This window comes from Melanerpes formicivorus, unplaced genomic scaffold, assembly GCF_026170545.1.
Source record: "Melanerpes formicivorus ecotype bairdi unplaced genomic scaffold, bMelFor1.0.p_v2 SCAF_10, whole genome shotgun sequence".
NCBI lineage: Eukaryota > Metazoa > Chordata > Aves > Piciformes > Picidae > Melanerpes > Melanerpes formicivorus.
Window position 1 is genome coordinate 21,678,414 of NW_027142362.1, and position 136,285 is coordinate 21,814,698.

The following is a 136,285-nucleotide window of genomic DNA, read 5'->3' on the forward strand; positions in this document are numbered from 1 at the left end:
ACCCCTTGCTTGCACCACCTCCAGCTGCATTCAACAGCCTGGGCCCAGGCAGCCTCTCCCTGCATGCCCCCTTCCCCCAGTGGCACAAGAGAGGGGAAAGGGCTTTGCAGGAGCTTCTGCTTCCTCCTTGGGTTTTCTCTTCTGTTGGCTCTTTTGTTTGGTTTTCCTCTTTGTTTTCCTCTTTGTTCCATTTCAGTATGACTCTGGGGGGGGGGGGAGGGGTTGTTTGTTTAAACACACAAACTTCCCTTTCTCCTGGAAGGCCAAAAAATGCTCTCCAGAACTTCACATCCTTAAGGCGTCACGAGTTTACTAGGTCAGGATCCACACGTGGGCAGCTTATTTGACAGACCTCCTCCTCTTCATCATCATCATCATCTTCCTCCTCCTGCCTCTCTCTTCTCTCCAGAGCCTCGTGGCTGGCTGGGCTCTAGGTGGAGTGCAGGGGGATGACGAATTTGCAGCCAAAAGGGGAGTGGTAGTTGATGCCCACCTCTTGAAAGACCTTCTGGGGGATGCCAATGTCACAGAGGTACAGGCGCCCTGCTCTCTCGCCCAGGGGCAGGGGCAGGCCCAAGGCCAGCGACCACTTGGCCTCGATGCCCTGCTCCAGCTCGTTGATGGGAGGGTCTATGCTGAGGACAGGTGCCCTGTTCTGGTTGGCCCAGTCCACCACTGCTTTGTACCACGGCTGATCCCTCAGGAAGGCATTCTCGTGACAATCCAGGCAGTTGATCACCAGGTCCACGGGGGTGTCGGGCAGATCTGAAAGGCAGGGACACCACTGAGTGCTCAGCACCAGGCTGAAGGCTTGGTGCCTCCCCCTCTCCTTGCAGGGCCTCACTGGATCCAGCCTGCCCTCACCTGCTGCTAACTGCTGCCAAAGACACCCACACTGACTTCTAAAAGCTCTCCAGAGCTCTGGAGAGTGTTCATAGAATCACTGAACTGTCAGGGCTGGAAGGGAGCTCAAGGCTCAGCCAGCCCCAACCCCCCTGCCATGGGCAGGGACACCTCACACCACAGCAGGTTGCTCACAGCCACAGCCAGCCTGGCTGCAAACACCTCCAGGCAGGAGGCTTCCACCACCTCCCTGGGCAACCTGTGCCAGGCTCTCACCACCCTCCTGGGGAACAACTTCTTCCTCACATCCAATCTGAATCTCCCCACTTCTAGTGCTGCTCCATCCCCCCCAGTCCTATCCCTCCCTGACACCCTCAAAAGTCCCTCCCCACTCTTCTTGGAGCCCCCTGCAGATCCTGGAAGGCCACAAGGTGGTCTCCTCAGAGCCTTCTCTTCTGTCCTTGATAGGAAATCTTTTCTCATCTTCTAGAAGAGAGGAGCAGCTCAGCCAGCACAGGGCAAGCCCCTCACCACCCCACAAACCAACCTATTTCCCAACCTTGTTTCTCCCAGGCAGCTGAAAGAAGCCAGGGTGGGAAACACTGCTGGTGAGCCACCAAAGGGCAGCCAGCTCTCAGAGGAGATGGAGCCCCAGCCTGTGCTGGGCCACACCAAGAGATGTGAATGGGGACAGCTGCTGGGACTGGTCCAGCAAAGCTGTCTGCCTGGGTGGAAGCAGCAGCTGGCTGCCCATCGAGTGGCAGCTCTGATGTGCTGGCCAAGGCAGGGCCTTGTCCCCAGAGAAGGGCTGCTCTGTCTCCCGGCCAGACGGCAGCTCTTCCGCATCCCTCCAGCCAGGAAACAGCTGCACGGCACAACCCCTGCGCGGCGCAGCCCCTCCCGGCCGCTGCCGTCCCTCCGGCCTGCGGAGCCGCCACTAGGTGGTGCCAGCAGACCGGGCAGGCAGCAGGGAGAACAGAGGCTCGAAGAATGGAAGGGACCTGAAAGCTCATCCAGTTCCAACCCCCTGCCACGGGCAGGGACACCTCCCACCAGCCCAATTTGCTCGAGGCCTTACCCAACCTGGCCTTGAACACCTCCAGGCAGGGGGCAGCCACAGCCTCCCCGGGCAACCTGTGCCAGTGCCTCCCCAGCCTCACTGGGAAGAATTTCTTCATCTTCAGTCTCAATCTGCCCTCTTCCAGCTCAAAGCTGCTGCCCTTCATCCTATCACTACAAGCCCTGATCAGAAGTCCCTTCCTAGCTTTCTTGCAGCCTCCTTCAGTTACTGGGAGGCTGCTCTGAGGTCTCCCTGGAGCCTTTCCCTTCTCCAGCCTGAACAGCTCCAGCTCCCCCAGCCTGCCCCCAGCGAGGAGGTTCTCCAGCCCTGTGGTCATCTTGGTGGCCTGCTCAGGACCTGCTCCAGCAGCTCGACTTCCCTCCAGCACACACCTGCTAAACATTGGATTTTTCTAACCCTTTTTGAATACTGCTTCTCACTCTGCTCTTACCACTGCCAAGATGATCCAAGACTCTGCCACATTCTGAACTCCAGTGGAGGAGAGGAAAAAAGAGAGACACCGAAACCAGCAGCAGAGCACAGGGCTGCGGCGAGGAGCGGCTCTGCCCCTCGGGGCCTTACCTTTGACACTGGACACCTGCTGGCCTTGTGTCTTGCTGAAGAGGTTCAGCTCGTTGGTGATGGACTCCAGCATCTTGACAAAGTTGGGGAGGAAGAGGATGACCTGGACGTCGTGGTTGGAGAGGTGCCGCCCGCAGCTGATGCCCTGCGCCCCCTTCACGTGGGGGCCGCACAGCAGGGCGACCGTGGGCCGCTGGTGCACGTTCTTGGGGTTCAGCCTGAAAGAAACACAGCAGCAGGGGGCTGCTGATCAACTCCCAGAACCTCTCCCCCCTTCTTCCTGCCAGAGGAAAGACAGCAGCCAGATGCAAGCTGCCAGGTGCTCTGCAAGCCTTCCGCTGCCTCTGCCGCGGGCAGCCACATCCTCCGCAGCGCTGCCCCTCCTCAGCTGCTCTGCTCCCGGCTGCCCTGCAAGCCCTCCTCACACCTGCAGCAGGGAGCATGAGGTTTAGGAGCCCTCACTCCCAGGAGGGCATTGAGGGGCTGGAGTGGGCCCAGAGGAGGGCAACCAAGCTGGGGAAGGGTCTGGAGAACAGGGTTGGGGAGGAGCAGCTGAGGGAGCTGGGGGTGTTCAGCCCGAAGAAAAGGAGGCTGAGGGAGACCTCACTGCTCTCTGCAGCTCCCTGAGAGGAGGCTGGAGCCAGGTGGGGGTTGGTCCCTTCTAAGGTGATAGAACAAGAGGCAATGGCCTGAAATTGTGCCATGGGAGGTTGAGGTTGGAGATTAGGAAAAGTTTCCTCACTGCAGGAGTGGTCAGGGATTGGCACAGGCAGCCCAGGGAGGTGGTGGAGGCACCGTCCCTGGAGGTGTGCCAGAGACCTGTGGCCATGGCACGTGAGGACATGGTTTAGTGGCCAGGGTGGGGTTGGGTCAGTGGCTGGACTCCACCTTGGTGGTCTTTTCCAAGCAAAAGAATTCAGCAAGGTCCCAATCTGTCTTGGTTCATCACCAAGCAAGCCCAGCTCTGCTGCAGCATCACTTTCCAGAGGCTTTCTTCTCTCTGCCCCTCTGACTTGAGCAGAGAGCTAACTACACCAACTTGAAGCATGGGGTGAGTGACCCCTGTCAGCACAGCTGCAGCTCAGAAAGGAAGGGGAGACCAAATCCTTTCTACTGCCTAAGCCTCATCAGCTGCAAAATAAATACCAGGGACAGACAGCAGGGTTGAGTGCACCCTCAGTCAGCACATCTGCAGGTGGCACCAAGCTGTGTGGTGCAGTTGATGTGCCTGAGGGACAGGATCCCTCCAGAGGGATCTGGACCAGCTCAAGAACTGGGTCTGTGTGAACCTCAGGAGGCTCAGCAATGCCAAGTGCAAGGTGGTGCACATGGGGCAGGGTAACCCCTGGCATCAGCACAGGCTGGAAAGCAGCCCTGAGGAGGACTTGGGGGTGCTAGGGGATGAAAAACGACATGAGCTGGCACTAAGCACTGCCAGCCCAGCCCCAGCCACGTCCTGGGCTGATTCCGGGCAGCAGGGGCAGCAGGGGCAGCAGGGGCAGCAGGGGCAGCAGGGGCAGCAGGGGCAGCAGGGGCAGCAGGGGCAGCAGGGGCAGCAGGGGCAGCAGGGGCAGCAGGGGCAGCAGGGGCAGCAGGGGCAGCAGGGGCAGCAGGGGCAGCAGGGGCAGCAGGGGCAGCAGGGGCAGCAGGGGCAGCAGGGGCAGCAGGGGCAGCAGGGGCAGCAGGGGCAGCAGGGGCAGCAGGGGCAGCAGGGGCAGCTCTGCTGAGGCCTCCCTGCAGCGCTGGGGCCAGCTCTGGAGTCCACAACACAGACAGAGACCTGTTGGAGCAGGGCCAGAGGAGGCCACAGCAGTGAGGAGAAAAATCTGGGAGACAGAAGCCAAAGAGCAGCCCTCAGTGAGTCACTGATCCAGGACAGGACCTGCAGCCAGCCCCTTCCTAGAGAGGGGACCAAAGCAGCCTGGCTGGGGAGCCCTGCTCCAAGCCCTCCTCCTGCTTCAGCAAGCCTGAGCCTCCCACTTGTGCTCAGGCTCCTTTGGAGTCTGGCTGACAGAGGAGCTGGGGCAGAGCTTTACCTGTTGGGTCCCCCAAGGAGGCTGAGGGCCATCTGGCTGGCACACACTCCTGTCATCTCCAGCCTCCTCTCCAGAGTCAGCCCATGCTTCTCTGCCACCGACAGCAGCTTCTTGTGGAGCTCGTAGGACACGCTCGGGACAACCAGCCCGGAGTCTGGGGGCAGAGAGAGGGGAGGGAGAACCAGCTGTGAGCAGAAGACCTCTCCAGAGGCTGGCCTGGGCTTAGATGACAGCACTTGGACAGAATGGCAGGGAGGTGGTTTAGTAGCTGTCAAGCTGTTTGCTTAACACAGTAACCCAACTGCCTTCTGAGAGCATCAATGGAAGCCAACCTCCTGCATCACAGGAACCTTCCTCTGAGGGAAGCAGAGGCAGCTGAAGACAGCTGCTGGCCTTCAAAGAACAGGTGGCCACCAAAATCCAGCAGGCAGCTTCAGAAACACAGGCACTGAGAAGGCCTTTTCCACTCCACTCAGCACTGCTGGGGCCACACCTTGAGTCCTGGGGTCAGTTTTGGCCTCCTTGCTCCAAGAAGGACATTGAGAGGGTGAAGCAGGGCCACAGAAGGGCAACAAGTTGGGGAAGGGTCTGGAGAACAGGGCTGGGGAGGAGCAGCTGAGGGAGCTGGGGGTGTTCAGCCTGGAGGAGGCTGAGAGGAGACTTCACTGCTCTCTACAACTCCCTGAAAGGAGGCTGGAGCCAGGTGGGGGTCGGTCTCTTCTCTGAAGGAAGAAGTGACAGGATGGGAGGAAATGGCCTCAAGTAGCAGCAGGGGAGGTTTAGGTTGGACATTAGAAGAAACTTCTTCACTTGAAAGGGTTCTCAAACACTGGCAGAGGCTGCCCAGGGAGGTGATTGCATCCCCATCCCTGGAGGTGTTTCAGAGAGGCAGAGATGTGGTGCTGGGGGACCTGGCTTAGCAGCAGCCTTGGCAGAGTCAGAGAATGGTTGGACTTGACCTTCAAGGTCTTTTCCAGCTGAAGCAATTCTGTGACCAAACTCCCTCTTGACCACCTCCAGGCCACCAGTGCTTTGACTCCCACCCCTTCCCAAAGGCATTTCACTGCTCCTAATCACTGTGAAAAGCAGAAGGGCAGCTGTGACTTCATTCCCCACAGCTGGGACACACTGACCAGCCCAAACCTACAGCCCCCCACCCCCACTTCTCCCAACCAAGCAACCAGCCAAGCTGTCCCCCAAGCTGAGCTGTGGCCTGCCAGAAGAGCTGGCCTCTGCCACAGAAGCTGAGCCATGACACTCTGAAGCAGCAGGGCTATGAGGTGGCTGAAAGAATAAAGAAACAGGCTGTAGGGGGGGGAAAAAAAGACAGAAACCCCTTGTCAGACATTGCTGCCAGCCTGCTCTGCCAGCCAGGAAACACTCCAGCAGGAGGATGGAGGGAAAACAAACAAAGAGAGGCTTTGTGAAGTGGTGAGAACAGTGCCCTGCAGCTGGCAGCCACACCATCCTTCCCCCTGGCTTCAGCAGCAGCCTTGCCTGCCACCAGCAGGTAAGGGAAACACTGCACTGGGGGATTCTGCAGCTTTTCCTCCTCCAAGCAGGCTGAGCTGGCACTGTCCTGGTAGAAACAGACCTGGCACTAACATCTGTGAGCTCTGCTGGCAATAAACACAGAGGAAGAGGACAGACGAAGAGGACAGACCAGACCAGGTTGGAAGAGACTTCGAGATCATTGCATCCAACCTATCACCCAACACCATCTAATCAACTCCAGCAAGGCACCAAGCAACCCATCCAGGCTCCTCCTAAACACCTCCAGTGATGGTGACTCCACCACCTCCCTGGGCAGCACAGCCCAATGGGCAATCTCTCTTTCTGTGAAGAACTTCTTCCTAACATCCAGCCTAAACTTCCCTGGTGCAGCTTGAGACTGTGTCCTCTTGTTCTGGTGCTGCTTGCCTGGGAGAAGAGACCAACCCCCACCTGGCTACAGCCTCCCTTCAGCTTCAGAGCAATAAGGTCTCCCCTGAGCCTCCTCTTCTCCAGGCTAAGCAACCCCAACTCCCTCAGCCTCTCCTCACAGGGCTGTGCTCCAGACCCCTCCCCAGCTTTGTTGCCCTTCTCTGGACATCTTCCAGCAGCTCAACCTCCTTCCTAAACTGAGGGGCCCAGAACTGGACACAGGATTCAAGGTGTGGCCTAACCAGTGCAGTGTACAGGGGCAGAATGACCTCCCTGCTCCTGCTGGCCACACTGTTCCTGATGCAGGCCAGGATGCCCTTGGCCCTCTTGGCCCCCTGGGCACACTGCAGGCTCATGCTGAGGGAGCCACAGCAGTTTCTTGGTGCTGTGTGGAGTAGAGAAGTACAAGGGAAGGAGAAACCTTGGTGGGGAGAGAAGTGCCAAATGCCAGTGAGGGGAGAACCCTGAGCATCTTCAGCCACCTAAATCAGCCTCCTCATTCCAACTGCTCTCTGCACACAGAGGAAGGCAGCTGGAGGTGCTCTCTGCAGCTCCCTGAAAGGAGGCTGGGGCCAAGGGGAGGGTCAGTCTCTTCTCCCTAGGGACAGGCTCAGCCCTGGTGAGACCCCACCTGGAGTACTGTGTCCAGTTCTGGAGCCCCTATGACAAGAGGGATCTGGAGGTGCTGGAAGGTGTCCAGAGCAGGGCCACAAGGATGATCAGAGGGCTGGAGCTGCTCTGCTGTGAGGACAGACTGAAGGAGTTGGGGCTCTTCAGTCTGGAGAAGAGAAGGATCCCAGGTGACCTCATTGTGGCCTTCCAGTATCTGAAGGGGGCTACAGGAAGGCTGGGGAGGGACTGCTCAGGATCTCAGGGAGTGATAGGACTAGGGGGAATGGAATGAAGCTGGAGGTGGGGAGGAAGTTCTTCCCCATGAGAGTGGTGAAGCCCTGGCATGGGTTGTCCAGGGAGGTGGTTGAGGCCCTGTCCCTGGAGGTGTTTAAGCCCAGGCTGGCTGAAGTTCTGGCCAGCCTGATCTAGTGTGGGGTGTCCCTGCCCATGGCAGGGGGGTTGGAGCTAGATGATCCTTGTGGTCCCTTCCAACCCTGACTGATACTATGATACAAGAGGAAATGGCCTCAAGTTGCAGCAGGGGAGGTTTGGGTTGGATGCTGGGGAAAATGTCTTCACCAAAAGAGTGGCCAAGCCCTGGGAGAGGCTGCCCAAGGAGGCAGTGGAGTCACCATCCCTGAAGGGTTTCCAAAGCAGGGTAGAGGGTGGTGCTGAGGGCTGTGCTTTAGCAAGAGCCTTGGCAGTGCTGAGTTAACAGTTGGACTCAATGACCTTAAAGGTCTTTGCCAGCCTAAACAACTCTACCATTCCCCAAAGCAGCTCTGATAGCTGAGCCCCTTTGCTCCACAGCTGAGAATCTGCCCCTGGGAGAGCTCTTCTTCCCCCAAAACATTCTCCTGCAAGGCCTGGCTGCCCTTAACTGCCTTGCAGCTAAGGAGCAGCAGAGCTGAATTCCCTCCCAGCATGGGATGGCCACAGAGCTGGAGCACAGCTGCCAGCAAGGGAAGCTCCCAGCAGCTTCTGTCCCCAGCATTCCCAAGCCCTGCCCTCAGCTGAACAAGCAGTCCCAGCACAGCCAGGCTGAGCAAGGCCCCTGAATTTACTCCTCCAGGCAGAGGAGGTGCAGAGGAGTCTGTTCCCACGACTCTAAAAGGTGCAGGACTCCCACCAGCTGCCCTGCCTCTGAACTGGGGCAGAAGAGCAGCCACCTGGGTGCTCAGACTGCCTGTGCTGACTGGAAAGAGTGGTGGGAAGATGACACAGCCCAGAGGAAATGCTCTGCAGCAACAGGAGCTCAGAGGGGAACCACCACAGCGTGCACATCCACTGGGAGAGGAAACCAAACAGCTCCTCATGGGCTTGGGCCCTTCTGCAGGGCAGAAGCACACAGCAAGGAGCAGCTGTGGCAAGCAGGGGCCACCTGCCACTGAGCACAGCAGCACCTCTTGCAGTGGTGAGGAGTCACTGCCACCCTTCCCCAGGGTGGCCCAGTCCCAAAGCAGTGAAGTCAAGCAAGTTTTGTCACAGAGCCACACAATGCCTGGGGTTGGAAGGGACCCACAAAGGTCATCTTGTCCAACCCAACCCCTGGTGGCCAGCAGGGGCATCTTTAACATCTTTGGGCTTGGACTCAATCTCCAGAGGTCCCTTCTAACCCCTAACATCCTGTGATAGAGCAGGTTGCTCAGGGCCCCATCAAGCCTGGCCTTGAATCATAGAGCTGTCAGGGCTGGAAGGGAGCTCAAGGCTCAGCCAGTCCCAACCCCCTGCCATGGGCAGGGACACCTCACACCACAGCAGGTTGCTCACAGCCACCTCCAGCCTGGCTGCAAACACCTCCAGGCAGGAGGCTTCCACCACCTCCCTGGGCAACCTGTGCCAGGCTCTCACCACCCTCCTGGGCAACAACTTCTTCCTCACATCCAAGCTGAATCTCCCCACTTCTAGTGCTGCTCCATCCCCCCAGCCCTATCTCTCCCTGACACCCTCCAAAGTCCCTCCCCAGCTTGCTTGGAGCCCCCTGCAGATCCTGGAAGGCCACCAGAAGGTCTCCTCAGAGCCTTCTCTTCTCCAGACTGAACAGCCCTAACTCCCTCAGCCTGTCCTCACAGCAGAGCAGCTCCAGCCCTCTGCTCATCCTCAGGGCCCTTCTCTGGGCACCCTCCAGCCCCTCCAGATGATGTCTGCAGGGAAGGGGTCACCACCACCACCTCTCTCTTTTCTTCATCTGGAGGTTTTTCCAAGGCAAAAGGGAAGAAAATGCGTGGGAAGAGAAGCAGCTGAACCCTTCTGGCCTTCCCTTCTGACCTCCCCAGCTATTGATCCAGCCCCAGAGGGCCCAAGCATGCCCCAAGCACCTGGCCTCGCATGCTAAGCGCCAATTACACTCCCTCAGCTCACGGTCCCTCATCACAGGCAGCACAGAGGCAAGCAGGCACCTTATCAGAGTCCCTTCAGACTCCTGATAGCAGCTGCTGAGGGTTGGGAGTCAGAAGGACTCAGAGGCCTAAGGCTGTGGCAGCAGGCAGGCACCTGCCCAGGCTCCCAGCCCTGCCTCCCCAGTCACGCAAGCCTGCGCTCCCGCCCGGCCCTGCTCCTGTTGTTCAAGCTTGAGGGAGGACCTGGAATGAGTGACCCGAGGTCAGGAGCTCTCCCAAACGCTTTGCTGGGACTCAGCCTCTGCCAAGCTGAAGCAGGGGGGCTCCCAAGCTGGACTTTGGGGCCTTCTGCCTGCAAATTCCCTGCTTACCTTTCTGCTGAAGCCCCCTCCCAGACTAGCACAGAATCGTCTCAGCTGGAAAAGGCCTTCAAGGCCACCAAGGCTGAGCCCTCAGCACCACAGCTCTGCAACCCCTCCAGGGATGGGGATGCAGCCACCTCCCTGGGCAGCCTTACCCAGGCCTTAACCACTCTGGCAGGGAAAAAAAAAGTTTCCCTAATGTCCAACCTAAACCTGCCCAGGTGCAACCTGAAGCTCTTTCCTCTCATCCTGTTATTTCTTACCTGGCTCCAACCTCCCTCCAGGGAGTTGTAGAGAGCGATGAGGTCTCCCCCCCCACCCTCCTTTCCCCCAGGCTAAGCAACTCCAGTTCCCTCAGCTGCTCTCCCCCAGCTTTGCTGCCCTTCTCTGGGCCCACTCCAGTACCTCAATGTTCTTCCTGGAGCCAAGGGCCCAAGACTGAGCCCAACACAGCTGAGCACAACAGGGCAGGCACTTGCAGGGAGCCAGGAGGCCTCTTGTACTCCAGATTAAACAACCCACAGCATCACAGAATCACCAAGGCTGGAAGAGACCTCAAAGATCACCAAGTCCAACCTGTCACCACAGACCTCATGACTAAACCACAGCACCAAGTGCCACATCCAATCCCCTCTTGAACATCTCCAGGGATGGGGACTCCACCACCTCCCTGGGCAGCACATCTCTCAGTGAAGAACTTTCTCCTCACCTCCAGCCTAACCTTCCCCTGGCACAGCTTGAGACTGTGTCCTCTTGTTCTGGTGCTGGTTGCTAGAGAGAAGAGACCAACCCCCACCTGGCTACAACCTCCCTTCAGGTAGTTGTAGAGGGCAATGAGGTCTTTTCCAACCTTGTTGATTCTATGATTCTATGTCTGATGCCACCCCTGAGCCTCCTCTTCTCCAGGCTAAACAACCTCAGCCTCTCCTCACAGGGCTGTGCTCAAGGCCTCTCCCCAGCCTTGTTGCCCTTCTCTGGACACCTTCAAGTCTCTCAATGTCCTTCCTAAGCTGAGGGGCCCAGAACTGGACACAGGATTCAAGGTGTGGCCTAACCAGTGCTGAGCACAGGGCACAATGACTTCCCTGCTCCTGCTCCAGTCCCCTCAGCACCAGGCACCTACCCAATTGAGCACAACTCCTACCAGCACCTTCCCCACAAGCACTGAGACCTTTCCCCAGCAAGTCAGCCCCCAGGTAACCAGCATGGAGACAGCAGCTCGGTGCCCAGGGGGTTAACAGAAAGGGGGTTACTGGGAGGCAGGAGCTGAACTTTCATTGAGCATGCCAAGGCTTACACTTTGTCCTAATTGCTGCCTCTGAAGGGCAGGCTGAGATGCCAGGAGAACTTCCCTTCTTCACACTCACTCACGCAAGGCCCAACCAGTCAGACCTGCTTATCACCACCAGGCTGGGGGAGTTAAACAAACTCTGGCAGCAAGTGCTGGAGCAGGGGAGGTGCAAACCCCAGGAACAATGAGAGTGCTGCAGCAGAACTGAGTCCCTGCCAGCCCTAATTATGTTTGGGTTGGACACTGCAGCTTTTATTGTTCAGTAATGAAGGCAATAAAATTAATTAGCCCAGGCCTTTGAATATTAAATAAATGTATTTTACAGCTGCTTGGAACAACAACAACAACAAAGGCAGAGAGAGAGAGAGCCCTTGAATAGGCTTGTGACACGCAGGGGGGTGCTGCTGCAGCCTGGTGTGTTTGAGGCACTCTGTCCTGGGCACTACAGCTGGGCCCAAGGTCACTCCTCCAGCTTCATTATGCACTGGCAGATAGGGGCTGGTAGGGTTCAAGCACCCTGTGCCAGCAGGAGTGCTGAGCTAGCCCTCAACAAGTGAAGAAGAGAAGAGTTTTCCTGCAGGGGGACACTGCTGTCAGAAGCCCAAATGCCTCCTGTGCTTGCAGCTGCAGGGGAAGAAAAGTGAAGCTGGCTACTGGAGTAGCTCAGGCTCAGCCTCGCTCTTCCTCCTGCAGCTCTCCAGCAGTGAGGTCTCTGCCCTCAGCCTCCTCCTCTCCAGGCTAAACAACCCCAGCTCCCTCTGCAGGAGTGTGGCTGAGAGAAGCAGCTTCTCCATAACCACTTCCAGTTCTGGGCCCCTCAGTTTAGGAAGGAGGTTGACTTGCTTGGAGAAGGGCAACAAAGTTGGTGAGGGGTTTGGAACACAGCCCTGTGAGGAGAGGCTGAGGGAGCTGGGGTTGCTTAGCCTGGAGAGGAGGAGACTCAGGGGTGACCTTATTGCTCTCTACAACCACCTGAAGGGGGGTTGTAGACAGGCAGAGGTTGGTCTCTTCTCCCAGGCACCCAGCACCAGAACAAGAGGACACAGTCTCAGGCTGTGCCAGGGGAGGTTCAGGCTGGAGGTCAGGAGGAAGTTTTACACAGAGAGAGTGATTGCCCATTGGAATGGGCTGCCTGGGGAGGTGGTGGAATCACCATCACTGGAGGTGTTCAGGAGGAGACTTGATGGGGTGCTTGGTGCCATGGATTAGTTGATTAGGTGGTGTTGGATGATAGGTTGGACTCGATGATCTTGACGGTCTCTTCCAACCTGGTTTATTCTATTCTATTCTATTTAGCCCTTTCCCTCAATCACTTCCTCAAGAACCACAGAATGGTTTGGAAGAGACCTCTGAGGATCATCCAGTCCAAGCCTCCCTGCAGCCAGCAGGGGCAGCCTCACCTAGATCAGGCTACCCAGAGCCCTGGCAAGTCTCACTTTGAGTATCTCCAGGGATGGGGCCTCAGCCACCTCCCTGGGCAGCCTGTTCCACCACCCTCATGGGGCAGAATTTGTTATAGTAGTATCATAGTATCAGCCAGAGTTGGAAGGGACCACAAGGATCATCCAGTTCCAACCCCCCTGCCATGGGCAGGGACACCCCACACTAGATCAGCCGTCCCAGAGCCTCAGCCAGCCTGGGCTTAAACACCTCCAGGGACAGGGCCCCAACCACCTCCCTGCACAACCCATTCCAGGGCTTCACCACTCTCATGGGGAAGAACTTCCTCCTCACCTCCAGCCTGAATTTCCCTACCTCCAGCTTCATTCCATTCCCCCTAGTCCTATCACTCCCTGAGATCCTGAGCAGTCCCTCCCCAGCCTTCCTGTAGGCCCCCTTCAGATCCTGGAAGGCCACAATGAGGCCACCTCAGAGCCTTCTCTTCTCCAGACTGAACAGCCCCAACTCCCTCAGTCTGTCCTCACAGGAGAGCTGCTCCAGCCCTCTGCTTGTTCCTAATATCCAATCCAAATCTCTTCTGCTCTAGGTTGAAGCCACTGCCCCTCGTCCTGTCCCTGCAGGCCTTTGCTAACAGCCTCTCTCCATCCTGGCAGGTTGCTGTTAGGTCTCCTTGGAGCCTTCTCTTCTCCAGGCTGCACACCCCCAGCTCCCTCAGCCTGCCCTCCATAGCAGAGGTGCTCCAGCCCCCTGATCATTTAACCCCCAGGCAAGCTGCAGGAGCAGAGGAGATGGAACCAGCCTGAAAGCTGTTCAGGAGTTAAGATCCTCAGCGTTCCTTCAGCAAGGAATTCCAGCTCCCACAGCCACCTCATGAGCTCAGACTCTAAGCCTTGTCCCCTCCAGGCTGCTGGGACACTACCTGCTGGCTTTGGCTGGTTGCAAACCTGGAGCCAGCTGCTTGCAGACTCAGCAAAACCCCACAAACAGGAAGGATTTCCCTTCCCTCCCCACCTCTCTCCACCACCTTAAGGGCTGGATTTTGGGGGGAGGGTTCCTCATCATTAGTCTTTTAATGAAGGCAAATTCTCTGCCAGTTCTGGCTGACCTTCCCCTCTCAGCTTCTCCCAGCACAATTCCCTCCAGCTGAGAAAAAAAACAAACCCACCACAAGCCCAACAAACCCTACCCCCCTAACCCCTCATCCCAGGGACAAAAGAGACTCTGCCCCAGGACTGCTTTGTTTTCTCCTGGGGTTGGATCAAGTGAACTTCATTTGCACCCGACTCAGAGATCCCAGGAACCCTTCACACACTCAGCACAGACAATCACTGCCAGGCAGCCAGCCACAGCCTGAAGAGCTAAAAGCTACAGAGGGTAGAAAAGTCAGTCAAGGACATGGCACAGCAGAAAAAAACCAAGTCAAAGCCGCACTGTGGGCATCACCCTCCCAGGGCAGGCTCAGGGGAGTCTGGCAGTCAGAGGCCAGCACATGAACTCTGCCTGCTGCATCCCTTCACTCCCAGGTGCCACATTTGCCCCTTGGGATGGGCTGCCCAGGGAGGTGGTGGAATCACCATCACTGGAGGTGTTCAGGAAGAGACTGGATGGGGTGCTTGGTGCCTTGGGTTAGTTGATTAGATGGGGTTGGGTGATAGGTTGGACTTGATGATCTCAAACGTTTCTTCCAACCCTGCTTATTCCCTTCTCTTCCCTTCTCCTCTCCTTCCCTTTCTCCTTACCCCAAGAGGGGGGTGGGAAAGGCTTCTTGAAGGGACAAGCTTGAAGGGTTTTTTCAGGAGGAATCACAGAATGTTAGGGGCTGGAAGGGACCTTGAGAGCTCATCCAGTCCAACCCTCCTGCCAGAGCAGGAGCACCGAGAGCAGATCACCCAGGAAAGGAAGAGAGAGGCATGTGTGAGGCACTGAACAGGCTGCTCAGGGAAGTGGTGGAGTCAAGAAATGTGTGGATGTGGCCCTTGGGGTCATGGAGGTTGCTGGGTAGAAGGATGGACTTGATCTCAGAGGGCTTTTCCAACCTTAGGGACTCTAAGGCATCTGGACACTTATTCTGAGAGTAGGAGCACAGCCCTGCTTTCAGGCTTGAATTTCTGGAGCTTGAAAGGTCCCAGCAGGGACACCAAGATGCAAAGTCCCCCCTTTTCCACCTGAACAGCATCAACTAGGAGAGTGCCTGCTTTGGACAACATCTTAGCAGCACATCAGGGCATACAGCCCTCCCTTACTCATCTCCTCCTCCTTACTCATCTTGGTGTGCTCATAATCCACCACTGCTCAACAAGGCAGGAATGGGCTAGAGGCATCTGCACTCCCTGTGCCACATGGGGATTGCAATTGGTGGCCACAGTGCAGGCCAGGCAGAGTTTAATCCAGTGTAATCATCAGGAACTGGAAGCTATGGCATGCATGTGGTATGTGCTAGCGTGATTAGGGAAGGCTAAGAGGGAAGGAGGGATGAAGAGTGAAAAGGAACCACCTGGACAGCCTGGAATGCTTGGGATTACAGGATGCAGAGTCACTGAATGCTGACCTGAGACACTCCACCTACTGCCAATTCCTCTGAGCTCCAACAGACCCCCAGGAGGTTGGCTCTGCTGAAAGATCTGAATCCAAACCACAGAGCTGCTCAAGCACAGGTCACTGCGCTGCCAGCAACAGCAGCAGGAGAGAGCCACGTGGAAATTGTCTAGCTGGCCAGCTCTGGAAGCAGCAGACAGCTCACACAAGGATCAGCAACCCCAGGGAGGTGTGGGGGTGGCATTTCCCCTCTCAAGCATCATGCAGCAGTAAGTAAAGAGACAGATGGAGAGCAGCTAACCCAAAAGAGTGAAGAGCAGCTCCTTGGGGGGCCTTGGGGCTGAACTGAGTTCAGCCATGCCTGAGGACAGGAAGGCTCTGCAGAGGCTTCTGGGCAGGCTGATCAGTGGGCCAAGGCCAAGGGGATGAGGCTCAACAAGGCCAAATGCTGGCCCCTGCATGTGGGTCACAACAAGCCAAGGAGCACTCCAGGCTTGGGGAAGAGTGGCTGGGAACTGCCCTGCAGTAAAAGGACCTGGGGGTGCTGGTTGACAGCCAGCTGAAGATGAGGCACTTGTGGGCCCAGGTGGCCAAGAAGGCCAACTGCAACTTGGCCTGGATCAGCAATAGTGTGGCCAGCAGGAACAGGAAAGGGATTGTCCCTCTTCATTCAGCAACGGTGAGGCCACATCTTGGGGTCAGCTTTGGACCCTGCACACCAAGGAGGGCATTGAGGGGCTGGGGTGGGTCCAGAGGAGGGCAACAAAGCTGGGGAAGGGGCTAGAGAACAGGGCTGGGGAGGAGCAGCTGAGGGAACTGGGGGTGTTTAGTTTGGAGAAAAAGAGGCTGAGGGGAGCCCCTCTGGCTCTCCACAACTCCCTGAAAGGAGGCTGGGGCCAGGTGGGGCTTGGTCTCCTCTCCCTAGTAACAAGTGACAGGACATGAAGAAATGGCCTCAAGTTGCACCAGGGCAGGTTTAGGTTGGACATGTGGAAAGGTTTTTTCCCCCCTAAAGGGTTGTCACACCCTAAAGCAGGCTGCCCAGGGCAGCAGTGGAGTTCCTGAACCTGGAGGGACTTCAAAGCCATGTAGATATGGTGCTGAGGCACATGGTTTAGTGCCAGGTTAATGGTTGGGGCTGATCACCTCACAGGTCCTTTCCAGCCTACAGGGCTCTTGGATCCAAGCCCTGGTAAGCTCCTGCAGGTTCAGGTTTTCATTGCTGTTTGGAGCTAATCTTCATTCCCTGCAAGACTTCTAAACCCCCTGGCTAGGACACTCCTACCTGACAGCATCCTGCTGGACTGAAGTGTTGGTCAAGCTCTGCCTTGCACACACCAGCTGTTGTTCACCAAACTGAAAGCCCTGCAGATGAATCTTTTGCAGAAGAGGCACCAGCAGCTTGCTGGTTTAACCACTGCACAAGCCTGGCTCTTTCCTAGCTCCATGGCAATGTGGCACAACAGAGCAAGGCAGGGTTCACAGGCTCTCTCCTCTCCCACAGCCATGAGAGCTGGGTGTTAGCTCACTGCCAACCACCAGCACCACTTTGTTTGCTGCTGGTAGAGCAGAGAGAGTCAGGACTGCATCAGCCAGGTCTGTTCTAACCTCTGAGATGAGTCTAGGCTAAAGAAAGATGAAAGAGTACTGATGGCTCTTCTAACTGGGAAGTGCTTCTGCAGGCAGCTCTTAGGAGGCCAGAGAAAAGCCTGCAGAGGGAAATCAGAAGAAGAAGGGAAGGGAAAAAAGAATCCTGCCACAGATAAATCCAGACTCAGGGGGTTGAGGGCTACCAGGACTTACTTGATTCCAGCTCTTGGAGCTGCTCCAGCTCAGCATCTTTCTTCCAGCCACTAACCAAAGCCAGCAGGATTATTTTCCAAGGGACAGCCCATCACTCCCCCAAGCACACTGAGCATCTCTGTCCCTCAGCCTGGCTACAGAGAGCTCCAGACCCAAGGCCAGAACCAGCAGGCAAGTCACAGCAGTTTCCAAAAGCAGAAGCAAACTTCAGCAGCAAACACAAAGGAAGTCACTCTGTGGGAGAAACCTCTAGAGGAGCACTTGGGACACTTTCACCATGGCTCAGGGGACTGTGAACGTGCCCTGCTCAGCTCCATGCCTGGGAGGGAGCTGCAGTTGCCAATGCCCTGCCCCTTGTGTGACACCACAGCTTTTCTGCAGAATTCCACAGGGGACACTAATCACCCAACAGCAGCTAATGAGGCCACCAAGACCCTGCAGCTACAGAGGGGAGTGGCTTAGCAGCCTCCCTGGGTGGGCTTTGCCAAGAGCAAAACAAGGCAGCAGCAAGGCCCTTTTGCTGGGCTGCTCCTTCAGCCCTCTGCAAACAGGCAGCAGGCAGCTTCCAGAGGGCAGGATGGAGGAGTTTAGCAACAGGAGTGGCTGAGGGAACTGGAGATGGTTGGAGAAAAGGGAGCTGAGGGAGACCTCCTGGCTCTCTACAGCTCCCTGAAAGGTGGCTGGAGTGAGGTGGGGGATGGTCTCTTCTCCCTAGTAGCAAGTGATAGGATTAGAGGAAACAGCCTCAAGTTGCACTGGGGGAGGTTTAGCTTGGAAGTGAGGAACAATTTCTGCCCTGGAAGAGTGGTCAAGGACTGGAACAGGCTGACCAGGGCAGTAGTGGAGTCCCTGGAGGGATTTAAAAGCCATGGAGATGTGGTGCTAAGGGACATGGTTTAGTGGTGGCATTGGCAGTGCTGGGTTAGCAGTTGGACTCAATGACCTTGGAGGCCTGTTCCAACCCTGAGGATTCTGTGATTACAGAATCAGAGTAGCTTAGGCTGCAAGGGACCTTCAAGATTAGCCTCTTTAACCTCCCTGCCACGAGCAGAGATGTCTCTCTCACCTAGACTCAGCTCCTCAAGGCCTCATCCAGCCTGGCCTGGAACACTTCCAGGGATGAGGCATCCACAACCTCCCAGGGCAACCTGTTCCAGTGTCTCACCACCCTCACTGGAAAGAATTTCTCCCTAATCTCCTGTCTCCATCTCCCCTCTTCCAGCTCAAAGCCATGGCCCTTCATCCTGTCACTACAAGCCCTTGCCAAAAGTCCCTCCCCAGCTCTTCTGTAGGCCCCTCTGGTACTGGAAGGCTGCTCTAAGATCTCCTTGGAACCTTCTCTTCTCCAGGCTGAACAGCCCAATCAAGCCACCGCAGGCTTGTCACGCTCCTGAAATCAAAGCAAGGAGTCAAATGGCTCCTGCTCAGTTTCCATTCCTGTTATCCCACAATCAGCTTTGTTCCCTACCACAAAAACACTTCCTTTGTTCCCCTGGCCAAGTATTTTTTAATCTCAGAAACACAGCAGATAAAGCTTGCTTGGAGCCACAAGGCCCAGATCCAAGCTCCCCAAAGCTGGTGAAGGGCTTGGAGAACAGGTCTGGTTAGGAGCAGCTGGGATTGGGTAGTCTGGAGGAGACTGAGGGGAGACCTCACTGCTCTCTACAGCTCTCTGAAAGGAGGCTGGAGTGAGGTGGGGGTTGGCCTCTTCTCCCTACTACCAGCTGACAGAACGAGAGGAGATGGCCTGAAATTGTGCCAGGAAGGTTTAGAGCAGGTAGAAGGAAAAATGTCTGTGCTGTAAGAGCGCTCAGGCACTGGAACAGACTGCCCAGGGAGGTGCTGGAGTCACTGTGCCTGGGGACAGGGTTTAGTGGCCATGGTGGTGTTAGGTCAACAGTTGGACTCAATGATCCTAGAGGGCTTGTCCAACTAAACCAATCCTGAAGGCACAGCCTCATTTGCAGCAGGTGAAGCTGACAGCCACCCCTTGAGGAAAGCAATCCACCACAGGCCCCCCCAGGACAGCAGCAGAGCCTGCACCCCTGTGGCTAGGGGAGGAGGCAGTGGCACACTGCCATGGGCTCCATCCCTCTTGAATGCAAGATGGGGCAGTGCTTGTGAGAGCTTTGCCCTCCCTGGAGGGGGGATTTCCCCTGGAAAACTCAGTGAGTCTGTGCCACTCCCCCTCCCTGACCAGCAAGCCTATAGAAAGGAAGACACTGCAGCCATTAGCTCTCTTTTTGGCTCCTGCCTTGCCTGGATGAGAGCTACTGCTGCTGGCTTCCTGCTTCTCTGCCTCCTGGTCAGGCCTGGTCCTCCCCCTGCTACATACACACCTGGTGGACTGGGTTTGTACACTTTTATCTTGCCCCCATCCATCCTTGGAATCAACAATAAGGTTGGAAAAGACCTCAAAGATCATCAAGTGCAACCTGTCACCACAGACCTCATGACTACTTAACTATGGCACTAAGTGCCACATCCAATCCCCTCTTGAACACCTCCAGGGGTGGGGACTCCACCACCTCCCTGGGCAGCACATCCCAATGGCTAACAACTCTCTCTGGGAAGAACTTTCTCCTCACCTCCAGCCTAAACTTCCCCTGGCACAGCTTGAGACTGTGTCCTCTTGTTCTGGTGCTGGTTGCCTGGGAGAAGAGACCAACCCCCACCTGGCTACAACCTCCCTTCAGGTAGTTGTAGAGAGCAAGAAGGTCTCCCCTGAGCCTCCTCTTCTCCAGGCTAAGCAACCCCAGCTCCCTCAGCCTCTCCTCACAGGGCTGTGCTCAAGGCCTCTCCCCAGCCTTGTTGCCCTTCTCTGGACACCTTCAAGTCTCTCAATGTCCTTCCTAAACTGAGGGGCCCAGAACTGGACACAGGACTCAAGGTGTGGCCTAACCAATGCAGTGTACAGGGGCACAATGACCTCCCTGCTCCTGCTGGCCACACTCTTCCTGATGCAGGCCAGGATGCCCTTGGCCTTCTTGGCCACCTGGGCACACTGCTGGCTCATGTTCAGACAGCTGTCAATCAGTACCCTTGCTCCTTATCCCTTGTGAACCCTTCCTGTTACTGTTATATATATATATATTTATATATATATAGTTTAAAGAAAACTTTCACCTCTCTAGTTCCAGACCGACTCCAAATTACTCCTTGGTGGATTTACCTCCTCCCTCTTCTCCCCCTCTCCTTTCCCCCCTTCCCTCTTCTCCCCCTCTCCTTTCCCCCCTTCCCTTTTCTCCCCCTCTCCTTTCCCCCCTTCCCTTTTCTCCCCCTCTCCTTTCCCTCCTTCCCTTTTCTCCCCCTCTCCTTTCCCCCCTTCCACAGACCTCATGACTAGACCACGGCACCAGGTGGCACATCCACTGGGCAAGAGGAGGGCGGGATTCTCAGCCTCGCCGCTCCGCCCCGGCCGAGGCTGCCAGCGGCACACGTACCCGTGCAGAACTCCTTGTTGGCGTTGTGGGGCACGACGATCCTCCTGTAGACGATGGGCTCCGACTCCAGGATGTTCTCATCGTGCCGGTAGCGAGCCGGCTTCTCGCTGGGCGTGCCCCTGGAGCGGGTGCCGCTCCTCCTCTCGTAGGTCTCGATCTCCTCAAAGACAGCTGCCTTGTCGAAGAGCGCCAGGTTGCCTTCGAAGTCGAAGTCGGTGTCGGGGATCTCGTCGATGTCGTCCCCGAAGCACTCGTCGTCCTTGCTCTTCATCTGCCCGTTCTTCAAGCCGCTCTTCTTGGGGGTCACTTGGTTGGGGTGGCGGCTGCTGGAGGACCCTGAACAAGACAGCAAAGCCAGCTGAAGGCCTGGGCAAAGCCAGCCCCGCTCACCCGCTCAGCAGCTCCTGCCCGCGGCCCGCCGTGGCACCAACGCCACTCGCGCGCCCAAGGGGCTGCGGAACTCACCCCGGTGTTAGCATCATAGTATCAGTCAGGGTTGGAAGGGACCACAAGGATCAGCCAGTTCCAACCCCCCTGTCATGGGCAGGGACACCCCACACTAAATCAGCCTGGCCACAGCCTCAGCCAGCCTGGGCTTAAACACCTCCAGGGACAGGGCCTCAACCACCTCCCTGGACAACCCATTCCAGGGCTTCACCACTCTCATGGGGAAGAACTTCCTCCTCACCTCCAGCCTCAATCTCCCCACCTCCAGCTTCATTCCATTCCCCCTAGTCCTATCACTCCCTGAGAGCCTGAGCAGTCCCTCCCCAGCCTTCCTGCAGCCCCCTTCAGATCCTGGTTCGGTTAGTCGTGCCAAGGTAAGCTGACAGAGAACAGGAGGAGAGCAGCAGGGAAGGGACTTCCAGGGACTTTCCACCAGCACCAAGGTTAGAAAAACAAGCCTGACCAGAGCAGCAGTGTCTCCCTGCATGTTTCACAGACTCATTTAGGTTTGAAAAGTTTCATAGTTTCATAGTTTCACTCAGGGTTGGAAGGGACCACAAGGACCATCTAGTTCCAACCCCCCTGCCACGGGCAGGGACACCCCACACTAGATCAGGCTGGACAGAGCCTCAGCCAGCCTGCTCTTAAACACCCCCAGGGACAGGGCCTCGACCACCTCCCTGGACAACCCATTCCAGGGTTTCACCACTCTCATGGGGAAGAACCTCCTCCTCACATCCAGCCTGAATCTCCCCACCTCCAGATTCATTCCATTCCCCCTAGTCCTATCACTACCTGAGAGCCTGAGCAGTCCCTCCCCAGCCTTCCTGTAGCCCCCTTCAGATACTGGAAGGCCACAATGAGGTCACCTCGGAGCCTTCTCTTCTGCAGACTGAACAGCCCCAACTCCTTCAGTCTGTCCTCATAGGAGAGGTGCTCCAGCCCTCTGATCATCCTCCTGGCCCTTCTCTGGACACCTTCCAGCACCTCCACATCCCTCTTGTCATAGGGGCTCCAGAACTGGACACAGAACTCCAGGTGGGGTCTCACCAGGGCTGAGTAGAGGGGGAGGATCACCTCCCTCGACCTGCTGGCCACACTTCTCCTGATGCAGCCCAGGATCTGATTGGCTTTGCGGGCTGCAAGTGCACATTGAGAGCTCATGTTGAGCTTTTTGTCCACCAGCACCCCCAAGTCTCTCTCCTCAGGGCTGCTTTCCAACCAGTCTCTGCCCAGCCTGTATTTGTGCCTGGGATTGCCTCGACCCAGATGCAGGACCCTGCCCTTGCTCTTATTGAACTTCATGAGGTTGGCTTGTGTCCTTTCAGATGATCAGGTTCAAGAGGTAGCCGAGCCCTGCCAGGTCGCCACTACAGCGTGTCCCTTAGCACCACGTCTACACAGCTGCTGAATGCCTCCAGGGATGGGATCTCCACCAATGCCCTGGGCAGCCTGGGCCTTGGCAACCCTTCTGAAGAAGAAATAGCTCCTCATGTCTGACCTAAAACCTCCTCTGACACAACCTGAGGCTACTTCCTCCTGACATTTCAGGAGTGGATGATGCCTAGAGGTGCCTTCCAAACCCCACCACGCTGGGGACTTTGCCAAGAACCCACTGAATGCCAGCTCACAGAATTCCTGGTGACAAAGTGGGGTTTGGAAGAGAGGAAAGGAGACATTTCCAGTAGGCCAGCTGTGAGCAGTCATTTGCATGCAGAGCATTGGGAGATAGGGAAGGCTTGTTACTGACACACACACAGCTTCCTGCTGTAAGTCAAGGGCTCCCAAACCAAAGCTAACAGATAAACAACTCCAAAGGTACACAGAACTTGGCAGGGAGCAGCCAACTGCCATACCAACAAGGGGATCACATCCAGCACCGTGCTGCCAGCTGCACAGGGAATGAAAACCACAACCAACACAACAGCCAAGTTCACAGAATGGTTTGGGGTGGAAGGGACCTTAAAGACCACCTAGTTCCACCCCCTCTGCCATGGGCAGGGACACTTCCTACTAGAGCAGCTTGCTCAAGGCCCCATCCAACCAGGCTTTCACAGTCTCACAGTATCACCAAGGGTGGAAGAGACCTCGAGGATCATCGAGTCCAACCTATCAACACAGACCTCAGGACTAGACCATGGCACCAAGTGCCACATCCAATCTCCTCTTGAACACCTCCAGGGATGGGGACTCCACCACCTCCCTGGGCAGCACATCTCAATGATGAATGACTCTCTCAGTGAGGAACTTTCTCCTTACCTCGTGTCTAAACCTCCCCTGGCACAGCTTGAGACTGTGTCCTCTAGTCCTGGTGCTGCTTGCCTGGCAGAAGAGACCAACCTCTTCCTGGCTACAACCTCCTTTCAGGAAGTTGTAGAGGGCAATGAGGTCTCCCCTGAGCCTCCTCTTCTCCAGGCTAAGCAACCCCAGCTCCCTCAGCCTCTCCTCACAGGGCTGTGCTCAAGGCCTCTCCCCAGCCTTGTTGCCCTTCTCTGGACACCTTCAAGTCTCTCAATGTCCTTCCTAAACTGAGGGGCCCAGAACTTGACACAGGATTTAAGGTGTGGCCTAACCAATGCAGAGCACAGCACACAATGACTTCCCTGCTCCTGCTGGCCACACTCTTCCTGATGCAGGCCAGGATGCCCTTGGCCTTCTTGGCCACCTGGGCACACTGCTGGCTCATGTTCAGGCAGCTGTCAATCAGTACCCCCAGCTCCCTCTCTGTTTGGCAGCTCTCAGCCACTCTGACCCCAGCCTGAAGCTCTGCATGGGGTTGTTGTGGCCAAAGTGCAGCCCCTGGCACTTGGACTTGTTGAATGCCATCCTGTTGGCCTCTGCCCATCTGTCCAGCCTGGCAAGGTCCCTCTGCAGAGCCCTTCTGCCCTCTAACTGACCAACATCTGCTCCCAGCTTGGTGTCAGCTGCAAACTTGCTGATGACTGACTCAATCCCCTCATTCAGATCATCAATGAAGATGTTAAAGAGCACAGGTCCCAGCACTGATCCCTGGGGCACACCACTGGTGCCTGGCCACCAGCTGGCTGTGGCACCATTCACCACCACTCTCTGGGCTCAGCCTCCAGCCAGTTCCTAACCCAGCTCAGAGTGCTGCTGTCCCAGCCAGGGGCTGACAGCTTGGCCAGGAGTTTGCTGTGGGGGATGGTGGCAAAGGCCTTGCTGCAGTCCAGGCAGACTACATCCACAGCCTGCCCCACGTCCACCAGGCAGTCACCTGATCATAGAAGGAGATCAGGTTGGAGAGGCAGGACCTGCCCTTCCTAAATCCATTCAACACTTCTAGGCTTGAAGTCTCCACAGAGTTTCTGGGTAACCTGTTCCAGCACCTCACCACCCTCATGGGGAAGAACTTCTTGCTAGTATCTCATCTAAACCCAGCTCCCTCGAGTCTGAGCTCTCCCAACACTCACAAACCCCTGCTTCAAGCAATGGCCAAGGGCCTCTCAGAGGTGAGATGAATAAGCCAGAGCCTAGAGCAAACACACCAGTGAAACCAGCCTGCTTCTCCTGTCAGCCTCAAGTGTTACAGCAACTCTGTTCTTTTACACAACAACTTTTTCTTACACTCCCTGCCAACAAGTCCTTCCCCAAACAACTCTGCACCACCCTCAGCTGACCTGAAAAGCAAACCATGGAGGATAGCTGCACCACCACGCAGAGGGGCCAGGGCACACAGGCAGCTGATGTGAGCAGCCTGTAAATGCTGATGGAACAAAAAAACAACCCCAAAGCTGCACCAGAAAAGCTGTGAGAACAATGGCTGGAAAGCTCCCCAGGCTCCTCTGCAGACACCATGAATGGGAGCCAAGACTGTACCTCATCAAAACGAGCTGTGCCTGCATTGTGGTGAGCAGCTCCCTAATCCACACCAGTGGGTGCCAGCTCCCAAAAGCTGCTGACCCACACACTCAGCTGGCTTCCCACAGACTGCCTGACCACCCCCTCCATGAAGCTGCACAGGACAGGGCCAGAGGTTTCCAGAGAACTCTGAGCAAAGCCAGGTGGTGTTCCTCTTGCCATCTGGAGAGGCAAGACGACTAGGAGCTGATTCTGTTTAGGTGAAAGAGGAGAAGAGCCTAAAAGAGAGGGCAAGGAGAGGGAGGGGGAAGTTCAGGGAGAGAAGAGCCTAGAAGTAGGTAAAGGAAGGGAAAACTCAGGGAGAGGAGGAGCCTAAAAGGTAGGTAAAGGAAGGGAAAACTTGGAGAGGAGGAGAGCCTAAAAAGTGGATAAAGGAAGGGAAAACTCAGGGGGAGGAGGAGAGCCTAAAAAGTGGATAAAGGAAGGGAAAACTCAGGGGGAGGAGGAGAGCCTAAAAAGTGGATAAAGGAAGGGAAAACTGAGGGAGAGAAGAGCCCAAAAGGTGAGTAAAGGAAGGGAAAAGTTAGGGAGAGGAGAAGAGCCTCAAAAGTGGATAAAGGAAGGGAAAACTTGGGGAGAGGTGAAGAGTCTAAAAAGAAGGGAAGGGGAGGGAAGTGAAAACTCAGTCTCATCTCAGATTCTTCTGCCCACCAGAAGTGCCCACTGCCCTCCTGGGCATAGGTGTGCCACACCAGACCAAACCATCCCCTAAAAGCTGCCATTCCCATGGCCTGACCCAAGCAGCTATAGCATGCCAGAGCTTCCAGCCCAGCTCCCTTCAGCTGGCAGCTTCCAGCCCCTCTGCCCTGCATGCGGTGGCATGAAGCTCCCCAAGGAGAGCAGCACATGGCTCCACCAGCAAGCTGGCAGCTTGATGCCACCCAGACTGGCACCTCCCTCAGAAGATAAACAATGCTTCCCAAGCTTTTCTTGTTTATTAGGAGGGGGGAAAAAACCCCAACAAACAAAACCCATTTCACATAGAGCACACAAGCAACTGTAAAGCCCCTAGCAAGCTGGCTGCCTTCCTGTGAGATCCCTGGCATGAAGGAGCTTGGTGCCAGCACAGCACACAAGCCATTGTTGTGAAACCTGCCTTGGCATTTGTTGTTTACTGATTCCTGTCACACAAGGACTCTGAAGAGGGAGCTCTGCCCCTGGCTTAGCACGCTAAAGGGCACCAGGAGGTCAGCTTCCAGCTGTGCTAAACCTTGCATGACTTAAGCTCCAGATGACACCTCAGCCAGTTCTTCCCCAGCTGCCTGTAACCACCATCTCCACAGAGCCAGGACCTCCTCCACCCCCACCTCCCAAGACACACACCATCTGCCCAGATGTTCAAACAGACCCATTTGAGAGGGTAAGAGTTCACCTCACCTCAGTTACTCTAAAATGAGCCCAAGCTAACATTAAGCTACACCTAGCACTTTGCTCAACTTGGTTAGAAGTCTGTAAAAGAAAACCTGACCTGCTGTTGTGCTGATGCAAAACCAAGAAGGTTCTCTACTGAGGCCATATCTGGAGTCCTGTGCCTAGTTCTGGGCTCTCCAGTTCAAGAGGGGCAGGGAACTGCTGGAGAGAGTGCAGGGGAGGCTACAAAGATGCTGAGGGACCTGGAGCATCTCTGTGAGGAGGAAAGGCTGAGGCATGGGGCTGCTGAGACTGAAGGAGAGCAGCCCCAGAGGGGATCTGAGCAATGCTCAGCAAGAGCTAAAGGGTGGGAGGCAAGAGGATGGGGCCAGAGTCTTCTCAGTGGTGCCCAGGGACAGGACAAGAAACTGGAACCCAGGAGGTTCCATCTGAACATGAGGAAAAAATTCTTTGGTGTGAGGGTGCTGGAGGCCTGGAGCAGGCTGCCCAGAGAGGTTGTGGAGTCTCCTTCTCTGGAGAGATTCCAAACCTGCCTGTGATGCTGAGCAAGCTGCTGTGAGTGAGCCTGCTTTGTGAGTGGGGGTTGGACTGGATGATCTCCAGAGGTCCCTTCCAACCCCCAGCATGCTGGAATCCCATCCCAGTCATAGAAAAACGCTGACTATATCCTAACATTTCAATAACTTCATGGTGAAGGTCTGGAAAAGGAGCCTCAGCCAGGGGGCTTTGAGACAAAAAGATGCCCAGCTGTGGCACAGCATGAGAACTGGCTGAAGGGTTTTGTGAAGAGGGATAATAAACCCATGGGATCCTTGGCTTTGAGACCTACTGATGGTATCTGTACATCACCCTCATTAGAGCCCTGAATTTGTGTCTTTGACAACACAGCACAGCATTTGTGGTGCTGCAATGGGTTATGGCTCAACAGGCTCTGAACAGGAAAGCTTTAGAGTATTGCAGGTTGTTTCCAGTTCCTTTCAGAGGGAAAAGGGAGGCTGCCAAGTGGGCAGGCTTCAAACAGGGAAGGAGGAAACCATCCTAACCAGAGTTAGTCATCTCTCTACAGTTTCTCACACTGGATGGTGAAGCAGTCTCACAGTATCGCCAAGGTTGGAAGAGACCTCAAGGATCATTGAGTCCAACCTGGCACCACAGACCTCATGACTAAACCATGGCACCAAGTGCCACATCCAATCCCCTCCTGAACACCTCCAGGGGTGGGGACTCCACCACCTCCCTGGGCAGCACATCCCAATGATCAATGACCCTCTCAGTGAAGAACTTTCTCCTCACCTCCAGCCTAAACTTTCCCTGGCACAGCTTGAGACTGTGTCCTCTTGTTCTGCTGCTGCTTGCCTGGGAGAAGGGACCAACCCCCACCTGGCTACAACCTCCCTTCAGTAGTTGTAGAGGGCAATGAGGTCTCCCCTGAGCCTCCTCTTCTCCAGGCTAAACAACCTCAGCCTCTCCTCACAGGGCTGTGCTCAAGGCCTCTCCCCAGCCTTGTTGCCCTTCTCTGGACACCTTCAAGTCTCTCAATGTCCTTCCTAAACTGAGGGGCCCAGAAGTGGACACAGGACTCAAGGTGTGGCCTAACCAATGCAGAGTCCAGGGGCACAATGACTTCCCTGCTCCTGCTGGCCACACTGTTCCTGATGCAGGCCAGGATGCCCTTGGCCTTCTTGGCCACCAGGGCACACTGCTGGCTCATGTTCAGGCAGCTGTTGATCAGTACCCCCAGGTCCCTCTCTGTTTGGGAGCTCTCAGCCACTCTGACCCACAGATATCTCCACAGGGGAGATATTCCCTGTCACACCCTACCTAAACCTGAAGAGGTGTCAGCCATGCTTCTCTCAGAGCTCCTATGGTAAAGAACACACCAGCATGCTGCTCTTTGCACCCTCAAGATGATGAGATTCCATCCCCAGCTCATCACAACAGATTTAAAGATGGGTGTCAGCTATCTGCCCTTGTAATACTGTGAGGCACAGCATGTTAAGTCTTCCTTCTCCCCATTTAGCTTCCTCTTCTCCAGACCTTCAGGAGGCAATGTGAGTGGAAGAGTGAGCAAACAAGTTTCCAGCACTGTGTGTCCAGCTGAGGTAGAAATGCACTGAGAGCTTGCTACAGGCTTTCACACATCTCCTGGAAAAACATGGGGGTTGTTGCCTTCCTCTACTCTAAATCTTCAAATTCCAAGAGTACTGGCTTCACTGAAAGCAATAAATCACAGAATCACTGAGCTTGGGAAAGGCTTTTAAGACCATCAAGCCCAGCTATCAACACTGCCACGGCCGTTGCTAAACCGCAGCCGACAGCACCACACCTACACAGCTATTAACACCCTCCAGGGATGGTGACTCCACCACTGCCCTGGGCAGCCCCTCCCAGGCCTTGAAAACCCTTTCACTGACAAAATTGTTCCTCCTGTCCCACCTTTAATTGCCCTGGTGTGAGTTGAGGCCATTTCCTCTTGGCCTGTACTTGTTACCAGGGAGAGGAGACCAACCTCTACCTCACCCCAACCTCCTTTCAGGAAGCTGTAGAAAGCCATGAGGTCTCCCTTCAGCCTCCAGGCTAAACAACCCCAGTTCCCTCAGCTGTTCCTCACCACATCTGTCCTCCAGACCCTCCACCAGCTTCATTGACCTTTTCTCCACCATCTGAATGACCTTCTTGTACTTAGAAGGGCAGTGAGAGAAGGGCAACAAGGCTAGGGAGAGGCCTTGAGCGAAAGCCCTGTGAGGAGAGGCTGAGGGAGCTGGGATTGTTTAGCCTGGAGAAGAGGAGGCTCAGGGGAGACCTCATTGCCCTCTACAACTACCTGAAGGGAGGTTGTAGCCAGGTGGGGGTTGGTCTCTTCTCCCACGCAGGCAACCAGCCCCAGAACAAGAAGACACAGTCTCAAACAGTGCCAGGGGAAGTTTAGGCTTGAGGAAAGGAGAAAGTTCTTCACAGAGAGAGTTGTTGTCCATTGGGAATGTGCTGCCCAGGGAGGTGGTGGAGTCCCCATCCCAAGAGGGGATTGGATGTGGCACTTGGTGCCATGGCTTAGTTAGTCACGAGGTCTGTGGTGACAGGTTGGACTTGATGATCTTTGAGGTCTCTTCCAACCTTATTGATTCTATGATTCCATTCTAGAAACATCATGGCTGAAGGAGGCCAGGAGCAGGCTGGAGGGGGGAGGCAGCTACTCACAGGAGTTGTGCCTGCGGCGGAAGCCTTTGGACTGGCTCAGCGTTTCCACGTGTCGATCCATGTAGCTCTTGGAGCACTGCTGCTGTGGAGAGATGATGATGTCCTGGTTCTTCATGTCTGTCCTCCTGGGGATGCTCTGTGGGGCACTGCTGGAGATGGGCTTCTTTAACACCTTCCCAGTGCCATTGTGACTGGGACCCACTTGGCACCCAACGCCGGGGATGCCGGTTTCCGCCTGCTGCAGCTCCCCGCATTGCCTGCTGTCCCCAGGCCCTGGGATCTCCAAGATTTTCAGCTCAGTGATGTCACCTGCCCTAAAAAAAAAATGAAAACAAGGAAAAGAAACCCAGAAATTCAGGAATTAAGCATTCAAGGTACCTTTGCAAGAAACAACCCCTCAAGAGATCATCGAGTCCAATCCCCCCTGCCAAAAGCATGAATGTCAGAGAAAAACCCTGCAGGTTACCCCAAGGCATGGGGAAGGACACAGGGAAGGACACACCAGACCTTCAAGATCATTGCACCCAACCTATCATCCAATACCCACTACACACCTAATCAACTAACCCATGGCACCAAGCACCCTATCAAGTCTCCTCTTGAACACCTCCAATGATGGTGACTCCACCACCTCCCTGTGCAGCACATCCCAACGGCCACTCTCTCTCGGTGTAGAATTTCCCCCTAACATCCAGTCTGAACCTCCCCTGGCACAGCTTGAGACTGTGTCCTCTTGTTCTGGTGCTGCTTGCTTGGAAGAAGAGACCAACCCCCACCTGGCTACAACCTCCCTTCAGGGAGTTGTAGAGAGCAATAAGGTCACCCCTGAGTCTCCTCCTCTCCAGGCTAAGCAGCCCCAGCTCCCTCAGCCTCTCCTCACAGGGCTGTGCTCCAAACCCCTCCTCAGCTTTGTTGCCCTTCTCTGGACATGCTCCAGCAAGTCAACATCTCTCCTAAACTGAGGGGCCCAGAACTAGACACAGGACTCAAGGTGTGGCCTAACCAGTGCAGTGTACAGGGGCAGAATGACCTCCCTGCTCCTGCTGGCCACACTCTTCCTGATGCAGGCCAGGATGCCATTGGCCCTCCTGGCTGCCTGAGCACACTGCAGGCTCATGTTCAGCCTACCATCAACCAGCACCCCCAGGTCCCTCTCTGCCTGGCTGCTCTCAGCCACTCTGACCCCAGCCTGTAGCACTGCCTGGGGTTGCTGTGGCCAATGTGCAGAACCTGGCACTTGGATGTGTTCAATCTCCTGCCCTTGGACTCTGCCCATCTGTCCAGCCTGTCGAGGTCCCTCTTCAGAGCCTCTCTACCCTCCAGCAGATCAACTCCTGCCCCCAGCTTGGTGTCAGCTGCAAATTCACTGATGCTGGACTCAATGCCCTCATCCAGATCATCAATGAAGATGTTAAAGAGCATGGGATGTTCAGAATTAGGTCAGCAAAATTCTCCACGCAAGGTTAATAAGAGAAGTTGTACAGACTCCTGGTGTGCACTAGCAAAGAAAATGAACACTGCCAATACCTAATTTTGCTATCTCACATACAAGGTTGTTCTAAATAGAGAAAGCTAAGAGCCCTTGGGAAGGACAAGAGCTTCACTGAGTTCAAACATTAAGGACTGCATTCTCCTCAGCCAGTTTTTCTAGCACTTTGCATCATAAATCATGGTTTATAAACTTGAAAGTATTCAACACAGGTCTAACTCTGCTCCCATTGAAGTGATCCATACAGGTCTGTTGTCATTATAATTGGAGGTGCCCAGAGAAGGGCAACAAGGCTGGGGAGAGGCCTTGAGCACAGCCCTGTGAGGAGAGGCTGAGGGAGCTGGGGTTGCTTAGCCTGGAGAAGAGGAAGCTCAGGGGAGACCTTCTTGCTCTCCACAACTACCTGAAGGGGGGCCATAGCCAGGAGGGGGTTGGTCTCCTCTCTCAAGCAACCAGCACCAGAACAAGAGGACACAGTCTCAAGCTGTGCCAGGGAAAGTTTAGGCTTGAAGTGAGGAGGAAGTTCTTCCCAGAGGGAGTTGATAGCCATTGGGATGTGCTGCCCAGGGAGGTGGTGGAGTCCCCATCCCTGGAGGTGTTCAAGAGGGGATTGGATGTGGCACTTGGTGCCACGGTGTAGCCATGAGGTCTGTGTGACAGGCTGGACTCGATGATCTTTGAGGTCTCTTCCACCCTTGGTGATCCTGTGATTACTGGCAAGAGAGACAGAGAAGAGACAAGTGCCTTTGAAACTGTCACCTGTATACAATAACAGAAAAGCCCCACAACCCTATCTTAAGGTAAAGCTTCATAAACAAGCAGTAACCTGGGAAATGTCAGACTTAAGCCTCTGGATCCATAAGGGGCAACCCAGCCCTTCGTGCATATGTACTGTGCTGGAGCCTAGCTACACACCTTACACCATAGTATCATAGTATCAGGCAGGGTTGGAAGGGACCACAAGGATCATCCAGTTCCAACCCCCCTGCCATGGGCAGGGACACCCCACACTAGATCAGCCTGGCCAGAGCCTCAGCCAGCCTGGGCTTAAACACCTCCAGGGACAGGGCCCCAACCACCTCCCTGCACAACCCATTCCAGGGCTTCACCACTCTCATGGGGAAGAACTTCCTCCTCACCTCCAGCCTCAAACTCCCCACCTCCAGCTTCATTCCATTCCCCCTAGTCCTATCACTACTTGACATCCTGAGAAGTCCCTCCCCAGCCTCCTGTAGCCCCCTTCAGATCCTGGAAGGACACAATGAGGTCACCTGGGAGCCTTCTCTTCTCCAGACTGAACAGCCCCAACTCCTTCAGTCTGTCCTCACAGGAGAGGAGCTCCAGCCCTCTGCTCATCCTCATGGCCCTTCTCTGGACACCTTCCAGCACATCCTTTTAGTCAGCTCATATCACACCAAGCTGCTGGTGCTCACACATAGCAAGGCCTCTCCAGTGTTTCATCTGGTCCTCACCACTGTGTCTGTGGACTTCCTTGGAGTGCAGAGTCCTAACATGCTTTAGAGGCAAAGTTAGCCATTTCTATTCTATGATTCTAAGAAGAATGGGCAACACTGGGCAGTGGGGGGGGGGGGGGGGGGATAAAGGTGGGAAAGAGGGAGGGGGGAAATGGGGATTTTAATACTGGGACACACTCAGGATATTTGAGGCATCAAATGAGTTCACTGAAATAAGCCTTCCAAATAACAACTTGAGTCTTTCTGCACTGCACCTGGGTTTTGCTTGACAGGTTCTGCTCCCAGCTTGCAAAGAGGAACCAGCCAAGCAGAAAATGGGAACAGCAGCCCCAGACCTCTGCAGGAATCTGTGTTAATTCACCAGTTTCTAGATAGTATCATTAACCCCAGCCCTTGAGGCTCTTCTTCCTTTGAATCCACTTCTACAGCAAGCTACCCTTGGATTAGTGCAGTTCATGCTCAGACAAGGATGCTGCTTCCTCAGAAAAGGGAGAAAGAGAACAAAAACAGTGGCCCAGGGCAGGAGCCAAGCTGAAACAAAGAAGTGGTTACAAAGGCCTCTGTTGGCACTGACTGCAAGAAGTGCAGCAGGAGTTAGCATCTTCTGGTGTGAACTTCAGCAGTGTTTGTCCAGCTGAGAGAGAAGAGCACTGACAGCTTGCTACAGGCTTTCACACATCTCCTGGAAGAATATGGTCATTGTTTTTCCCTACTCTGGATTCTTTGCAGCTTGGAATCTGAAGAGTCATTTTCATTAGAAATAGAAGAGTCATTAAGGTTGGAAAAGGCCTTTAAGATCATCAGGTCAAGTGTATTGCCAAGTGTATTGCTAAACCATGTCCCTCAACACCACATGTAAAAGTCTCTTAAATCTTTTCAGGCATGGTGATCCCTCCACTTCCCTGGAGAACCTGTTCCAGTGCTTGACAAACCTTCAGGGCAGAAATTCTTCCCTGTGTCCAACCCAAACCTACCCTGGTGCAACTTGAGGGTATTTTCTCTTGTCACTAAGGAGACCAACCCCCACCTCACCCCAGCCTCCTTTCAGGGAGCTGTAGAGAGCAATGAGCTCTCCCCTCAGCCTCCTTTTCTCCAGGCTGAACAGTTCCCTCAGCTGCTCCTCACCAGCCCTGCTCTCCAGACCCTTTCCCAGCTTGCTTGCCCTTCTCTGGGTATGCTCCAGCCCCTCGACGTCCTTCTTGGAGTGAGGGCCCCAAAACTGAACCCCTTGTTTGAGGTGTGGTGACTCAGAGTCAGAATCACCATAACACAGCAGGTAAGAGGAAAACACCCAGTGACAAGTGACCATTTTCTGTTCTTTAAGCACAGAGTTAGCAGGGGCTGGAGGAAAAGGCCTCCTGAGAGCTGCCCTACTGCTGAGCAGACGCAGCTGTTTGCTTTAAAACTCTGTCCTGTCTACAGTGAGGAAAGAACAGGGCAAGAGAGAGGGGTAAGGGAGTTAGAGGTCTTTTCCAACCTTGATGAATCTCTGATTAAGTGATATTAAAACTAAGATTATCAAGTCCAACCACCAGCCCAACACCACCACGGCCACTAAACCATGTCCCCAGGTGCCATGGCCACGTGTTTCTTCCAGGGATGGTGAGACCCCACCTGGAGTACTGCCTCCAGTTCTGGAGCCCCTATTCCAAGAGGGATCTGGAGGTGCTGGAAGGTGTCCAGAGAAGGGCCAGGAGGATGAGCAGAGGGCTGGAGCTCCTCTCCTGTGAGGACAGACTGAAGGAGTTGGGGCTGTTCAGTCTGCAGAAGAGAAGGCTCTGAGGTGACCTCATTGTGGCCTTCCAGGATCTGAAGGGGGCCTGCAGGAAGGTTGGGGAGGGACTGCTCAGGATCTCAGGTAGTGATAGGACTAGGGGGAATGGAATGAAGCTGGAGGTGGGGAGATTCAGGCTGGAGGTGAGGAGGAAGTTCTTCCCCATGAGAGTGGTGAAGCCCTGGAATGGGTTGTGCAGGGAGGTGGTTGAGGCCCTGTCCCTGGAGGTGTTTAAGGCCAGGCTGGCTGAGGCTCAGGCCAGGCTGCTCTAGTGTGGGGTGTCCCTGCCCATGGCAGGGGGGTTGGAACTGGCTGATCCTTGTGGTCCCTTCCAACCCTGACTGATACTATGATACTATGACTCCAGCAGCTCCCTGGGCAGCCTGTTCCAATGCCTGACCACCCTTGCAGGGGAGAAATTTTTCCTAAGACCTGATCTAAACCTTCCTGGCACAACTTCAGGCCATTTCTTCTCATTCTATCACCTGGTACTTCAGAGAAGAGACCAACCCCCAGCCTCACTCCAGCCTCCTTTCAGGGAGTTGTAGAGGGCAACAAGGTCTCCTCTCAATCTCTTCCCCAGACTAAGCCACCCCAGTTTCCTCAGCTGCTTCTCACCAGACCTATTCTCCAGACCCTTCACCTAATGGTACCAGGGCACTAATTTTAATTGATCTACCACTCTGCTTTCCCTCTTTTAACTACATGCTGGGGGCCAGGCTTTAACACAAGTCCCCTTCAGCTACCCAAAAACCTACCCAGAGAATGTAGACACAGAGTACACAGATCCTGAGGTACATACACACAACCCCACCCACAAGCAAGCTCCAAGTGTGAGCGACAGCACTTGTAACACAAGAAGTGCAGAGCCAGGAGACAAGTCTCCTGCACACAAACCAGCAGCAGAAACATGAGAGGCACTTTCTCATCCAAGGACACTGGGGAGCAGCAGGGAGATTTAAGGCAAAGAGCTCATTTGAGGGGGGAGGGGGAAGGGGGGAATCCAGAGCAAAGCACCACAGGCCTTGCATGGCAAGAGGCAGGAGAGCAGGAAAAAAGCAGATACTAACCTGAAGGTGACTTCTGGCACGAGGCACTTGACCCCATTGTGGAAGGGCCTTGTCAGGGAGATGGTCTGGCTGACCTGATCCACAGCAGACACTCGTCCCTGGTAGACTCCCAAGCTCTCCCCACAGTTAATTGAGACGATGCTCCCCAGCCAGTCCGTAGCCATGCTGCTGGCACACAGGCCTGCCTGTGACAAGGGGCACAAAGTGACAACATCAGTAAATGTGCAGCTGACACCAAGCTGGGGGCAGGAGTTGATCTGCTGGAGGGTAGAGAGGCTCTGCAGAGGGACCTGGACAGCCTGGACAGATGGGCAAAGTCCAAGGGCAGGAGATTGAACACATCCAAGTGCCAGGTGCTGCACATTGGCCACAGCAACCCCAGGCAGTGCTACAGGCTGGGGTCAGAGTGGCTGAGAGCTCCCAAACAGAGAGGGACCTGGGGGTGCTGGTTGATGGTAGGCTGAACATGAGCCTGCAGTGTGCCCAGGCAGCCAGGAGGGCCAATGGCATCCTGGCCTGCATCAGGAAGAGTGTGGCCAGCAGGAGCAGGGAGGTCATTCTGCCCCTGTACACTGCACTGGTTAGGCCACACCTTGAGTCCTGTGTCCAGTTCTGGGCCCCTCAGTTTAGGAAGGAGGTTGACTTGCAGGAACGAGTCCAGAGAAGGGCAACGAAGTTGGTGAAGGGCTTGGAACACAGCCCTGTGAGGAGAGGCTGAGGGAGCTGGGGCTGCTTAGCCTGGAGAAGAAGAGGCTCAGGGGTGACCTTATTGCTCTCTACAACTCCCTGAAGGGAGGCTGTAGCCAGGCAGAGGTTGGTCTCTTCTCCCAGGCAGCCAGCACCAGAACAAGAGGACACAGTCTCAGTCTGTGCCAGGGGAGGTTCAGGCTGGAGGTCAGGAGGAAGTTTTACACAGAGAGAGTGATTGCCCATTGGGATGTGCTGCCCAGGGAGGTGGTGGAGTCACCATCACTGGAGGTGTTCAAGGAAGAGACTTGACAGGGTGCTTGGTGCCATGGGTTAGTTGATTAGGTGCTGTTGGATGATAGGTTGAACATGATGATCTTGAAGGTCTCTTCCAACCTGGTTTATTCTATTCTAACCTGAATCACCATCCCCCAGCCCAGGAACCTGGCTCCCATCCAGGCTCTGATACCTCAGGCTCCCTCTTCTTTGTGGGGTGGAGAGAATGTCCTCCCCCTCCCCAAGCAGCAGGGAAATCCCTGGATGGGGCTTTGCCTATATGGCTGGCTGTGATACAGCATGGTGAGAGTTAGAAAGCACCTCTGGAGATCATCCAGTCCAGCCCCCTGCTAAAGCAGAGTCCCCCACAGCAGCTTGCTCAGCAGCACAAAGCCCGGGGGGGTTGGAATCTCTCCAGAGAAGACTCCACAACCTCCCTGGGCAGCCTGCTCCAGGCCTCCAGCACCTCACACCAAACAAGTTTCTCCTCCTCTTCAGATGGAGCCTCCTGGGTTCCAGTTTGTGCCCATTGCTCCTGGGCACCACTGACAAGAGTCTGGCCCCATCCTCTTGCCTCCCACCCTTCAGCTCTTGCTGAGCATTGCTCAGATCCCCTCTGGGGCTGCTTTCCTCCAGGCTCAAGAGCCCCAGAGCTCTCAGCCTTTCCTCCTCACAGGGATGCTCCTGGCCCCTCTGAAGCCTGGACTCTCTCCAGTAGTTCCCTGTCCCTCTTGAACTCAGAGGTCCAGAACTGGACACAACACTCCAGAGGTGGCCTCACTAGGGCAGGAGAACCTCCCTTGACCTGCTGGCCACACTCTTCTTCACACACCCCAGGAGACCATTGGCCTTCCTGGCCACAAGGCCACACTGCTGGCTCATGGAGACTTTGCTGTCCCCCAGCACTCCCAGATCCTTCTCCAAAGAGCTGCTTTCCAGCAGGCCAACCCCTCACCTGTCCTGGTGCAACCAGCATTTGCATCATGAAAGAAGCAACCTTCTAACTGAAGACTAACAGCTTCCAACAGCAATACTTAGCCCTTTCTGCAGACATCCTCCTGCCACTTCAAAGGAGAAGGCTGTGTGTAGGATTTGGGTGTGCAAATCCTGGGGCAGAACAGCTTTTGGGGACACTCAGCAGGGAGGAGATTGATCTCTCAGTACATAAATGAAACTTCTATGGGAAGACACAGATAACTGAGGGGGAAAAAACCAACTCAAGAGTCCAGAACAAAAGGCCTCATGCTCTCCAGAGCCAGAAGTGTTACTGCTACAATTAGACAGATGACAAAAGGAAGTCACACTCCTTTCCAGCATCAAGTTCTACCAGAAGAGGAGGGGGAAAACCACACTTTGTTTAGTTTGATGTTCAGTGCCACGTAATTCCCTTCATTCTGGAGCTTGACTGAACTTGTATCAAGCCACTTTGAAGCAGCTAAGCATGCCTTTTGATCTGGGATTTCTTCCTGCAGCCAAAGAAGACAAGGAGATGACAGGCTGGCTGGCATCACAGCAGCACCCACAAGCTGACAAGCTCATAAATGAAGATCACTGCCCTACAGATTTGCCTTTCCTGTTGTCACCAACAGCAAGAAGGGAAAGGCTTGATCTTTACTGTCAGGAACACAAAGATGGGAAGCACAGGAGATAATCCAGGAAGATTAACACCAAAATATAAACCACACTTCTGGGCTAGTCATTTTAATTCTCTTCAAGCCCTTCCTGTCCTGAGCTGCTTGGGAAAAGGCACAAAGAAAGAGTAATCACACAAAAAATATATGGATGTAACTAGGATGCTGCCAGAGAAACCTCATTTCCCCCAGCTTGCAGGGGCTGAAGAGAGAGGGGTGCTTCAAAGGGAAGCAAATTGGTCACTGAGCTGTAAATTCATCAGGCCCAGCCTCCTCTCTTTCCTGTTTCTGTGTATTTACATTAGCCTATGATAACAATGTCTGGATTCCAAGATGAGGACGGATAAAGGGCACTACCAGAACACAGATAACACATCTCAAAGCATCTGCAGTACAACTGAAATTCCCTTCTCCTTCCTGCCTTTTCTGTCCCCACCCCCAATCTCCTCTTTAAAAGAAGGGAAAAACATTCAGCACACATCACCAGCCTGCAAGGACCCTCTTCAAGGAGAAGAGCCTCCTTTCACCACCAGAAAAAATAACTCAATGCTTATGAGCACACAAACTAAACCGAGGGAAACTTATCCTGTCAGAGGATCTCATTCCACTGCCTTGTGTGCAAACCAGCCAGAAGAGGGAATGAACTACACGCGCAGTGACTGATTTATCTTATCACACGTGAGAGACACACATGATAAACACGTTTGTTTGTTTATATACCCCCTGGAAAGCCAAACCTCCTCCAACAACCTGCCTTGGGTTTGTCTGACACCTATCCCCCCCCCCAAATCTCCTGCTTGAAGTGTGTAGCACCGATATGCCTGACACTCTTGCAAGTTCTCAAAGGAAGTCGAGCCCCGGAGCTTACTCAAAGATAAAAACAGCCTTTGTAACAGTAACTTAGCATAGGACGAGCAAGCTCGGCACAGCAGGCACTGCGGCTCGAGAAGAGAGATGCTGCTACACACGTTCTTCCAAGCCAAAAGGTGGGTTATCCCCAAAGGAAAGCAGCCACCAAGCCTGCACCTGAGCTGGGACGGGATATGTGCCCCGAGAAGAGCTTCGTTCCCCGGGCTGGACCAGGGTGGGCTGATCCCCAGGGTTAAACACAGCCCCCCCTCAGCAAAACACAGCCATGCATCGGCGGGGACCCCACGAAGAGGCGGCCTGCCCCAGCTTAGAGCCCCAGGAAGGGCAGGCGCTCAGCCCAGCCTCCGCAGCCCCTCCCCAGCCGCCCCCTCAGCCTCCCCACCACGGCCCAAGGCAGGGCCTAGCGCCACGGCCGCGCCTCACGGCGGGGCCAAACAAGGCCCATTCCGCTGAGGAGGCCCCCGGCTCTTCCCGGCCCGCTCCCGCCGACCCCTCGGCCGGAGGGGACGGGGAAATGTTGGAGGAGGGCTCGCCCCCGCCTCACCTGCCCCCACCGCTGGCTCCCCGCCTCAGCCGCGGCCTCTCCGCCTTCAGCGACGCTGGGCGCTGCCGTCACTTCCTGCCCCGCCCGCGGGCGCCGCTCTGGCCGCCGCGGCGCCACCATAGAGACCGAGCGGCGGCTCCGCGCACGCGCCCTACCGAGCGGCGCCGCGGCCGGGGTCTCCGTGCGCCGGGGCGGAGTGGGGTCGCTGTGTCGGAGCGGGGCTGCGATGTCCGAATGAGGCTTCTCCGCAGCCGGCGTCACGGAGCCCTGCCTTGAGTGTTCCCCGGGGTCTGCCAGCACCTCTCTGGCCTCTGCCACGCCTGTGTGACCCGCGTCGCTCCCGTACCAGCTCTCGGCGCTGTGACACGGCAGCCACAGCTGACTTCCCGGTTGCCATCCCGCAGGATCCCAGCATGGTGGGGGTTGGAAGGGACCTCTGGGCATCATCCAGTCCAACCTCCCTCCCCACAAAGCGGGCGCACCCAGCGCAAGTTGCCCAGAATCACGATGTCCAGGTGGGGTTGGAAGCTCTCCACAGAAGGAGACTCCACAACCACTCCGGGCAGCCTGCTCCAGGGCTCCAGCACCCTCGCACCAAACAAGTTTCTCCTCCTGCTCAGGTGGAACCTCCTGGGTTCCAATTTGTGCCAGTTGCCACTTGTCCTGTCACTAGGCACCACTGAGAAGCATCTAGCTGCATCCTCCCGATGCTTGCCCTTTAGGTATTTACAAGCATTCATCTCCCCTCTGTCGTTGTCACACTTTGTGACAGCTTTGTGGTCTCTGTCACGTTCACACCACCTTCAGCACACCTCCACTGCCTCTTTCATCCGTCACTCCTTCACCACTGTCTCATGTCCCCCATCCATTGCCTCCACCCCACCCTCATCACCTCCAGCAGACCTGTTGCACACATCCTCCGCTGCCACTGCCAAGCGTTCTCATCAACTTCTGTTACACTTGCACCCCCTCTGTGACCTTCATCACACCTCCATCCCAGCTCAGTAGCTTTTGCTATACCCCCATGGCCTCCGTCACCTCTATCATCATTCCATCACTTCCATCACTCCTCCCTCACCTCTCCATCATCTCCATCACCTCCATCCCCCTCCCATCAACCCTCTATCACTTCCATCATACTTCCATCACCTCCATCTCCCTTATGTCACCTCCATCCCCCTTTCATCAGCCCTCTGTTACTTCCATCACTCTTCCATCACCTCCATCCCCCTCCCATCAATTGCATCACCCTTTCATCACCCTTCTATCACTTCCATCACTCTTTCATCACCTCCATCCCCCTTCCAGCACCTCCATCCCCCTTCCTTCACCTCTCCATCACTTCCATCTCCCTTCCGTCACCTCAATCTCATGTCACTTCCATCCCTCTTCCATCACCCCTCTATCAATTCCATCCCCCTTCCATCACCTCCATCCCCCTTCCATCACCCCTCTATCACTTCCATCACTCTTCCATCACCTCTATCTCCCTTCCATCACCTCCATCACCCTTCCATCACATCCATCGCCCTTCACCCCTCTGTCACCTCCATCCCCCTTCCCTCACCCCTCTGTCACTCCCATCACTCTATCTCCTTTGCATCACCTCCATCACCCTTCCATCACCCCTCTATTACTTCCATCACTCTTCCATCACTTCCATGACCCTTCCATTCCCTGGCACCCTCCTCCGACTCACCAGCAGAGGCATGGCCACATTCCTCTCCCGCTTTCTCCTCGGCTCCCTGGCACCCAGCTTTCCCCTCTCAGCAGCCAGAGGCTGTTCTGTTCATTGCTTGGAGGAAGGAGCTGGTGGGCTGCTGGCCTGACCTTCCCGAGCTGAGCCGCAGGCTGCGCTGGGGGGCACTGATTAAAAAAAAGCTCAGTAGGAGAGCAGTTGGGAGCAATAACACAAAGGTGAGCAAGGTCCTGGTGGGAGGAAGGCTCCTCTTCCCCAGGTGGGGACAGTCACAGATTAAAAATAACCCACATGGCACTGACAGAAAAGCCACTGAGTTATTCAGCTTTGTGTGCAGGGGATGGATGGAGGCAAAGCACAGAACCACCACAGTGTTCAGGCTGGGAAAGACCTTTAAGATCATTCATCCCAACCATGAACCCAGCACTGCCCAGCTCACCACTAAACCTCAGCACCACATCTCATAGCATCACAGAATCAGTAAGGTTGGAAAAGACCTCAAGGGTCATCGAGTCCAACCTGTCACCCAGCACCTCCTGACTACTAAACCATGGCTCCAAGTGCCACGTCCAATCCCCTCTTGAACACCTCCAGGGATGGGGACTCCACCACCTCCCTGGGCAGCCCATTCCAACAGCTAACAACTCTCTCTGTGAAGAACTTTCTCCTCACCTCAATGGCTTTTAAATCACTCCAGGGATGGTGACTCCACTGCTGCCCTGGGCAGCCTGTTCCAGGCCTTGACAAACCTTTCAGGGAAGAAATTCTTCCATATGTCCAATCTAAACCTGCCCTGGTGCAACTTGAAGGCATTTTCCCTTGTCCTGATCCCATGTTACTAGGGAGAAGAGACCAACCCCCCCACCTGGCTCCAACCTCCTTGCAAAAAGGTCTCCCTGCAGCCTCCTGCTCTCCAGTCTGAACACTCCCAGTTCTCTCAGCTGCCCCTCCCCAGCCCTGTTCTCCAGACCCTTCTCCACCTTCCTTGCCCTTCTCTGGACATGCTTCAGCCCCTCAATGTCCTTCTTGGAGTGAGAGGCATGGAACTCAACTCAGTATTCAAGGTGTGGCCTCACCTATGCAGAGTCCAGAACAATCACTTCCCTGCTCCTGCTGGCCACAGTATTCCTGATCCAGGCCAGGATGCTGTTGGCTTTCTTGGCCACCTGGGCACACTTCAGCTGGCTGTCAACCAGCCCCTCCCAGGTCCTTTTCTGCTGGGCAGTTCCCAGCCACTCTCCTCCAAGCCTGGAGAGTTAGCAGGGTTGTTATGATACAAGTGCAGGACCCAGCACTAGGCTTTGTTGAACCTTGTCCCATTAGCCTTGGCCCCTCAACTCAGCCTATCCAGATCCCTCTGCAGAGCCTTTCTACCCTCAAGCAGGTCAACACTTCCCCCTAACTTGATCTCATCTGCAAACTCACTGAGGGTGTCTTGATCCCCTCATCCTTATCCTTGGTAAAGATAAAGACAACTGGGCCCAGCACCAAGGCCTGGAGGACACCACTTGTGACTGGCCACCAACTCAACCTTCCCTGTGTGGTGCAAGAGCATCTCCCTCCATGAAGCACCCCATGGCAGGCATGTGAGGGGAGCAGGGCTGTCAGCAGCAGAATGGATTTTGCCAGCATTCCTGATATCACATCCCAGGTGCCTGATCTAGTTAAAGATGTCCCTGCTGACTTGCAGGGGGTTGGACAAGATGACCTTCAAGAGTCCCTTCCAACATGATGCATTCTGTGATTCTGTGGTTTGAGGACTCAGCATTTGTGCCTGTGGAAGCAGCAGCAATTTCTAGCCCCCTGAGCTGGAAACCCTGGGGGAGTGCTCCCTGCAGGGATCATAGAAAGTCAATTGTTTCAGTTGTAAAAAAACCTCTAAGATCATCAAGTCCAGCTGCCAAGCCAGCATCACCATGGCCATTAAACCATGTCCCCAAGTGCCATCTCCATAGGTTGCTTGAACAGCTCCAGGGAAGGTGACTCCAGCACTCCCCTGAGCAGCCTGTGCCAGTCCCTGACCACTCTTGCAGCACAGAATTTTTTCCTAATCTCCACCCCTGGTGCAACTTGAGGCCTTTTTCTCTTGTCCTTATCACCTGAGACTAGGGAGAAGAAACCAACCCCTACCTCACTCCAACCTCCTTCCAGGGAGCAATGAGGTCTCCCCTCAGCCTCCTTTTCTCCAGGCTGAACAACCACAATTTCCTCAGCTGCTCTTCACCAGCCCTGTTCTCCAGACCCTTCCCCAGCTTCCTCACCCTTCACAGATGCACAGAGCCCAACTTTCCTCACACTTCCTTATTATCAGCATGGCAATTTGATGTTTATTGGCCTTTGTTTGTTTGTTTTTTGGGGGGAAAGTTATGCAAATCTTCACAAACAATCATCCTCTGAGGTTGAGATGCATGGCCCAGGTGATACCCCAAAGCATCCCTCTGGAGATTTCCTCCCTGAGCATCCCCAAAGGATGTTTTCAAGCTCTTGATTCTTTGGTTGGTTGGTTGGTTTTAGTCAGGGATAGAAGGGCTAGTCCTGAGACTTGGACAGACTGAGAGCTGGGCAAAGAGGAACTTAATGAGGTTCAACAAGGAGAAGTGCAAAGTCCTGCATCTGGGAAGGAAGAATAAACTGCAGCAGGACAGGCTGGGAGGGGATCTGCTGGAGAGCAGCCCTGTGGAGAAGGACCTGGGAGTCCTGGTGGACAACAAGTTCTGCATGGGACAGCAATGTGCCCTGGGGGCCAAGAAGGGCAATGGGATCCTGGGCTGCATTCAGAGGAGTGTTCAGAGGATCCAAGGAGGTTCTCCTCCCCCTCTACTCTGCCCTGGAGAGACCTCACCTGGAATATTGCATCCAGCTCTGGGCTCCCCAGTTCAAGACGGACAGGGATCTGCTGCAGAGAGTCTAACAGAGGGCTACAAGGATGATTGAGGGACTGGAGCACTGCCTGGTGAGGAGAGGCAGAGAGCCCTGGGGGTGGTTAGTCTGGAGAAGAGAAGACTGAGAGGGGGTTTAATAAATGTTTATAAAAATCTGAGGTGTCAAGAGGCAGGGGACAGCCTCTGCTCACTTGCACCCTGGGATAGGACAAGGGACAACGGATAGAAACTCCAGCACAGGAGGTTCCACCTCAACAGGAGGAGGAACTTCTTCACTGTGAGGTTCTCAGAGCCACTGGAGCAGGCTGCCCAGAGAGATTGTGGAGTCTCCTTCTCTGGAGACTTTCCAGAGCCATCTGGAGCTGTTCCTGTGTGACCTGTGCTGGATTCTATGCTCCTGCTCTGGCACAGGGATTGGACTCCATCTCCAGAGGTCCCTTCCAGCCCCTAACATCCTGTGGCTTTCAGTGAAAGCCTGAACTGAGCTGCGGATTGGCATCACCCCTCCACACATCCCAGCTCGGTGGGAGCAGACCACAACCAACCTCCAGGAGGACTAAATGGCACTGGTGGCACAGCCTTGCCAGTAAAGGAGCAGGCAGCACCTGTTCCTTTAGGAAAAAAACCAAACACAATCATCCTGATGCATCATACCCAAAGCAGATTTCTGAGGATGATGGAGAGCTGTGAGGCTTTCCCCCCCAAAAAACCCAACCTTTTCCCAGGGGAATAAAACCAGCAGGAAACCTCAAGAAACATTCAGAGAAGCCTTTATTGGGTTAGAAACACTGTGCAGTCCATGTCCCAGCTTACAGAGACGTTCCAACTGGGTACCAAGGAGCTTGCTTTGATTCCCACAAGGATTCACCTCCAGGCTGGCTCAAGCAGACCATGTGTCATCTGCAGCCCTCAAACCCTTGCTCCTCTTACCAGGCTGAATATAGAAACATATTTCTAGCTTTAAAAAACAAAAAAAAAGGAGGACAAATAATATAGTTTAAAAAAGAAGGCAGCAAATACAAAGTCTGAAAGCCAGAAATGATTCTGCTCTTTGTGCCTCTTGGTGCTGCTGCTTGATCCTTCGTCTCAGCCCTTTGGTGTTTTCCAGGGGGTTTCTGGGAGGGTGCTGAACCAACTCAGCTCATCCCAGCACTACTTATGGATGTAGACACATTTGATTTCTTGTCTCCAGGAGGATCTCACCAAGATTGGTGGAAAACACGCAGGGAATCATTTCAAGGGTTTACATTCAGAGAATCTCGCTGTGCAAAAGGTGCACCCAGAGTGGGTCCACTCGAGACAGGCGGTGACACGAGGGAGGGTTTGGCCCCTGTATCACCTCAAGAGCCCTTTAGGAGGCAGCTGGGGCAACAGAAAGAGCCTGCTCCTAGCAGCATGGGGAGCTGAAGGGTTTACCAACAGCTCTGCCAAATGAGGCAGGATGACTTTCATCCCATGGGAAAAGGCTGGCCAGGTTTCTCAGGAAGGAACCTGCAGGTTTGCTCCTATTTGGTGGCTGAAGGGAGTTGAGAACACTCCTCTAGATATCCCACAATGCTTGTCCAGCCCAAAGAGTCTTTCCCTCCCCACCCCACCAACAACAACAGGGCTGGACCTCCCCCAGAGGGATTAGCAGGCTGGACTTCTCCTGAGCTTTTTTTGGGGCAAGGGCAGTGGAGCTGGCCAGGGAGGCTACGAGGAGCCCAACAAAGCCAGCTTCATCCCTCCCCCCACTTTGCCTTTCCATGAGATGAACAAGCCTCCAGTGAAGCAACACAACGAGGGGGCTGTGCTAGCCTCTAGAGAGTGTTGGCAAGAGCAGGCTGAGTGTCCAACTTCCCTCTGCAAAGCGATGCTTCCTCCAGCCCCTTATGCAGAGCCCTTCATGGGGGAGCGCTTCTTGACCTGGAAGAGCTCACATTTCTTGTACTTCATGGTCAGCCCATACTGGGGGGTGATGTCCACCTTCTCCCCTGGCACCAGGCTGAACTCCAGCTGCTGCAGCATGATAGCCAAGAAGAGGAAGACCTCCCAGCGGCCGATGGTCTCCCCGATGCAGCGCCTCTTCCCCAAGCCGAAGGCCAGCACTTTGTCGCTCTCCATCCTGTTTATTTCAGTCCCTGCAGCGTTGAGGAACCGCTGGGGGTTGAAGGCTGAAGGATCCTTCCAAAGCTTCCTGCAGCAGAGTGTAGGAGAAGGGTTGACACACCTGAGGAAGCCTATTGGCACCCATTTGTGGCGGGGAGAGCAGTCAAAACAACTCCTCGCAGGGGGAGAAGCATCACAATCATTTCTCATTTCACCAAAACCAACTTTGGCAACATCTTCCCCCTGATCTAAAATGCCAACTATGTGTCAGGCCCCCGTCAGCTCAGCCTGCTGAAACCTCCTTTCCAAACCCAGAGCTTGTTTGCCTGGGCAGGCACCGGAGATGGATTTGATTCAGCGTGCAGTAGCGAAGAGCTCCTGCAGCTCCAGCCAAATCGGAGCGCAGAGAGCAGCCAGCTGCTCTTACAAAAGGAAAGATGGGCACCTGAGAGTTTTCCCACCTTGAATCCTCCCAGCAAAAACTTCCCAGCCTGTCCCAGCTCAGCTGCTGGGAGGTTCCAGGTGGGGTTTTCCATTGTCTCAGCTGAGAACTTCTGCTTAGGTATGGGGAATCCTTTCCAGCCCTGAAGACAGTGCCCCTGCTGCAATGCTCCACAGCATATGCAGGAGCAGAAGGGATATCCCAATGGTTCTGTGCTACTTGGATACAAATATCTTGGCCTTCTGATCCCAAAGCTCTGATCTGGAACCCACCTTCCTTATCAAGTCTAAGTCAACATACTCCCCCCCCCCCCGCCCCGGAGAGTCTCTACTGGAGAGCAGTGCGGGGGTAAGGTGGGGCTTTGGTTTTTTCCTGTCAGCAGTTACAACATGAGCCTGTTGCATTTAACAAGAGTCAAGTCAGGACATTTTTCTCCCTGAAAGAGGGAACCAGGCACTTCCATTGAGCACATCCAGAACCATCAAGCCAGATCACAAGGGCTGCTTGGCAGGAGGATCAGTCAATTCCTGGTTATTCAGCAGCCCAAGCTGCCAGCCCTCACACGTAGGCAGAAAGTCCAGTGCAGGGAGGACATCCCCACATTGCTGCACAGGAACACATTTGGGTGTTCAAAACCAGACCTGCCACTTCAGGACGTGGTTTAGTGGGCATTAATGGTGGTGGCTTGATGGTTGGACTTGATGGCTTTAGAGATCGATTCTAACCTGAATGGTTCTATAGATTGGAGAAGCACTGGAGCTGGGGAGCTGCTGAAGCAGTGACCTCCATGCCCAAGAGAGATAAGGCTGGGCTCACCATCCCAAACACACCATTTTTGGTCCAATCCACCTTTTCCTGGGTATTTGGTGTACTCACTCATCATGATTGACTTGCCACTGGTTGACAAACACGCAGGTGTCCTTGGGGATGTAGTAGCCATTGAGCACTGTCGCTTTCGTCGTGCTGAAAGGCACATGGGCAGAGAGAAGTAGTCAGGAAGGCCAACAGCATCCTGGCCTGGAGCAGCAAGAGTGTGGCCAGCAGGACCAGGGAAGTTATTGTCCCCCTGTATGCAGCACTCCTGAGGCCACACCTGGAGTACTGGGTCCAGTTTCGGGACCCTCACTCCAAGAGCAGCATTGAGGGGCTGCAGAAGGTCCAGAGAAGGGCAACAAAGCTGGGGAAGGGTCTGAAGAACAGGGCTGGTGAGGAGCAGCTGAAGGAACTGGGGTTGGTTAGTTTGAGAAGAGAAGACTGAGAGGAAGCCTCATTTCTCTCTACAGCTCCCTGGAGCTCACCTGGACCAACCCAGGTGAGGGTTGGTCTCTTCTCCCAAAGAAGAAGTTACAGGAGAAGAGGAAATAGCTTCAAGTTATACCAGGAGAGATTTAGGTTGAATGTTAGAAGAAACTTCTTCACAGAAAGGTTTGTCAAGCCCTGAAAATGGCTTCCCAGGGAGGTAGTTAAATCCCCATCCCTGGAGGTGTTTTAAAATGGGGAGATGCGGTGGGGTGCTGAGGGCCATGATTTAGCACCAGCCTTGAAAGAGGCAGAGAATGGTTGGACTTGATCATCCTACAGTGTTTTGCCAACCAAAACCATTTGGTGGCTTTATGATGCAGCCACAGGCACCAGAGCAAGGTGGCAGATGCACCGTCAGTGAGTGTAAAAGCAGTGCAGAGCTTTCCGGGCTGTGCCCTGGAATGTTTCCCCACAGCAGGGATCAGTTTCCAAGCACCTCCTAGAAAACCCCTCCAAAAGAACACCCCACCCCACAAACACTGTGTCAGCTGCTCCAGCCCATACCAGTGTGGGATGGTGAAGGGCAGGAAGGAGGAGTGCCTGAACATCTCCAGGATGAAGGCCTCTGTGTAGGGCAGCCTGCTCCGGTCTGACAGCCTCGGTCTCCTCTCCTGGCCAATGGTCTGGTCTGTAGGGGGTCAAGAAGAGGGAGCTGGTTGGGATCAGCCCTGGCCAGAGGGGTTTTTGGCTCTGGGGAAGGAGGTTTGTGGACTCACCTAGTTCTTCCTGGATCTTCTTCTGGATGTCAGGGTACAAGGCAGCATACATGAGGCTCCAGCACAGGGCAGTTGTTACAGTGTCAAAGCCTGGAGATGAAAAGGCACTTTTTCAGAAGAGGAGAGGTGAGAGGGGATTTACAGACCCTACCACCCTGGGTGTTTGCCTTGGACCTCTTCCCTCATCTGCTCTGATCACTGCTCAGGAGGCCACCCAAGAGCCCAGCAGCAGCAGCTCCAAAGGACCAAGGAGGACAGGATGTCACACCAACAGCTCCAGCTCCCCCATCCAGCCTCCTGGCAGCAAGGCTCTACCCTCAGAAACCTTCTCACCTGCCCCAAAGAGGTCATAGACAAGGCCGATGATCTTCTCATTGGAGATGGGGATGTGGGTGTCCTCCCCAACACTCTTCTCTTGGCAGTGCTCAATCAGTGAGTCTGTGATGTCCCTGATGTGCTCCTGGGGAAGAGGACAGCTCCTGGTCAGGGACATTGTGGGCACCCAGAGCTGGGGAAAATTCCCCCCTAGCCATTCCCAGCTCCTGTGGGCATTAACTATGGATTCAAGAGCTCCAAGGAGCTCCCCTGGGCAGGGGTAGGGGGACAAGGGACTACCCCCCATTGTCAGGTAAGCAGCATCTCACAGCTGTAGGCATCTCAACCCACATCCAAAGCATCCAAGCTCTTACCTTATCAAAGGTGGCGTAATGCTCCTGGACAATTTTTTGCACAAAGAGGCTGAAGCGCCTGTTGACGTCCTTAAACATCTGCATGGAGCGGCTGGGAAGGTACTGGAGGAGGGGGATGAAGTCAGCAGGATGGCCAGAACCAGCCACATCCCCAAAATCGTTGTTGAGGTTCACTACATGGAGCAGCTCTTGGTCATTGTGGTCGTAGCGCTTGCCGAAGCACATGGCGCAGATGACGTTGGCCACGGACACCACCAGGTACTGGGTGAGGTCAAAGCTCCTCTTCTCATCCATCACCTGGAGAAACTTGGTGACCAGGTACTCAGCCTCCTTGGAGATGTGCTCCTCCAAGAGGCAGGTGGAAGAGGAGGTGGGGCTGGAAGTGATGGAGAAGGTCTTGAGGGCGTTCTGGGCCAGCTTCCTGCGGGCTCTCCACACCTCCCCTGAGTCGGGGCTGAAGGCCAGGCTGTGCCCATTTGAAATGTACTTGAAGCTGTGGAGGTCAGGACGCCCCATGAAGTCTTCTCCTTGCTTCACCAGGGCTTGCTTGATGGTGTCCAACCCACTCAGCACCACCACAGGCCGGGTGCCAATCCTGATCCCCACCACGTCCCCATACTTCTGGCTCAGCTTGGTCAGGACCAGGTGCATGTCCTTCCTCAGCTCCAGCACGTTGCCCAGGATGGGGTAGCCTCGGGGGCCTGGGGGGCTCTTCAGACCCTTGGGCACACGCTGCTGAAGGGACTGGACAAGCAGGAAGAGCAAGCAGAAGACAGCAGCCGCGAGGAGGATCTCAGTGGCCGAGACAACTCCTTGGCTTCCCAGCAGTGACATCCCAGCCTTCATCACTGCCAGCACACTGAAACCTTGGCAATAAAGCAAAGAGACATTATGGGGGGGAGGGAGGGATAGGCAGAAGGAGGGTAAGGTCCATGGAGCGCTTCTAGTTTGAGATGGTCTTAGTAGACACCACACAGGACTGCAGGAGCTGGGCTCCACTTCTGCTGCATAGCTGCCTCAGTTTTCACAGAATCACCAAGGTTGGAAGAGACCTCAAGGATCATCAAGTCCAACCTATCACCACAGACCTCATGACTAAACCATGGCACCAAGTGCCACATCCAATCCCCTCTTGAACACCTCCAGGGATGGGGACTCCACCACCTCCCTGGGCAGCACATCCCAATGGCAAACGACTCTCTCAGTGAAGAACTTTCTCCTCACCTCCAGCCTAAACTTCCCCTGGCACAGCTTGAGACTTGTGGAGCTTAAGCTCCACACTTCAGGAAACTGCTCACTCTTCAAAGCAGGTTTTTTGTTCTGTTCTGTGGGGTTTTTTTCTAGCCAGGAGTAACAGGAATAGGTCCTGCATCTTCTTTTCTGTGAGCCAGGAGAGGGGATGTGCTCTCCCAACCACAGGACCTCTTTTCAACTGCAAAGTCTTCCACAGCTCTCAGCTCCTGGAGAGCTGAGTCCTTCCAATTGGAGTCATCTGGTTGCTCACCCCAACCCTCTGCTCACTGCCAAACTCTGCCCAGCGCTGCCACCGACCTTCCAAAAGAGGCTAGCCACAAAAGCTGGCCATGGCTGCAGCTATGTGGGGCCAGCAGGCTGTGGGAGCTGGGGGACCAGAAGTCCCACAGAACCTCCCGAACCAGGAGCACGGAAAGGCAGGCTCTGACATCCCACCTCCCCTCGGGTTTGGCAGCCCCCCACAAGACCCCAACCTCCCACAGGACAAAGAGCCCAAAGATGAAGGGCTGCTGGCACCTCTGCAGCCCAGCTGGGACCTCTTCCCAACCCTTTGAGATAGGGTGGACACCCCAGAGAGATTGGGACTGTGGGGCAAAGGGTTACCCGCAAAAGACCCTCCCGGCCAGAATTCACCTCCCGACAGCTGTGAGAAGGATGCCGTGTGAGATTTGGGGGAGCCAGAGAAGGGGAACACCCAGCTGCAGGGCTCCCACCCCTTGAGAAGGTGGAGGGGAGTCCTGGGGAAGTGTCGCCCGCTCCTCTCCATCCCCCGGGGAGCGGGGGGTAACTCACCTGCGGAGCGGCGCGGCGGGGAGGGGCCCGATCCTGGCAGCAGGTACCCTTGCGCCCTTCGATCCTGCTTTATATGCATCGCCGCCCGCCCTGATTGGCCCGGTAGCCTCCCGTCACGTGACCGCAGCCTAATCAAAGCTGACGTCTGTCCAAACTCCTCGAGAACTCTTCGGACCCCCCCTCCCCGACGGCTTTCCCCCCACCCCAACCCCGGGCGGAGGAGCCCCGGTGCCCTGCGTGTCCCCCCGGTGGGGTAGCTACGAAGGGGCGGATGAAGGAACAGAGAGGGTTTGGGGGGTGGGGGTGGGTGTCCCAACGGGTCGGGTGGGGGGTGCCCGTGCCTCTCGTGGTATTCCAGCCCGGGGGGGGGCATTGCGTGCGAAGCGGGCGGGATGTTTGGGCAACCCGTACCGCCCTGGTCACTCCAGTCACGCTACCGGCAGGATCTTAAAGGCGCCGGTACCGAGCACCGGTTCCCCCGACCTCCCCAAAACCCCACCCAGGGCAGCGCCTCCGTTCCGCTGATTTCCCACCCCCCTTTCCCATCCCACTCCTCGCTGCGGGCACCCGGCTCCATCCCATCTCCCGCTTCCCCGCCGCCGCTGCCTGCAGCCCTGAGATGTTCCCGGTGTCCGGAGCCGCGGGGCGAGCGGGAGCGTGGGAAACCAGCCCCGCTGTTAGGATCCCCCAGCCACGGTGCTCCACTAACGCGCGGGGATGAGCGGTGCCCTCCCCGCGGCTTTGCCCGTCCGCTTCGCCTGTGCTGCCCGGTAAAGCGGAGGGAGAAGACCGGGGAAGGGGTCACCGCATCCCTACCCGTCCTCGACATCCCCCCCAGCCCCCTCCCGCTGCGTGGCCGCCCCTGGGTTCCAGACGGGGAATGGAATTCCTGACTCCCAGCCTGGATCGGGTCCCCGTGCAGGGGGTGCAGGGGTGCAGAGGGGCAGCCCCCGGGGGTGGGTCACGGCCCTCGGTGCCCTGGCCCCTGTTAAAGATTGTCCAGGTTCGCGTGAGAAGCGGCTGTGCCCTCTGTCACCTCCTGTCCCCGAGGGACACAGCGGCCCGCGGGGCGAGGTGGCACCGCCATGGGGCAGGAGGGGGCGGGCGGGCACGTCATGGCGGGGGGATGCTCGGGCGACAAAAGGGGGAGGGGGGGGCGGGCCTCGGGCAGAGTTTGCGGCTCCAGCGCCTCCATCCCCGGTCCCCGCGGTGTGACACAGCAGGACCTGCCCTTCAAGGAGGATAAGGGGGACCGAGCTGCGGCCCACATCTCTGCCCCCCGCTCCACCTGCATCCCTGTCCTCAGCGGCATGAGAGAGGGACCGGTGCGTCCCACCCCGCTTTGGGCTGGGGGGTCCCAGAGGTGACACTGGGGACATCGCGTGCGAAGGGGCTCCGGCCAAACCCGGGAGGGCCGCCTCGGTCACTCGCAGTCACGCTACGGGTGGGTGGGGGGGGAAATGGCTTTTAAAGGACCAGGGCGGTGGCCCCACGTCCACGAGCCTGGCCCGGGGTCAAGGTGGCGCCGGAGCAGCTCAGGACCAGCCACCCTCGGGCTGGCTGGGGTCAGGGCGGGCGTCGGGACGGGACTTCAGCACCCAGTAAACGGAACACTGCCAACACCTGAAAGATACCAGCAGCCCCCGCTGCCACTTGTGTCCCCCTCGACAGGACACAGATGTCCCATCCCTCTCCAGTAAGGACTGGGGAGGAAGGTGGTTCCCTACCGTGCCACCGCCGATGTCCCCTTTGGGGTGCAGGGGTCCCTGAAGGGTGCTGCCATGGTCCCAGGCACAGGGCTGTGCACCCTCAGGGACCACGCTGCCTTTCCCAGTGGCTCAGGAGAGGGGCTGCTTGGGACACAAGGACCACACAGGACACACCAATGTGCTCACAAAGGTGGAGACGTTCTCCACGCACACAGGGACAGTCCTGGTCACAGCTCCTGGGGAAGCCACATCCCTACTGTCACCCCACACTCACACATGTGGGGCTGGCGTTCATGTGTGTCCTTGCACACACACACACCCATTGGCACCACAACCTTGGCCACCAAAACCCTGCCAAGGTGCAGGGACTTGACAGCAGCTCGCCACTGCCTGCTCCCCGGCCAGCTGTGGAGAGCTGAGGGCTGAGCACAGGGCGGTGGCCGGGTGCGAGCCCGGTGCTGGGTGATGCTGGGTGTTGGGGCGTGAGGCTGCCTGGCACGCAAGGCAGGAGCACTTAACACTGTTCTCATCAGGAGGCACCCAGCCCCTGCAGGGCTTGGCAGGGAGCTCCCAGGAGGCTAGTGGGGCAGGGAAGGGGATGGGAGGGGATGAGAGAGGGATAAGTGAGGCTCAGGACCCTCCTCATCTTTTCCACTGCTTTGGGGTACAGAATCATAGAACTGTTTTGGTTGGAAAAGGTCTCTAAGAACATCCAGTCCAACCATCAACCTGAGATCACAATGGCCATTAAACCACCTCCCAAAGTGCCATGATCACACAGTTCTTGGACACCTCCAGGGATGGTGACTCCACCACCTCCCTGGGCAGCCTGTTCCAAACCCTGACCCCTCTTGCAGTAAAGAAATTGTTCCTGACGTTCAACTTACACCTCCCCTGGAGCAACTGGAGGCCAGTTCCTCTCATCCTACCCCTAGGAGAGACTGCTGCAGGCTCCCCACCTGCATGAGGCTGGAAATGCTGCCTCCCCAACCCCAATCCCACACAGCAGAGCTGGGCAGAATCATAGAATCCTAGATCCGTGGGGGTGGGAGAGGCTGGCTGGATGCAGCTCCCACGGCAAGCCCTCCGTTGGCCTGTTGCTGTGGAAGCCCAGCCTGCCTCCACAAAAGCCCTCCTGAGGCTTTCCTCGCTGTGAGGCACTGCCTGGTGAAGCTGAGGCTGGTTGGTCTGTGAGGTGCTCAGCAATTATCAGCAGAGATATTAGCAGCCAGGGTTTTGTAACTGTTCTTGCCAAACATTAATGAACGGCGTCATTGCCATTAATGAGCCTGATTAGCCCCGATGTTGAAAGCCTTTATTAAAGATTAGCTCAGCTTTTACCCGGGCCAAATTCCCACTCCAGTTTTTCAAAGCCTGAAGGAAACTTTGGGGCCAACCCCTCAAAGTTCTGGCTCCTTCCTGCTCCTTCCCAAAAGCCTTGAATTTCATCCAGGCTGCAGCAACGGCTCCGCTCGCTCCTGCATCTTGCCCGGCTGGGTTGGGCAAGCTGTGATGTGTTTGGAAGGATGAACTGCCCCCAGCTTTGCCCCTTTCACCTCTCCTATCTCTTGGACTCACCTCCTCCTGCTCCTCCTCCCCTCTGCCCTGAGCCAGGGGAGGACCTGAGCCAGCTGCCTTCTCACGCAAACCTGGGCAATGGTTAACCTGAGCCTGGCTCCTCCACCACCGGGCCAGAAGGTCCTGCCACCACCAGGCACAGGGCACTCAACGTGCTGGGTGATTCCCTGGGGATGGAGACCCATGGATGCTTTGCTGCAATCACAGCCTCTCACTCCTGGAAGCAGCTGTAGGATGCAGTTCCTAGCACCTCCAGACTGGCCATAGAGGTGAGAGAGAGCTCTCTCTGTATGCTGGGAATGGTTTGGCCAGGCCAGGAATGGTCTTTGAGGGAATTTCTGCACCCAGAGGGCAGTGATGCCCTGAGTGTATCCTCCCTTCTCACAAGAGCAGTGCATAGGGACCCCTTTCTGTTCTCCCTGTCCCTTCTGCCTCCCTGACCCCTTTCTGCCCTGCCATCCTGAGCTCTAGGGTGGGAGGAGAAGTCTCCATTCACCCCCCAGAGCCTGTCGGAGCTAAGGAAAAATCTTCCCTGGCTTCTTGGGCTGGCTCCAGCCAGGCTCAGCCTCCTTTGTTAATGGATAGCTTTTGTGTCATAACACGACCAAATCACCTGGCTGCGCAAAGATGGGCTGCGTATATAAAGCCATGTCCTTCCTGGTGGGAGGAGAAGAAGGTCCAGGTGGGAGAAGAGCAGGCAGCTGCCAGACCCCTTCTGCTGGGAGCTGCTTGCAGCAGACCCAGCCCTGTGTATCACAAGGATCTGAAGGTAGCAGACGACTTGTGTGTGTGAGTGTGCTCCTGAGCATGGGTACAGGACTGGCATGGTCACATTAAGGACACTGAGGTGCTGGTGAGGTCCAGAGAAGGGCAACAAAGCTAGAGAAGGGTCTGGAGAACAGGGCTGGGGAGGAACAGCCGAGGGAACTTGGGGTTGTTCAGTCTGGAGAAGAGAAGGCTGAGGGGAGACCTCATTGTTCTCTACAACTCCCTGAAAGGAGGTTGGAGCCATGAGGGGGTTGGTCTCTTCCTAGTAACAAGTGATAGCATGAGAAGAAATAGCCTCAAGTTGCACCAAGGGAGGTTTAGGCTGGACAATAGGAAAAACTTCTTCACTGCAAGAGGGTCAGGGTTTGCAGCAGGCTGCACAGGGAGATGGTGGAGTTACCATCCCTGGAGGTGTTCAGGTAAACCTGTGGCCATGGTGCGTTGGGGCATGGTATAATGCCCATGGTGGTGGTGGATTGGCAGTTGGACTTGGTGATCTTAGAGATCTTTTCCCTACTTAATGATTCAATGATTCTGTGATTTGGGGTTGAAGGAGAAAATCATGCATGAGGCCCTCCCCTCCCTCCCCTCCCCGCTCAGTGAGCTGTGAGCTCCTGCAGGGCAGCCCTGTGCTGGTGACCTCCCAGCAGATCCAACCTCCTGGGTATAAATCCCCATGGGTTTGGTGGGCATGGGTCCAGCTTCACTGAGGGACTTCTGTTCCTCCCCTCCTCCCTTCCTGCACTTTTCTGTGCCCTGTTGCAAACAGAAGGTATCCCTGGTTGTGGATCTTCTGCAGGGGAAGATCTGCCATGACAGGCTCTGGGGAGCTGAGGTCTCTGTTAAGTGATGGATGTGTTCGGAGTCTTTATAGGTCTCCAGTTTGTGCCCTTGAAAACCCCCAGGTGCTATACAGGCAGCTCCATCAGCCTGAACCATTTAAAGCCACTCAGTGCCCTTTCTCAGCATCAGGAACATCTGGAGGACTCAACCTCCTGCTAACCTCTTTGACACAGTCCTCTTCAACTCCTTTAGAGTTCCCACATGCTGGCAGTGATGAAGGCTGGGATGTCACTGCTGGGAAGCCAAGGAGTTGTCTCGGCCACTGAGGTCCTCCTCGTGGCTGCTGTCTTCTGCTTGCTCTTCCTGCTTGTCCAGTCCCTTCAGCAGCGTGTGCCCAAGGGTCTGAAGAGCCCCCCAGGCCCCCGAGGCTACCCCATCCTGGGCAACGTGCTGGAGCTGAGGAAGGACATGCACCTGGTCCTGACCAAGCTGAGCCAGAAGTATGGGGACGTGGTGGGGATCAGGATTGGCACCCGGCCTGTGGTGGTGCTGAGTGGGTTGGACACCATCAAGCAAGCCCTGGTGAAGCAAGGAGAAGACTTCATGGGGCGTCCTGACCTCTATAGCTTCCGTTACATTGCAGATGGCCAGAGCCTGGCCTTCAGCCCCGACTCAGGGGAGGTGTGGAGAGCCCGCAGGAAGCTGGCCCAGAACGCCCTCAAGACCTTCTCCATCACTTCCAGCCCCACTTCACCTTCCATCTGCCTCTTGGAGGAGCACATCTCCAAGGAGGCTGAGTACCTGGTCACCAAGTTTCTCCAGGTGATGGATGAGAAGAAGAGCTTAGAGCCTTACCAGTACCTGGTGGTGTCCGTGGCCAACGTCATCTGCGCCATGTGCTTCGGCAAGCGCTACGACCACAATGACCAAGAGCTGCTCCGTGTGGTGAATGAAACTGAGCAGTTTGTTGATGTGGCTGCTTCTGGCAATCCTGCTGACTTCATACCCCTCCTCCAGTACCTTCCCAGCCGCTCCATGACCTTATTTAAAGACTTCAACAAGCGATTCCTCAATTTCCTGCTGAAGAGGGTCAAAGAGCACTACCAGACCTATGACAAGGTAAGAGCTTGCAGGACCCTCAGCTGCACCACCAGAGAGGCATCCCCATTCTCTCTCTCTCTCTAGGAGTGAGTTGGTTATTCCTCTTGCAGCCAAGCATTGATGGACACCTGCATCCTTGCAGGTATCATGACATCCAGCATGCCCACCTCTAGTCTGAATCCCCTGTGGTCTCTCCACGTGCAGCCCAGCACTGCAGTCCTCCTTCTCCATGGCCTTGCTTGTCAGGGTCAGTTTGATGGTTGAACATCTGATTCGTGCCACAGGTTCCCTGAAGAACCATCTCCTTCTTCTTTATAGGTTGCAAAAGTAGGAGGGACCATGGGTTCTGAAAGATGATGCTCTCCAGAGCTTGTACCACCCTGGGCTCCCCCAGCATCAGGTTGTTGTTCAGTAACATCCATTCTTCTGCCGGTCCTGCTTCCATGACTTGTCTCCTCTTACCTCTCAGAACAACATCAGGGACATCACTGACTCCCTCATTGAGCAGTGCCTGGAGAAAAAAGTGGACTCTAGTACTGCCACCCAGATTCCTAAGGAGAAGATTGTCAACCTTGTGAATGACCTCTTTGGAGCAGGTATCTTTTCCCACCACTCCTTCAGCCTCAGCCTCATGTCATAGCACTCTCTCTGACCCATCTTTGCCCAGCACCAGGCAGTCAGGTTGCATCTAAGCACTTGGTCTTCTCTTCACTGGTCTTCCTGTACCTTCCAGGGATAGTCCTGGCAGACCAGCCTGGGCCATTAGCTCTGGAAAGAGGCTTCAAGGAAAAGCAAAGGGCATGGCTCACAGCTCAGCCAAGCTTCACAAACTGGTGTGGCTTTTCCTGGTTGAGGGAGATGTCAACTGCCTGATTCATCTTTGAGGTACTTGGTGGAAACTCCCTCAGTTCCAGAGAAGCTGTACAAACCTGACACGAGCCAGGGGTGAATCAGGGGGAAGGAGAACACAAAGCTTTAGCAGAGTTTTCTCCAACAGGATAGAAACCCAAGTCCAGCCCTACTGGGTGTCCAGGATGTCCTCTGCCTTCTCAGCCACCCAGGAGTGCTCAGTGTGATGGTGAGACACATGCCCTGCATGTTCTACAGACCTCCTCAGTGTGCTTTTCCTCTCTGACCAGGATTTGACTCTGTGACAACTGCCCTATCCTGGAGCCTACTGTATCTCGTGACACAACCCCACATCCAGAAGAAGATCCAGGAAGAACTAGGTGAGTCCATAAACCTCCTTCCTCCCATTTCTGGGGCAAAAAACCCTCTGTGGCCAGGGCTGACCCCAACCAGCTCCCTCTTCTTGACCTCCTACAGACCAGACCATTGGCCAGGAGAGGAGACCGAGGCTGTCAGACCGGGGCAGCCTGCCCTACACAGAGGCCTTCATCCTGGAGATGTTCAGGCACTCCTCCTTCCTGCCCTTCACCATCCCACACTGGTATGGTTTGAATTTGTGAAGGAGGTGGAGGGACAAAGTGGACTTGAGGCAGCAATGTGGAGAGAGGCAGGGAGATGATACTCAACTTGTAGAATGATGGCTTCATCATGGGCACAGGGAGCCCACAGCTCCTGTGCAGGGCAATGCAGGAGCTTCCAAAGAGCCATTCTTGCCTCCTCTTTGGATTGCATCCTTCCAGCAGCAGTGTTAGGAGCAGAGTAGCAATCACCTGAGGATACAGAGGAACCTTTTTTGCTTCCCAGACTCTCAAGAGTCTCTTTTCTCTCCAGCACAACCAAGGACACAGTGCTGAATGACTACTACATCCCAAAGGACTGCTGTGTCTTTGTCAATCAGTGGCAAGTCAATCATGATGAGTAAGTACCTTCTGAGGCAGAAAGCCTCCTGCAGTCACATACAGGACCCTTTCTGCACGTTTATCCTCCTGGGCAGAAGAAGAGCCAACCTTTGGAGACAAAAGGGAGTAGGAAAGGTATCTCCTAAATTCAGGGATCTCCTGAGCCAGGGGAGGTTTAGGTTGGACATTAGGAACAGTATCTCCACTGAAGGGGTTGTCAAGCCCCTGGAATAGGCTGCCAAGGGAAGTGCTAGACTCACTCCTGGGGAGATTTAAAAGCTGTGTAGATGTGGTGCTGAGGACTTGGCAGTGTTGGGTTAATGGTTGGACCATGGTGCTGGGCCAGCTCATTCGAACTATGTTCTTACCCTGAAAGGTTGCACTAGATGATCCTTGAGGTCCCTTCCAACCTGGTATTCTATGAATCTATTCTATGACCTCAGTGCCAGTCAAAGTTATGGAGCAGATCATCTTGGGGGCAGTCACTGTGCACCTGAAGGATGGCCAAGGGTCCATCCAACATGGATTTAGGAAGGGCAGGTCCTGCTTCTCCAACCTGATCTCCTTCTATGATCAGGTAACTGCCTGGTGGATGTGGGGCAGGCTGTGGATGTAGTCTCCTTGGACCTCAGCAAGGCCTTTGACACCATCCCCCACAGCAAACTCCTGGCCAAGCTGTCAGCCCCTGGCTTGGACAGCAGCACTCAGAGCTGGGTTAGGAACTGGCTGGAGGCTGAGCCCAGAGAGTGGTGGTGAATGGTGCCACAGCCAGCTGGCAGCCAGGCACCAGTGGTGTCCCCCAGGGATCAGTGCTGGGACCCATCCTGTTCAATATCATTATTGATGATCTGGATGAGGGGACTGAGTCCATCATCAGTAAATTTGCAGCTGACACCAAGCTGGGGGCAGGAGTTGATCTGTTAGAGGGTCGCAGAGCTCTGCAGAAGGACCTTGCCAGGCTGGAGAGATGGGCAGAGTCCAACAGGCTGACATTGAACAAGTCCAAGTGCCAGATGCTGGACTTTGGCCACAACAACCCCAGGCAGTGCTACAGGCTGGGGACAGAGTAGATGGAGAGCAGCCAGGCAGAGAGGGAGCTGGGGGTGCTGGTTGACAGCTGGCTGGACATGAGCCAGCAGTGTGCCCAGGGGGCCAAGAAGGCCAAGGGCATCCTGGCCTGCATCAGGAACAGTGTGGCCAGCAGGAGCAGGGAGGTCATTGTGCCCCTGCACTCAGCACTGGTTAGGCCACACCTTGAGTCCTGTGTCCAGTTCTGGGCCCCTCAGTTTAAGAAGGACATTGAGAGACTTGAAGGTGTCCAGAGAAGGGCAACAAGACTGGGGAGAGGCCTTGAGCACAGCCCTGTGAGGAGAGGCTGAGGGAGCTGGGGTTGCTTAGCCTGGAGAAGAGGAGGCTCAGGGGAGACCTTCTTGCTCTCTACAACTACCTGAAGGGAACTTGTAGCCAGGAGGGTGTTGGTCTCTTCTCCCAGTCAGCCAGGACCAGAACAAGAGGACACAGTCTCAAGCTGTGCCAGGGGAAGTTTAGGCTCAAGGAGAGGAGAAAGTTCTTTACTGAGAGAGTTGTTAGCCATTGGAATGGTCTGCCCAGGGAGGTGGTGGAGTCCCCATCCCTGGAGGTGTTCAAGAGGGGATTGGATGTGGCACTTGGTGCCATAGTTTAGTAGTCATGAGGTTTTGGGTGACAGGTTGGACTTGATGATTTTTGAGGTCTCTGCCAACCTTAGTGATTCTATGGTTCTATGAATCTAAAAGGTGTTGCCCAGCCTGATTGATTTCATGATTCAATGATTCTTACTGACAGCTCCCACCTTCCAGTGTCTGCCCCACATCTGTGGCCAGGAGACACCACCTCAGCAGCTGCTGTTTTCCCTCCTAGGAAACTTTGGAAGGATCCACTGACCTTCAAGCCCGAGCGTTTCCTCAGTGCTGATGGGACCAAAGTGAACAAAGAGGATGGGGAGAAGGTGCTGATTTTTGGCCTGGGGAAAAGGAGATGCATTGGGGAAAACATTGCCAGGTGGGAGGTCTTCCTCTTCCTGTCCACCTTGCTCCAGCAGCTGGAGTTCAGCGTCCGTGAGGGTGAGCAGGTGGACATGACGCCGCTCTATGGACTGAGCCTGAAGCACAGAAGATGTGAACACTTCCAGGTCAAGCAGCGCTTCCCCATGAAGAGCAGGGACTGAGCACTTGCTTTATCTCTTGACCAGGCAAGAGGCAAAGACCTGGATGGCCCTTCTAGCACAGCTGGGGCTGGTGCCACTCTGTGGGACAAGGTAATAAACCGAGGCCGTTGAAACTCCTCTCTTACCTTGACCACTTGGGAGCATTTCTTGCCTTCTTCAGCTTCCCCTGTTGGCTTTTCCATCAGATGATGGATATTGCATCAAATGTTGGATGTTCCCTCACATCTAACCTTAAAACCACTAAGCAGGTCTGTGGGGTGGCTGTGAACTGTCTTCTACTCAAATGGGGAATGCACTAGTAGGGAATGTACTCCAACACAGCTCCTCTGGGTACCACTGGGCTGTACCCTTTGAGAATCACTCTTTGACAGCTGAAGGAACATGTCCAGAGGAGGGCAACAAAGCTGGGGAAGGGTCTGGAGAACAGGGCTGGGGAGGAGCAGCTGAGGGAACTGGGGGTTGGTCAGCCTGGAGAAAAGGAGGCTGAGGGGAGACCTTCTGGCTCTCTGCAACTCCCTGAAAAGAGGTTGAAGTGAGGCAGGGGTTGGTCTCCTCAGGATGAGAGTTGCACCAGTGGAGGTTTATATAGGATATTAGGAGCAATTTCTTCACTGCAGGAGTGGTCAGAGATTGGAACAGGCTGCCCAAGGAGGTGGTGGGGACACCATCCCTGGAGGTGTTCAGAAAATGTGTAGATGTGATGCCTTTCCTCCTCACAGAGATGCTCCATTCCCCTCAGCATCTTTATAGCCCCCTCTGGACTCTCTCCAGTAGTTCCCTGTCTCTCTTGAACTGGGGAGCCCAGAACTGGACACAGTACTCCACATGTGGCCTCACTAGGGCAGAGTAGAGGAGTAGGAGAACCTTCCTCAACCTGCTGGCCACACTCTTCTTCATGCACTCCAGGAGGCCATTTGCCTTCTTGGCCACAAGATCACACTGCTGGCTCATGGGCAACTTGTTGTCCACCAGCACTGCCAGGTCCTTCTCTGCAGAGCTGCTTTCCAGCAGTTCAGCCCCTAGCCTCTCTTGGTGCAGGACCCTACTCTTACCTTTGTTAAGCTTCATGAGGTTTCCCCCTGTCCAACTCTCCAGCCTGCCCAGGTCACTGTTTTTGCACATCTTTGAGAATCTCTCAGCCAAGCTTGCAGCAGGGGTTCTCCAGAAAAAAAATGAGGGGATCCTTTTAATGAACTGGACTGGAGCAAAGCCTCTCAGGAGGGATCAGTGTGCTGGAGAGCTTCAGCCACCTGGAGAACTTCAACCACCTTCAGTCAGTGCTGGGCCTGAAGGTCGAAAGGAAGGATACCTTTACCCTGTGCTGTCAAGGAAGTCAAGCCAGCAGTGTTCTGGACTGCTGCAAAGGTGTTTTCACAATGGGGCAGAGAAGGGGAACAGGACCTTCTCCAACTCAAACTGAAGAGTTTACATTGGCTGCCAAGCAATCCAGGGCAGCAGAGCCAAGTGCCTCCTTCTTTTCAGCTTGCATGCAAAGCCACCTTGGCCAAGAGCACAGGAACAAGTGTAGCCATCCTGTGCAACATGCCCTGGTCTTAAACCTGTTCCCGTGGGTGGCATCTGCTCAGCCATAGCCCCAGCCCTTGACCAATGAGAGCTCCTTTCAGCTCTCAGTGCCCATCACTCGTCATGCATTGCACAAAAGACTTCCAAGAAGAGCCAGAAATGAAAGAGCATTTTGGGGAAGAAGGTAGGGAAGTTGATTGCCCAAGACCTCGGGGAGATTCCAGGTAGAGCTGGGAGCTTGTCCAGACCTGCTAAACAAGCCTGAATGAAAAAGGAGCAACTCTTGATTTCCATGTCTCCAGGTCCTGCCTGGTCACCAGTTTGTGGTGAAACACAGAGATGATAAAATACCCAGACCCTCCTAAACTCATGGAGCAGCTTCAGTGGTGTCACAGTGGCTTTGTCTTCACCTCTTAATGTTATAATCCCAGTATTGCAGGAAGAACAAGGGTGATGACAGGGATGTTCAAATCACGGCTTGAGCTGCAGAGGCCTTGGAGAAAAAGGTGAACAGATGGTTTAAGACAACCCATGAGGCCCATCAGCCAAATACTGAAGGGTAATGAAGCTGGTGAGTGCTCTGGGGAACATGTCTGATGAGGAGTGGGTGGGGAAGCTGGAGAATAGGACAGGACAGGACAGGACAGGACAGGACAGGACAGGACAGAACAGAACAGAACAGAACAGAACAGAACAGAACAGAATAGAATAGAATAGAATAGAATAGAATAGAATAGAATAGAATAGAATAGAATAGAATAGAATAGAATAGAATAGAATAGAATAGAATAGAATAGAATCAGTCAGGGTTGGAAGGGACCACAAGGATCATCTAGTTCCAACCCCCCTGCCATGGGCAGGGACACCCCACACTAGAGCAGCCTGGCCAGAGCCTCAGCCAGCCTGGGCTTAAACACCTCCAGGGACAGGGCCTCAACCACCTCCCTGGACAACCTATTCCAGGGCTTCACCACTCTCATGGGGAAGAACTTCCTCCTCACCTCCAGCCTGAATCTCCCCACCTCCAGCTTCATTCCATTCCCCCTAGTCCTATCACTACCTGAGATCCTGAGCAGTCCCTCCCCAGCCTTCCTGTAGCCCCCTTCAGATACTGGAAGGCCACAATGAGGTCACCTCGGAGCCTTCTCTTCTCCAGACTGAACAGCCCCAACTCCTTCAGTCTGTCCTCACAGGAGAGGTGCTCCAGCCCTCTGATCATCCTTGTGGGAATAGAATAGAATAGAATAGAATAGAATAGAATAGAATAGAATAGAATAGAATAGAATAGAATAGAATAGAATTAACCAGGTTTCAAAAGACCTTCAAGATCATCAAGTCCAACCTATCACCCCACACCACCTAATCAGCTAAACCATGGCACCAAGTGCCTCATCCAGTCCCCTCTTACACATCTCCAGTGATGAGAAGGCTGAGGGGAGGCCTTTTTGCTCTCTACAACTGCCTGAAAGGAGGTGGGAGTGAGGTGGGGATTGAGCTCTTCTCCCAAGTAACCAGTGATAGGAAACGGTTTCATGATGCACCAGGGGAAGTTGAGGTGGGATGGTAGGAACAGTTTCTTTCCTGCAAGAGTGGTCAGGCACTGGAACAGGCTGGCCAGGGAGGTGGTGGAGTCACCATCCCTGGAGGTGTTCAAGAAATGTGGGGCCATGGCACCTGGGGAGATGGTTTGGTGGCCCTGGTGGTGTCAGGTAAACATCTGGGCTCAATGAGGTCTTTTCCAAGCAAAATGATTCTATGATTCTACCCATCTCCACTACCTATGACAAGAGCTACTGCATGTGGGCCAGGGCAACAGTCAGGAGGCACTCCCAAGGCTGTCATTCATCTCCTGCAGGGGAAAGCAGGATTATCCTGGCTGTGGATCAGGGTCTCTCAATGCCCATCTTGATGCTGTGGTGGAGTCCCCATCCCTGGAGCTGTTCAACAAACGTCTGCATATGGCACTTTGGGACATGGTTTAACAGCCCTAGGTGGTCTGAGGTTGATGGTTTGGATTCAGTGATCTTAAAGGCAGTTTTCCAACCAAAGCTAATTCAATGATTCTACTGGGGAGAGTCCAATGGAGAGCTACCAGGATGATTGAGGGACTGGAGCACTGCCCTGTGAGGAGAGGCTGAGAGCCCTGGGGGTGGTTAGTCTGGAGAAGAGAAGACTGAGAGGGGGTTTAATAAATGTTGATAAATATCTGAGGTGTCAAGAGGCAGGGGACAGCCTCTGCTCACTTGCACCCTGTGACAGAACAAGGGGCAATGGATAGAAACTCCAGCACAGGAGGTTCCACCTCAACAGGAGGAGGAACTTCCTCACTGGGAGGCTCACAGAGCACTGGAGCAGGCTGCCCAGAGAGGTTGTGGAGTCTCCTTCTCTGGAGACTTTCCAGCCCCATCTGGCTGTGCTCCTGTGTGACCTGTGCTGGATTCTCTGGTCCTGCTCTGGTGGGGGGGTTGGACTTGCTGACCTCTGGAGGTCCCTTCCAACCCCTAATATCCTGTGAGCCTGTGATTCTATGATTCCAAAGAACACCAGGCCAGGCAGGTCAGCAGTGGCGTGTCAAGTCATCCAGACGGGGTGGAGAGGTTCTCATGGACTTGGCCCAGTGACTCCAGCTGCAGTGAGAGCTGGAGGACCAGAGGCCTGTTTGCTGGAGCTGTTGCGTGACTCCTTGCCCTGGAGGCTGGCTGTGGGTGCTGATAAGAAAGTGCAAGTGCAATAAGCAAGAGCAGATAGGAAGGACCAACAGTGGGAATTGGGTTTTCCCTCTGAAGATGAGGGGTTTATGGCCCTAGGGCAGATAAGCAGATTAATATTAACACTACTTAGGTGAAGCAGCTCTTTGCTGGTGGAAGAGCTCCCCAAGATGCCTTTAGTAAGGGCTGATTGCCTCCCCTGGGGCTGCTGCTGCCAGTCTGCATTGGGTACAGCCTGGAGGCTGGAGGCCTTTGGAGAAAAAGTCACCTCAGTGTCAGATGGAGAAGGGGAAGGTGATTAACCCTCCCTGTGCAGCCCTCCCCTTCATGGTGTGGGAGGCAAATCCCCCCCCTTTATAAAGCCCCATCTTCACTTGGCATCTCTGCCAGCCCATGCCAAGGGAGACATCCCTGTGGCTGCAGGAGACATCCATGTAGCTGCAGAGACATCCCTGTGGCTGCAGGAGACATCTATGTGGCTGCAGGAGATATACATGTGGCTGCAGGAGACATCCATGTGGCTGCAGGAGACCACCCCAGACATCTTGCACAGGCAGCAGCACCCCCTGGGACCTCAGTCTGCACATATGTCCTTATCTCCTTGGACATCCTGGCCCATCCAACAGCTCAGTGACCCCAGGTGAGGCCTCAGCTTTCTTTCTGGAGCTCTTGCAGTCAAACTGTCCCTTCAATCCCAGCCACCCCACTCCCAAGCCCAGGAACTCTGCCTGTTCCTGGACAAAACAGTTGGAAGATGAAAGCTGAGCAGGTTCCTTCCCCAGATGTTTTCCCTGCTGGATACCTTGGCAGCCCCCAGGCAGGTGGAAGAGCAGCAAGTATGGGCTGAGCACCAAATAAGGTACTCCAGCTCTGCAGTGTTCTTTGCTCTGGAGTGGAGCTGCACCCTGGATCCCCTGACCAGTGACCCTCTGCAAGGAAGGACCAGGGGCACCCTGTTCCTTTTGGAGGCACAGGATTTAAGGGTTGGAAGGGACCTCCAGAGGTCAGCAAGTCCAACCCCCCCACCAGAGCAGGACCAGAGAATCCAGCACAGGTCACGCAGGAACACAGCCAGATGGGGCTGGAAAGTCTCCAGAGAAGGAGACTCCACAACCTCTCTGGGCAGCCTGCTCCAGTGCTCTGTGAGCCTCCCAGTGAGGAAGTTCCTCCTCATGGTGAGGTGGAACCTCCTGTGCTGGAGTTTCTATCCATTGCCCCTTGTCCTGTCACAGGGTGCAAGTGAGCAGAGGCTGTCCCCTGCCTCTTGACACCTCAGATATTTATCAACATTTATTAAACCCCCTCTCAGTCTTCTCTTCTCCAGATCTCCAGGATCTCAGCTCTTCTCCACCTCATCTTCCCCATTTCCTTCTGACAAACCAATCCACCAGTTAATGGTGATGAAAGCCCTGGTTGCTCCTAGTAGGCAAGGCCTCCAGCTCCCTTACCTTTGCTTTCCTTGATGACCTTCCTTAACTAAGCTCTCCAATTACTCCCCACGTGTCCTGCAAGTGCCCTTACTGGAAGCAGAGCAGTGATAAGCCAGGGGACCTTTCATCACTCCCTGGCCATCAGCTTTTACTGTTGGCTTTCAAATGAGTCAGCAGACCAGCAGGGCTCCAGCTCCTCTTCCAGCTCCTTCATTCCCACAGGGAATGATCCAGGCAGCCACACACTTTCTCTGTTGAGCAAAGATACCTGCCTGGTGTTGGCACTCAGGGTGGTGGCAGCTCCTCACCGTGAAAGCCTGTCCCCAGCCCCAAAACAGGCTGGTGGAACCACCTGTGGCTCTGAGAATCATAGAGTCACAGAATTGTCAGGGTTGGAAGGGAGCTCAAGGCTCAGCCAGTTCCAACCCCCTGCCATGGGCAGGGACACCTCACACCACAGCAGGTTGCTCACAGCCACAGCCAGCCTGGCTGCAAACACCTCCAGGCAGGAGGCTTCCACCACCTCCCTGGGCAGCCTGTGCCAGGCTCTCACCACCCTCATGGGGAAGAACTTCTTCCTCACATCCAATCTGAATCTCCCCATTTCTAGTTTTATTCCATTCCCCCCAGTCCTATCACTCCCTGACACCCTCAAAAGTCCCTCCTCAGCTTCCTTCTATCACCTCTGGGATAGAAGGAAGAGGGGAATTTATCCAACACTTAATGACCCCCTCTCCCCCATTAAAAGCAGCTCCTCTGTTTCTAATGTCTTTCCTTTGGCTGTTTGTCCTCCTGTGAGATCTGTTACCAGGGATCATCTCCCCATGGGGATTAACTCCTGGGTATTTCCCTTGTGCTGCTTGTCTCCAACATTGGTGACAGTCCCTAGACATCAAGAATATCATCCCTTGATGCCCTGGAGCTTAAAATGACACTCCAAATTGCAACTTAAGCTCTGAGTCTTTTCTGCCAGTGGTTTTGGGGACAGCTCCCTCTGAGCTGGTGGCAGTGGATCCTCTAAATGTGATGGGCTTTGCCCTAGTGTCTTGCTTGGCTTGCTGCACTGGAAGGCCTTGAGAGCTCCTTCCCATGAAGAAGTAACACCCCCCCCCCCCCCCCCCCCCCAAAAAGGTCTTACTCTTTACAGTTCCACTCTTGGGTCAGAGTCATGTTCTCCCATGCCTTGAACCCTAGGAGCAGCCATTTCACAGTGGGAATAATGGCTGGTGTCTGCTTTTTCAGTGTGTGGGGGGAAACATCTGCTCAGCCTCCAAGACTGAGCAGCTTCTGGAGCACTGGAGCTGGTGGGACCTTCCCCTGGTCTTCAAGGTGTTCAAGAAACCTGTGGCCATGGCACTTCAGGACATAGTTTAATGGCTATGGTGGTGTTGGGTGGGTGGATGGCTGGACTGGATGATCTTGGAGGTCTTTTCCAGTTGAAACAATTCTGTGGTTTCCTTCTGTGGTGAGTTGGAGAAGACACCGGTCCTCTACTCAGCCCAGGCTGGAGCTGTGGATGGAGGAGAGCTGGACACATTAAACCTAGCATGTGGCTCTGCCCCTGTGCTGTGAAGGCTCCAAAATGAGTCTGAAGCCTTTGGCCTCCTCCCACCCCTCACCTCCCTCTTCCCTCTGGAGAGCAGGTGGTGGTTGGGCTGATCGATTGCCCTGCGTCACTGGGAGGTTCAAGGTGCCTGCTGATCACAGAGCAGGAAAGCAGGGAGGATGGAGTTTGGCCCTGGGTAGAGAAGGGAGCGACAGAGATGCCGAGATAACTGCTCCCTGCACACTTCCAGGCTCCCAGGAACAGCTTCAAACCTGGCTGTCCGCCCACCCTGGCATGGGTATGGGAATGATTTTCCAGGGGTGAGGGAAGGAAAAGAGGGGAGAGATGGAGAGCAGCCATGGAGACACAATCCCGTGGAGACAGAGACCACCAGGTCCTGCAGGAACCAAAAGCCTCTGGGATTTTGGATGCTCCTCAAACCCAGCCTCAGCAGCAGGATGCAGGAGGGACAGCTGGGGTGTGTTCAGAGCTGAGAGTCAACTCTGTGTTCCCAAGGCTGGTGCTGGGTCTGCTGGTGGCAGCGCAGCAGTGGCTATTGTAGAGCAAAGGTAGATCTGGAGGGAGGGAGCACAGAGAGGAACAGACTCATCTCCCCTCATAGACATCTCCTAATTAATTGGCTCCATCATAAGGGCTCCCAGTTGACCACTCGGCTCTCATACCTCTAAAATCAGCTCCCATGACCCCATCAGGGTGGTGCTGCCCCTCACACCCGGTCCCAGCAGGGGATACAGGCAGAGCAGGGGGGCTCAGCTAATTCATTGGCTCCATCATACGGGGTCCCAGTTGACCACTCAGCTCTCATACCTCTAAAATCAGCTCCCATGACCCCATCAGGGTGGTGCTGCCCCTCACACCCGGTCCCAGCAGGGGATACAGGCAAAGCAGGCGGCTCAGCCCGATCCACCCCACCAAGAGGCAGCATCTTCAACCTGCTCCTCTTCTGCTTTAATGAAAACCATCCTGGAAGAGAGGGGTCCCCAGGGAAGCCTTTGAGATGAGGCTGCTCCTGGTATGCAGAGGGGTTTGGGGGCTGGCACTGGAGGAAGAAGCCTCCCCAAGAAGCGGCACTCAGCGGGGAGCAGGGTGTTGATCCGCTTTGGCGCTTCCGAAGCAGTTTTGTCTGCTGCCGCTGGAGCCTGGGACAGGAACGCCCTCCCGTGGCACCTGCCACACCACCGCCGCCAGTGCCTTCTGCTGCTGGGCATCCGTGAGCCGGGGGTGTCATCCCTGCTCCGAGGGGGGATCTATAGGGTGACGACCCCACCTGCAGAGCGTCCCACTTCCCTCAGCACCCCTGGAGCTCCGGGACCCACAGAACCAACCAAACCTGGCTCCCTTCAAGGGATTCTTTTTCAGCTCAACGTCGAATTCCCCAGGGTCAAACCATCTGGAGCTTCAATGCCAACTTTCCTCTGCTCTTTCCAGCCACTGCCTGAAGATTCCCCACTCTCCAGGACACCCAAGGCACCAATTCTCCCCTTCTTCCTGCCCGCCACTTCTCATCCAGCCCTAGAGGTACCAAAACTGCTGCCCCCAAGCCCTTGGATGAACCAGATGTGCTGCCCAACAGGGACCAAACCAGCAGGAGATGCAGAGAAGATGGCCAGGGCAGATGGTTGTCCATGCCATGCTTCCTTCAGTAAAGGACTATCTCCTGCTCGGGGTTTTGTTCCCAGCTCCTCCTCTGTTGCACCTCTTTCCCAACCCCCCAACACCCCCACCCCCCACCTTTTTTCTTTATTCTCCCCTTTCCTGCCAATTCCCATTGCTGAAGGGTCCCCTCTTCTAGTGCAAGGCAAGGAGATGGCTGCCCACATCGCATCCCAGCTGGACAAATCCATCCTTTCCAGCTGTCCATAAACCAAGGCCATTCCCAGGAGAAGTCCCAGCTCACATTGGAATCCTCTCCAGGTCTCCTGCATGGCCCAGTGCTGGCCACCATCACCTGCATCACCTTTCCAGCTGACAGTGGGGATGCTGCTGGTCCCCTAGACAGGGATAGCCTTTTGGAGGGGAGAAAAAAACCCCAAGCACCCCAAAAGCAGCTCTGAGCATTTATGGCTGGGGTATTTCCTTCTTCCTGGGTCTGATGGACTGGGAAAGCCTGGGATCTGTCATGATTCCCCACCAGGCCGGGGGCACACCTTCTATTTTCATCCAAAAGCTGAGACCCACCAGCTCTGTGCTGCTCCCCAGCCCTGGGAAGGGAGAACTCCCAGGTGCAGAAGTACTGGGAAGGAGGGAAGGAGTTTTCTGGACTTAGAATTGCCTGGTTGAAAAAGCCCTGAAGATTGTTGAGTCCAAGCATAACCTAACATTTCCCTGTACACAACTGCTAGACCATGACCCCTGAGCCCAGACTTTTAAACAGCTTCAGGGATGGTGACTCCTTCCTTCCATCCATCCATCCATCCATCCATCCATCCATCCATCCATCCATCCATCCCTCCCTCCCTCCCTCCCTCCCTCCCTCCCTCCATCCAAGGTGGTGACTTTCAGTTACCACCACACAAAAAATCCCCTTGAAGTTCCCACATTCTGATGGTAACACCTGGAGAGCAAACCCCAAGCCTCATCCCCCCTCTCTCTGGTCCCCATGGCTGTGCTGGGGAGCATGCCTGGGTGCAGTGACATGCTTGTGAGCCTGGGGTGGGTGCACTGATGCATGGGTGGGTGGGTTTGTATCTGTGGGTACATTTCTGGTGCAAACAGAGGCATGAGATGGTTTCATTTCCTCCCAGGACCTCTCTGCTTAGGGCCACTCCCCACCTCCCCCATGCTGAAGGAACACACCAAGGCCCACCCAGGCCTTAGGGCATCCATGCCCAGCACTAGGTCTCAGGTTCTTTCTCATGTGCTTGGGAATCTCCTCACCTGGCCACTGGGATCACCCTGGCTCTGTCCCCTGACTTCCACCATCCCCTACTGCCCCTTTGTCCCCTTCACAAACATCTCCATTGCCTCTTTTCATTTTTCTCATCCAAAGGACAACATCCTTTGGATGTTGTCCATTCCAGGACCTGAAGGGGACTGGGGAGGGACTTCTCAGGACATCAGGTAGAGAGGACTAGGAGAAATGGAATGAAGCTGGAGGTGGGGAGATTCAGGCTGGAGGTGAGGAGGAGGTTCTTCCCCATGAGAGTGGTGAAGCCCTGGAATGGGTTGTCCAGGGAGGTGGTTGGGGCCCTGTCCCTGGAGGTGTTTAAGGCCAGGCTGGCTGAGGCTCTGGCCAGGCTGCTCTAGTGTGGGGTGTCCCTGCCCATGGCAGGGGGGTTGGAACTAGCTGATCCTTGTGGTCCCTTCCAACCCTGACTGATTCTGTGATTCCTCCTCTCCCAGCCATGCAGGGCCAGGACTGAGGGTTTGGTTTTTGAGCCTTCAGAGGGGTGGAGGTGGCTGGGAAGTGTTCCTGCCTCCCCCTTCCCCTCCAGTCCTCAGAGGTACCATGCACAATGCAGGGCAGCCAGCCACAACGTCTTCCCACGCAGTGACGTTCCCCAGAGCCTCCCTGGGCTGGTGGAGCTGCTGGCATCGTCCCCACTAGCTGGGCTGGCTTTTGGTCCCCCGTGTCACAGCGAGGGGATGCCAAAGCACAGGGAGAAGTGAGGGGTAGCCAAAAAACAAGCTGAGGGAGTGCAGTGCCTGTGCTTCCTGGTGCATGGTGGTGACAGTGCAGGGGCAGGAAGTGACAACCATCTCCGTGGTGGAGAGGCAGCATCGCTTCGGTGCTCCAGCAGCCCGCAGCCAGCCTGGCCTCTTGGTGGCAAGGAGCATCTCTGGGCCCTGCTGGCCTCGCTGCCTCGGCGGCAGCCTGTCTACAGCTACCTGGAGGGAGGTTATCGTGAGGTGGGTGCTGGTCTCATATCCCAAAGTGACAGGACAAGTGGGGAGGGCCTCAAACTGCACCAGGGGAGGCTTAGGCTGCACATCAGGAAGGACTTTTTGTTGCTGAAAGAGTTGTCAGGCTGCCCAGGGAGGTGGTGGAGGCATCATCCCTGGAGGTGTTCAAAAGGTGTGTTGCTTTGGGAATATGGCTTAGTGGTGGACTTGGAAGAGTTAGATAATGGTTGGTTCGATGATCTTGAATGTCTTTTCCAACCTAAATGATTCTATGACTCTGTGAGCCTGTGCCTGCCCTCGGGGGTGGATGGGGAGTCAATACCTGGCCATCCCAAGAGGGCAGCAGGTGGTTAAGGAGAGGCACTGGGAAGCCCAAATGCTCTTTCCTCTCTCCCATCCCTCCTCACCCCCTTCACTCACCAGAGCACACCCAACACCCAGGGCACGTTCACTGGCAGCAATGAGGTGCTGCTGCCCCCCCCAACATCCTCCCAAAGACACCGAGGGGCCACAGCCAGCCAGGGAGCTGGATGAAGGAGGAGTGCCTGGCCCAGGGCCACCCTGCTGCCCTGTCATCCTGCAGCAGCCAGGCCCCACCACCCTTACTTTGTCATTGTCATCAGCATCACAGAATCACCAAGGTTGGAAGAGACCTCAAAGATCATCAAGTCCAACCTGTCACCACAAAGCTCATGACTAAACCATGGCACCAAGTGCCATGTCCAATCCCCTCTTGAACACCTCCAGGGATGGGGACTCCACCACCTCCCTGGGCAGCACATTCCAATGGCTAACAACTCTCTCAGTGAAGAACTTTCTCCTCACCTCATCATTATCATCATTGTAATCACTGTTGTTGATATTAGAATCAAAGAATGATTTGGGCTGGAAGGGACTTTAAAGGTCATTGAGTCCAACCATTGTCTAGCTCTGCCAAGGCTGGTGCTAAACCATGTCCCTCAGCACCACATCTCTGCCTCTTAGATTGGATTCTGTGTTCTCTGATATTCATTGTACTGAATTCATTACATTCTATCATATTGTACTGTGCTATAACACGAAGGCCAGCAGCACCCTGGCCTGCATCAGCAATGATATGGCCAGCAGGATGAAGGCAGTGATTGTCCCCTTGTACTCAACACTGGTGAGGCCACACCTGCAGTCCTGAGGTCAGTTTTGGACCCTTCAGTCCAGGAAGGATATTGAGATGCTGGAACAGGTCCAGAGAAGGACAATGAAGCTGAGGAAGGGTCTGGAGAACAGGGTTGGGGAGGAGCAGCTGAGGGAACTTTGTTCAGTCTGGAGAAAAGGAGTCTGAGAGGAGACTTCATTGCTCTCTACAACCCCCTGAAAGGAGGCTGGAGCCAGGGGACAGTTGGTCTCTTCTTCCTAGGATAAAAGTGCCAGGACAAGAGGGACCAGCCTCAAGTTGCACCAGGGAAGGTTTAGCTTGGACATTAGAATAAACTTCCTCACTAAAAGGGTTCTCAACTACTGAACAGGCTGCTCAGGGGGGTGGTCAGATCCCCATCCCTGGAGGGACTTGAGATGGTGAGGAACATGGTTTAGTGGTGACCTGGCAGTGTTGAGTTACCGGTCGGACTGGGTGATCTTGGAGGTCTTCTCCATTGCTAGTAATTCTGTGGTTGTATACAAAATGCCATGGTATGATATGATTATGATATATGATATGATATGTTCTAGCACGGTTATTATCGTTGGATTGTTAATTGTTTACTTTAAAAGATGTTAATGAATGTACTGTTATTACGTTTATTAATAACTAGGCTTATTTCATCACTACTTGAAGGTTGTTTCAGTACTCTTTCGTTCCCGCGTCGGCACCCACCGAGCACGCAGGAACCGAGGGGACGGTGCCGGGCTGGGCGCGGGTAGCACGGCCGCGGTGCCGCTGCGAGTCCGGATCCTGGCCCGTCTGCCGGCGTCGAGCGGCGGGTCCTAGCTCCGCAGCCGGTGGTCATTCCCCGGCAGGTGGCAGCCCAGCGCCGCTCCCCGCCGCTCAGTTCCGTTCCGCTCCGTTCCGTTCCGAGCCGTGCCGGCGCAGGCGCGCTGCTCGGGGCGCTCCGGTTCCGGGCCCCGCTTCCTCCCAGCAGGCCCCGCCGCCCCGGGCGGACCCCGCGCCCCTCGCCCGGCCCCAGCTGGGCGGCGGACGCTGTGTTCCCCGCCTCGCACCCCCCGACATCCACCCCCGGACCCCTCAACCACCCCCTCCCACTCCCGAACACCCGCTCCCCGCCGCACCGCGCTCGGCCCCGCCGGGCGGGCGGGCGGCGGCGGCGGCTGCTGCTGCTCCGGCGGCTCCGGCTTCCTCCGCCCCTTCCGTCCCCCATCTTCCCCCCCCCCCCCCTTTCCCCCCCCCCCGCCGGCCCAGCCGAGCCCGGAGGCCCCCGGTAGCACCGCATGGAGCAGCCGGCGGCGGGCTAAGCCCCTGCCCGGAGGGAGGTGAGTACCGGCTGCCCGGGCCCGCCGCACCGGACACCGGGGAAAGGGCGGGAGGGGACACACAGCGGGGACTGCTTGGGTGTCTCCCAGCCTGTCCCCGCCCCTCCCCGCATCCCCCCGGTGTTTGGCGGGGAGCGCAGACAATGGGGCCTGCGGGGCGGGCCGGGGATGCGGGGTGGGGGGATGCAGAGGTGAGGGGCTGGGGTGGGTACAGGGTACAGCCACCTCCGTGCTACTTGACCTAGGGGGTGACCCCAGCATATCCCCCCCAGGGACAGCCCCTCCACCCCGGCCGGGGTTTGGGATGCGGGGAGGGCTGCATCCTGCCCGTTCTGCAAAGAACCACAAACACCAGCAGCATCCTTTGCTCCTGGTGATGGAGGTGGGGTGGGGGAAGGAGCTGGTTGTCGCCTTGTCGTCTCCCCCCCCCCCGCCGCCCCAGCCCCATCCCGACTCAAAACCTGCCTTCACTGTCCCCATCCCATCTAGAAAGGCCGAGCTGCTGGCGGGGCTTTGGAGAGAGCCGTTGGGGCAGGAGGAGCGAGCTGGGCATTGCGAAAAGAAAAGAAGGGGGCTGGCAGCAAAGGATGGGAAAGGGTGGGGGGGTGTCTGGGGGGTGTTAATTATTTTTGATTGTGGTCACTAAGGCGGTGTCAGGTTATTTATAGCCCTGGCTTGTTGCTCGGAGGTTTATGGAGAGCGAAAGGGGCTGTGCCATCCTGCGGAAACAACAACAAAAAAAGCACCCGAAAAAAAAAAAGAGGGGAAAAAAAAAGGCCAACCCGAGGTGGGAGGGTTGGGGAAAGGGAGGAAGGGGATGGCAGCCTTCCTCCAGGCATGGGGGGGCTACCTCACCCCTCCCACCAACCCTAGGCAGGGCCTCATCCTGGCAAGGAGTGGCCAGAGAGGTCCATGGAAGCACAGCAGAGGGATGCAGGAGGTTGTGGGAGCATCCTTGTCCTCCTGTCCCTCCCCGAGCACCCTGGGGATGGAGCAGAGCCTCACCACAGGGATGCTGTCCCTGTGATCCCAGGGGGGTTGGAGCTAGATGATCTTTAAGGTCCCTTCCAACCCAAACTACTCTGTAATTCTGTGATCCCAGGGAGTTTTGGGGCGCACTTCACCTTTCAACTGCTGCTTCCCCCTATGGCCTTTTGGTTTAGGAGGAAACCTTTCAGCTGCATCCCAGCATGTCCCAAGCCTGCGCCAGGGCAGCTTCACCAGTGCCTCCTCCCTCCCCCACCTTCCCCCATCCCCAGGGACACCCTGACACCCTCCATGACCTGAAAAGGGGTTGCTGGGACGATTTGTGGACTAACAAAAGGGGAGGGGAGAAATCACCCTGCTGAGGTTTCCTGTAGGAAGGAGACCACTTCATGACGGGCACAGCATCTCCACGAGCCTCCCGTTGTCGCCCCCCCCCGCCACCCCCCCAGGTGCTTTCCACAGGCTGAGCAGCAACATCTTTCTTTTCAAAAGAAGATAAAGGAAGAGGAAGACACACCACACACATACACACACCTCTACCCTCCTTACTTCACCCTGGGGAGGGCAGCCAGGCGAGGCTGGGCTGGGGGAGAGGCAGCGAAAGCCTGGGTGCGAGGGCAGGCAGCAGCTGAAGGCGGAACAGTTGTCTTTCGATTAGAGTAATCGTAGGTGTTGCTTGTAATAACAGCAGATAAGATCTGCTGGAGACACTCAGGATGTTGTCTGCTGCGAGCTGCCTGGCTGGGTGGGTTTGGGTTTTTTGGGGTTTTTTTTTTCTTTGTATGAAGTTGAAAGGAACTCAGGTGGTTGAGCCTTGGGAGATGAGGATGCGTGAGGGTGGATGCAGGGGGCATGAAGCTTTCCTGCTCCCTCCCAGCTCTCTTTGATTTAAAGTGGAGTCATCCCTACCTGGTGCTGAGCAGCTGCTCTCCACTTTTCCCCCTTAGTTTGGGAAGGAAAATGAAGCAGCTTTTCCCCATCTTAGCCCCTGGTGCTGGCACTGTTTGGGTGGTTTTCTCTCTGGGGGTCACACGGAGCCTGCCTGCAGCATGGGCACAGCACAGTTGTGGCTGGTGATTAGAACCACAGAATGGTCTGGGTTGGAAGGGACCTCCAAAGCTCATCCAGTCCGACCCCCTCTGCAGCCAGCAGGGACATCCTCTGCTAGATCAGGTGCCCAGAGCCCTGTCCAGCCTCACCTCGAATATCTCCAGGGATGGGGCCTCAACCACCTCCCTGGGCAACCTGTTCCAGTGCTCCACCTCTCATATTGAAAGGAAAGGTTTCCCCAACTCGTTTCCCCGGTACCCTTTGGATTATCAGGGCGGTAAAGCTGTTCACCTTCCCTGGCTCTTGGCTCCACAGCCATCCTTCCCAGAGGGAAATCCAGGAGCAGGGGCCAGCAGGGAGGCAGTGTGGCTGATCACAAACCTTGATGGCCCTTCTGGTGGTGCAGCAGGTAGAAGGTGGGGAAGAAAAGGGAGGTGAGTTTTTGGGGGGGGATCCCTGACACATCCCAGCTGCTTCCCTGAGCCCCAGTCTGGGGTTGGGGAGCTTCCAGTGGGAGCAGGGCTTCAGATAGCCACAGCTGGCCCTGTGCTCTGCTGTGTTGGTTGGGTTGCTCCCCTGGGTGCTTTCTTAACTCTTATTCATCGTTTTCAAGCTGACTTCTGCCTCTCCACATCCTCCCTAGGGAAGCCCCTCTGCTTTGGGAGGCAAGGGGAGGTTTGCTGGAGCTCACCAGTGGGAATGCTGCCTTTAGGCTCTGGATCCACACTGGCCTCACCTCCTCCTTCACCCAACCCAGCATCCCGCCGGGATGAGCGGGGCTGGCGGAAGCGCAGGCGGGGAGGAGGGAGGCCGTGGCCGGGCAGGAGGCCGGGGCCAGGCTGGGTGACGGCAGAGGGTGACGGCAGAGGGTGACGTGCTCGGCAGGAACCGCTGCCTGTCACATGAGGCCACCGCAGGCAGCGCTGCCTTCGGGGGGACAGTTGGCAGCGGCCCCGGAGCTGGGTGCTGTGGCGGGCGGGTGGCTTCCTCCCCCTCAGCTTTGAGGCAGAAAATAGGTAACGACTGGGACAGCCCGGAAGCCAAGCTGCTGCTGGAAAGTCATCCTCGGGAGGAAGGAGCCTTGCACTCACATCTGGAGGGGGTGGCATCGGTGTCCAGTGGCATTAACCGCATTCCCCTGGAGAATTGATAGGCAGGTGGGTTTTGGGCTATAGTTAGGAGCATGGCACCATCGACCTGAAAGGAGGTTGGAGTGAGGTGGATGTTGGTCTCTTCTTCCTAGTACCAGGTGGTGGAACATGAGGAAATCACAGAATCACCAAGGTTGGAAGAGACCTCAAAGATCATGGAGTCCAACCTGTCACCACAGACCTCATGACTAAACCATGGCACCAAGTGCCACATCCAATCCCCTCTTGAACACCTCCAGGGATGGGGACTCCACCACCTCCCTGGGCAGCACATCCCAATAGCTAACAACTCTCTCAGTGAAGAACTTTCTCCTCACCTCCAGCCTAAACTTCCCCGCGTGCAGCTTGAGACTGTGTCCTCTTGTTCTGGGGCTGGTTGCCTGGCAGAAGAGACCAACCCCCTCTTGGCTACAGCCACCCTTCAGGGAGTTGTAGACAGCAATAAGCCTCAAGTTGCACCAGGGCAGCTTCAGGTTGGATATTAGGAACACATTTCTTTGCTGCAGGAGTGGTCAGGCATTGGAACAGGCTGCCCAGGGAGGTGGTGGAGTCACCATCCCTGGAGGTGTTCAGAACCCCCCTGGGGACGTGGTTTAGTGGCGTGGTGGTGGCAGCTCAATGGTTGGACTCAAGAGGTCAGGAGAGGGCCTGGTTTTCTGTGATCAGATGCTACAGATGCCCACAGTCTGGGAAGGTAAAAATGCCAGCAGGACTGCTGTGTTCCTCTTGGCAGGGTTTGCTGGGACAGTTTCCTCTTTCAGAGAGTCAGAGATGACTCTTTGCTCGGCTCGAGAGGCCATAAATTTTGTCTCCTCTCCGTGCTCATGAAATATAAATTGCTGGTGGCATGCAGGAGCTGAAAGCCCAAACTGCCTCCCTTTGGGGCTGGGAAGATCCTGCTCTCACGCAAGGTGCAAGCTTGAGTTTCCCAGCCTCCAGCCAGGCTGCAGTGCTGGGGTGGAACCTTGGGCATCCCCTTCCAGCTGATATTCCCTGCCATCCCCATCCAGCTCCAGTGGGGAAAGCTTGCTCAGGATTTTCTAGACAGAGGCTGGAAATAAATCCCAGGGTTTCATCCCCGAGGCTGGAAATGAATCCTAGAGTTTCATCCCTGAGGCTGGGATGAAACCTCCATCCCTCTGCCTTTTTCTTGGACTGAGAGCAGCCCTGCAGAGAAGGACTTGGGGGGTGCTGGTTGATGAGGTGCTTCACATGGGCTGGCAACGTGGCTAGCAGCCCAAAAAGCCAATTGTGTCCTGGGCTGCATCAAAAGATGCATGGCTGTCAGGTCAAGGGAGGTGATTCTGCCACTTTGCCCTGCTGAGACCCCACCTGGAGTGCTGCATGCATTTCTGCAGCCCCCAGCACAAGAAGGATATGGATCTGCTGGAGCAGGTCCAGAGGAGGCTGATCAGAGGGCTGGAGCACCTCTGCTATGAGGACAGAGTTGGGGCTGTTCAGCGTGGAGAAGGCTCCAGGGAGACCTTAGAGCAGCCTTCCAGTACCTGAAGGGGGCTACAGGAGAGTTGAGGAGGGGCTTTTTATAAGGGCTTGTGGTGAGAAGGAATGGCTTAAAACTAGAGCTGGGTAGATTTGGACTGGATATTAGGAAGAAATTCTTTCCAGTGAGGGTGGTGAGACCCTGGAACAGGTTGCCCAGAGAAGTTGTGGATGCCCCTTCCCTGGAGGTGTTTAAGACCAGGCTGGATGAGGCCTTGAGTAACCTGGGCTAGTGGGAGGTGTTGTTGCCCATGGCAGGGGGATGGAGCTAGGTGGTCTTTATGGTCCCTTCCAACCCAACCCATTCTAGGATTCTCTCCTTTGGTTTATTTCCCACCTGGATGTTGGGAAGCGCTGACTCAGCGCTTTGGGGATGAGCTCCAGCTTGGCATCCCCACGGGGAATGGGGCTGAAAAGCCCTCCAGAGAGGTGCAGAGGAGCCTCTCTTAAAACCAGCTCCTTCCAGACTCCAGCCAGATCCCTGCATGGGCTGCTGGAGGGGTGTCATTTGTTCCCTGCTTTTCCTGGGCTGCATTTTGGGCTGGTGGTATCCAGACTCTTGGCTGGAATTTTTTTGCCCCACACCAGGTGTGAACTCAGAATGCAACCAAAAATCAGCTGGAAAATCAAGAGGCTCTGAGCTGGGGGCATTGCAGGGGGCTGTATTCCCAGCTGATGCTCTCTGGTCTGGCATCATAGAACCACAGAATGGTTTTGTTTGGAAGGGAACTTAAAGGCCATCCAGTTCCAACCCCCCTGCTGTGGGCAGGGACACCTCCCACTAGCCCAGGCTGCTCAAGGCCCCATCCAACCTGGCCTTCAACACCTCCAGGGGGGAGGCATCCAGCAGTGCCCTCCCTTGTGTCCTGGCCATTTTTGTGGCAGTGTCCCCAGCCTCATGGGTGCCAGCAAGTTGGGTTTGGGTACCATCCTGAGAGGCTTTTCCTCATCTGCTGCCCCAGTTGGTTGGAAACCACCCCAGCACCCAGGGCCCAGATGATGGTGATGAGCCTCACTGCAAACCCCAGCACCCAGCTTCCTCTCCCCAAACTCTGTCCTTAGGGTGAGCCTCTCAGCCTCAATTTCCCCTCTCTGATTCCAAAGAGAAAGTGGCTTCTGGGGGTGGGAAGGTGAGGAAGCTGGTGCCAGCGTGATGCCTTCTCCAGAGGGCTCTGGGCATGGCTGTGGTGGGAATGGGGCCGCGCTCACAGCCGCTCTCTTCCTCCCCATGGCTCTGCCCCTTATCTTCTTCCTCCTCCTGGCTTTCCCCCTGGTTTCAGTTCCTCCTTCCCAAAATACTCCGAGCTGCTGGCAGCAGCAGGGCTGGGAGTGGTGGCCACTTGTGACCCCTGAGACATGGGATGGATGAAGAAGTACCCAGGGTGGGTTTTTGGGGGCGCTCTGCCTGCATCCTGCTCCGTGCCCCCAGCCCGCTGTGACCCCAGCGCCCCGGCCCGAAAAAGCCTGGTTTGATGCCAGGCTTGGTGACTTCATCTCTTCCCAGGGGTCAAAGCAGTGAGAATAAAGCTGGGTTTGTTCCCCTCCCACGCGCTGGGGCAGGATGTGACCCAGCCTGGGGCCTCAGGGTGCTGCAAGGGGGGTGGGGGAGCACAGCACCCCCAGTCAGGGCCACCCCCCTGGGATTTAGCAGCCAGCAGGAGCTCCTGCCTCCCGGAGCACCGACGGGCTTTATCCTGCAGGGAACAGGGTTTGATTTCTGCGGGATGCTGGGCCCAGGAAGCTCCCAGGGCTGGATGTTTCCCCACGTGGGTCACCAGGCACCGTGGGAGAGCGAGGCTGAGGCGCTGTCCCACCATGTCCCAGCGCTGCTGGGGAGGGGACTGGGATGCTGGCAGAGCTGTGGACTGCTCCTCGCTGCTTGCATCTCCTCACTGCCCTGTGCTTGAGCTGTCCCCGTGGTGCTGCAGGGACAGGAGCCACCTGGCTGGCAGCCTCCAAGGAGGGAGCTTCTCACCCATCCTGCCCCTGGCTGCAGCAGGGACTGCCCCACCGGTTTGGGGAGGACATTTTGGAAGCAGCACCTGGGACAGGACCTGTTCCCTACGTGGTGGTAGAAGAGATGCTGGCACGGCCTGGGGAGCGTCCTTTGGCAGGGGGAGGGCTGCTCCCTGCAGGTTGTCCTCATGCAGCCCCCCTGTGCCATGCCCTGCTGGCAGCCTTCCCCTCCCTTCCCTCTGCAGGTCTCATGGTACCAAGTGACGTGTCCCCACTGTGAGATTCGCTGCCCCCAACCTGAGAAGATGTCAGGGATGCAGGTAAGCGCTGGGTGAGGAGGAGAGGCAGGGATGGGGCAGGCTCCCCAGCTGTTCAGCCATGTCCCCAGGGCTTAGGAGGGAGGTGGGGACACTTGTGCCCCTGCAGAAGCCCAGGCTGGGTATTTTTTGCCCCAGCTGGAAAAAGCTGTCCCAAATCCCCTAAACCCTTTCTGGATGGGGTGAACCCCAGTTTGTTTCGCACCAGAGGGGCAGGACCCCTGCCTGGCTGTGGTGAGAGGGTCCCCACGGGTTGAGATGGGGCTGTGGGGTGGGAGATGTGGCCAGGCAGGGTTTGACAAGGTGCCCCTCTCCCTGGGCAGGCCGTGTGGCCGTCCGGTACAGAATGTATCGCCAAGTACAACTTCCACGGTACCGCCGAGCAGGACCTGCCCTTCAGCAAAGGAGATGTCCTCACCATCGTGGCTGTCACCAAGGTAGGGCCACTGCTTCCCCAGGGACCTCCCTCTGCTGGGATTTTCCATGGGAACTTCCCCTGCATAGAATCAAAGAACTGTCAGGGTTGGAAGGGACCTCCAGGATCATCCAGCTCCAAGCCCCCTGCCATGGGCAGGGACACCTCACACTACAGCAGGTTGCTCACAGCCACAGCCAGCCTGGCTGCAAACACCTCCAGGGATGAGGCTTCCACCTTCCTGGGCAACCTGTGCCAGTCTGTCACCACCCTCCTGAAGAAGAACTTCTTCCTAACATCCAATCTGAATCTCCCCACTTCTAGTTCTGCTCCATCCCCCCCAGTCCTATCCCTCCCTGACACCCTCAAAAGTCCCTCCCCAGATTTTTTGCAGTGCCCTGCAGATCCTGGAAGGTCACAAGAAGGTCTCCTTGGAGCCTTCTCTTCTCCAGACTGAACAGCTTCAGCTCCCTCAGTCTGTCCTCACAGCAGAGCAGCTCCAGCCCCCTGCTCATCCTCGTGGCCCTTCTCTGGACACGCTTCAGCATGTCCAGATCCTTCCTGTACTGGGAGCTCCAGAGCTGGATGCAGCATCCCCGTGCTGGGCTGCTCCTGCTGGAAGTCCCTCAGAGCCAGCAGGGCAGGAATGGGGCCAGGCAGGCTGGTAATTAATTCACAGCCTCGTTAGTTAAGGTTGCACCAAAATGAAAGGCTCTTGAGAGCCTCCTGGGAGAGGGGAGAGGCTCACAATCGGGCAGCAAGGATGTGCTCAGCACCAAGGGAGGAAAAGAGGTGGATAGGGAAGCCCCAGGATGCTCAGCAGCCTGGGACAGGCCCATGGGGCCACCAGCATCGGTGTTTGGTGGCTGCAGCGCTGACCCTGTTCCCTTGCCCATCCTATCCTGCCTGCAGCCAGGGTGCTGGGCTGCCTGGGGACACACAGGCAGCTGCCTGGGGAAGGAGGCACCCCTGGGCTCCATTGGTGGGATGCTGTCAGCTCCAGGGGTAGCACAGGCTCAGTGAAACGTCTCTGCTGTCCCCACAGGACCCCAACTGGTACAAGGCAAAGAACAAGGTGGGCCGGGAGGGCATCATCCCTGCCAACTACGTGCAGAAGCGGGAAGGGGTGAAAGCCGGCATCAAGCTCAGCCTCATGCCGTGAGTATCCCAGGGGAACCTGGTGGCAGCTGGCTGGGCCTGGAGCACCCCCACTGTGTTAGAGCAAAGATCCAGCTGACCCCAGGTCCCAGCAGAAGCCACATCCCTGGCAGGGCTCGGTGAGGGTGAAAGGCAGAGGGGGCAGGGGCCGGAGCAGTGGAGACTGGGGACTCAGTGCTGCTGGGGAGAGCACTGAGCACCTTTGGAGCTGCCTGCAGAGCTGGGAAGATGCTGGATGGTTGGACTGCATTCCAAAATGGGTGTCATACCCAGAGCTGTGGCTGTGAAGGCTGCTGGGAAAAGGAAGAGGGGCTGGAACATGGTCTGAACAGGAGGGACAGGGGACAGGCAGATGGAGGGAAGCATGGATGGAGGGATGGAAGCATGGATGGAGGGATGGAAGCATGGATGTTTGGTTGGTTTTGATGACCCTGCTGCATCCCAAAGCTACCAGTGATCCCTAGGGTCTCTCTGGAGACCCAGACTTGGGTCTGGAGGAACCAGGCTTGCCATGAGGAAGAAATCCTCCATGGGTGTGCAGAGAAGCTGAGACCTGAGTTGGGGGCCAAGAGGAGGGGAAGCAGGACACGGTGAAAGAAGCTGTGTCATGGGGTGTGGATGGGCAGCAGGGAGGTGCACGGGCAAGCTGGCCCAATGCAGGCAGAGATGAAGGCTGCCCAGCCAGCACGTCCCCAGCCCCTGAGCTGTGCTCCGTGGCCCTTTGCAGGTGGTTCCATGGGAAGATCACACGGGAGCAGGCGGAGCGGCTGCTGTACCCCCCCGAGACAGGGCTGTTCCTGGTGCGGGAGAGCACCAACTACCCCGGGGACTACACCCTCTGTGTCAGCTGTGAGGGCAAGGTGGAGCACTACCGCATCATCTACTCCTCCAGCAAGCTCAGCATCGACGAGGAGGTCTACTTTGAGAACCTCATGCAGCTGGTGGAGGTGAGCTCTTGCTTGCTGCCAACCCGCCTGTCCCCCTTGGCAGCCTGGGAGCTTTGAGCCTGGGCTGTGCGACATGGAGGTCAGAGCTTGTGGAGCTCAGGAGGTGCTGGGGGCCTTCTCTGCCAACCCATTGGTTGGGTTTGGGCTGCTGGGGATGGAGCCCTGGGGTAAGGTGGTGAGGAAGGGGTAGGATAAAGGAGATGGCTGGATGGACAGGGCAGAATGTGAAGGAGAGAGGGACCCACAGGAGGGACAGAGACCCCTGAGCCCCCGTCCCGCCCATCCGTGGTCTCGTGCTGCCACCTGGTGGGGTCCCAGAGCCTGGCATCGTCTTGCTAGGGACCCCCAAGCCCAGGGTGTCACCTCCCACCACCTCTGCTCCCTGCCTCTCCCCCAGCATTACACCACGGACGCGGACGGGCTCTGCACCCGCCTCATCAAACCGAAGGTGATGGAGGGCACAGTGGCAGCACAGGATGAATTCTCCCGCAGTGAGTGGCCCTGTCCCTCCCCCTCCTCCTGGGCACTGCCCCCCAGCACCCTCTTATGGAGATCTCCCTTCTCCCATGCACAGGTGGCTGGGCCCTCAACATGAAGGACCTCAAGCTGCTGCAGATCATAGGCAAAGGAGAATTTGGAGGTGAGCCTCATGTCCCCAGACCTCACAGTGACCCTGGAGGGGAGGAAGCTCTGCAGCCCCTCCAGGGGTAACAGTGGGAGGCTGGGATGCTTCCCAGTGCCTCCCATGCCCGTCTCTGCTGGCCCACAGATGTGATGCTGGGGGATTACCGGGGGAACAAAGTCGCCGTGAAGTGCATTAAAAACGATGCCACAGCGCAAGCCTTCCTGGCCGAGGCCTCCGTCATGACGTGAGTGTTCCCTGGGGCAGGGGGGGACACAGGCACCTCTGTCCTTGGGAGCAGAGCTGGGTGGTCCCTGATGCCCTACGAGGACCAGAGGACCACCACCCCACCCCCCACCCCCCAGCTTCTCCCCAAACCCCTGCCCTGAGCCTCCCTGCACCGCGCAGGCAGCTCCGGCACAGCAACCTGGTGCAGCTCCTGGGGGTGATCGTGGAGGAGAAGAGTGGCCTTTACATTGTCACCGAGTACATGGCCAAGGTGAGACCCCCCAGCCTGGGCACCTGCCATCCTGCTCTACCCTCTTTGTCCCCTCCAGCACCCCCCACCAATATCCCAGGACTTCACCCTGGCAGACCCAGGTGGGTCATCCAAACTCAGGTGAAGTCACCCTGGGACCACCAAGCTGTTTGGGGGTGGACAGGGAAGCCACCCTGGGGCCACCAAGCCATTTGGGGGTGGACAGGGAAGCCACTCTGGGGCCACCAAGCTGTCTGAGGGTGGATAGGGAAGTCACTCTGAGGCCACCATGCTGTTTGGGGGTGGATAGGGAAGTCACTCTGAGGCCACCATGCTGTTTGGGGGTGGACAGGGAAGCCACCCTGGGGCCACCAAGCTGTTTGGGGGTGGACAGGGAAGTCACCCTGGGGCCACCAAGCTGTTTGGGGGTGGACAGGGAAGTCACCCTGGGGCCACCAAGCTGTTTGGGGGTGGACAGGGAAGTCACCCTGGGGCCACCAAGCTGTTTGGGGGTGGACAGGGAAGTCACCCTGGGGCCACCAAGCTGTTTGGGGGTGGATAGGGAAGTCACCCTGAGGCCATCAAGCCCTTTGGGGGTGGACAGGGAATCCACTCTGGGGCCACCAAGCTGTTTGGGGGTGGACAGGGAAGCCACTCTGGGGCCACCAAGCTGTTTGGGGGTGGACAGGGAAGTCACCCTGAGGCCACCAAGCTGTTTAGGGGTGGACATGGTGGGGCACTGTGGGAGGAGGAGGTGGGTGGGCTGCTGGCCCTGGTGGCACCAACTCTTTCTATCCTTGCAGGGCAGCCTAGTAGATTACCTGCGGTCGCGCGGGCGGTCGGTGCTGGGTGCAGACTGCCTGCTGAAGTTCTCCCTGTAAGTACAGCAGCGAGGCACCGAGCCTGGGGGCTGTGGCCCAGCGTGTCCTGCACCCACCAGCCTTTTTGGGGCCGCCTGGCTGACCCCTTTCTCCCTTCCACCCCCACCAGAGATGTCTGTGAAGCCATGGAGTACCTGGAAGCCAACAACTTCGTCCACCGGGACCTGGCGGCGAGGAACGTGCTGGTCTCGGAGGACAACATCGCCAAGGTCAGCGACTTCGGGCTGACCAAGGAGGCCTCCTCCACGCAGGACACAGGGAAGCTGCCCGTGAAGTGGACGGCACCAGAAGCACTTAGAGAAAAGGTGGGGGAGTGGAGTTGGCTGCCCTGGGCTTTGGGGGCCTGGTAGAGGCTTGGAGGAAAAGGGCACGCCCTGGGATGCCTGCCCTGAGTTTTCTGTGGAGAGGTAGGTGGTGGTGGAGCTCCAGTTCCTGCTGATTCCCCTTCCCCTCCAAAAGCAGCTGCCCTGAGGATGGGGGAGACCTCATTGCTCTGAAAGAAGGTTGTAGTAAGGTGGGGGCTGGCCTCTCCCCACGAGGAGCATGTGATAAGATGGAAGGAAATGGCCTCAGGTTGCAGCAGGGGATGTTTAGGGTGGACATTAGGAACAATGCCTGCATGAAAGGGGTCGCTGGGATAAGCTGCCTGGGGCAGTGGTGGAGTCACCATCCCTGGAGGTGTTCAAAAGACTTTGGGGTGAGGAGCTGAGGGACGTGGTGTTACAGATGTTCAGTTATGGTTGGATCATCATCATCTTGAGGGCCTTTCCAAGCAGGCCATTGTATGATCACTTGCTCCTTGTGTCCAGTTCTGGGCCCCTCAGTTTAGGAAGGTCATTGAGAGACTTGAAGGTGTCCAGAGAAGGGCAACAAGGCTGGGGAGAGGCCTTGAGCACAGCCCTGTGAGGAGAGGCTGAGGGAGCTGGGGTTGCTTAGCCTGGAGAAGAGGAGGTTCAGGGGAGACCTCATTGCCCTCTACAACTCCGTGAAGGGAGGTTGTAGCCAGGTGGGGGTTGGTCTCTTCTCTCAAGCAACCAGCACTAGAACAAGAGGACACAGTCTTAAGCTGTGCCAGGGGACGTTTAGGCTGGAGGTGAGGAGAAAGTTCTTCACTGAGAGTTGTTAGCCATTGGGATGTGCTGCCCAGGGAGGTGGTGGAGTCCCCATCCCTGGAGGTGTTCAAGAGGGGATTGGATGTGGCACTTGGTGCCATGGTCTAGTCATGAGGTCTGTGGTGACAGGTTGGACTTGGTGATCTTTGAGGTCTCTTCCAATCTTGGTGATTCTGTGATCTGCTGCCCCCTGCATCCCTGCCTGAGCCCACTCACAGGGCTTCTCTCCCCTCTCTCTAGAAATTCTCCACCAAGTCGGATGTGTGGAGCTTCGGGATCCTCCTCTGGGAAATCTACTCCTTCGGGCGAGTGCCTTATCCGAGAATCGTGAGTGAGAGCCACTGCCCCTCGTCCCTCAGGGCTGGGGGGAGGTGTGTGTGTTGGGGCGGGGGTGAACCCACGCCTTTTCATCCTGAAACTCCTCCCCTGCCCCTTCCCCCAGCCCCTGAAGGACGTGGTACCCCGCGTGGAGAAGGGCTATAAGATGGATGCTCCCGATGGCTGCCCGGCCGTCGTCTACGAGGTGATGAAGAAGTGCTGGACCCTGGACCCCGGCCACCGGCCGTCCTTCCACCAGCTCCGTGAACAGCTAGTGCATATCAAAGAGAAGGAGCTCTACCTGTGAGGGGGGGGCTCACCCACCCACCCACCCACCCCAGCAGCCAGAGGGGACCCACACTGGGGAGGGGACGGGGGTGTGAGCAGCATCCCCTCCCCTTACCCAGCCCTAGCGCCGGACGCAACCAGGAGGGAGCCCTGGGTGGTGGGGGGAGCGTTCCTCCCCTCACAGTTCTCCTGGTTGCTTCCAAACATCCAAATCAAGTTGTTTTTCTCGTTTTCAGTTCCCAGGTTTTAAGGGTTTGGGTTTGTTGTTTGTTTTTTTTCTCCTTTGGTCTCCCAGGCTCCTTTATTATTATTGGTTTTTGTCTCCCAGGCTCCTTTGGGTTTGGTTTGGGGTTTTTTTTTGGTCAGTCTCCCAAGCTCCTTTTTTTTTTCCCTCTTTGTTTGTTTGTTTGTTTTACTTTGGGGGTGATTTCTTTTTTGGTGGGGGGGGGGGGTTTGTTTGGTTTTATTTTGGGGGTGCTTTCTTGGTTTGCTTTTGTTTTGGGGCTGGTTTGGTTTTATTCTGGGCTGGTTTCTTTGCTTTTTATTTTGGGGAGGTTTGGTTTTGGGGAGGTTTGGTTTTATTTTGGGGTAGTTTGGTTTTATTTTGGAGTGGTTTGGTTTTGCTTTTATTTTGGGGAGGTTTGGTTTTGCTTTTATTTTGGGGTGCTTTGGTTTTATTTTGGGGTGGTTTGGTTTTATTTTGGGCTGGTTTCTTTGCTTTTATTCTGGGGTGGTTTGGTTTTATTCTGGGGTGATTGCTTTTATTTTGGGGTGGTTTCTTTGCTTTTATTTTGGGGTGCTTTGGTTTTGCTTTTATTTTGGGGTGCTTTGGTTTTATTTTGGGGTGGTTTGGTTTTATTTTGGGCTGGTTTGGTTTTATTTTGGGGTGGTTTCTTTGCTTTTATTTTGGGGGTGGTTTGGTTTTATTCTGGGCTGGTTTCTTTGCTTTTTATTTTGGGGAGGTTTGGTTTTGGGGAGGTTTGGTTTTATTTTGGGGTAGTTTAGTTTTATTTTGGAGTGGTTTGGTTTTATTTTGGGGTGATTTCTTTGCTTTTATTTTGGGGTGCTTTGGTTTTGCTTTTATTTTGGGGTGCTTTGGTTTTATTTGGGGAGGTTTGCTTTTATTTTGGGGTGGTTTCTTTGCTTTTATTCTGGGGTGCTTTGGTTTTGCTTTTATTTTGAGGTCCTTTGGTTTTATTTTGGGGTGCTTTGGTTTTATTTTGGGCTGGTTTCTTTGCTTTTATTTTGGGGAGGTTTGGTTTTGCTTTTATTTTGGGGAGGTTTGGTTTTGGGGTGGTTTGGTTTTGCTTTTATTTTGGGGTGGTTTGGTTTTGGGGTGGTTTGGTTTTGCTTTTATTTTGGGGTTGTTTGGTTTTATTCTGGGGTGATTTCTTTGCTTTTATTCTGGGGTGGTTTCTTTGTTTTGTTTTATTTTGGGCTGGTTTCTTTGCTTTTATTTTGGGGTGCTTTGCTTTTATTTTGGGGAGGTTTGGTTTTTGCTTTTATTTTGGGGAGGTTTGGTTTTATTTTGGGCTGGTTTCTTTGGTTTTATTTTGGGGTGGTTTGCTTTTATTTTTGGGGGGTGGTTTCTTTGGTTTTATTTTGGGGTGGTTACTTCCTTTGGTTTTGTTTTGGGGTGGTTTCTTTCTTTGCTTTTATTTTGGGGTGGTTTCTTTGGTTTTATTTTGGGGTGGTTCCTTTGCTTTTATTTTGGGGAGGTTTCATTGTGTGCTTTTATTTTAGGGAGGTTTCTTCCTTTGCTTTTATTTTGGGGTGGTTTCTTTCTTTGCTTTTATTTTTGGGGAGGTTTCTTCCTCTGTTTTTATTCTGGGGAGGTTTCTTTGCTGTTATTTTGGGGAGGTTTCTTCCTCTGGTTTTATTCTGGGGAGGTTTCTTTGCTTTTATTTTGGGGAGGTTTCTTCCTTTGGTTTTGTTCTGGGGTGGTTTCTTTGTTTTCTCAATTTTGGGTGGGTTTGTGTTTTGTTTGTTTGTTTGTCAGTTATTTTCTTTTCCAGTTGTTCCTTCTTTGTGTTCTTGTTTCCAGCAGGGCCCCAGCCAAGCTCTGGGTGTTTTACTATAAGTACGAATCTTATTTTTTAATGTAATTAAATGAAGAAGAAAAAGAAAAACACCAAAAAAAAACCAGAAAAAAAGAAAAATTAAGGGGAGGAGAAAAAATACAAAAAAAAAGGAAGGGAGGAGGTTAATAAAAGAAACTAAATAATAAATAAGCCAATGAAATGGACCCAGGAACAGGAAACCCCAGCGACAGAAGTGATGGTTCCAGGGGAGACGCTGGACTCTCAGCCTCGGCCCCACCAGATGCTTTTTATTTTGTTATGGGTTTTTTTGTTGGTTTGTTTTTTAGGTTGTTGGTTTGTTTGGTTTTTTTTTTCCCTTTTTGTTGTTGTTCTCTTTCTGGGTTGTTTTGCTTTAAAACTCGTTGCAATGTTTGCATGCTGTCTCCAGAGGCCTTTTTTTCCAGTCCTGTCCAGTGCTTTATTCTCATGTAATGCTACCGACTGTGAGATTAAAACTGTAATAAAAACGACCAAGCCACCACCCTTGGGTGCAGATGTGGCTCACCCATCCCTACCCCCGCACCCTTCCCCCTTCACCAACCCTCTGCCTGCAGAGCTGCTCCCAGGGGAGTGCCAAAGCCCAGAATTCCAGCAGGGTGGGGGTTGGAGAACCTCCAGGCCAACCTCCCCTGCTAAAGCAGAGGTACCGACAGCAGCTTGCTGTGTCCAGGCAGGTTTGGAATCTCTCCAGGGAAGGAGACTCCACAACCTCCCTGGGCAGCCTGCTCCAGGCCTCCAGCACCTCACACCAAAGAATTTTCTCCTCCTCTTCTGATGGAACCTCCTGGGTTCCAGTTTGTGCCCACTGCCCCCTGTCCTGTCACTGGGCACCACTGCAAGTCTGGCCCCACCCTTTTGCCCCCCACTCTTTAGCTCTTGTGAGCATTGATCAGGTCCTGTCTGGTGCTGCTCTTCTCCAGGCTCAACAGCCCCAGGGCTCTCAGCCTTTCCTTCTCACAGAGATGCTTCAGGCTCCTCAGCATCTCTGTAGCCTCCACTGGACACTCTCCAGAAGTTCCCTCTCTGGAACTGGGGAACCCAGAACTAAGCCACATTGCTCCAGCTGTGGCCAGGCTAGGGCAGAGCAGAGGGGAAGGAGAACCTCCCTCAAACTGCTGACTACACTCTTCATGCACCCCAGGAGACCATTAGCCACCTTTGCCATGAGTGTGCGTTGCTGGCTCATGGGGAATTTGTCCACCAGCACCCCCAGGTCTTTCACAAAGCTGCTTTCCAGCAGGTCAACCCTTCACCTCTCCTGGTGCAGGAGGTTGTTCCTCCCTGGGTGCAGGACCCTGCACTTGCCCTTGTTGAACTTCGTGAGGTTCCCCTCCACCCTGCTCTGGAGCCTGTCTGGGTCACGCTGGATGGCAGCACAGCCTGATGGGGTGTCAGCCACTCCTTGCAGTTTGGTACCATCAGCAAAGTGGCTGAGGGTCCACTCTGTCCCTTCAACCATGGGGCTGATGTGGGACAAGACTTGACCCACAGTCCTGACCTCTGGGGAGCACCACAGGCTTCCAACTACGCTCTGCAACTCCAGGTGGGGGGATGAAGCACTTTAGGGGTCCTGGGTTTCCCTGTCAGCATATGAGGTAAGGACAGCCCCTCCCCTCCCCCCCATGTCTGCTCAGGGTCCCCACAGAGCCAGGGTGAGCAGCCTGGGCATGGCTTGGCGCTACCCCACTCATGAGAACTATCAAGGCTGTAACAGTGGTGAACCTGCCAAGTGATGGCCAAGCTCCCCTTTAAACCAGGCTTCATCTTCCACCCTTGGCACTGCTTGGACTAGGTAGCAGAAGATCTGATGATGCATTTTGGGACTGATCCATGGACTTTGTGGACCTTATTCCTCACCCTGCTTGCCTCGGCCAAGGAGCCGTGCAGCAGGACCATGTCTGTGTCCTGGGCTCCCCCACCCTAAAGGAAGTATCCTCCCAGAGTCTCAGCTGTCTGGAAGGGTGCTGGGTGGAGGTGGTGTCTGGCAGGCAGGGCTCAGCAGGTTTAAAATAGTTCCCTTCATCCGTGGGGAATTATTCAGTGCTAAGCGATGCGCAGGGCTCCGGCTTCGCCGGCTGCCTGGGGTGCGAGCTGCAGTCGGGAGCCCTCTGTCTGCTTTGGGACCGAGGCTCCTCCTGGGAGGAGATGGAAAAAACAGGGAGGGAGTGCTGGAAGTGCAGGCACAGCTCAGGTCTGGGTGGGATGGGTGGCAAGGAGGATGGAGAGACACAGCCCTTTGGTGCAGAGGGGAGGTGGCAGCAGCCCCTGGTCGCCTCGCACCGAGAGCTCAGGGTGTATGGGGGACAGGGCAGGGGTGTGATGGAGCCTGACCCACTGTAGGGCTGCATTTCCCCTGGGATACATCCCTCTTCTCTTTTCCACATCCCCCCCTTCCCATTCCTACCAGCACTCCAGCCATATAAGCAGCTTTACTTTTGGGGCTTATGAAGATTAAAGTCATTTAGAGGCAAAGCCAGCAAGAAACGTGGCTTTGGAGATGGAGAGAGGGACCCAGCACCTTCACACGATGGTAGACAGCAGCACGCAGGGAGGAGGTTTGGTCCGGTCCAGCAGAGCATCCCCTCCAGTCCCCTTGGCCAAAACAGATGGAGCCCTCTGCTTTGCCTTGCAGTAGCATTGTGCTGTCCATCTCTGGGTCTGTGCCCAGGCCTCACGGGCAGCAAGGCAGCGTCTGGGGGATGTTTGGTATCACACCAACATCCTCAGCATCCTCCAGGATGCAGTTGGCGGCTGCTGAGAGAGGACTGCAGGAAGAAATCCCTTTCTTCACTGGGAGGAGGGGAGCTTAACCCTGCCGAGCCCTTCCTGCCCCCACTGCCTCAGTTTCCCCCACAGAGGGGCTGCTTGCTCCTGATTCTTGTTTCTGGGCCCACCCCCACTTTGGGCTACTGCCCAGTGATGCAGAGCCAAGGACAGCCTGTATTCCACCAGGATATTTCTCCCCAGGGATTTGGGGGCTGCTTCCAAACCCTCAGCACTTGGTGCACCAGCATGGGCAGAGGGAACAAGCTGCTGGCTCCTGCGTGACGCCCAGGGGCTACTGTGGCGTTCAGGGGCTGGCTCACAACGTGTCCCTCTCCTCCTCCTCCTTCTCCCATCGGCGACAAGGAGATAGGCACTGGGCCCAGTTGTGTCAGCTCCCATCCTGCCTCCAGTTCGTGGTGTGAATCATCATGGGGAGCAGCAGGCAGGGAGCGATTCCTGCTGCTGGAGTGTTCACAGATCCTGCCCAGCCCTGTGCCTTGGATACACGGTGTGCAAGGGGGACCAGGGAACAGGGCTGTAAAAGCTCCCCAGAAATTCTGCCTCCAATTCTGGCAGTGCCTCTGCACCACTGAGCAGGAGCCCAGTTCAGACAGGAGCTCAGCAGCCCCCTTGTAGTGACAGGACAAGAGGGGATGGAGTTAAGCTGGAAGAGGGCAGATTTGGCTCAGATGTTAGGAGGGTGATGGGACACTGGAACAGGTTGCCCAGGAAGGTTGTGGATGCCCCCTCCCTGGAGGTGTTCAAAGTCAGGTTGAGCGACCTGGGATAGTGGGAGATGTCCCTGCCCATGGAACTGGATGCTCTTTAAGGTCCCTTCAAACCCAAACCATTCCATGATTCTGTGATCCCTGGGTAGTGCAGGGGCCAGCTGGGCTGGAGAGTGCTTTGGAAGCAGTGCTGACCTGGTGTGCAGGTGGTAAAAGGGCAATCTCTAAAGTCACAAGTGCTTTGCCGTTCCTTAGCCACCACCTCGACGTTGAGGATCTTCCCTTTGGCTTTGGCTCTTCCTGAGCACCCTCTCCACAGCCCTGCCTTCCTCCCTGCATCCCCAGCGACGTGGAGACCCTTCCCCTTCTTAAACAAACAACAAACCCGGGCTCTCATCAAAGGAAGCCAGAGCTCCCATCTGCTCCCAGCGCAATTCCAGCTGCAGCAACCCGCTGGCCGCTTCCCGTTTCCCAGGCTTGCAAAGCATCCATCCCAAAAGGAGGGGGTGTAATGTGCCCGGAAGGGCTCCCCCCACCCCCTCCCCAAGCTGCCCGCTGTTTAATTCCCTCAGTGCTGCTTGGAGCAAATTACCAGCTCTAATTAGGGCCCAGCAAGGCTCCTTCTGCTCCATCCTCGCTGCGCGGGCTCCCGAAGCCCCAGCAGACCTCACCAGCATCTGTGCTCTGCCTGCACCTCCTCCCCCCTCCACCAGTGACTTTATCACCAGGACTATTTTTAGCGCGATGTACAAAGCCATTCCCGTCACCCTTCGGTGCCGTTCACCTCTCCAGCTCCACTCTCTGGCTTTTTTTTTTGCCCCCCCCCCCTTCCTTCGGAGCACTCCAGGAAATGAAGGCAAGGCTGGAAAGATCCCCCGTGGGACAAACCCGTGCGTGTGGCCGTGTGAGTGCGGCGGGGGCCGGCGTGTGCCTTTGCTCCGGGCTTGCTCTCCAGCACCGGCAGCGGAGCAGCACATGGGCTCCCCATGTGCCTGTTTACATGCTCTGTGTGTCTGCCCAGCTGTATTTGTGTCACTGCTCGGGTGCAGGCTCTGCCCTGGGAGCCCCCTCGCAACCCCAACCCTGTCCCTCGCCTTCCTCACCCCTCCAACGGCATCCCTCTGCCCAGCATGTGTGGGAATAATCACCCTAGTCTGTGCCTTGACCTGCTCCCCTGCCTTGTTACCCTCCTCTTCTGCTAATGCACCCCCAGCACTCCCAAATCCCCCCATCCCCTTGGAAAGAGGCTGCACACAGCTCCAGCAGGACCAGCTCCAGCTCAACCCAGCCCCTCCAAAAAACCCTAATTCCAGCCCCCTGCTCAGCCAGCCACTATGATGGGGACAAGCAGCTTCAGAGAGAACTGAGGGGGCACCTCAGAAGCATCCCCAGTCATGGCTTCCCTTCACTAGGGTCTCCCAAGGGATGCTCTCCACATCACCCTAGGGTGAGGAGGAGGACAACCAGCCAGATGTGCTGGGCTTGTCAGGATACCTGGCTGTCACATCTCCCCCTGCCCAGAAATAAATGGGGAGGGCTTGACCCCTTCCATGGGCTGGCATTACACCTGCCTGGGCATGGAGGGCACTGGGGGTATTCGGCTTGCAGGAGTCTGAAGAGAGTAATTTGTTGTGCCCATGGTGTGGGGGTTGTAGGTCCATGTGTGCACACCCAGAACTGGGTAGGGCATTCCTCAGCAAGTTAATGCTAGCAACAGCAACCCATGCAGCTGGTACCTACTGGGAAAGAGAAGGGTTGGGCACGGCCCTGTGAAGGACCTGGCAACCCCTCCCTTCCAGCCCCACTTTGCCCTGCCACAAGCAGAGGCAACAACATCCCTGCTGAGGGCTGTTCTGCAGGCACAGGGACACACCAGAGCTTGGGGTCCAATGGAGCAGCAGTTGCTTATTAAACTAAACTAAACTAAACTAAATTAAATTAAATTAAATTAAACTAAATTAAAGACTCATTACATGGCTTGGCATGTGCCACATAGCCTGTGTGATGCATCACTTGGTGTAGAGCCTATGTGATATATGACCTATGTAATATATAAAGCCCATGTGATAGATAGAGCCTGTGTGATACATAACCTATGTGCCATACAACCTATGTGACATATAACCTATGTGCCATACAACCTATGCAGTGCCCCTGTACACTGCACTGGTTAGGCCACACCTTGAGTCCTGTGTCCAGTTCTGGGCCCCTCAGTTTAGGAAGGAGGTTGACTTGCTGGAAGGTGTCCAGAGAAGGGCAACAAAGTTGGTGAGGGGCTTGGAATACAAGCCCTATGGGGAGAGATTGAGGGAGCTGGGGTTGCTTAGCCTGGAGAAGAGGAGGCTCAGAGGAGACCTTCTTGCTGTCTACATCTCCCTGAAGGGAGGTTGTAGCCAGGTGGGGGTTGGTCTCTTCTCCCAGGCAAGCAGCACCAGAACAAGAGGACACAGTCTCAGGCTGCACCAGGGGAGGTTTAGGCTGAATGTTGGGAAGAAGTTCTACACAGAGAGAGTGATTGCCCATTGGAATGTGCTGCCCAGGGAGGTGGTGGAGTCACCATCACTGGAGGTGTTTAGGAGGAGGCTGGATGGGGTGCTTGATGCCATGGTTTACTTCATCAGGTGGTGTTGGATGATAGGTTGGATGTGATGATCTTGAAGGTCTCTTCCAACCTGGTCTATTCTATTCTATTCTATTCTATTCTATTCTATTCTATTCTATTCTATTCTATTCTATTCTATTCCATTCCATTCCATTCCATTCCATTCCATTCCATCCTATCCCATCCCATCCCATCCCATTCCATTCCATTCCATTCCATTCCATTCCATTCCATTCCATTCCATTCCATGTGCCATATAACCTATGTGCTGCATAATCTACGTGATGTATAACTTATGTGCCTCATAACCTGTGTGATATACAACCTATGTGCCACATAACCTATGTGATATATAACCTGTGTGTCATATAACCTGTGCCATACACAGCCTATGGGATGTATCACTCTGAGTGTCATTAAGGCTCCATATCAAACAGGCACAGCACCAACAAGCCCTCCTTGAGGATTTCTTTGTCCTCAGGCGACGATGAGAGATGTTGGGACCTCAGAGGCCAGCTCCTATAGGAGCAGGAAGGCTTGCCAGTGAAGTGGCCTCCCTGGGTCACCAAAAGGCAGCTTTGATGTCATTGCCATGCAAAGCTGGATGCTGCACTGCACTTCATCTTCCTCAGCCAAGAGCAGCTCCAGACAGGGTTAGCTTTAACGACGCCCAAGAAAGTGACGCAGAAGAAAGTGATTTCATTGGCTGTCTGACAGCACACTTACCCTGAACTTTCTTTATTCTCTCTGTTCATGACACTTTTACCTCAAGGAGTGCTGGGCAGAAGAGAAGCCACTGCCCTCTGAAGGCACGTTGTGCTCAGTACCTCAGGATAAGGGGAAATGGCCTCAAGTTGCACCAGGGGAAGTTTAGGCTGAACATGAGGAACAGTTTCTTCCCTGAAAGGGTTGTCAGGCCCTGGGAACAGGCTGCCCAGGGCGACAGCGGAGCCACCATCCCTGAAGGGGTTTCAAAGCTGTGTAGATATGAGGCTGAGGAACATGGTTTATTGCTGACCTGACAGCCAACATTCAGACTTGATGATCTGAAAGGTCCCTTCCACCCTAACTGCTTCTATGATTCTATATTTGAACTTGACCTTTTGGCAGATGAATCTTGTGGTGGTGCAGAACAGTGCTGGGACCCTCCAACCAGGCTCTTCCCCCTCAAGGTCCCTCTGCATTTCCCCTTCCAGGTCCCAGTGCTTCATCATTTTCTTTACTTCTTGAGAGCCACCACAGTTACCTTCCTCCAGCCAAGAGGAAGCTGTGAGGATACACAACAGACTTTCATCAGCTGCTCTAGGAGGTGAAAAAAAAGGTGTTTCAGCATCAACTCTGAGGTTTAATCAGTGGCTGCTCTCCTGCTTTTCTTGCAGGTGGAGACCTCAAAGAAAGGAGACAGGTGTCCCTCACCATCCCCAGGGCAGGAGCCTCACCACAGCTGGCTGCAGCTGGCTGCCCAGGGGGTGCTCAGACCAAGGGACAGATGTCACCCTGCCTTATCCGTGTGCCTGGAGCAGTGGCAGCGATGGGCACAGCCTGGTACCCCTGTCCCCATCCTGTGGGAGCATTCTCAGGAGCAGGTGGGAAGAGCAAAGATGACCTTGCTCCTCTGTGCCGGGGGTCAGAGCTGAGTGTGGAGGTCCCTGTGTTTGCAGTGCCTCTCCCCATCACAAGAAGTGACAATCAGCTGCCAAGTGCAGGCAGAGAGGCTGCTGCTCTCTTCAGAAATGCCTTCTCCTGTCCTCCCCCGTTGTAGCTCCAGCACACACACAGATGTCTTTCCAGGATTAACTCACCTCCTCAGGCTCTTCAGAGGTTTAAACCTCCGTGTCCCCCTGGATTTCAGGCTGACAGGGATCAGGTCGCTGCCCTTTGATGGCCTTCAAGCTGTCACACTTTGCAACTCAAGGTCACAGCCCCTTCCCTCTCCCTGTGCAACCTACGGGAATAACTCCAGGAAACCCTGGCCACTTCTGTGTGTCCCTCCCGGAAGGGTTCCCTGGAGCATGAGATGAATCGCTGGTGGACGGGTGAGCTTCCAGCTGTGGCTTTGGAGGCAGTTCTCTCATCACCTGGAAAGAAGAGCTGAAGAGATTCCTCTCACTGTAGCAGAAGGAACCTATTCAAATCAGGTGTCAATGCTGAAAGAGGATCTGCTTAACTTCCACTGAGGCTGCCTGCTACTGGAGGACGTTTCATCTCCCTCCTGTCTAATCCACGGAGATGTGTGATATAGCATAAGCTAATATAATAGGTCATGCAAGGATTTCCATCTCATTACTGCAGGTTAGAGTCCTGGGAGGGAGGATGAGTCATTCTTACTTGAATATATTCCAGGGATAAGGAGCAGTTCTGCTGCCCAAAGTAAAGCAAATGGGGAATCAACCACCTTGAAGCATCGTGGTGGGCTCTGGCAGCAGCATGCTGCATCCTCTGATTGTCTGCTTCCAGATGGGACACCACTCTCTGTGGGAAGAGCCTGAGGTCCCGAAGAGATGGGGAGGGTGGAGGGGGGTTGAAGGAGCTGCCAGCAGCTGCCAGATCTGCCCTGAGGGCCTTTGGCTTTTGCCCTATCCCTACAAAAACAATTGCCCAAGCACCTAGGGCTGCAAGAGGCTGCAAAGGTCACCTTCATGGTCCTCCTCTGTGGGGCATTGCTGTCTCCTGGTGAGTGAGCAGCCCTGCCATGAGTGACCATTCCTGCCACGAGTGACTGGGTGCCAGTGGCTGCTGGTCACCACGTGCTTGTTTTCACCACGGCTGCTTTGGCCAAGCATTTCTGCTCACCAGGAGCTGTTCTCTCTCGCTTCTCAGACAGGAAGGCTACATGGTAGCTGACCCATCTAACCCAGCTGGAAAAAATCGGTCCTGACTTCGAGTCTCTTACTGTTAGTGAACGCTCAGCCAGAAATCCAGACTGAGCAAAGCTCCCAGGACCAGGCGCGTCAAAAGTCAGCTCTGAACCCACCCGAGGCTCCAACCTGCCCAGCATCCAAGGGCAGAGCTGCTCTGTCAGGGATGGTTTTCCTTCTCCCTGCCCCTCTTTTCATCCAGCCCTTGTCTGACTGACAGCCAGAACCTGAACACACTGTTGGCAGCAGGACGGCTGCAGAGCGCCTGGGGCTCTCAGCCTGTTTCTAAGCAGGCTGTGGAAACTCCCTCTGGGTTAGAATTCATTTTCCATGGGCTGGCCATGGGAAAACGCTTAAGGGGGCTGCAGGTCGGTGTGAAAAGAAAAAGCCACTGCTTCTAACAGTTGGTATGGCTCCTGAGCAGCCAGCTCAGGGCAGGCAACAGCCTCAGGGATATCTGAGCAGTAGGGAGATGCTGCGGGTGAGGCTGGAGTTGTGCTGCCTGTGCCTGGCATGAGTCTCTCTCTCAGCCCTGTGGCTGTGTGGAAGAGCAATCTGGATGTTCAGATGAACTCAAGGGAGCTGTTGGCATCATCCAAGGGCCTTTCATCCTCCAAGGCTTAGCTGGAGCCCCAGGGAGCCTTCACTGGGACAGATCCTCCTTCATAGAGTGAAAGCTGGAAAAGACCTCCAAGACCATTGAATCCAACCATGACCCCAGCACTACCAAGTCCACTGCTAAGCCACGTCCCTCAGGACCACATCACACATCTTAAACCCCTCCAGGGAAGTGATGCAAACACCTTCCTGGGAAGCCTGTTCCAGGGCTTGACAACCCTTTTGAGAAAGAAATTGCTCTTAATGTCCAACCTAAACCTCCTCTGGTGCTACTTGAGGCCATTTCCTCTTGTCCTGTCACTTGTTCCTAGGAAGAAGAGATCAACACACACACACACGCACACCAAGAGAGACAGAAGGTCTCCCCTAGGCTTCCTCCTCTCTGGGCTGAACACCCCCAGTTCCCTCAGCTGCTCCTCACCAGCTCTGTTCCCTAGACCCTTCCCCAGCTTTGCAGCTCTTCTCTGGGCATGTTCCAGCACCTCAACGTCCTTCTGGGAGCGAGTGTGTTCAAACAGAAGTGAGTGACTTCCAAAAGCAGGCTCTGATCCCTGGCAGCAGGGGCTCACTGCCTAACTGCTGACTAGGTTATCATCCCAATAAATAAAAACAGCCCCAAAATCCCAAAGGATTCCATTTTTTGTGTTCTTATAACGACAACTTTTTTGTCTGATGCTACCTTGGGTGAGGTGGAGGGGTTGGGGGGGGGTGGGGGAGGGGGAGTGGAGAAGGCAGGCTGATTCCTCCACCCTCTTTTCACTTTCTGCTGTCTCTTCCCAGCTGTTCCATCATTTTAATCTGCAGAGCTTGTCTCTATATTTCAGCAATGAAATTATTTCCCTCAATCCTGGGATTGGGGGTTGCAGCCACGCTGGGTTTTCACCGAGCAGAGAAGGCGGGGGGGGTGGAAAGGAGAATTGTCTGTGAAAGCCAGGGTGGCCATCTGGAAGGGAGGTGCATCCCTGATGCCATTAATTGCTCCCTCCCCAAGGCCCTCTCTCTCGTGGCTGCAGTCAGAGGAAATGGCAGGAGCGGGGGCAGGATGGGAGCCAGGAGAGTGGGGATTATGCAATGGACTCAGTGTCTGCTCCCTCCTCAGCCTCCTGATTTAGGTGAGGGATGAAGGCGTGGGTCACTGGGCCGGCTCTGGCACATCAGTGAGGGCTGAGAGCAGCTTAGCTATTAATTAATATCATTAATGTCACTAGGAAAGAGAGGAGCGAGCCCTGAGATCGACGAGCAAACAACAGTTGTGAGTCGTGTGGGGTCCATATGGCTAAATCCCGGCTTTCCCTCCTGCCATGCCCACGGGAGGGCGTGGAAAAAAGAGGGTGCTGGGGGTTGTCTCCAGCACAGCCTCGCCATGGGATAAACCAGATTGAGGTCACAAGATTCAGAGATTGCACTGAGTTGGAAAGGACCCTCAGAGGTCATCTTGTCCGACACCCTGGGTCATCACTATCTGTCCCCCAGCTAGTAGAAGGCATGGTGTGGTGGTGTCCATGCTCACAGCAGCCCCCAGTATGGCCCCATCCATCCACCCACTCACCCACCCACCCTCCAACCCATCCATCCATCCATCCATCCATCCATCCATCCATCCATCCATCCACCTACCCTCCCACCCACCCACCTATACATCCACCCACCCACCTATACATCCATCCACCCACCCAACCAACCAACCAACTATCCATCCATCCATCCATCCATCCATCCATCCATCCATCCACCTACCCTCCCACCCACCTATACATCCATCCACCCACCCACCCAACCAACCAACTATCCATCCATCCATCCATCCATCCATCCATCCATCCATCCATCCATCCATCCATCCATCCATTCCTGGTGCCCTGGGGCTGGAAGTGTGGGGTTTTGCCTGCAGCCACTGTCTGCGGGGCCAGGGGACTCCGGGCGTCCTCCGGGCGAGAGGGCTCCGCGGGGGCTCGGGAGGGTCCTTTCAACCGGAGAGCGGGAGCCGAGGGACCCTCTGTGCCCCCGGGTGTGGCTCGGGGCGGCGGCTCCGCCTCTCTGCCGGGCGGGGGGTGGTGGGGCCGGGCGGGAGGCGGTGCCGGTTCCCGCCGCTCACACACCGGAGCTGTCCGTGCCCCGGTGCTGCAGAGCCCCCGCCGCTCCGCTCCTCTCTGCTCCTCTCTGCTCCGCTCCCGCCATGGGCAACGAGGCGGCGCGGCCCCGCTGAGCCCCCGGCAGCCCAGCCAGCCTGGTCCCCGGGAACTCCGGTCAGCAGCATCCCGGCTCCTCGGTAACGTGGTATTTGGGCATCCCGCGAACTCACCGCCACCCCATCTCGGCTTCCCGGGAGCTTCGTACTCAGGCATTCCAGGAACTCACCTCCACAGCATCCCGGCTCTGGGAACTCGTCTCCGCTGTCCTCCTCTCCGCTGGAATTCGCCTCCTCTGCACCCCAGTTTCCCAGAAGCTCAGTAGCCCGGCATCCCGGGAATTCACCTCTCAGCATCTTGACTCCCGGGGATCTCGGCTCCTCAATAACCTGGTGCTCCGGCTCTCCAGGAACTCACACCAGCAGCATCCCAGATTCCCGGTAACTCCCTGCTCCTAGCACCCCGGCACTGACTATACCTCTGCTCCCCGGCACTTCACCTCGCTCTTAGACCGATTTCCGCGGCTCCCCAGTAACTCAGCAGCCCTGTTTCCCTGCTCCTTGGTACCCCTGAGCACCTTTCCCCATTAACTCCAGTTCTCCTAGAATCCTAACTCTCCTTTAAGCCCGGTTCTCCTAGAACCCGTTCCCCATAAACCTCAGTTCTTTCAGAAGCCCATTCCCCATTAATTCCCCTGCTCCTAGAATCCTAACTCTCCTTTAACCTCGGTTCTCCCAGCATCTCATTTCCCCCAGTTCTCTCAGAATCTCAGTCCCCATTCCCTCAGTTCTCCCAGCTCCTCATTAATGCCAGGTTCTCCCATCTCCCCATTAACCTCAGGTTCTCCCAGCTCCCCACTAAACCCAGGTTCTCCCAACTCCCCATTCCCCCAGTTCTCCCAGCTCCTCATTAACCCCAGGTTCTCCCAGCTCCCCATTCCCCCTGGTTCTCCCAGCTCCCCATTAGCCCCAGGTTCTCCCAGCTCCCCATTCTCCCAGTTCTCCCAGCTCCCCATTCCCCCTGGTTCTCCCAGCTCCCCATTCTCCCAGTTCTCCCAGCACCCCATTAACCCCAGGTTCTCCCAGCTCCCCATTCTCCCAGTTCTCCCAGCTCCCCATTCCCCCAGTTCTCCCAGCTCCCCATTCCCCCTGGTTCTCCCAGCTCCCCATTAACCCCAGGTTCTCCCAGCTCCCCATTAACCCCTGGTTCTCCCAGCTCCCCATTCCCCCTGGTTCTCCCAGCTCCCCATTAACCCCAGGTTCTCCCATCTCCCCATTCCCCCTGGTTCTCCCATCTCCCCATTCCCCCTGGTTCTCCCAGCTCCCCATTAACCCTGATTCTCCCAGCACCCCAGCTCGGCAGCAGCTCCGCACCCCAGCTACCACAGCACCCGGGCTTCCCGGCCCCTCAGGACCACGACCATGGCGTTCATGGTGAAGAGCATGGTGGGGGGACAGCTGAAGAACCTGACAGGTGGCCTGGGTGGCGAGGAGAAGAGCGAGGGTGAGAAGTCTCCGGCCGAGGCGCAGGGCATGACCCGCGAGGAGTATGAAGAGTATCAGCGGCAGCTGGTGGAGGAGAAGTGAGTGTGACTGGCCCTGGGTACTGGGACAGGCTGGATCCCGGGATCCCCCACCCCATTCATGGAATGCTGGAGGAGAACAAGCACTGGGAACCATGAGGGAGTTTAATGAACCCCCTAATCCCTTAATCCGCTTCCTCTCCAGGGAGATGGGATTGTTTTCTCCTCTCAGGCTGCCCTGGTGGGAGGAAAATGTGGGGAAAGAGAGATGGGGTTGGGAGGAGGGCTGGGAGAGATGCTCAAAGCCCAGGACGGGGGTGGGTAGCAGCTGCTGGTAACTGCCCCATGTGGTTCGCAGGATGGAGAGAGATGCTCAGTTTGCCCAGCGCAAGGCGGAGAGGGCCACGGTCAGGTCCCACTTCAGAGACAAGTACAGACTCCCCAAGGTACAGCCACGCTGGGCTTGCTGGGGGGCACACAGGGCTGCCCTCATGGGGGGCTTGGTGGATGGGGCCGGGGGGGGGGGGAGGACAATTAACACCCCTGCTTTGCAGGGAAGGGACCTGCACCGGAACCTCTGGGCTGGGTGAGGTTTCGAGCTACAAAGTGCAAATCGGTTCCCCTGAAAACATCCTCCAACCCAAATCCTGGCCCTTTCTCATGCCCCCCTGAGCGCCACAAGCCACCAGCCCCAAACAATGGGACCCCCAGCACACCCTCTCTGCCTCGCTTGATCGCACTGCTCCTCTCCTTTGCCTCCTGAATACAGCTGGAGGAGGGAAAGCCACCCTCACCCCAGACTCCCAGCCCTGTGGCTGGGAGCGGAGCCGGAGCTCTCATCTTGGATTAGCCAGCTCCCCTTCCCTGGATTATTTGGCAAACACTTCCCACCTCGCCTCCAATTTCGGAATTTCCTCCTGATGAGTGATTCACGAGAAACAATTTAATCAAGGGGCAATTCAGTCATTTCTTGGAGTCACCACAAGCTCTTCCCCCCCCCAAGCCCACCCCCTCATTCAGCAGCTCTCTGGGCGCTGAATGCTCTAAATTGGAGCAGGGCTAATATTAGTTGGGAGAGGTCAGCTAGAGCCATGCCACATTCTTCATGCTGCCTGATGGTGCTCAGCCAGCCTGGATGCACCCCCCCACTGCTCCCCACCTCCTCTTTTTCTTGCCAGGGAATAAACAGCTGGAGGAGCCTATTTTATTTTATCTTATTTTATTTTGGTTTATATTTTATTTCATTTTATTTTATTTTATTTTATTTTATTTTATTTTATTTTATTTTATTTTATTTTATTTTATTTCAATTTATTTTGGTTTGGTTTGGTTTATTTTAATTTTATTTAATTTTTAGTATTTTATTTTAATGTTTTACTTTATTTTATTTCATTTCATTTCATTTCATTTCATTTTTTCATTTTAATTAATTTTATTTTGTTTTTATTTTATTTTATTTTATTTTGTTTAGATTTTATTTAATTTCATTTTGTTTCTTTTTTTATTATTTTATTTTTTACTTCCTTTTATTTTATTTTATTTTGGTTTAATTTAATTTTATTTTATTTTATTTTATTTTATTTTATTTTATTTTATTTTATTTTATTTTATTTTATTTCAATTTATTTTGTTTTGTTTTGTTTCATTTTATTTCATTTTTATTATTTTATTTTAATTTTTACTTTATTTTATTTTATTTTATTTTATTTTATTTTATTTTATCTTATTTTATTTTATTTTATTTCAATTTATTTTGTTTTGTTTTGTTTTATTTTAATTTTATTTCATTTTGTTTCGTTTTTATTATTTTATTTTAATTTTTTACTTCATTTTATTTTATTTTATTTCTTTTTATTTCATTTTATTTCACTTTATTTCATCTATTTTCAAAAATGATTTGATTTAATTTCATTTTATCTCATTTTAATTTCATTTTATTTTATCTGTTTTTTCAAATGGTTTTATTTGATTTCATTTTATCTCATTTTATTTTCCTTTCCCCTGCCAAAAGCATGAAAAAGGCAGAAAAGAGCTGGAGAATTTTATATATATATATATATATTTTCTCCAGGGGAAAAGGGGATTTGTTCAGATCCAGCCCCCTCAATCCTTCTGCTGCTTTCTCATGCTTGAGCTGTCCCTTCTCATCTCTCGACAAGTTTCTTCTGCTCATTACTGATCCTTCTTGGCAGCCTTGCCTGTGGCTCCCTAGCTCGGAGCTGACCCCCAGCTCTGGTGGGCGCTGTCGTTAGGCAGATGTGGAGCTTCATTTGGTACCTAACCTCCCCAGCCACTCCAACGTGAGCTGAAAGCCCGTTTGTACCCATGTTGGCACACTCAGGTTTTCATCGCAGCTCTTGAGGGTCTGTTGGCATGCGCCCAGGCTCCGCTGAGCCGTGTGCCCTCTGGCCCAGCACCCTACCCACAGCATGAGCTTGGCTCTGAGCCTCAGGGACTAAACCTCACAGGCCTTAACAAGAGAAGACAGCCATAAGGCCATACAGTGTGAAGATTGAACGTCTTTAGTGTCTCCAGAACCCCCCGCTCTCCCACCTGCAGCATCCCCCCCTCCCACACACTTCATCTTCTCCTGGCCCCTTTCAGAACGAAACAGACGACAACCAGATCCAGCTGGTGGGAGGTGATGTGGAGCTGCCCAAGGAGCTGGCCAAGATGATCGAGCAGGACAACGAGGAGGAAGAAGAGAAGAACTCAGTGATCGGCCAGCTCAGCAACATCCAGAACCTGGACCTTGATTCCTTGAAAGACAAAGCTTCAGCCACGCTAGAGGACCTGAAGCAATCGGCCGAGAAATGCGCCGTGATGTGAGCCGGCAGAACCCCCCCTGCCGTCAGCGTGACGGGGGGAGAGCAGGGAGGGGATGCAGCCAAGGGGCTGGCGGTGGCTGTTGCCTGCAGCGGGGACCCCACTGATGTTGTCACCCTTGCCTCGTCTGAGTCGGGTCCTCCTTCTGAGCCGCGTGAAGCCTCAAGTCCCTGACCCAGATGTCCCTGATGTGTGGTTTTTGTTTTGTTCTCCGGGGTAAGGTTAGAGCAGAGAGCCGGCAGGAGCTCCACCGCCCCCCCCGCTTTCCCTCCCCACCATACCACAACGTCTCCTCCTGTGCCCGGGGCAGTGGGTGTCTTTAGCAAGAGCTGGAGGGGAGTGGGTTGCAGGGAAGGGAAGCCCTGGGTAACCTTGGAGTGCTCTTGAACCGTGTCAGCATGAGAAGACAACAGCCATACACAGTGTCTCTGCCTCCTGAGAGCGACAGGGAGGCTCCAGTTTGCTTTGCAAGGACGAGGCACGGCACGAAATGCGCCCCCTCCTGCCCCCCCGCATCCCATACCCATCACATGAGAAATAACATCCCGTCCCTGCAAGGAACACCAACTACTTCGCCCTTCAGGTCCCCTCTCCAAGGAGCCAGCCAGGAAGGACCTGCTACATGATCCCATTTAGCCCAGCGGGAAGGGGGGTGCTGAGGACCAGAGGGATGAAGTCTGAGAGGAGAAAAAGTCCTCCTGGGTGCTGATCTGACCTCCCCCAGCCCTTCCCCAGAGCAGTGGTGGCACCACTCGCCCTCTCCCACGGTGGGATCCACCTGCATCCTTGTTCCTTCTGGGAGAAGAATAAAGTGATAAGGGGGGGGAAAAAAAGGGAAAAAAAAAAAAACCTCTCTTCCTCATCTTCCTCCTCCTCCTCCTCCTTGTCTGTTGTGCTGTGGTTGTGTGCTGTGCCCAGCTGAGTGTCTCCTCTCCACCTCCTATGCTGTCCCCGTGCCACGGTACTGTTATAACCGGTGGAATAAATACCAGGAGATGTCTATGCATTCCTTTCTCTCCTCGAGCAGTCCTTGCCTGGACAAGGTGCTGGGGTGCAGGCAGGTCAAGCACATCCCCTTCACGGTGGGGGGACAGTGTGGGAGCGGCGATGGGAGCTCACAGGACAAACCTCCTGCAGCATCACCCCGAAGAACGTGGCAGGGCCAGCTGTGGTCAGGTGTTCTGCCGTGCTTGGGAGCGAAGGGACACGACGAGCTGCTCTTTGTCACCAGCTGGGTTTAAAAGCGAACAACCCCCCCCCAGACTTCACAGATTTTGGGGCTATTTTAGTCCAAAGCTTTCAGCTCCCTCATCAGCTCCTCGCCTCAGTCTCATGGGCACTGCAGGGCGTCCACAGCCCTGCTCTGAGCAAGGACAAGTCTCTGTGGGGACAAGACCATGCTAAGGACAGATGGGACTTCAAGATGGAGCTGCTCCAGCCTGTCGGCATCCTGGTGGGCTCCCGTGGTGAGGCTTCCTGGGAAAACTTGGCACGGGCTGGGAATGTACTGCTTCAGATCCCAGTGGAGCAGAGCAAGTGTGAGATTGGCTTTTGCAGGGGAGCCAGGAAAAGGCAGGGTGCAAGGAAGCTGCTGCTTTTTTCAGTTATTAGTATTATCATCATCATTGTTATTATCATTATTACTACTTCTACTACTACTACTACAGTGAGGATGCTGGATGAGGCCACACTCAGCCTGCCACAGCAAGGGGATTGCTTTCACGGGTAGTGATACCATGCTGGGGCCAGGTAGTCCTGAGAAACTACAGCAGGATGCTCTACCCACGGTGACACCAATCGTTGCAACCCTCCAGCCCCAGGGTCCAAGCTGTTCTCTGGCCCCATAGACCCTCACCAGCAGTTCTGGGGACATCTGCCCCAGGCAGGGCCCTAACCCAACCCCACATGGTGCTAGAGGCTGGTGAGGAAGGCAAAGGAAGATTGGCAGAAGCAGCTTTAGCTCTGGAAGGAGATCATACCTGATGAGGATCAGCCCAAGCTCATCTAATCCCCCACCAGGAAAGGGATAGCAGAGAGCAGGCACTGACCAAGCTGAGCCCTCCAGTCTGGGCTGGCTTTTAAATCCCCAGCTGATGGCAAGGCGTGATCAATAAAACACCCTGCAGGCCAGCAGGATCCCAGCCAGAGTAGGGGGAAGGAGACGGGATATGGGGCTGAAGCATGCAGCCCTTTGGGTCATCCTCACCTTTAACCAGTGTAACCCCACCAGCAGGCAGCCTCGACCCTCTCTCTCTGCTTCCTCCTCACCCCTGCTCCCCCAGCCATGGACCTTCAGCCTCCTCCCCGGCCCACGTGCCCCCATGAGAAGGCCGCGTGAAGCGTGGTGGGTTTATTTTAGGAGGCTCCATGACCCCCAGGCATGTGAAAAGCAAGCAGCACGTGCTCCCCCTGCCCGGCCCCACGATGTAGTGAACCTCAGCAAAGCCTTCCTTCCCAGCAAAGCTTTCCTGGAAAAGCATTCCCAGCACAGCCTTCCTGGAAAAGCAGCCAGAGCCCCGAGGAAGCTCCCAGCCCGGGGTCCTGCTCCCGTCGCTGGCCCAGATCCCCACACTGCGATGAGAGGTTGGGATGGGGGGAGTAAGGGGTAGGCAGACTGTTTGCCAGTATCCCTGAGCAACCCTGCAGCCAAGTATTCCTGCATCCAAATATCCATGCATCTGAGTATCCCTGCATCCAAGTATCCATGCACCTGAGCACCCCTGCAGCCAAACATCCCTGCACCTGAGCATCCCTGCAACCAAGCATCCCTGCAGCCAACAATCCCTGCAGCTAAGCATCTCTGCATGAGCATCCCTGCATCAGAGCATCTCTGCAGGAGCATCCCTGCATCAGAGCATCCCTGCACCTAAGCATCCCTGCAGCCAAGCATCCCTGCATCAAAGCATCCCTGCACCTAAGCATCCCTGCATCAGAGCATCTCTGCATGAGCATCCCTGCATCAGAGCATCCCTGCAGCTAAGTGTCCCTGCAGGCAAGCATCCCAGCTGCCTGCATGCCACACAACTGCTCCAGGCATCAACACAGGGCCTAAACCACTTTAAACTAAAGGAGCTGAGTGAATTAAACCAAAACGTTGTTGTGTCCTTCCCCCCACCCCTTTACACTGATCTCATTCCCTAGGGCACCTGCAGGGCCAGGTTTGGGGGAAGACTGTCCAAGCAAGACCTGGCTAGGTGTTGGAGCTTAGAAATAAATGCCATGTGGGTGGACAGAGCTCCTGCCCTCCTGCAGCAGCCATGAAGCAACCCCTCAGTAGCCAGGTGCAGGATCAGGCCCCCTTTTCACTAGTGAGTGTGGGATGATGCCAGTGGTTTCCCCAAAGGATGAAGCCCTGAATGAGTAATTGCTAAAGCACAGAGACACCAAAGCAGGGGAAATCTCTGCTGACTCCACTCAGTGCTTTGGTTTTCTTTTTGAAGGCAATTAAACCTTCCTGGGAGCTGCTGAGGGAAGGGATGGCCCCATCCCTCCCGCCCCCCAGCATCACTGGTCCAGAGAGCGGCTTTAATCCAGATTAAAGAGCTCGGGGGAGAGCCCAGGATTGGCTCCACACACTGACCCAGCTTCCCCCAGCCCCCTCCTGATGTAAAGCCCATTGAGTGGTTGAACTCACGTCACCGAGTAACCCACAGGCTGACACAAGAAGGGTGACAAATGCATCTGCTAGCCCTGTGCCCCTCTCCAGGTGACAGTCCCCACCCAAAAGCCACCCCCTGAGCGATGCTGGACAGTGTGAGGAGGCAGGATCCTGGGGAGATTCTAACTGGACTCCAGAAGACAATTTTCCCCCATGAGAACAGCTGGGCTTTGGAATTGTCTCCCAAGGGAAGGGAGGGTTCCCCTACACTGGACAGCTTGAGAGGGCGCTGGGCCAGCTCATTTATGGGGTGCATTAAGAAGAGTGTGGCCAGCAGGTCAAAGCAGGTTCTCCTCTCCCTCTTACTCTGCCCTGGTGAGGCCACATCTGGAACATTTTGTCCAGTTCTGGGCTCCCCAGTTCAAGAAGGAAAGGGAGATGCCAGAGAGTGTCCAACAGAGGCTATGAGGATGACAAAGAGACTGGAGCACCTGTCTGAGGAGGAAAGGCTGAGAGACCTGGAGCTGTTCAGCCTGGAGAAGAGCAGCCTGAGAGAGGATCTGATTAATGTTTATAAATATCTGGAGGGTGGGGGACAAGCAGAAGGGGTCAGGCTCTTTTAAGTAGCGTCCTGTGACAGGAAAAGGGGCAATGGATACAAACTGGAACACAGAAACTCCACCTGAACATGAGGAGAAACTTCTTTACTCTAAGAGTGATGGAGCAGGCTGCCCAGAGAGGCTGTGGAATCTCCTTCTCTGGAGACTGTCAAGAGCCATCTGGATGTCTTCCTGTGTGACCTACCCTAGGTGATGCTGCTTTGGCAGGGGGGTTGGACTTAACAATCTTCAGAGGTCCCTTCCAAGCACTACTATTCTATGATTTCAACTCTACCATTACCTAGAAAGGTTGGACCAGATGATCTTTGGGGTCCTTTCCATCCTGGCATTCTGTGACACACGTCCCCACAAGGCTCTGCCGTGACACCAGCGGGTAAGGATGGCCAGATCACGGCGGCCAAAGCCACACCGAGTGACCGAGGCCACCCCCGCGCTGCTCTCTGCGCCTCCTTCCCTTTTCAGCCCTCGCGGTGGCATTCGGGCTGCGAGCCCTGACGCAGAAGGCGACCTCACATCCGACACAAAGCGGGGGCACCCCGAGCTCCGTCACCCCCCACCCCGGGGACGAAGCCAGAGCATCTCCCAGCTTCAAAAGGCTGCGGCTCCGGCAGAGCGTGAAGGCAAGATGCGATTATCCGCGCCGGCTGCCGCGGCCGGGCGGCTCAGCCAGCCCCGCCGGCTCCGCGCTAGCCACGGGCCGGGGGAGGGCAGCGGCTCTCAAAGCTCTTTAAAGCCTCCGGATATAATCTCTGCTCAGAATAATAACAAAAGACAGAAAAATCTGCCCCAACAGCCCTCCGATGGCTCTGTCACCGAGCAGCTGGCAATGGGCTGAAGGCTGGAGATGCCCAAGGTGGGGGAGTGGGGGAAAGAAATTGCGTGGGGTGAAGGCAGCCTGAGGAGGGAGGAGTGTTGCTGGAATCACAGCTCAGACTGACCCTGGAGCCCCCCAGAAATCACTCCATCATGTCACAGAATCACTGAATGGCCGGTGTTGGAGAAGACCTTTAAAGTCATTGGTTGGATTAAAGAGTCCAAGCAGCAGCTTCCCCCCTGCCTCCCCGCCTGGCCCTTCCTCACCTGCCACAAAAATCCAGTGGAGAAACTGGGCTTTTACATAATCTTTTGTGTTGTTCTGCTTGATGTTTTACACAGAGAGAGAGAGAGAGGGGAAAAAAAGCAGATCTGAAGGGAAAACAAGGTCAAAGCTTGCTTTGGCTGCCTTGTGTCCCCAGGGCATACTGGGATACAGGGCATTCCCAGCCCCCACCGGCAGGAGGAGAGCTCCCCTCTTAGACAGGACAGAGATGAGAGGTCTCCAGTGCTCCTTGATGGCTCCAGGCACCCCCGGCTGGCTGTTGGTGCCGAGAGCTTGGCTGGAGACCCTTCCTGGGTCTTAAACCACCAAGCCAAGACTGGAGTGATTGCAGAAACCCAAGTGTTTATTAAAGACAATAAATTACATTCCCTTGCTATCCAGTAGAGATTGAGACAAGCCCCATGCTTTGCAGGACAGGTGGCCCTCCCCAGCCTGGCTTAGAGAGTGCTGTAGGGCTGGGGTGCCCCTGGGAACCCAGCTGGCATGTCCAGGGTGTCAGAGCCCTGAGGAGCAGAGCAGGCAGGGCGCTGGGGCTCTGCCTGCGGGGAGGTATTGCCCTTTGCAGCCTTGTGACTGTCCCTGAAGGTGATTGATTCCTGCCTCTCTCTTTCCCTCGATGACCCATGGAGGAGGACACACAACCCACTCATCCCCGCTGAGCACTGGGAACACCTCATGACACAAATGAGGACTGCAGTCACCACCCACCAGGCTCCGGAGCAGGCAGGGTTAGGAAGCAAAAGCCTCACCCCTGATGGTCCAGCAGTCCAGCAGCAAGAGGGAGGAGTACAGCTGGGCTGGGCCAGTGCAGATGGGTGCTGGAGGCTTGCCCAGCAGTGATGGGTGCCCAGAGGTAGTTGCTGGGTGAGAAAGGCACAGCGAGGGAAGGCGCAAGCGGCGTCCCCAACCCCCTGCCTGCTGCCGTCACCAACAGCCTGCAGCTGCTGCGGGTCTGTGCAAAGGCTCCCCCAGAGTCTGGGAGGTGGCAGAAATGTCCAGTTGAAAAGGCAAGAGACGTAGGAGGCTGGCAGGGCGCACGTTCTGCCGAAGCCTGGTGCCAGGATAAAAATACCCAGGCTGGCACAGCCAGCGCAGGGAATTAGAGTGGAATAACCTGGCCGGCGCCGGCAGCGAGGGCTGCAGACGGCCGGGAAAGGAGTCGATGCCAGCCCCCAGGGAGAGAGGCAGATGGCCCTGTGGACCCACCCGTGGGACCCTCCAGAGTGGGAGCCCAAGGGCAATGCCCCCCTAAAGCAGTTAATCCAATAAGGTGCGGATGAGAGCCTTGTCCTTCCTCCAGCCTGCCCCTGGCATCTGTGTGGCGGCGAGCAGCATCCCGACGGCCAGCTGCTGGGCATCACTGCAAGGTACAGGCTGTGCCAGAGGGCACACAGCACTGTTACTTGGTTGCACACACCACTGCCACCCCACCTGGGTATGCTCCCAAGCATGGATGACCCCATGCTGGAAGCAGAGGAAGGCATGTGGGGTCAGGATTACCCATGGGCAGGGCTATTCCCCACCGCAGGAGCACAGCCCTGAGGCCCTTTGATGGGGACAAAGCAGGACAGAGATGGGGACTCACTGCTCCGGACGGGCTCTGCCAGTGCCTCCTTGCCCATGGACTGTGCTTCCCGCATCTGCCAGGGAAGAGGATCGTTTTCCAGCCTGAAAACCCCACCTGGCACGCTCCAGAGCCCCCTCCGAGAAGCCATACCTTGATCTGGTCTTTCAGGTACTCGGCTCGGGCCATCAAGGTCTGGATCTGGAGGAGAGAGCAGAAAGCCTCCTCAAAGCCATAGAATCATAGAGTTGTTAGGGTTGGAAGGGACCTCAAGGATCAGTCAGTTCCAACCCCCCTGCCATGGCCAGGGACACCTCACACTACAGCAAGTTGCTCACAGCCACATCCAGCCTGGCCTTCAAAACCTCCAGGGATGAGGCTTCCACCACCTCCCTGAGCAACCTGTGCCAGTCTCTCACCACCCTCATGGGGAAGAACTTCTTCCTAACATCCAATCTGAATCTCCCCACTTCTAGTTTTGTTCCATTCCCCCCAGTCCTATCACTCCCTGACACCCTCAGAAGTCCCTCCCCAGCCTTCTTGGGGGCCGCTCCCTTCAGATCCTGGAAGGCCACAGTAAGGTTTCCTTGGAGTCTTCTCTTCTCCAAACTGAATAGCCCCAGTTCTCTCAGTCTGTGCACACAGGAGAGGAGCTCCAGCCCTCTGATCATCCTTGTGGCCCTTCTCTGGGCATGTTCCAGCCATGCCAAGGGGGACATGCTGCTGCCCCAGGGCTGGCACTCACCTCAGCATGGAGCAGCTCCCGTCGCCTCCCCACAGGCTCCGCTGCGGAGGGAAGAGGGGATCAGCACCGTGGGCAGGATCTGCCCCTGCTGTGCAGCACTCACCACAATCCCAACCCACCAGCTAGGAGTAGTAGCAGCTCCCCCAGGCTCTGCTGGTAGAGCTCCAGGGTGTCAGCATCGTCTTTGCCCTCCTCTTCCTGCAAGAGAGCACAAGGGCTGGGCTGCAGCAGGGGGAGGCACTCTGGCTCTCTCCCCAGCAGGGTTTGCTCTTTCCCCTTCCTCTCAGTGGGAGAGAGGACCCCAAATCCATGGCTCACCTTAGCAATGGCAGCAGAAGCCATTTCCAGTGCAGCACACAGTCGAGGCTTGTCCTTGGCCATCTCTGCAAGGGGACATTGGACTGAGGAGCACCTTGCACAGGAGGGCCCTTCAGCCCAAAACCCTACCAGGTTCCCTTCCTGTTCCACCAACACCAGAGGGGGTGTCCCCAAATCCCAGTACCTTTCAGGAGCTCTCTGGCTGGGTTCCCTTGCTGCAGGAGGTTCTTGCTGCTGGAGGTGACCAATGCCTTCAGCTCCTCTGCTCGGGAGATGTATTGCCCCACCTGCACACCGCATGGGGTGGCTGAGGGGACCCTCGCCATGTGGGACAGAGGATGGGGGTGCATCTTGCCAAGCTAAGCCAGGGGGATGCTGTTGCCCACCTCCCCAGGGATCTGGGGCTCACCTTGGCCCAGATGGCTTCTTTGCGGCGAGCGTCACTTTCATCTGCAAGGGGAGAGCAACACGACACTGCTGGGGGTGGGCTGCAAATTGGCCTCCCCTGGGGGGCTGCCCAATCCCCTGCATAGTAAGGGTCCCCACAGCCTCCTGGGGTGCACTTACAGTGCAGAGCTGGCACAAAATGCTCCAGGGCTTTGCAGTAGAGGGAGAGGGCAGCTGAAGCATCCCCCTCCTGATCTTTCTTCACTGCCTCCACCACCAGGTCAGTCTGGGGGAGATGAAGGGGAGCTCAGGGGCTCAGGGCTGGGCCCCACACTGTCTCCAGGGTGCAGCACCCCAGCACCCCACTCACCGCCTTGCGGAGGCTCTCGGGGCCAGGGACGTGCTCCATATCCACGAAGGGGTGGGCAAAGAAGCCCTCGAAGGAGATGCGCTTCACAGGGTCCCTCTCCAGGAGCTGTCCCAGCAGATCTCGGCACTCCGGGGACAGCCGGGGCCGGCTGGGCAGCTGGGGAAGGATGGGGATGAGCCCACCGGCCCCACTGCAGTCCCAGCATGGGGGCAGGCTTCGAGAAGCCACCCACCTCGCCCCATCCCACCCCATCCCACCTTACCTCCACAGCCCGGTCACTGTGGATCTTCTCCTCCAGCTCGGCGAAGGAGCGGGAGGCAAAGGGAGGCTTCCCAAACAGCGCTTCTGCAGGGAGGGAAAAGGAGAAGTGGGGGGAGATGGAGAGAGGAAGACCACCCCCTGGCCAAGCCCTGGGGTGGGGGTTAAAAGCCAAAGCCCACCGTAAAGGATGACTCCCACCGACCAGAGGTCCACCCGGGCATCGTACTGCTGGCGGCAGACCATCTCGGGAGCCATGTAGAGCAGGGAGCCCCGCAGGACGTGCTTCTCATCCCACGGAGACATGTACTGGGCAAACCCAAAATCTGAGGGGGCAGAAGGCGAGCACAGCTCCTGGGATGGGCTGGGGGAGAAGGAATGGCCACCCTCAGCCCCGCCACGGAGACCTGCCCTGACCTGCCAGCTTCAGCTGGGGGTTCTCCGGGGCGCTCAGGAGGATGTTCTGCGGCTTGAGGTCCAGGTGGGAGATGTTGCGGTCGTGAAGGAACTGGAGGGCGCAGGCTGGGCAGGGCAAAAGCAGAAGAGGAAACGGCTTCAAGTTGTGCCAGGGGAGGTTCAGGTTGGGTGTTAGGAAAAGTTTCTTCACTGAAAGAGTTCTCAGGCATTGGAACAGGCAGCCCAGGGAGGTGGTGGAGTCACCATCCCTGGAGGCGTTTAAAGGACGCACGGATGGGGTGCTGAGGGACACAGTGTGGTGGCAGTGGCTTAGCAGTGGCAGTGAGATTGTGAGCTCTAGGTGGACTTGATGATCTCAAAGGCTCCTTCCAACCTTCACCAGCTCTATGATTTTATGTGGCAAGGGGCGAGAGGGCAGGGTGGCCTTACCAAGCTGCTGCAGGAAGATGCGTGCCACCTTCTCGGGGAGGATCCTGCGCATGCGGATGAAGCGGGACAGGTCCCCCCCAGCACAGAACTCCATGATCAGGTAGATGTGCTCACTGTCCCACTGCGAGGGGAAGAGGACCCACTCATGCCCAGCCCATTGCATATGCCACCCACTAGCGTCTGCCTGGACCGGTTTGCCCAGCTGCTGGCACACAGCCCCACGCGTACACCCTTGGCGAGCCAGGACAGCCCCCAGGACTCAAACCAGGCTGGTGCTGGCTCAGTGCCCCCCCAGGGCCCCCAGTCCCACCTGGAAGTCCTTGAGCTCCACGATGTGTGGGTGGCGAATGGCCTTCAGGATCTCAATCTCTGTCAGCAGGTTCTCCACCGACGCTCGGTTGAGGCTCCTCTTGCTGACACACTTGATGGCCACCACCTCACGGGTGTCCCTCTGCCACGGGGAGCCAAGCCTAGAGCACCCCCATACCCCATGGGGAGCCAACCCTGCAGCCCCCCCAGTATCCCACAGGAAGCCAACCCTAGAGTCACCCAGTACCCCATGAGAAGCTAAATCTAGAGCACCCCCCATCCCCCCCCACCCAACCAGCCACCTTGGGGGTCCCTTTCCCAGCCTGCTGGGAGGATACCAGGGAGTGAGGAGGCCCTGGAAAAGGGGGTGTCAGGTAGCAGGCTGGGGGCAGCAGGTCCCATACAGGGGCTATAGGGATAGGCTGTGAAAAGGGTAGGGGGGGGGGGGTCCCACGGGAGGAGGGCACAGACAGTGCAGGAGCTCTGCACTGAGAAGGGCTCAGACTGGAGGGGTCCCATGGGAGAAGAGCACAAGTTAGAGAGAAGGGGTGTCCCACGGGAAGAGGGCACGGATCAGAGCGAGAGTGTGAGTGTGTGTGCGTGGAGTGTCCCACGGAAGGAGGGTAGGGATTACACGGGGCGGGAGGGCGAAGTCCCACGGGAGGAGGACACGGACAGTGCAGGCGCTCCACGGGAGAAGGGCACGGATTAGGGGGGTCCCATGGGGGGAGGGCACAGGGTAGAGAGAAGGCGTGTCCCACGGGAGGACAGCACGGATCAGAGTGTGTGCGTGGAGAGTGTCCCACGGGAGGAGGGCACGGACTGGGGGGGAGGGGGTCCCACGGGAGAAGGACCCCACGGCCCTACCTTCCTGTAGGCTTTATAGACGGTGGCGTAGGTACCGGAGCCGAGACGCTCGGTGAGGATGAACCCATCGAGGCGCGGCGGGGCCCAGCCGGCCCCCGCCATGCCCGGTCCCGCTGTCGGTCCCGGTCCCGCTGTCGGTCCCGGTCCCGCTGTCGGTCCCGGTCCCGCTGTCGGTCCCGGTCCCGCTGTCGGTCCCGGTCCCGCTGTCGGTCCCGGTCCCGGCCGCGCTTCCGCCTTCCCAGCGCTCCCCGGCCCCGGCCCCGCCCCGGCCCCGCCCCCGCCGGCAGCAGGGGGAGGGGAGCGGGGGCCGTGCTTGGGCTCATTTACATCTTATCGTTAATTAGGTTGTTGGGGTTGGGTTTTTTCCCACATCGAAAGGTCAGGGAGTAGCTGCCGCCGGAGGGCAGCGCAGCCCTTTCTGGCTGAGAGTTTGGGAAGGCGCCAGGCAGCCCACCCGCGGCCCCCACCATTGGCAGCTGGGGCACAAAATGCAGCCCTCCTCCCGTGGGACCCCACCCCCGTAATCCGTGTTATCTCCTGGGAGCCCTCCCCATAATCTGCGCCCTCCTACCGTAGAAACCTCCCCCCCCCGCCATTCTGTGCCCTCCTCCCGTGGGACCCCACATCCCCATAATCTCTGCCCCCCTCCCGTGGGACCCCACGCCCCCTTAATCTGCGCCCTCCTCCCGTGCCTCACTTCCCTTCCCCGTTTACACAGCCCCCCCATAAAAAAGACCATCCTCATAGCCCCTCTCTGGGACCTGCTGCCCCCAATCCATGACCTCCCTCCCCCCCTTTCTAGGGGTTCTTCACCCCCTGCAATCCTCCCCCAGCCTAGGATGGGAGAGCTGCAAAGTCAGGGCACCAAGTGAAAGCCCCTCCAGTGCCCCCAGCCACATACACTTAGCTGGGGGCTGTCCCCCTGCCGCCCTGCACCTCAACTCTTATGCAAAGGGAGATCCCAGCTGGGCCACAGATTTCCAAGCTAAAGAGAAATCAAACTGGCTGAAAGACGCCAGAGGAGGAAGAGAGGAAGGAATTGCTCTCAAGGTTAGCTGGAGAAGGACAGAGCAGCACCACGTGGTGGTCCAGCTGATGTCTTCAATGCCATTGCTTGGGAAGAGCAGAGCTGGAAGAGCCAAAACCCCATTCCCCACCCCCCCACCCCCGCCCCTTCTCCTGGTTTAAGGCTATGTGCAGACTCAGCCCCTCGCTGCAGGGAATGGGCACAGGAGCCCCGAGGGCGTTCATCTGCAGGATCCTCACGGAAACAAAGGTGGGATTTGCCACGGGGGCGGGGAGAGACACGACCAGAAAGTAAGCTTTCCCTCCTCCCAAGCCCCTCTTGCTCCCAGCTTTTCCCTTTGTGCCCCATTACCCTGCCTCTGAGGAAGCCCAGCAGGTAAAGAGGCCAGAACTCAGCGTTGTTTAAGTGTAATAAACCAAACAGTACATTTGTCTCCTCTTAAAATTAACGACCACAAACTACATGCAAGTTACAAAACCCTCCCCAAAACAGCAGATAATCCAAATTCTTCATAGCAAAGGCCAGCAGAAGAAAAGAGAATAACATCCCCCCCCAAAAAAAATACAACCCACCCCTGCTTCCCTTCAGGCAGGGGAAGAGGAGGAGGAAGAGAGACAAACACTCAAGCATGTCCTGGATAGAGAAATATATTTGCTTCAGAGGATGTCTCCCCTATCTCCCCCACACCCTACAAGAAGACAGGGGAAAACTAAAAGGTCATCATCAGAACCGTGGGGGTGGGGGGAGGGGGCTGGCTGAAGCTAAAACCGCATCCTTCTTCTCCCCTGGAGCGGGCAGCACAGAGCTAGCCATGGGAAAGCCCACCCCCTTGTCCCCCACCCCCCCCAAGCCCCCTACCCCCCCACAAAACAAAAGTGCATCTTTAGAAAACAAACCCAAACTGAATAAAAGGAAAATTGGGCTGAGGATGGAGGAGAGGAGGGGAGGAGGCAGAACACAGCCCCCACCCCCACCCCCCGGCAGGGTCCTAGTTGCCCCGGAACGCGTTCTGTGCGGCGGCCGAGGCGGCCCCGGCGGCGGCGGTCTGGAAGCTCCTGTTGGTGAGGATGCCTTGGGAGAACTCTTCCTGGGCCCTTTGGAAACTGGCCCCCGTGCGGCGGTACAAGGAATGCACCTGGGGAAGCAGAAGGGACGAGAAAAATCAGGGTGCAGCCCTGGGCTGGCTCCCCAGTTCCCGCTGCCTCCTCCCTGTGCCTAACCAGCTCTTGGTAGCCTGAGCCAGCTCCACCTCCCTGTGCCTAACCAGCTCTTGGTAGCCTGAGCCAGCTCCACCTCCCTGTGCCTAACCAGCTCTTGGTAGCTACAGCCAGCTCCACCTCCCTGTGCCTAACCAGCTCTTGGTAGCTACAGCCAGCTCCACCTCCCTGTGCCTAACCAGCTCTCTGGGTAGCTACAGCCAGCTCCACCTCCCTGTGCCTAACCAGTTCTTGGTAGCTACAACCAGCTCCACCTCCCTGTGCCTAACCAACTCTTGGTAGCTACAGCCAGCTCCACCTCCCTGTGCCTAACCAACTCTTGGTAGCTACAGCCAGCTCCATCTCATGTTATGCTGAGGGACATGGTTTAGTGATGACCTGGCAGGGCTAATGGTTGCACTCTTGGATCTTGGAGGCCTTTTCCAACCCAAACCAATCTGTGGTTCTACCACATCAGTACCCTTGGTGCCACTTCCATCAGCACCTTCACAAACCCCAGCCATGTAGTGTGAAGACAGGGCTGGAACACCTCACATGGCAGGGATCAGCTGGCAGCTCTGCAGCCTAGGCATTTAAGTGTGGGAAGGAGGAGGAAGAGGAAGGGAGGGATGAAGTGAGAGCTGCAGAAAGGAGGAAAGTGGCAGCTGTTGAAGGGAAGGGGCAGGGGGGACACTGGCAGTTCACAGTGGGCAAAAAACTGCAAACCTGCCTCACTCAAAACACAGAAATGGGTTGGAAGTGACCTCTGAAGACTGAGACTAACATCCCCTTGCCAAGGCAGGTTCACCTAAAGAAGTTCACAAAGGAACATGTCCAGGTGGTCTTTGAATGTCTCCAGAGATGGAGACTCCACCACCCCTCTGGACAGCTTGCTCCAGTGCTCCACTACCCTTAAATCAAAGCAGTTTCTCCTCCACAGGATGCTGTGGACTTCAGGAGACCCTCCTGTGCTGGAAAATGGGGATACCAGACAGTGGGTATCACACCAAAACTCCTCTGCATGCACTATGCATGCACTCCTCCCCCTCTGCTCAGCTCTGCTGAGACCCCACCTGGAGTACTGCCTCCAGTTCTGGAGCCCCTGTTCCAAGAGGGATCTGGAGGTGTTGGAAGGTGTCCAGAGCAGGGCCACGAGGATGATCAGAGGGCTGGAGCACCTCTCCTATGAGGACAGACTGAAGGAGTTGGGGCTGTTCAGTCTGCAGAAGAGAAGGCTCCCAGGTGACCTCATTGTGGCCTTCCAGTATCTGAAGGGGGCTACAGGAAGGCTGGGGAGGGACTGCTCAGGATCTCAGGGAGTGATAGGACTAGGGGGAATGGAATGAAGCTGGAGGTGGGGAGATTCAGGCTGGAGGTGAGGAGGAAGTTCTTCCCCATGAGAGTGGTGAAGCCCTGGAATGGGTTGTCCAGGGAGGTGGTTGAGGCCCCATCCCTGGAGGTGTTTAAGCCCAGGCTGGATGAGGCTCTGGTCAGGCTGATCTAGTGTGGGGTGTCCCTGCCCATGGCAGGGGGGTTGGAACTGGATGATCCTTGTGGTCCCTTCCAACCCTGACTGATGCTGTGATACTCTGATGGTGTGGAGACTTAACCCTTGCATTTACAGACAGGTCCTGAAAGGGCCTGCAAAACAAGCAGCACTTATCTCCTTCCAAGAGACAATTTAGGGGGGAAAGGAAGAGGAAGCAACAGAGATAGGACCAGCCCAGCCTGTCCTTGCCTTCCCCAAAGCAACAATTCTGCTGTTCATTGCAGAAATGCAACCCTGGTGTGCTCCATCAGGAGGAGGATGGGGAGCTTTGTGTCTGCCTAGGAGGCAGCTGGATCCCACAAGGCTTTGAGAAGTCCCACAGCACTGGGGTAGTAGGGACTGTACAGCCCTGGCTACATGAACAGAGCAATGCTCTTCTCTGCTCAAGCAGTTCTGGACAGACTGAAGCTAAAAGGAGGTGCAAACATCTCCATGTTTGCTGAGGGTGGCCTTTGGGACCTCAGTTGGATGATAGGTTGGACACAATGATCTTGAAGGTCTCTTCCAACCTGGTCTGGTCTGGTCTGGTCTATTCTATTCTATTCTATTCTATTCTATTCTATACTAATTCACAACAACCAAGGCAGCAAGATGTCCTCCTTCATTCTGATGGACCTCTGCCTCTTATTCCTTCTTCAAAGGCCACTTTCCCACCTGCAGGTCCCCTTCAAGCCACTTGTCTTGGAGCCAGGAAGCACAAGCAAACTACCTTCACTGAAAGTGCCCCAGTTCATAAAACCACAGAATGGTTTGGGTTGGGAAGGACCTCCAAAGGTCATCCAGTCCAAATCAGCAGGGGCAGCCCTAATGAGATCAGGTTGTCTACAGTCCTGTCCAGCCTCACCTGGAGTATCTCCGGGAGTGGGACCCCAACCACCTCCCCTGGGCAACCTGTTCCAGTGCTTCACCACCCTCCTGGTGCAGAACTTGTTCCTGACAATCTCAATCTGCTCTGCTCTAGTTTGAAGTCATTGCCCCTGGGCCTGTCCCTGCAGGCCTTTGCAGACATTCTCCCTCCAGCCTTCTAGTCAGCCCCCTTCCATCTTCACAAAGCTGCTCCCCAGCTGCCTGACAGGAGATGGGCAAGCCCAAAAAGGCCTGGGAGCAGCCTGACCTGGGGGAGGGGGGGAAGGGAGGTTGAGCAGAGGGCTGTGAGGCACTCACCTGCTTGAGGAGGAAGAGGGAGAGGACGGCACAGAGCGTGAAGAAGCCTGCCACCACCATCATGATGATGGCCACCGGCAGGTTGTCCCCCACCACGGACAGCGCCGCGATCCACCCGCTGCAAGAGAGGGGAGAGCAGGCTGAGCGTCACCAGCGGGGCAGCACTCACAGCAGCACTGAAGGCACCAGCTTGGAAAAGGCCTCCAAGATCATCAAGTCCAACCTGTCACCCAACACCATCTGATCAACTCAACCCTGGCACCGCGTGCCTCAGCCAGGCTCTTCTTAAACACATGCACAGCTACAGGCTGGGGTCAGAGTGGCTGAGAGCTGTCAGACAGAGAGGGACCTGGGGGTGCTGATTGACAGCTGCCTGAACATGAGCCAGCAGTGTGCCCAGGGGGCCAAGAAGGCCAAGGGCATCCTGGCCTGCATCAGAACAGTGTGGCCAGCAGGAGCAGGGAAGTCATTGTGCCCCTGGACTCTGCACTGGTTAGGCCACACCTTGAGTCCTGTGTCCAGTTCTGGGCCTCTCAGTTTAGGAAGGACATTGAGAGACTTGAAGGTGTCCAGAGAAGGGCAACAAGGCTGGGGAGAGGCCTTGAGCACAGCCCTGTGAGGAGAGGCTGAGGGAGCTGGGGTTGTTTAGCCTGGAGAAGAGGAGGCTCAGGGGAGACCTCATTGCTCTCTACAACTACCTGCAGGGAGGTTGTAGCCAGGAAGGGGTTGGTCTCTTCTCCCAGGCAACCAGCACCAGAACAAGAGGACACAGTCTCAAGCTGTGCCAGGGGAAGTTTAGGCTCAAGGTGAGGAGAAAGTTCTTCACTGAGAGAGTTGTTAGCCATTGGGATGTGCTGCCCAGGGAGGTGGTGGAGTCCCCATCCCTGGAGGTGTTCAAGAGGGGATTGGATGTGGCACTTGGTGCCATGGTCTAGTCATGAGGTCTGTGGTGACAGGTTGGACTCAATGATCTTTGAGGTTTCTTCCAATCTTGGTGATTCTGTGAGACTGTGTGATACTTCCAGTGATAGGGACTCCACCACCTCCCTGGGCAGCACATCCCAAGGGCCAATCTCTCTGTGTGAAGAATTTCTTCCTTACCTCCAGCCTCAACTTCCCCTGGTGCAGTTTGAGACTGTGTCCTCTTGTTCTGGGGCTGCTTGCCTGCCTGGGAAAAGAGACCAACCCCCACCTGGCTACAACCTCCCTTCAGGGAGTTGTAGAGAGCAATAAGGTCTCCCCTGAGCCTCCTCTTCTCCAGGCTAAGCAACCCCAGCTCCCTCAGCCTCTCCTCACAGGGCTGTGCTCCAGACCCCTCCCCAGCTTTGTTGCCCTTCTCTGGACACCTTCCAGCAACTCAACATCTTTCCTAAGCTGAGGGGCCCAGAACTGGACACAGGACTCAAGGTGTGGCCTAACCAGTGCAGTGTACAGGGGCAGAATGACCTCCCAGCTCCTGCTGGCCACACTCTTCCTGATACAGGCCAGGATGCCATTGGTCTTCTTGGCTGCCTGGGCACACTGCTGGCTCATGTTCAGCTGCAGTCAACCAGTACCCACAGGTCCCTTTCTGCCTGGCTGGTCTCCAGCCACTGTGTCCCCAGCCTGTGGCACTGCCTGGGGCTGTTGTGGCAAATGTGTAGAAACTGGCACTTGGATGTGTAAGCAGAAGGAGCAGAGGGAGAAGCACCAGCCCCTGGAGCTGCGTAGGAGCCTTGGCAGGAAGCTTACAAGGACATGTGAATCCCAATGCTAATAATGGCTGTGGAGAGAGGGAGCCAGAGCTTATCCAGGTGCTTCTGTTGGGGCTGGAGTGTCCCTCATTGTTTTGAGAAGCAATGCACTTCTCCACAACAGAATTGAGCTCACCCTGGCCCCTGCACCACCCCCTTCTTCAGCAGCAAAATCAGCAGAAGTGGGACCAGCAGGAGCAGGGAAGTGATTGCCTCCTCTACGCAGCACTGCTGAGGCTGCAACTTGAACCCTGGCTTCAGTTTTGGGGCCCTCACTCCAAGAAGGACATTGAGAGGGCTGGACCAGGTCCATAGAAGGGCAGCCAAGCTGGGGAAGGGTCTGGAGAACAGGGCTGGGAAGGAGCAGTTGAGGGAACTGGGGGTGTTCAGCCTGCAGCATAGGAGCCTGAAGGGAGACCTCATTGCTCTCTACAACTCCATGAAAGGAGGTTGGAGCCAGGTGGGGGATTGGTTACTTCTCAGGTGACAGAACAAGAGGAAATGGCCTCAGGCTGCACCAGGGGAGGTTTAGGTTGAATATCAAGAAGAATTTGTTCCCTGAAAGGGTTCTCAAGCCCTGGAACAGGCTGCCCAGGGCGGTGGTGGAGACACTGGAGGGGTTGAAATCCATGCAGATGTGATGCTGAGGGACATGGCTCAGTGGTGACCTGGCACTGCTGGGTTAAGAGTTGCACTCTTGGATCTTGGAGGCCTTTTCCAACCCAAACCAATCTGTGGTTCTACCACATCAGTACCCTTGGTGCCACTTCCATCAGCACCTTCACAAACCCCAGCCAAGTAGTGTGAAGACAGGGCTGGAACACCTCACATGGCAGGAATCAGCTGGCAGCTCTGCAGCCTAGGCATTTAAGTGTTGGAAGGGGAAAGGAAGAGGAAGGGAGGGATGAAGTGAGAGCTGCAGAAAGGAGGAAAGTGGCAGCTGTTGAAGGGAAGGGGCAGGGGGGACACTGGCAGTTCACAGTGGGCCTCACTCAAAATCACAATCACAGAATGGTAGGGGTTGGAAAGGGCCTCTGGAGATCAGAGTCCATTCCCACTGCCAGGGCAAGTCCACCTAGATGAGGTCACACAGGAACATGTCCAGGTGGCTTCTGAATGTCTCCAGAGATGAAGGCTCCACCACAGCCTCCCAGTATCGCTAAGGCTGGAAGAGACCTCAAGGATCATCGAGTCCAACCTGTCACCACAGACCTCATGACTAGACCATGGCACCAAGTGTCACATCCAATCCCCTCTTGAACACCTCCAGGGGTGGGGACCACCACCTCCCTGGGCAGCACATCCCAATGGCTAATGACTCTCTCAGTGAAGAACTTTCTCCTCACCTCCAGTCTAAACCTCCCCTGGCACAGCTTGAGACTGTGTCCCCTTGTTCTAGTGCTGGTTGCCTGGGAGAAGAGACCAACCCCCTCCTGGCTACAACCTCCCTGCAGGGAGTTGTAGAGAGCAAGAAGGTCTCTCCTGAGCCTCCTCTTCTCCAGGCTAAACAACCCCAGCTCCCTCAGCCTCTCCTCACAGGGCTGTGCTCAAGGCCTCTCCCCAGCCTTGTTGCCCTTCTCTGGACACCTTCAAGTCTCTCAATGTCCTTCCTGAACTGAGGGGCCCAGAACTGGACACAGGACTCAAGGTGTGGCCTAACCAATGCAGAGTACAGGGGCACAATGACCTCCCTGCTCCTGCTGGCCACACTGTTCTTGATGCAGGCCAGGATGCCCTTGGCCTTCTTGGCCACCTGGGCACACTGCTGGCTCATGTTCAGGCAGCTGTCAATCAGCACCCCCAGGTCCCTCTCTGTTTGGCAGCTTTCAGCCACTCTGACCCCAGCCTGTAGCTCTGCCTGGGGTTGCTGTGGCCAAAGTGCAGCCCCTGGCACTTGGACTTGCTGAATGCCATCCCACTCTGGGCAGCCTGTTCCAGTGCTTCACCACCCTCACAATAGAATTCCTCCTCATGTTTAGATGGAGCTTCTTATGGTGCAGTTTGTGCCCACTGCCCCTTGGCACCACTGAAAAAAGCCTGGTCCCATCCTCCTGACACCCACCCCTGAGGGTGAGGGACTTTTTTGGGTGTCTGGGAGTGATAGGACTGGGGGGAATGAATCCAAGCTAGAGGAGAGGAGAGTTAAATTAGGCATGAGGAAGAAGTTGTTCCCCAGGAGGGTGGTGAGACACTGGCACAGGTTGCCCAGGGTGGTGGTGGAAGCCTCATCCCTGGTGACTTTGAAGGCCAGGCTGGATGGGACTCTGAGCAACCATCTAGTGGAAACTGTCCCTGCCCATGGCAGAGGGTGGTTGGAACTGGATGATCCTCGAGGTCCCTTCCAACCCTGACAGTTCTGTGAAGTGTTGATCAGCACTGATGAGTTCCCCACTCACTGCGCCAGACTAAAAAGAGCCAACTCTCTCTGTCTTTCCTCATGACAGAGAGAGATGGCTCCAGTCCGCTGGAGCTTCAACACCCTCCTGGGTGCTGGAGAAAGGAATCTTTCCAAGTGCTGAAGCAAGCCAGCCAGCTCTGTGCCACCAGGAGAGAGGGAGTGGAGGAAGCCGAGGCGCCCTCCGCTCGCAGCGCCAGCTGGGAGGACGCGGAAGGCACACCACGAGCCCCAGCCAAAAATAAACACAGGGCCTGGCTGCAGGAAACACAGCAGCAAGCTGCAGGCAGGCTCTCTGAAGTCAGCCTCCACACACAGAGTGCCCCCCTCCCTCCCTCCCAGTTCCCCATGACTCAGGCAGCACAGGGACAGCTTTGCCCAGGAGTCACTCTGCAGGCTGCCCGCAAAAATAGACAGAGGTTTCACCCTGCTCCTCACCCTGCCCCAGGCTGGTCCCCAGGAGGAGAGCCACTGCCAGTTAACCTTTGCAGTGCTCACAGCAGCTTGGGGGATCTGATCCACAGCCACAGCCCCCGTTTCCACCACAGGGGACAAGTTGGAGCTGCTCCAGAAGCCCAGACTCACCCTTCTGGAACGAGTCCAGAGAAGGGCAAGGAAGTTGGTGAGGGGTTTGGGACACAGCCCTGTGAGGAGAGGCTGAGGGAGCTGGGGTTGCTTAGCCTGGAGAAGAGGAGGCTCAGGGGAGACCTCATTGCTCTCTACAACTACCTGAAGGGAGGTTGTAGACAGGCAGAGGTTGGTCTCTTCTCCCAGGCAGCCAGCACCAGAACAAGAGGACACAGTCTCAGGCTGCGCCAGGGGAGGTTTAGGTTGGATGTTAGGAAGAAGTTCTACACAGAGAGAGTGATTGCCCATTGGAATGGGCTGCCCAGGGAGGTGGTGGAGTCACCAACACTGGAGGTGTTCAGGAGGAGACTTGATGGGGTGCTTGGTGCCATGGATTAGTTGATTAGGTGGTGTTGGATGATAGGTTGGACACAATGATCTTGAAGGTCTCTTCCAACCTGGTTTACTCTATTCCATTCTATTCTCTGACCCCAGCCTGTAGCTCTGCCTGGGGTTGCTGTGGCCAAAGTGCAGCCCCTGGCACTTGGACTTGTTGAATGCCATCCTGTTGGCCTCTGCCCATCTGTCCAGCCTGTCAAGGTCCCTCTGCAGAGCCTCTCTACCCTCCAGCAGATCAACTCCTGCCCCCAGCTTGGTGTCAGCTGCAAATTTACTGATGATGGACTCAATGCCCTCATCCAGATCATCAATGAAGATGTTAAAGAGGATGGGGCCCAGCACTGACCCTTGGGGCACACCACTGGTGCCTGGCTGCCAGCTGGCTGTGGCACCATTCACCACCACTCTCTGGGCTCAGCCTCCAGCCAGTTCCTAACCCAGCTCAGAGTGCTGCTGTCCAAGCCAGGGGCTGACAGCTTGGCCAGGAGTTTGCTGTGGGGGACGGTGTCAAAGGCCTTGCTGAGGTCCAGGTAGACCACATCCAGCAAACTTTTCACTGAATGACTGGTTAAGCTCCAGAACAGGCTGCCCAGGGAGCTGGTGGAGTCACCACCCCTGCAGGTGCTCCACAGATGTGTGGATGTGGTGCTGAGGGCCATGGTTCAGTGGTGAGCTCAGCAGTGCTGGGTTAACAGCTGGACTTGATGCTGGAGGTCCTTTCCAACCTCGGTGATTCTATCACAGAATTGGGTTGGTTGGAAAAGACCTGTAAGATCATGGAGTCCAACCAGTCTCTAACTCTGCCAAGGCTCAACCGTGGCCCTCAGCACCACACCTCTGTAAACACCTCCAGGGATGGGGATTCAACTACCTCCCTGAGCAGCCTGTGCCAGGGTTTGAGAACCCTTTCAGAGAAGACTTTTCTTCTAATGTCCAACCTAAACCTCCCCTGGCACTACCTCAGTTGGTCCCTCTTGCCCTGTCACAGTTTTCCTAGGAAGAAGAGACCGACTACCCCCTGGCTCCAGTCTCCTTTCAGGGAGTTGTAGAGAGCAATGAGGTCTCCTCTCAGCCTCCTTTTCTCCAGCCTGAACACCCCCAGTTCCCTCAGTCACTTCTCCCCAGCCCTGCTCTCCAGACCCTTCCCCCCAGCTTTGCTGCCCTTCTCTGTACCCACCCCAGCACCTCAACGTCCTTCTTGGAGTGAGGGACCCAAAAACTGAAGCCAGTACTTGAGTTGTAGCCTCACCAGTGCTGAGAAGGGGGGAACCTGCCATGTCTTAAGTGAGGGGCAGGGCAGCAGGGGAAGTGTGGAAGACTCCTCATGCTCCTCCCTGCACTGGCCCGCAGCAGCAGCACAGAAGGTTGTGGGGGAGGGAGGCGGGGCAGCGGGAGGCGGGGCAGCGGGAGGCGGGGCAGCGGGAGGCGGGGCAGCGGGAGGCGGGGCAGCGGGAGGCGGGGCGAGGGAAGGGCGGAGGAGGCGGGGCGAGGGAAGGGCGGAGGAGGCGGGGCGAGGGAAGGGCGGAGGAGGCGGGGCGAGGGAAGGGCGGAGGAGGCGGGGCGAGGGAAGGGCGGAGGAGGCGGGGCGAGGGAAGGGCGGAGGAGGCGGGGCGAGGGAAGGGCGGAGGAGGCGGGGCGAGGGAAGGGCGGAGGAGGCGGGGCGAGGGAAGGGCGGAGGAGGCGGGGCGAGGGAAGGGCGGAGGAGGCGGGGCGAGGGAAGGGCGGAGGAGGCGGGGCGAGGGAAGGGCGGAGGAGGCGGGGCGAGGGAAGGGCGGAGGAGGCGGGGCGAGGGAAGGGCGGAGGAGGCGGGGCGAGGGAAGGGCGGAGGAGGCGGGGCGAGGGAAGGGCGGAGGAGGCGGGGCGAGGGAAGGGCGGAGGAGGCGGGGCGAGGGAAGGGCGGAGGAGGCGGGGCGAGGGAAGGGCGGAGGAGGCGGGGCGAGGGAAGGGCGGAGGAGGCGGGGCGAGGGAAGGGCGGAGGAGGCGGGGCGAGGGAAGGGCGGAGGAGGCGGGGCGAGGGAAGGGCGGAGGAGGCGGGGCGAGGGAAGGGCGGAGGAGGCGGGGCGAGGGAAGGGCGGAGGAGGCGGGGCGAGGGAAGGGCGGAGGAGGCGGGGCGAGGGAAGGGCGGAGGAGGCGGGGCGAGGGAAGGGCGGAGGAGGCGGGGCGAGGGAAGGGCGGAGGAGGCGGGGCGAGGGAAGGGCGGAGGAGGCGGGGCGAGGGAAGGGCGGAGGAGGCGGGGCGAGGGAAGGGCGGAGGAGGCGGGGCGAGGGAAGGGCGGAGGAGGCGGGGCGAGGGAAGGGCGGAGGAGGCGGGGCGAGGGAAGGGCGGAGGAGGCGGGGCGAGGGAAGGGCGGAGGAGGCGGGGCGAGGGAAGGGCGGAGGAGGCGGGGCGAGGGAAGGGCGGAGGAGGCGGGGCGAGGGAAGGGCGGAGGAGGCGGGGCGAGGGAAGGGCGGAGGAGGCGGGGCGAGGGAAGGGCGGAGGAGGCGGGGCGAGGGAAGGGCGGAGGAGGCGGGGCGAGGGAAGGGCGGAGGAGGCGGGGCGAGGGAAGGGCGGAGGAGGCGGGGCGAGGGAAGGGCGGAGGAGGCGGGGCGAGGGAAGGGCGGAGGAGGCGGGGCGAGGGAAGGGCGGAGGAGGCGGGGCGAGGGAAGGGCGGAGGAGGCGGGGCGAGGGAAGGGCGGAGGAGGCGGGGCGAGGGAAGGGCGGAGGAGGCGGGGCGAGGGAAGGGCGGAGGAGGCGGGGCGAGGGAAGGGCGGAGGAGGCGGGGCGAGGGAAGGGCGGAGGAGGCGGGGCGAGGGAAGGGCGGAGGAGGCGGGGCGAGGGAAGGGCGGAGGAGGCGGGGCGAGGGAAGGGCGGAGGAGGCGGGGCGAGGGAAGGGCGGAGGAGGCGGGGCGAGGGAAGGGCAGAGGAGGCGGGGCGAGGGAAGGGCAGAGGAGGCGGGGCGAGGGAAGGGCAGAGGAGGCGGGGCGAGGGAAGGGCAGAGGAGGCGGGGCGAGGGAAGGGCAGAGGAGGCGGGGCGAGGGAAGGGCAGAGGAGGCGGGGCGAGGGAAGGGCAGAGGAGGCGGGGCGAGGGAAGGGCAGAGGAGGCGGGGCGAGGGAAGGGCGGAGGAGGCGGGGCGAGGGAAGGGCGCAGCCCAGCTGGGACCTGCCAACACTGCCTATCAAGTCAGGGAAGCCAGGTGAGGAGGCAGAGTCAGCTGTCAGACACAGAGCTGAAAGCTGTGGCGAGGAAGAGCAGGCAGGCAGGGCTGTGAGGTGGCAGCAATCACTCCCAGCTTACCTGTCTCCCCAGCCAGGAATGCCAACAGCCTGGATGACGTAGATCGCTATTTGGCAGAAGAAGATGAAAAAGAAGACGAAGAAGCTGAAGGAGCTGTCAGACCTGCAGGAGAGATGGCAGCAGGAGTCAAACCTGTGGATGTCATCCCTGGGCAGGCTCCCTCCTCGAAGAGGAAGGCAACAAATTCAGCAAAGCCCTCCCTGAAGGGAAAAACTGCTAAGGGGAGCTGGTTTCAGAGGGAGCTCAGGCAGCCACACAACTCAAAACGTGCCCACTCTGCACCACAAAGCCACACAGCAGGCTGCCCAGAGCAAGGTGGAGCAGAGGCAGCTCCCTTCCCTTCCTGGGCATTTACAAGCCAAATGGTTTCTGAGAAATCAATAAAAGGCTGGGCCCTAGGAGTGGTTGGGCTGGGGAGTGGAAGGTGAAAGCAGCTCTTCACCATCAGGCTCTCTCAGACACTTGCAACACGCTCCGGAACGAGTGGGTTTGATCTGTGCAGCTGGGCAGAGAGCTGGAAGAAAGCCTGTGGGCAAGAGAGGATGGGAAGAGACAAACCCAGGGCTCCTTTCCCCCAGAAGGCAGATTCCCCAGGACAGAAGCCAAGAGGACTTGCCTGAAAGCCTTGTAGATCGGTCGGTACCAGCAGAGGAAGGCACAGGGGGTGAATAAAATCAACCACAGGATCGAGAGACCAAAGTCCACTCCTCTTTCCTTGCTGGCTGTGAACCAAGCCAGGCAGGCAAGCAGGTTTAGGAGCAGGGTGATGGAATGCACTGCTCGGGGTGGGAGACAGAGAAAACACAGCAGTAAGTACTTGGGAAGCTCCACAAGTCTCTCCAAGCATCCCTAATCCCTCCCTGAGCACATGGAGCCGTGCAGCAATTCAGGAGCCTTCGGGCAATCGAATTTCCTTCCCTCCCTTGAAAGGAAAACTGAGCTTAACCTAAAGCCCCTCAGTCTGATCCTGCTGCTTACAGCCAAAGCTTTGCAGAGCATCCAAAAGTGACAGACAGAGCTGAGGCACTCTGCACCCCACCTCTGGACTGTGCTACCCGCTGCCTTTTGGGGGCTCAGGAGAGTTGTTTAAGTCTCTGCTAAAAGGCAGTGACAATTCTCTGGTGAATGACCTATTCCCAACAGATCAGCTGGAGCTCTTCCCATTTGCCTTCATACAGGAGCCCTCATTTTACCCTCACAGAATTCACTGCAGGTTCAAGTTCAGCATTTGATGCAGAAGCACAGAAGCAGGCTGGTTTGGGTTGGAAAGGACCTTAAAGACCATCTAGTTCCAAGCCCTCCTCTGCCATGGGCAGGGACACCTTCCACTAGAGCAGGTTGTTCAAGGCCCTATCCAACCTGGCTTTTAACACTTCCAGTCTTGGAGCTGGACAGCTTCTCTGGACAGCCTCTTCCAGTGCCTCACCAACCTCATGGGGAAGAATTCCTTCCTGGTGTCCAACCTAAACTGAGCTTCTTCCAGTTTGAAACCACTGCCCTTGGCCCTGTCGCTCCATGCCTTCGTAAAAAGTCCCTCTCCAGCTCTCCTGGAGCCCCCTGCAAATATGGGAAGGCCACTCTAAGGTCTCCCTGGACCCTCTCTTCTCCATGCTGAACAAGTCCAACTCTCTCAGCCTGGCCTCACAGCAGAGAGCTTCCAGCTCTAACATCATTGCTGTGACATCCTCTGGCCCTGCTCCAACAGGTCCCTGTCTCTGCTGTGCTGAGGACTCCAGAGCTGGCCCCAGCACTGCAAGTGGAGTCTCAGCAGAGGGGCAGAATCCCCTCCCTGCCCCTGCTGCCCATGCTGTTGGGGATCAGCCCAGGACAGGGTTTGCCCAGGCACACATGGTGCCAGCTCATGCCCAGCTTTTCACCTCCCAGCACTCCCAAATCCTCCTCTGCAGGGCTGCTCTCTTACCCATTCTCCACCCAGCCTGAACGTGTGTGTGGGACTGCCTTGCCCCAGGTGCAGCACCTTGTACTTTGCCTTGTTGAACTTCAGAAAGTTGGCACTGGACCCTCCTCTCCAGCCTGTGCAGGTCCCTCTGGATGCCATCCCTTCCCTCCAGCCTGTCCAACCACACCACCCAGCTTGCTGCTGCTGGCAAACCTGCTGAGGGTGCCTCAACCCCACTGCCCACATCTCCAGCAAAGATGCTCAACAGCACCAGTCCCAGGACCAACCCCCACGAATCCTCTTAGGAGCAGTTCTGCCTGCAGCTCCAAGCTGGTACTCACACATCCACAAATAATAGAGCATCTTGCATGTCCTCTGGTAGTCAGCTGGGATGTCTGCAGAGAAATCCTGATAGAAGCAGGGCTTGATGGGACACTTCTTGGGCAGAGGTGGCCAATTGTTTTGCCTCGCTGCGGACAGGAGGAAGGAACAGCTCTTCACCTTGCTCCTTGCTCCTCCCTCCTGGAGGGACCCATTCACAGGCCAGGATTTGCAAGCAGCCCTCCAGACACGCTGGCATGGCAGCCTTGGAAGAGGCCAGGTGTGAGCTGTGAGCAAGCCCTGACCTGGCAGCACCACAGAGCAGCTCAGACACGGGCACAAAACTGGGGTCTGGAGAACTGCAAGTGGCCAAAGGCAGGCGCTGCCAGCGCGCCCCCGGGGAGAGGGCACCCCCCAGAGCTGCTCTCCAGCAGCTCTCAGCTTGTTTCCCACTTTGTCAGCTATGGGATGGCAGCTGCAGGCCCAGGAGGGCTGCCACAGCAGTGAAGGGCTAGAGGAAGGGCCCAGGGCTTCTTCAAAAGCCCTGTACCCTTGGCCTGGCTGAGCCTCCCATCAAACCCTTCCCAGGCAGGAGAGGCAGAGCAGCACAGAGGCTGTGGGCAGGGCACCCAGGGAGCAGTACTCACGGTTAATGCTGGCTGCATTGCTCTGCAGTTCCCTTTCCTTCTTCTCCAGCTCTGCTGCCTTCCTCTCTAACTCTGCCTGCTGCTGAAGGAGCCCAGCTTGTGCTGCTGCAGCCACAGCCTAAAGCAGGGGGAAAGGAAAAGGTTAAGTCTTTCCCTAAGCTCAGCAGTGGCACAGCCACCAGCAGACACAGCAGATGGCAGCCTGGAACAGGAGCAAAGGCAGAAAGAATTTGAAAGCTGAACACCTGTGGCTGATCTGAAGCATCTTGAGGCTTCCTGCCTTAGCTGCTGGAGGACAAAACTGAGACCAAGGCAGAAATCTGCCCAGATGTTCATCTCTTATCCCATGGGAAGACAGGGCTGGAAGAACCTTCAGGGGGCTATCCAGCCTGCTGCCCAACCTCTGTGCCCTTCCCTTCAGCAAAGCTACGCTCTCCTTGCAGCTTCTTCACCCTCCCAGTTCCCCTCACTGCTCTAAGCGCTCTTACAGCAGAGCAGGGAGCAGGACTGTGGAGTTCACCAGGACAATTTCCTCCCCAGCTAGGAGAGGGGCTCGAAAGGAAAGCAAGACAGCTGCCTGCCCCACCTCTGCAGCATCTCTTCCACCTGTTGGCTGCTCTGAGAGCTGACCCTTTCTCCTAGCAGCCTTGGCTTCTCTGCTCTGGGGGTGAGAGGGTCCCTGCCAGCTCTGCTATGCACAGCTCCTGGAAGGAGCCTGTCTGACCAGCTCCCAGAACTAAGCTCAAAGCATTCCCAGGATGTTTCAGTGCTTGCAGAGGGAAGGCAGAGCAAACAGGAACACAAGGCAGGGAGAGCTCTGCCACCAGACCAGGAGGCCAGACAGGTACAGGTGCTGGTGTGTATTCCTCACAGACATCTGCTCCCCAAGGCCAGTTTAAGAGTACACATGCAGCTTCCCACACCCAGCCCCAGAGGATCCCCTTCCTCTCCTATCCCCCACATGCCTCCTAAAGCCCACTGGAGCTTGTTGCTGCTCTCCAGCCCAGCCCTGGGGAAGGCAGCAGTACCTGGGGAGTGGGCTCCACGGAGGTCTGCAGGACAGCAGGCTGCGAGGGGCCGGAGGGCTGCGTGGCCGGCGTCGTCCTCGCTGCATTTGTCTGCACAGAGAACACAAGCAGCAGGGCAGAGACATCACAGGCTGCTCCCTGCAGCACAGGGCAGCTCAGCCTTCAGCACTGTCAACCCAGAAAGCAGTGGCAGGAAGCAGCTCTGTGTCTTCAGCTGCTCATCAGGCCCTCGGTGGTGCTGGGGGGATCAGCACTCAGCATCAGGGCTAACAGGCTAAGGAGGGAGAAGAAGAGAGGCAAGGGCAAGGTCCTGCACCTGGGTTGAGGAAACCCCTGGTATCAGCACAGGCTGGGGATGAAGGGCTGGAGAGCAGCCCTGTGGAAAAGGACTCAGGGGTACTAGGGGGTGAGAAGCTGGGTATGAGCTGGCACTGTGTGCTCCTAGCCCAGACCCAGCCCTGTCCTGGGTCAGCAGGGGCAGGGAGGGGATTCTGCCCCTCTGCTAAGGCACCCCCCTGCAGTGCTGGGGCCAGCTCTGGAGCCCTCAGCACAGCAGAGAGAGGCACCTGTTGGAGCAGACCCAGAGGAGGCCACCAAAATGGAAGCAGTGAGGCCAGGCTGAGAGAGTTGGACTTGTTCAGCACGGAGAAGAGAGGGTCCAGGGAGACCTTAGAGTGGCCTTCCCAGATTTGCAGGGGGCTACAGGAGAGCTGGAGAGGGCCTCTTACAAAGGCATGGAGTGACAGGACAAAGGGTGACAGCTTCAGATTGGAAGGGGCTCACATTAAATGGGACATTAGGAAGAACGTCCCCATGAGGTTGGTGAGGCACTGGAAGAGGCTGTCCAGGGAAGTTCTGGAGGCTCCAAGACTGGAAGTGTTAAAAGCCAGGTTGGATGGGGCCTTGAACAACCTGCTCTACTGGGAGGTGTCCCTGCCCGTGGCAGTGGGGCTTGGATTGTCTACCTGGACTTCAGCAAGGCCTTTGCCACCATCCCCCACAGCAAACTCCTGGCCAAGCTGTCAGCCCCTGGCTTGGACAGCAGCACTCTGAGCTGGGTTAGAAACTGGCTGGAGGCTGAGCCCAGAGAGTGGTGGTGAATGGTGCCACAGCCAGCTGGCAGCCAGGCACCAGTGGTGTGCCCCAGGGATCAGTGCTGGGCCCCATCCTCTTTAACATCTTCATTGATGATCTGGATGAGGGGATTGAGTCAGTCATCAGCAAGTTTGCAGATGACACCAAGCTGGGAGCAGATGTTGGTCAGTTAGAGGGCTGAAGGGCTCTGCAGAGGGACCTTGCCAGGCTGGACAGATGGGCAGAGGCCAACAGGATGGCATTCAACAAGTCCAAGTGCCAGGGGCTGCACTTTGGCCACAGCAACCCCAGGCAGAGCTACAGCCTGGGGTCAGAGTGGCTGAGAGCTCCCAAACAGAGAGGGACCTGGGGGTGCTGATTGACAGCTGCCTGAACATGAGCCAGCAGTGTGCCCAGGTGGCCAAGAAGGCCAAGGGCATCCTGGCCTGCATCAGGAAGAGTGTGGCCAGCAGGAGCAGGGAGGTCATTGTGCCCTGTGCTCTGCATTGGTTAGGCCACACCTTGAGTCCTGTGTCCAGTTCTGGGCCCCTCAGTTTAGGAAGGACATTGAGAGACTTGAAGGTGTCCAGAGAAGGGCAACAAGGCTGGGGAGAGGCCTTGAGCACAGCCCTGTGAGGAGAGGCTGAGGGAGCTGGGGTTGTTTAGCCTGGAGAAGAGGAGGCTCAGGAGAGACCTTCTTGCTCTCTACAACTACCTGAAGGGAGGTTGTAGCCAGGAAGGGGTTGGTCTCTTCTCCCAGGCAACCAGCACCAGAACAAGGGGACACAGTCTCAAGCTGTGCCAGGGGAGGTTTAGACTCGAGGTGAGGAGAAAGTTCTTCACTGAGTCATTGGTAATTGGGATGTGCTGCCCAGGGAGGTGGTGGAGTCCCCATGCCTGGAGGTGTTCAAGAGGGGATTGGATGTGGCACTTGGTGCCATGGTCTAGTCATGAGGTCTGTGGTGACAGGTTGGACTCGATGATCTTTGAGGTCTCTTCCAACCTTGGTGATACTGTGAACTAGATGATCTCTAAGGTCCTTTCCACCCCAAACCAGCCTGCTTCTATGATTTGGATCAGTTGTTTAAACCACAAGCATTGCTCTGCTCTGGTTTCCTGCTCTCCATTTCCCACCTAACCCCTGGCAGCAGCCAGGACAGCAGAACAAAGTTCTCACAGCCATCCATCAGTGGCATCACCACAGCAGCGCAGCTCCCAGCCCAGGGAGCAAATCAATGTCGATGTGCCCTGCCACAAAACATCTGCCCCCTTCACACTTCAGAAAGCTCCACCACCAGGCAGCAGCACATCTGAGAGAAGCTGTTCCATGTGAGCAGAAAGCTCCAGCTGGGAGTTAATGAGTACCCCAGTGCAGGAGCAGTTGCTTGCAGCTTTGCCACGCTGCCACAACCGGCTGCAAGGTCCGT

The 136,285-nt window shown here is 56.0% G+C and overlaps 7 protein-coding genes across 13 annotated transcripts in view; 3 read left to right on the plus strand and 4 right to left on the minus strand.

Annotated features, from left to right (window-relative positions):
- Positions 1-293: 293 nt before the first annotated feature.
- EDC3 (enhancer of mRNA decapping 3) lies at positions 294-39,015 on the minus strand. The gene is made up of 7 exons (XM_068144223.1): positions 38,942-39,015; positions 34,934-35,118; positions 29,126-29,439; positions 20,231-20,566; positions 4,522-4,675; positions 2,486-2,703; positions 294-765 (listed from the first exon to the last, which is right to left on the minus strand). Exons 2-7 carry the CDS (start codon positions 35,095-35,097, stop codon positions 431-433), a joined length of 1,521 nt encoding a protein of 506 aa, XP_068000324.1. The 5' UTR covers positions 35,098-35,118; positions 38,942-39,015; the 3' UTR covers positions 294-430.
- Positions 39,016-44,275: 5,260 nt separating this feature from the next.
- On the minus strand, positions 44,276-50,899 carry LOC137443970 (cytochrome P450 1A4-like). Its single transcript, XM_068144225.1, has 7 exons — positions 50,806-50,899; positions 48,760-49,625; positions 48,404-48,530; positions 48,071-48,160; positions 47,859-47,982; positions 46,929-47,015; positions 44,276-45,698 (listed from the first exon to the last, which is right to left on the minus strand). Exons 1-7 carry the CDS (start codon positions 50,882-50,884, stop codon positions 45,392-45,394), a joined length of 1,680 nt encoding a protein of 559 aa, XP_068000326.1. The 5' UTR covers positions 50,885-50,899; the 3' UTR covers positions 44,276-45,391.
- A 3,875-nt stretch (positions 50,900-54,774) lies between these two features.
- LOC137443972 (cytochrome P450 1A5-like) lies at positions 54,775-60,888 on the plus strand. Its single transcript, XM_068144226.1, has 7 exons — positions 54,775-54,861; positions 55,896-56,762; positions 57,214-57,340; positions 57,884-57,973; positions 58,071-58,194; positions 58,485-58,571; positions 60,452-60,888. Exons 2-7 carry the CDS (start codon positions 55,905-55,907, stop codon positions 60,756-60,758), a joined length of 1,593 nt encoding a protein of 530 aa, XP_068000327.1. The 5' UTR covers positions 54,775-54,861; positions 55,896-55,904; the 3' UTR covers positions 60,759-60,888.
- Positions 60,889-73,920: 13,032 nt separating this feature from the next.
- CSK (C-terminal Src kinase) lies at positions 73,921-89,926 on the plus strand. Of its 2 annotated transcripts, XR_010988031.1 has the most exons (14): positions 73,921-74,293; positions 81,183-81,257; positions 81,578-81,691; positions 82,715-82,827; positions 83,555-83,774; positions 84,172-84,265; positions 84,349-84,414; positions 84,544-84,643; positions 84,805-84,895; positions 85,678-85,751; positions 85,865-86,060; positions 87,108-87,194; positions 87,310-88,472; positions 89,363-89,926. XR_010988031.1 is itself a non-coding variant. In XM_068144227.1 (13 exons), exons 2-13 carry the CDS (start codon positions 81,243-81,245, stop codon positions 87,490-87,492), a joined length of 1,353 nt encoding a protein of 450 aa, XP_068000328.1. In that variant the 5' UTR covers positions 73,921-74,293; positions 81,183-81,242; the 3' UTR covers positions 87,493-89,926. The 2 variants fall into 2 exon arrangements, 1 of the variants encoding a protein (XP_068000328.1); XM_068144227.1 differs by having other exon boundaries at positions 87,310-89,926.
- Positions 89,927-101,227: 11,301 nt separating this feature from the next.
- CPLX3 (complexin 3) lies at positions 101,228-106,609 on the plus strand. Of its 5 annotated transcripts, none has more exons than XM_068144230.1 (4): positions 101,228-102,200; positions 102,305-102,837; positions 103,136-103,223; positions 105,382-106,609. In XM_068144230.1, the coding sequence occupies exons 2-4, from the start codon at positions 102,677-102,679 to the stop codon at positions 105,604-105,606; spliced, it is 474 nt and encodes a 157-aa protein (XP_068000331.1). In that variant the 5' UTR covers positions 101,228-102,200; positions 102,305-102,676; the 3' UTR covers positions 105,607-106,609. The 5 variants fall into 5 exon arrangements, with proteins under 5 accessions (XP_068000331.1, XP_068000332.1, XP_068000329.1 ...); XM_068144231.1 differs by having other exon boundaries at positions 102,382-102,837; XM_068144228.1 differs by having other exon boundaries at positions 101,228-101,695; positions 102,096-102,837.
- A 5,567-nt stretch (positions 106,610-112,176) lies between these two features.
- On the minus strand, positions 112,177-116,820 carry ULK3 (unc-51 like kinase 3). Of its 2 annotated transcripts, none has more exons than XM_068144235.1 (16): positions 116,585-116,820; positions 115,719-115,859; positions 115,409-115,529; positions 114,980-115,084; positions 114,745-114,888; positions 114,567-114,649; positions 114,305-114,460; positions 114,115-114,220; positions 113,957-113,997; positions 113,732-113,834; positions 113,548-113,612; positions 113,349-113,427; positions 113,230-113,270; positions 112,638-112,685; positions 112,506-112,560; positions 112,177-112,294 (listed from the first exon to the last, which is right to left on the minus strand). In XM_068144235.1, exons 1-16 carry the CDS (start codon positions 116,684-116,686, stop codon positions 112,278-112,280), a joined length of 1,407 nt encoding a protein of 468 aa, XP_068000336.1. In that variant the 5' UTR covers positions 116,687-116,820; the 3' UTR covers positions 112,177-112,277. The 2 variants fall into 2 exon arrangements, with proteins under 2 accessions (XP_068000336.1, XP_068000335.1); XM_068144234.1 differs by having other exon boundaries at positions 113,957-114,021.
- Positions 116,821-118,242: 1,422 nt separating this feature from the next.
- The window catches only part of SCAMP2 (secretory carrier membrane protein 2), a 26,163-nt gene continuing 8,120 nt past the window's right edge, over positions 118,243-136,285 (minus strand). Inside the window, exons 3-9 of the mRNA XM_068144236.1 lie at positions 133,785-133,874; positions 132,757-132,874; positions 132,130-132,258; positions 130,505-130,664; positions 129,889-129,990; positions 121,521-121,638; positions 118,243-118,746 (exon numbers count right to left, since the gene is read on the minus strand). Of these exons, the coding sequence (XP_068000337.1) occupies positions 118,600-118,746; positions 121,521-121,638; positions 129,889-129,990; positions 130,505-130,664; positions 132,130-132,258; positions 132,757-132,874; positions 133,785-133,874 (864 nt within the window). The 3' untranslated portion in view covers positions 118,243-118,599. The remainder of the gene's footprint in view (positions 118,747-121,520; positions 121,639-129,888; positions 129,991-130,504; positions 130,665-132,129; positions 132,259-132,756; positions 132,875-133,784; positions 133,875-136,285) is intronic.

Bases quoted from the DNA above. Each gene is read 5' to 3' on its own strand.
- CPLX3 (XM_068144230.1), top strand. From the start codon at position 102,677: ATGGCGTTCATGGTGAAGAGCATGGTGGGGGGACAGCTGAAGAACCTG. The intron at 102,838-103,135 runs GTGAGTGTGACT...TGTGGTTCGCAG, and splicing joins CGGCAGCTGGTGGAGGAGAA to GATGGAGAGAGATGCTCAGT. The intron at 103,224-105,381 runs GTACAGCCACGC...GGCCCCTTTCAG, and splicing joins ACAAGTACAGACTCCCCAAG to AACGAAACAGACGACAACCA.
- EDC3 (XM_068144223.1), bottom strand. From the start codon at position 35,097: ATGGCTACGGACTGGCTGGGGAGCATCGTCTCAATTAACTGTGGGGAG. The intron at 29,440-34,933 runs GTTAGTATCTGC...TTTTTTTTTTAG, and splicing joins GTGCCAGAAGTCACCTTCAG to GGCAGGTGACATCACTGAGC. The intron at 2,704-4,521 runs GTAAAGCTCTGC...TGTTTCTTTCAG, and splicing joins CTCCTTGGGGGACCCAACAG to GCTGAACCCCAAGAACGTGC.
- LOC137443972 (XM_068144226.1), top strand. From the start codon at position 55,905: ATGCTGGCAGTGATGAAGGCTGGGATGTCACTGCTGGGAAGCCAAGGA. The intron at 58,195-58,484 runs GTATGGTTTGAA...TTTTCTCTCCAG, and splicing joins CCCTTCACCATCCCACACTG to CACAACCAAGGACACAGTGC. The intron at 58,572-60,451 runs GTAAGTACCTTC...TTTCCCTCCTAG, and splicing joins TGGCAAGTCAATCATGATGA to GAAACTTTGGAAGGATCCAC.
- ULK3 (XM_068144234.1), bottom strand. From the start codon at position 116,686: ATGGCGGGGGCCGGCTGGGCCCCGCCGCGCCTCGATGGGTTCATCCTC. The intron at 114,889-114,979 runs GTCAGGGCAGGT...CTGCCCCCTCAG, and splicing joins CCCCCAGCTGAAGCTGGCAG to ATTTTGGGTTTGCCCAGTAC. The intron at 114,461-114,566 runs GTAAGGTGGGAT...ATCCTTCCCCAG, and splicing joins ACAGTGACCGGGCTGTGGAG to CTGCCCAGCCGGCCCCGGCT.
- CSK (XM_068144227.1), top strand. The intron at 84,896-85,677 runs GTGAGACCCCCC...CTATCCTTGCAG, and splicing joins TCACCGAGTACATGGCCAAG to GGCAGCCTAGTAGATTACCT. The intron at 86,061-87,107 runs GTGGGGGAGTGG...CCCTCTCTCTAG, and splicing joins CAGAAGCACTTAGAGAAAAG to AAATTCTCCACCAAGTCGGA.
- LOC137443970 (XM_068144225.1), bottom strand. From the start codon at position 50,884: ATGCATATAAAGCAGGATCGAAGGGCGCAAGGGTACCTGCTGCCAGGA. The intron at 48,531-48,759 runs GTAAGAGCTTGG...CCTCTTCCCCAG, and splicing joins ATTACGCCACCTTTGATAAG to GAGCACATCAGGGACATCAC. The intron at 48,161-48,403 runs GTGAGAAGGTTT...TTTCATCTCCAG, and splicing joins CTATGACCTCTTTGGGGCAG to GCTTTGACACTGTAACAACT.